General features: G+C 37.5%; 10 protein-coding genes, 1 long non-coding RNA gene and 1 other non-coding gene across 15 annotated transcripts; 10 read left to right on the forward strand and 2 right to left on the reverse strand.

Annotated features, from left to right (window-relative positions):
- Positions 1-31,005: 31,005 nt before the first annotated feature.
- Positions 31,006-31,446, forward strand: LOC138895071 (uncharacterized). The gene has a single exon (XM_070179802.1). It carries the CDS (start codon positions 31,006-31,008, stop codon positions 31,444-31,446), a length of 441 nt encoding a protein of 146 aa, XP_070035903.1.
- A 15,125-nt stretch (positions 31,447-46,571) lies between these two features.
- On the forward strand, positions 46,572-50,357 carry LOC104099130 (uncharacterized). Of its 3 annotated transcripts, none has more exons than XM_009606038.4 (6): positions 46,572-46,798; positions 47,932-48,017; positions 48,434-48,547; positions 49,361-49,487; positions 49,575-49,692; positions 50,081-50,357. In XM_009606038.4, the coding sequence occupies exons 2-6, from the start codon at positions 48,008-48,010 to the stop codon at positions 50,135-50,137; spliced, it is 426 nt and encodes a 141-aa protein (XP_009604333.1). In that variant the 5' UTR covers positions 46,572-46,798; positions 47,932-48,007; the 3' UTR covers positions 50,138-50,357. The 3 variants fall into 3 exon arrangements, with proteins under 3 accessions (XP_009604333.1, XP_018627272.1, XP_009604335.1); XM_018771756.3 differs by having other exon boundaries at positions 46,619-46,802; XM_009606040.4 differs by lacking the exon at positions 46,572-46,798 and adding an exon at positions 46,896-46,983.
- On the forward strand, positions 48,561-48,753 carry LOC117277444 (U2 spliceosomal RNA). The gene has a single exon (XR_004507734.1). It is a non-coding gene; the product is annotated as a U2 spliceosomal RNA (small nuclear RNA).
- A 2,378-nt stretch (positions 50,358-52,735) lies between the features above and the next one.
- LOC104099131 (UBP1-associated proteins 1C) lies at positions 52,736-58,122 on the reverse strand. The gene is made up of 6 exons (XM_009606041.4): positions 57,851-58,122; positions 57,662-57,736; positions 54,420-54,550; positions 53,459-53,927; positions 53,170-53,283; positions 52,736-53,063 (listed from the first exon to the last, which is right to left on the reverse strand). The coding sequence occupies exons 1-6, from the start codon at positions 57,935-57,937 to the stop codon at positions 52,998-53,000; spliced, it is 942 nt and encodes a 313-aa protein (XP_009604336.1). The 5' UTR covers positions 57,938-58,122; the 3' UTR covers positions 52,736-52,997.
- LOC138896395 (uncharacterized) lies at positions 54,734-56,420 on the forward strand. Of its 2 annotated transcripts, none has more exons than XR_011409447.1 (2): positions 54,734-55,320; positions 56,036-56,420. It is a non-coding gene; the product is annotated as an uncharacterized lncRNA (long non-coding RNA). The 2 variants fall into 2 exon arrangements; XR_011409446.1 differs by having other exon boundaries at positions 56,135-56,420.
- A 10,467-nt stretch (positions 58,123-68,589) lies between the features above and the next one.
- Positions 68,590-70,503, forward strand: LOC104099132 (formin-like protein 7). Its single transcript, XM_009606042.3, has one exon. The coding sequence runs from the start codon at positions 68,590-68,592 to the stop codon at positions 70,501-70,503; it is 1,914 nt and encodes a 637-aa protein (XP_009604337.1).
- A 13,384-nt stretch (positions 70,504-83,887) lies between these two features.
- Positions 83,888-85,345, forward strand: LOC108945656 (uncharacterized). Its single transcript, XM_018771754.1, has one exon. It carries the CDS (start codon positions 83,888-83,890, stop codon positions 85,343-85,345), a length of 1,458 nt encoding a protein of 485 aa, XP_018627270.1.
- A 942-nt stretch (positions 85,346-86,287) lies between these two features.
- On the forward strand, positions 86,288-86,869 carry LOC138895072 (uncharacterized mitochondrial protein AtMg00750-like). The gene is made up of 2 exons (XM_070179803.1): positions 86,288-86,491; positions 86,594-86,869. Exons 1-2 carry the CDS (start codon positions 86,288-86,290, stop codon positions 86,867-86,869), a joined length of 480 nt encoding a protein of 159 aa, XP_070035904.1.
- Positions 86,870-93,860: 6,991 nt separating this feature from the next.
- LOC104099134 (uncharacterized) lies at positions 93,861-95,204 on the forward strand. Its single transcript, XM_009606044.1, has 3 exons — positions 93,861-94,190; positions 94,294-94,538; positions 94,610-95,204. The coding sequence occupies exons 1-3, from the start codon at positions 93,861-93,863 to the stop codon at positions 95,202-95,204; spliced, it is 1,170 nt and encodes a 389-aa protein (XP_009604339.1).
- Positions 95,205-106,846: 11,642 nt separating this feature from the next.
- On the forward strand, positions 106,847-109,954 carry LOC104099133 (WD repeat-containing protein VIP3-like). Its single transcript, XM_009606043.3, has 2 exons — positions 106,847-107,288; positions 109,022-109,954. Exons 1-2 carry the CDS (start codon positions 106,950-106,952, stop codon positions 109,652-109,654), a joined length of 972 nt encoding a protein of 323 aa, XP_009604338.1. The 5' UTR covers positions 106,847-106,949; the 3' UTR covers positions 109,655-109,954.
- Positions 109,955-111,129: 1,175 nt separating this feature from the next.
- On the forward strand, positions 111,130-111,672 carry LOC138895073 (uncharacterized). Its single transcript, XM_070179804.1, has one exon. The coding sequence runs from the start codon at positions 111,130-111,132 to the stop codon at positions 111,670-111,672; it is 543 nt and encodes a 180-aa protein (XP_070035905.1).
- Positions 111,673-120,642: 8,970 nt separating this feature from the next.
- LOC138895074 (secreted RxLR effector protein 161-like) lies at positions 120,643-121,008 on the reverse strand. Its single transcript, XM_070179805.1, has one exon. The coding sequence runs from the start codon at positions 121,006-121,008 to the stop codon at positions 120,643-120,645; it is 366 nt and encodes a 121-aa protein (XP_070035906.1).
- Between the last annotated feature and the right edge of the window lie 10,645 nt (positions 121,009-131,653).

A 131,653-nucleotide genomic window follows, 5' to 3' on the forward strand; every position in this document is an offset into this window, starting at 1 on the left:
TGGACTTAGTTTTCAGAGATGTTCTTGCGTGAGTATGTTCCTCAAAGCCTCAGGGATGCTTGGCACGCAGAGTTTGAGCAGTTGCGTCAGGGTGCTATGACTGTGTCGGAGTATGCAGTCTGTTTCAGTGAGTAAGCTCTCCATGCGTCGGCTCTGGTTGCTACCGTCAGAGAGAGGATTCGTCGATTCATTGAGGGACTCCACCCCAGTATTCGGACCAGTATGGCCAGGGAGTTGGAGATAGACATCACTTATCAGCAGGCAGTGAGCATTGCCAGGAGGGTGGAGGGCATGTTTGCCCGGGACAGAGAGGAGAGAGAGGCCAAGAGGTCTCGAGAGACTGGTCATTATTCAGGAGCTCGTGCACCAGCAACACGCTATGGTAGGGGTTTTGTGAGTCGCCCAGTTCATTCAGCTCTTCCACCAGCCAGCGGTGTTCCAGCTCCTCCTAGACCTCAGGAGCCCTATTATGCACCGCCAGTATCCAGTATGCCTCCTACAAGAGGTGCTATTACCGGCCAGTCCAGCTAGCCAGGTCCAAGTCAGTCTCAGCCGCCGCGTCCTCCGAGAGGTTGTTTTGAGTGTGGTGATATTCGTCACCTGGTTAGAGATTGCCCCAGAGCCAGGAGGGGTGCACCTTCACAGACTTATCAGCCTCCACGTGCTCCACCGGGTCCTCCGGCCATTTTTCCAGCACCAGCTGCCACCCCACCTCCTCAGCCAGCTCGAGGTGGAGGTTGGGGAGGTCAAGGACCCCCTAGAGGGGGAGGCCAGGCCAGTTATTATGCCCTTCCAACTCGTTCAGAGGTCGTTGCTTCAAATTCAGTCATCACAGGTATCATCCCTGTCTATCATCGGGATGCATCAGTATTATTTGACCCAGGCTTTGCGTATTCATATGTGTCTTCTTATTTTGCTCCACATTTGGGGATATCTCGGGATTCTTTGAGTTCCTTTGTTTATGTATCTACTCCTGTGGGAGATTCTCTCATTGTGGACCGCGTATATCGGTCGTGTTTGATTGCTCTTAGTGGTTTTGAGACCAGAGCTGATTTGTTATTACTCGGTATGGTAGATTTTGATGTTATCTTGGGCATGGACTGGGTGTCGCCTCATTATGATATTCTTGATTTTCATGCTAAGACCGTGATGCTGGCTATGCCAGGTTTGCCGAGATTAGAGTGGAGAGGTACCTTAAAGTATACTCCCCGCAGGGGTCATTTCATTTCTTAAGGCTCAGCGAATGGTTAAGAAGGGGTGTGATGCGTATTTGACCTATGTGAGAGATGTCAGTATTGATACCCCTACAGTCGAGTCAATTCCAGTAGTGAGGGACTTTCCAGATGTGTTTCCAGCTGATCTTCCGGGCATGCCGCCCAATAGAGATATTGATTTTGGCATTGATTTGTTGCCGGGCACTCAGCCCATTTCTATTCCTCCCTACCGTATGGCTCCTCCTAAGTTGAAGGAGTTGAAGGAGCAGTTGCAGGAGTTGCTTGATAAGGGTTTCATCAGGCCCAGTGTATCACCTTGGGGTGCTCCGGTCTTATTTGTGAAGAAGAAGGATGGTTCTATGCGTATGTGTATTGATTATCGGTAGCTGAACAAGGTTACAATGAAGAACAGGTATCCTTTGCCTCGCATTGTTGATTTATTTGATCAGTTACAGGGTGCTAGGGTGTTTTCCAAGATTGACTTGCATTCTGGCTATCATCATTTGAAGATTCGGGAGCTGAATATCCCGAAGACTGCTTTCAGGACCAGATGTGGTCACTATGAGTTTCTTGTCATGTCATTTGGGCTGACCAATGCCCCAGCAGCCTTTATGCATTTGATGCATAGTGCATTCCGACCTTATCTTTATTTCTTCGTCATTGTGTTTATTGACGACATCCTGGTATATTCCCGGTCTCGGGGAGATCATGAGCAGCACCTGAGGACCGTGCTTCATACTTTGAGGGAGAAGAAATTGTATGCAAAATTTTCTAAGTGTGAATTCTGGCTTGAATCAGTGGCATTCTTGGGCCATATAGTGTCTTGTGATGGGATCAAGGTCGATCCGAAGAGGTGGAGGCAGTGCAGAGTTGGCCTAGACCGTCATCAGCTATGGAGATCCGCAGTTTCCTTGGTTTGGCGGGGTATTACCGTCGCTTTGTGGAGGGATTTCCATCTATTGCAGCACCTATGACCAGGCTGACCCAGAAGGGTGCTCCGTTCAGGTGGACCGAGGAGTGTGAGCAGAGTTTTCAGAAGCTCAAGAAAGCTTTGACTACAGCCCCAGTATTAGTATTACCTACATGTTCGGGGTCCTACACTGTCTATTGTGATGCCTCGAGGATTGGCCTTGGAGCGGTATTGATGTAGGACGGTAGGATGATTGCCTACGCGTCTAGACAGTTGAAGGTGAATGAGAAGAATTATCTAGTTCATAATCTCGAGTTAGCAGCTATTGTTCACGCCCTGAAGATCTTGCGTCATTATTTGTACGGTGTTCCCTGTGAGATTTTCACTGACCACTAGAGTTTGTAGTACTTGTCCAGGCAGAAGGACCTTAATTTGCGTCAGCGGAGGTGGTTGGAGCTACTTAAAGACTATGATATCACTATATTGTACCACCCGGGGAAGGCCAATGTAGTGGCCGACGCCTTGAGTCACCGGGCAGAAAGTTTGGGGAGTTTGGCATACCTTCCGGTAGCTGAGAGGCCCTTAGCCTTAGATATTCAGAGCCTAGCCGGGTATTAGCTTGTATGGTTGCTCGGTCTTCTCTTTATGACCATATCAGGGAGCGCCAGTATGATGATCCTCATCTTCTAGTTCTTCAGGACAGGGTTCGGCGAGGTGATGCCACAGATGTGACTATTGGTGATGACGGTGTGATGAGGATGTAGGACCGGATCTGTGTGCCTAATGTAGATGGGCTTTGGGAGTTGATTCTTGAGGAGGACCATAGCTCGCGGTACTCCATTCATCCGGGTGCCGCGAAGACGTACCAGGACTTAAGGCAACACTATTGGTGGAGAAGAATAAAAAAGGATATAGTTGGGTTTGTGGCCAAGTGTCTCAACTGTCAGCAGGTTAAATATGAGCACCAGAGGCCGGGTGGATTACTTCAGAGGTTAGAGATCCCAGAGTGGAAGTGGGAGCAGATAACCATGGACTTTGAAGTTGGACTTCCACAGACTTTGAGAAGGTTCGATGCTATTTGGGTGATCATGGATCGGCTGACCAAGTCAGCTCATTTTATTCCAGTGTTGACCACTTATTCTTCTGAGAGGTTGGCTGAGATTTATATCAGAGAGATTGTCCGCCTTCATGGTATTCCAGTATCCATCATTTCAGACAGAGGTACACAGTTCACATCACGGTTTTGGAGAGACGTACAAAGGGAGTTGGGTACTAGGGTGGAGTTGAGCATAGCCTTTCACCCTCAGATGGATGGGCAGTCCAAGCGCACAATTCAGATTCTTGAGGATATGCTCCATGCCTGTGTGATGGAGTTCGGGGGGTCATGGGATCGATACTTGCCACTTGCAGAGTTTGCTTACAACAACAGTTACCAGTCCAGCATTCAGATGGCACCGTATGAGGCTTTGTATGGTAGGCGGTGCCGGTCCCCAGTGGGATGGTTTGAGCCGGGCGAGGCCCGATTGTTGGGTACAGATTTGGTCCAGGATGCCCTGGATAAGGTGAAGGTGATTCAGGAGAGACTTCGCACAGCCCAGTCCAGGCAGAAGAGTTATGCAGACCGTAAGGTTCGTGATTTGGATTTATGGTTGGTGAGCAGGTCTTGCTTCAGGTATAGCCTATGAAGGGTGTCATGAGGTACGGGAAGAAGGGCAAGCTGAGCCCGAGGTTCATTGGTCCTTTTGAGATATTGCGGCAAGTTGGGGAGGTTGCTTATAAGATTGCCTTGCCTCCCAGCCTAGCAGGAGTTCACTCGGTATTCCACGTGTTTATGCTCCAGAAGTATCACGGTGATCCGACTCATGTATTGGATTTCAGCTCAGTCCAGTTGGACAAAGATCTATCTTATGTTGAGGAGCCAATAGCCATTTTGGACAGGCAGGTTAGAAAGCTCAGGTCAAAGAATATTGCTTTAGTAAAGGTCCAGTTGAGGGGTCAGCCGGTCGAGGAGGCGACTTGGGAGACCGAGCAGGATATGCGCAGCCAGTACCCTCATCTTTTCATAGTTTTAGGTATGTCTTTATAGTCGTTCGAGGACGAACGATTGTTTTAAGAGGGGGAGGATGTAACGACCCGACCGGTCATTTTGAGAGTAATAGACCCGATCCCCTATTAACTGCTTTCCCCAAATCGTTTTCTGCTATTGTGACTTGCCGGGATGATTGGTTTTGAGTTTCGGAGTGTTTTGGGATACTTAGTCCCTAAATGAGAGCTTAAGCCTTAGGATTTGGACCGTAATCGGAATTGTGTGAAGACGACTCCGGAATGGAATTCTGTTGGTTCTGTTAGCTCCGTTAGGTGATTTTGGGTTTAAGAGCATGTCCGGATTGTGTTTTGGAGGTTCGTAGCTCATTTAGGCTTGAAATGGCGAAAGTCGAATTTTTGGAGTATTGGGTTGGTAGTGGAATTTTTGATATCGGGGTCGTTTTTCAATTCCTGAAGTTGGAGTAGGTCCGTAATATTGATTATGACTTGTGCGCAAAATTTGAGGTTAATCGGAAGTGATTTGATAGGTTTCGGCATCAGTTGTAGAATTTTGAAGTTTCAAGTTCTTTAAGTTTGAATTGGAGGGTGATTCATGATTTTATCATTGTTTGATGGGATTTGAAAGCTCGACTAAGTTCGTATGGTGTTTTAGGATTGGTTGGTATGTTTGGTCGAGGTCCTGAGGGCCTGGGGTGTGTTTCGGATGCTCAACGAGTCATCTTTGGACTTAGAGAAGTGGCAAATTTCTGGTGTTTTATTGCAGAAAAATCCTTCATCGTGTTCGCGAGAGATGCCTCGTGATCGCGTAGAGCATCTGGGAAAGGCGGCGAAGTTGTTCTTCGCGTTCGCGATGTTGTTCCCGCATTCGCGAAGGTGTGGGACCTTAAGCCTACGCGTTCGCGATATGGTCCTCGTGTTCGCGTAGAGGAACGGGGCAGAGGAAGCTTCGGGCATTAAGCCTACGCATTCGCGAAGAGGTTCCCGCGTTCGCGAAGGGTCCATCAGTGGAAGGTACGCATTCGTGAAAGTCCCCTCGCGTTCGAGAAGGAGGAATTTTGGGCCAGTGGAAGATTGTTCATCGCGTTCGCGATCGTGATGTCGCGTTCGCGAAGAAGAACGCACCTGGGCAGAATTTAAGGTTCAAAAATGAGGGTTAGGTAATGATTCGTGAGAGAACGCACCTCGGTAGAAGGCGAAATTTGGAGAGATTTTCGGAGGAAGTTTTTGGGTAATGATTCCTAACTCCTTTATGCTTATATTTCACTAATCTATGGTTGATTTCATCATTTAATTTCGGATTTGGGGTAAAACATTGAGAAAGATTCTAAGGCCGAATTTTGGGGTTTTGATCGAGATTTTGGTATCGGATTTGAGCAATTTTGGTAAGAGTAAACTCGTGAGTGAATGAGTGTTCGTATTTTGCGACTTTTACCCGATTCCGAGATGTGGGCCCGGGGTGACTTTTTGGGCGATTTTCCTAATTTCACGCTTTAGCTTCGAATTAATTAGCTAAATTAGTTACTCGTAGTTATATTTACATTATGCAATTTATTTGAATAGATTCGGGCCATTTGGAGTCGGATACTCATGGCAAGAACGTGTTATCGAGGTGATTTGAGCGGTTCGAGATAAGTGGCTTGCCTAACCTTGTGTTGGAGACTTCCCCCTTAGGATATCTTGATATTATTTGGTATGTGGGCGCCGTGTACGTGAGGTGACGAGTACGTACACAGGATATTATTGCAAAAAAATCTTGTTTATCCTTTTTAAATCATAAATTGCTTCTCTTATTAAATTGTACTAATATGTTTAATTGTGTAGTTTAGACTAGAAAAGCATGCTTACGTGTTTTAACTGCCTATTTGACATTCTGTGCGCCATGCTTAGTTAAATTCCTATTTTCCTTATCTGTGTTCAGTATAAACAGTATAACTTGATGCCATACCTGCCATTTCATCTTGCGTTGCATATTTACTTTGGGACTATGGACGTATTTCGGGAGATCCCCCAGCACTGCATATTTACTTTGGGACTACGGACGTATTCCGGGAAATCCCCCAGCACTGCATATTTACTTTGGGACTACGGACGTATTTCGGGAGATCCCCACTGTACTGCATATTCATTCGGAACTACGGGACGGTATCCCGGGAGATTCCCCATTGTGTTTACTTTGTTCTGAGCCGAGGGATCCCTTAACTGTTAAATTTTCAAAAATCTCTTTAAATGTGTCACCATAAATTTTACTTATATCTTTTACTGTTTAATTTATTATATTTACTCTGGTAGGGCCTTGACCTGACCTCGTCACTACTCGACCGAGGTTAGGCTTGGCACTTACTGGGTACCATTGTGGTGTACTCATGCCCTTCTCTGCACATGTTTTCGTGTGCAGATCCAGGTGCGAGCTATCAGCCTCGGGGTTAGTACGTGCTGCTGATTTTAGGAGACTTCAAGGTACTACTGCTTGCGTCCGCAGATCTTCGGAGTCCCCTTCTACTCTCTCGCCTAGAGACTTTCTTTATTATCTTCAGACTTTTGGATAGAGCTACATAGATTATAGCAGCTTGTGACTTATTGATATTCCGGGTGGAAAATTATTTTGTATATGCTGAGTGGTACTACTCTTGGCTATTTATAATATGTTGTTTATCTTTAAAATGTTGTGTTTCTTTATATTTTTTGCAATATTAGGCTTACCTAGTCGTAAAGACTAGGTGCCATCACGACACCTTACGTGTCACGACCCAATTTCACCTATAGGTTGTGATGGCGTCCAACACTACAGCTAGGCAAGCCAACTAATAAATCAATCATACATTGGTTAAACTTTTATTCCAAGAAAATAATAAAATACCAACTTCTACCAATGTGTGTGCCAAGACCCGGTGTCACAAGTGCATGAGCATCTAGTAGATTATACAAAACTCCAAATACTGTCTGAAATGAAATAGACAGAATATAAATATAAGAAGAGACACTGGTAGCTGCAGAACGGCTCAGAAAGGCAGCTCACCACTATGCCTCGGGATGACGTGGGTATGTGATGATAGGTCCTCCACTAGTACCTGTCTCAGATCCTGCACAAAAAGTGCAGCAAGTGTAGTATGAGTACGTAAACAACGTGTACCCAGTAAGTATCAAGCCTAATCTGGAAGTGGTAGAGACGAGATGGCCGACTTTGACACTCACTATGGGTCAATAATAATTGAAATAAAACTAGGATATTTAAATTAGCATGATTTACAGAATTTACAATAATTTATTTAATCAGCGGAAATAATCAAATTCCTTCAAATGTAACAATTCTCAATATATTAATTAAATTTCTTCAATTCAAATAAATTCCAATTTATCAATTAAATCTCATTTACAGGAGTAACAATTAATTCCTAAACAAGCAAGAATAATAATTCATTAAATTCCAAGGATTTTTCAATTTATTAATTAGCTTCACAAGCTGAAATAAATTATTAAAGTATCGTGTAATTATTATTATTAAGCACAATTTCTGCCGAGGACGTACGGCCCGATCCAGAGTGTCGTGTACACTGCCGAGGTACATGCGGCGCGATCCATAGATGCATCTATCCTGCCGAGGCGTTCGGCCCGCTCCACAAGAAAGGAGGACATTTTCTTATGTGCCTCCGGAAGGAGAGTATATTCATTATAAGATGAATTTGGGAGGAGAACAATTTCTTTTAACAATTAATTGATTTAAACAGACAATCAAGCCTATGAGATTTCCATCCTTTAATATCTTTATCCAACAATTCACAATATATTCATATAGATATCAATTAATATAAATAAATCAAAGAATATAATTTACACAAGGCATATTTTGAGTCCTAAACTACCCGGACTTTAGCATTAATAGTAGCTACGCACGGACTCTCGTCACCTCGTGCGTACGTAGCCCCCACAATTAGCAATAATTATTTAATTCTAATCACCTATGAGGTAATTTCCCCCTCACAAGATTAGACAAGAGACTTACCTCGTTTTGCTCCAATTTAATCCACTATAAGGCCTTTTCTACGATTATCCAACTCCGTCTGGCTCGAATCTAGCCAAAATAATTCGATAAAATTACTAATATTATAGAAACCAATTCTATAAGAAAATACTATATTTTTAAGAAAAGATCCCGAAATTAATTAAAAATTCGCCCGCGGGGCCCATAACTCGGAATCCGGTGAAAGTTATAAAATCCGACAACCCATTCAATTACGAGTCCAACCATACCAGTTTCACTCAAATCCGACTCCGAATCGATACCGAAATCACAAAATTTCGTTTCTATGAGATTTCTAAACTTTTCCAAATTTCAAATCTCAAAACACTAATTAAATTGTGAAAATAATGATATATTTATATTCATAGACTAAATCCAAGATAGAATCACTTACCCCAATGTCTTTTCCTTGAAAATCTATCAAAAATCGCCTCTGCTCAAGCTCCAATTTGTTAAAAATGGCGAATGAGACGAATGTCCTCTTTTTATAAAACTGCCCAGCAACCTTCGGAACTGGTCCTCGAACTGGACCTCGATCGCGGCTTCGATCACAGGCTCGAGCCTGGACCTCGGTCATGGCCTCGATCAGGGCATCGAGGTTGGGCCTTCGATCATAGCCTCAATCATGGCATCGAGCTTGAGCCTTCGATTGTGACCCTCGATCTTGGGTCTCGATCCTGGCCCTCGAGCCTTGCCTTCGATCATGGCCCTCGAGCTGGACCTTCGATCATGGCCATCGAGTTGGACCTTCGATCATGGCTTCGATACACTAGCTCGAGCCTGTACCTTGTCAACCCTGGGCTCGATATCTGGCTCGATATCTGGGCTCGATCACAGCCCAGAATGTCCAACAGAAGAGGAAAAATTGCAGCAGCTTTTTAACTCAAATTTTTTATCCGTTAACCATCCGAAACTCACCGGAGGCCCTCGGGACCTCAACCAAATATATCAACAAGTCCTAAAACATCATACGAACTTAATCGAACCTCTAAATCACATCAAACAACGCTAAAACCATGAATCATACCCTAATTCAAGCTTAATGAAACTAAGAGTTTTTAACTTCTACATTCAATGTCGGAACCTATCAAATCAACTCCGATTGATCTCAAATTTTACACATAAGTCATAAATTACATAACGGAGCTATAAAAATTTTCGGAACTGGATTCCGACTCCGGTATCAAAAAGTCAACTCATCGGTCAAACTTCCAAACTTAAGTTCTTGTTTTTAGCCATTTCATGCCTAATTTAACTACGAACTTCCAAATAAAATTTCGAACACGCTCCTAAGTCCAAAATCACCATACGGAGCTGTTGGAATCATCAAAATTCTATTCCGGGATCGTTTTCATAAAATGTTGACCAAAGTCAAACTTAGCACTTTAAGGCCAACTTAAGGAACCAAGTGTTCTGGTTTTACCCCCCAAACACTTCCAAATCCCGAACCAACCATCCCCGCAAGTCATAAATCATTACAAGCAACTACAGGAAGTTTTATTTTAGGGAACGGGGTTCTAAAAGTTAAAATGACCGATTGGGTCATTACATTACGGAGGGATAATTTGGGTAGTGATAATAATTTAATTGGATTCTCTTGCTAAATAATTAATTAAAAGATTTAATTATTTGATTTTAACATAAAAATATTTTACTATATGTTGATTCAGATCTTAATATTAGTTCATCTCTTGTTTTGAATATTTAATCTTAAAATTAATTTTATCCACCATAAATTTTATTTTCAAAGAGTAAAAGATTGATATGACATTTCACTTTTAGATCCTTAAGTTTATAAAATTATTAGTGGTATTGACTCTTACCGGCCATTTTTTTCTCTCTCACACATTTATATTCTTAAATATCTTTTAGTTGTTGTTTAATAATTGGGTATTTTTTAATATTATGAGAAAAATTGATAAAAAATATTATTTGAGTAGAAAAATAGTTTAAATATAATATAATAATATATTATCGTGGAAGTATTTTTTCTCAATTTTAATTCTTTATGCAGTTCATTTAATATTACTTTTATTTTTTTTGGTATTGGACATTATGGAGTGCTAATGTATTGCCAATACAGAGGATTCTGATAAAATTAATTTTATTAAACTTTCCTACATATTTTTAATAAGATTCTAATAGATAAATTTTATTAATTTTAAAATATTAAATATTAAAAATTAGCATAGAAGTTATTGTAGTCCAAAAAATAAGTTATTGCAGTTATGCCCTTTACCTATGAGTTCTTGTCACGACCCAAAATCCCACCACAGGAGTCATGATGGCACCTAGTCTCTAAGATTAGGTAAGCTGATTTTCATTACATTTTTGAAGCCATTTTGTTTTGAAACTAACAACGGAAATAATTACAATATACAACCTCCCAAGACTGGTAGCACTGAGTCATGAACTCTAACTGAATACATAGAATGATCACGAGGACCGAATATACAATACTGTTTGATTACAAGTTAACAGTACAATGAAATGAAAAGACTCCAAGGGACTGCGACGACCAAGCAGCTCTACCTTGAATCCTTACGATCCAGCTTTAACTCTGCTCAAGTCTGTTATCTTCAATACCTGGCTCTGCACAAAAATGTGCAGAAGTGTAGTATGAGTACGCCACGGTCGGTACCCAGTAAGTATCAAGACTAACCTCAATGGAGTAGAGACGAGGTACAGTCAAGACACTCACTAGTCTAATAACCTATGCAATATAATATACAAAATACTAGGAAACAGATAGCAATAAGGGCAGGATAAAATAACCAGTGGTATGCGCAGCAAGACAACAAGAATACCATAAACATCACTCAACAATTAATAATACATGTACGCCCAATTAATTCAAGTTATTCAAATAAATATCCTTCACATAAAATTCTTCCAAATAACTCTCTTTCAAATGTAGTTTTCTCAAATAATTATTTTTCAAATATAATTCTTTCAATAAATCTTTTCAAATATAATTTCCTCAAATAATTATCTTTTAAATACAATTCTTTCATATAATTCTTTTTGAATAAAAATCCTTCTAAATAAATATTTTGAATATAATTCTTTCAATTAAAAAGTCACCATGTGACACCTCATTTCATAATCATAAAAAATACGGGTCTCAGCCCATTTTCATATTTTTCGTAAACACGGGTCTCAGCCCATTTTCATATTTCCACGGCACCTTGTGCCCATAATTAGATCATATCACAACTGCACGGACAATTCACGTGCCAATTATCATCATCATTTCATCACAGCACCTCGTGCCCACATTTCATATCACAACTGCACGGACAATTCACGTGTCAAATATCCTCTTATCGCTCCGCCCAAATAATATTCTAACAACCACAACAACAGTGAAATGTCACCCTTGTACCCACATAATATCAACGGTGAAATGTCACCCTTATCTCCCCAAAATAATAACTCACACAACACAATAATTTACACGGGAAATTAACACGGCAACATAATAAAATTAATTCATATCACAATTTGCCCAATGGCCATAACCAAATTCCAAAGATATAACAAAAATCAATTAATTTCACAACAAATAGCCCAAGGCTCCACACAATGTATATAACACCCAAAAACAATCAATAGAGATAGAAATTACTTAGCATAAAGCAAAACCTTCATTAATGCAAATTTAGATAATTATATTAACACTTATTATTAAGCTCGCTTAAATTAATTATTTGCATAAGAAAATTCATATTGGAATTAATTTCCAAGAAATATTAAGCCAACAATACTCACGAAATTTCATAAATATTTCAAGTAACAATCACATCAAATTATCATATAAAAATAACTTCAACAATAAGGATTTAGGCATGGCAAATAGATGATTTAATAGTTTTTCATAATTTTTTAATTTACTACACAATAATGCCTAAGACTTTAATTCAATGAATTTTGCACGTATAAGCCCGAGTACGTAATCGTCACCTCGCGTACACGGCTTTTCACATTTCACAAATGGCACATAAGACTCAATGCCTAAGGGGTAATTCCCCCACTCGAGGTTAAGCAAGACACTTACTTTTTTGAAGTTAGGCCGATATTCCAAAATAGCCTTCTTGCTTGAATTGACTTTCGGACAGATCAAATCTATCCAAATTAATTGTATAACTCCATTAAAATTCGTCGGAAATAATTCCGGATAATAATATGTCGACTTAAAATTTTATTTCAAAAAGTCAACAAAAGTTAATACGGGACCCGCCCCTCGGAACCCGATATAATTTTTATGAAATTCAAACACCCATTCCGATACGAGTTCAAACATACCAATTTTATTGAATTCCAATAATAACTCAACCTCCAAATCTTAAATTTTTATTTTTGGAAGATTTTACAAAAATCTTGATTTCTTCCATTAAAATCCGAATTAAACGATGAATATAATCATAGATTCATAAAATATAAATACTTTAGGATATAGAACACTTACCCTAATCCATATGGTGAAAATCGCCTCAAAAATTGCTTCAATCCGAGCTCCATAGCTCCAAATATGTCAAAAATGGCTGAAACCTCGAAATATAGCTACTGCCCAGGTATTTACTCTTCGCGATCACGAAGCACAAAAATTTTCAGCCCCAAAATTGCTCTTCGCGATCGCGGAAAACCAATCGCGATCGCGAAGAACAAACTCCCCGAACTCTTCCAGACAGCCTCTAGTATAATGACCATAACTTTTTGTACAAAACTCTAAATTGTAAATGGTTTAACTTTATGAAAACTAGACACCAAGAAATATAATTTTTATTTGTTACTCATCTCCCAATTCCTTATATATGTTTTGATATAAGCTTCCAAAGTCACCCCTATGCAACAGAGATTTCCAAACTTTTTCCAAACGGCCTATAGTATATCCACCATAATATTTTGTACACAACTCCAAATGATAAATGGTTTACTTTTCTAAATACTAGACATAGAGGGCTACAACTTTTATTTTTGGACAATCTCCAAATTCCTTATAGATTGTGAGATATAAGCATCCAAAATCAGATTAGTGCAACAGAGATTTGTTCTACGCGATCGCGAAAGAGCTTCCGCGATCGCGATTCACAAGGTCCCAAACTGTTGTTTGCTCTTCGCGAACGCAACTAAAGGTTCGTGATCGCGATGCACACCTCTGTAGGCAGAAACCAGCAATTAAAAATGGCCTAAAAATGGTCTGAAATCACCCCGAAACTCACCCGAGCCCCTCGGGACCTCAACCATATATACCAACAAGTCCTAAAACATCATACGAACTTAGTCGAAGCCTCGAATCACATCAAACAACGCTAAAACCACGAATCACACCTCAATTCAAGCATAATAAACTTTGAACTTTCAAATTCTATATCTTTTGCCGAAATACATCAAATCAATCCGGAATGACTTCAAATTTTGCACACAAGTCATAAATGACATAACGAAACTATTCCAATTTCTAGAATCGAATTCCGACCTCGATATCAAAAAGTCACCCCCGGTCAAACTTTCAAAAAATTCAACTTTCGGCATTTCAAGCTTAATTCCACTACGGACCTCCAAATAATTTTTCGGACATGCTCCTAAATCCAAAATTACCATACGGAACTATTGACATCATCAAAATTTGAATCCGAGGTCGTTTACACATAAGTCAAATCTCCGGTCAATTTTTTTTTTCATTTAAGCTTCAAAAATGAGAATTGTTCTTTTAATTAAATTTCGAATCTTCCGAAAATCAAACCCAACCACACTCGCGGGTCATAATACATATTACGAAACTACTCGAGACCTTTAGTCACTGAACGGGGCATAAATTCTTAAAACGACAAGTCGGGTCGTTACAGTTCTTATGTTTACTATTTTAGAGATATTTTGGTATATTAATATTATATCTATGCTTTTATAATAATATAGGCTCTCATTTTTCTAAATGAATTTTGACAATATAATACATTCTCAAATTAAATTAGTAGGAGGACATTATAATACGTTTTCGAATTAAATTAGTAATAGAAAATTTTAAGAAGTATATCTTAAAAGTAATAGGATTACATAACTAAAGATATTTACTTGTTCAATTTTATATGAATTAGACAGCCCGAAAGTAATTATACTAATAGAATTCCTAAAGGTAATTATGTAGGATTCCTAACGTGTAGTATTATGTCCTAAAACTAATAGGATTATAAGGCTAATATCTAGAATTTCAGTTATCTCCTTTTATTATGAGATATTATGCTTAATATTATAAGGTTATTTTTATAAATCAATATTGTATTCATACTTTTATAATAATATAGATATATAATATAGTATAGATATAGATATAGATATAAAAAGATGAACAAAAAAAATATTATTTAAGTGAAAGGTAGTTCACATATAATATAGAAATGTGAAATTGACTATTGAACAAATTATTCATCATTAATTGATACCATGACATTTAACTATCTATATTTCTGTATTGTACTTATTTTGACCTCAATTAGCAATTGATTTATGCTATCCAGAAATTAGCACCTCCACTATTTCATTCACGTTATTTAATACTTACAATTTGTTTGACAAATAAAACGTTTAGTATCGAAGATACTGTAATTACATAAGCTAAATTTTGTTGGACTTTGAAGTCCTAAATATTAGGAATCTTTACATAATTCAAATAAGGAAATATTTTAATAACTAAAATTTTAGTTGATTTCAAAGATCTAAATATTAAAAAAAAAAAATTAACTGACTATTTTATCTAGAATGAAATCAATTTCTAAAGGGTAAAAATGACGAGCTAAGGGCATCCGTGCTTTTAATATAGTATAAATTATTATTATTATGTGATAAATAAAAATAAAAATAGTACCAGTCATAAGATTCTCAAATTCTGCCCAATTATATCGAATTTTCACATATCAATATTTAAATACAAACCAGCTTATGATTCTATGTTCTTACAAGAATAAAAAAGTTAAGAATTTGTTGATAATTTTCTTCTTTCTACTTAAAAATATTTAGAAACGGTAAATTCGAGTTGGATCAGTAGTGAGTTCGTAAAAACTTTTAGGTACTTAAAAATATCTAGAAACTTTTAATTTAAGAAAAGTGAACATTTTACTTTACGCTAACACAAAAATAAAGATGACAAGTGTTTTGGAATAGAAGGAGTATATATATGGTAAAGCTAATCCACTAATAATTACAAGAAAAAGAAAACTAATCTCTTCCAATCTAAAAAAATCATTTAAAGTGAATGTCAAGAAAAAGAAAATGTTCTACGATTGAAAGTTGGCATCGTTAAATGGTCGTTTTTAAACATAGGATGGAAGAAAAAAGCTTTGACAATGACATTAGAAATAATATTCAGGAAATTATGTTGGAGGGACCTTTTTAGAACTATCGTATATATTTCGATCCCTCTAAGAAAACTTTTGATAAAATAGCCCTGCACCATAATTTTAAAGTTCGCTATCAAAATTATGAAACTTCAGTTCTGGTAGCATACTTCAAAATTCTAGCAGTGTGCTTTTAATTTTCTAACAGCATGCTTGAAAATTCTAGCAGTATGCTTTAAAATTGACAGGATGCTACAAAATTCATGTAGTGTGCTTTAGAATTCTGGCAGTGTGCTTCAGAATTTTGATAGCATGCTTTAAAATTCTAACCACGATGCTATTTTAAAAAAACTTTTATGAACAAAATCAAAATATAAATGGTGGCCACTAAATCATCCTATTTGTGCAAATCTCCCAATAATATAATCTTAAGAATGTGGTTTTTAAAGGCTTTATAAAGGATATTCTTTTTGGGACATATTAAAATGAAAAGTATGACACATAAATTTGGATAGAGGAAATAATATTTAGAACTGAAAAAGAACTAATAAAAATAAAGATATATCGTAATACTTGACATGACACATCTAACATGATATGATTTAAAAGCATTTTTGGTATGTGTTATATATATATATATATATATATATATATATATATATATTCAGCTTAAAGAGCATAAAATTCAATATTTTTTTAGTTTCATGTCAATTGAATTAAGACACATAAAATAAATGGATAATATCGTGAAGAGCCATTTGGTTGGGGAGATTAAAAAATTTATGACTTCACCAACTACAAAAAAAAAAAAAAAAAAAAAAAGACCTCATGATAATCAATATGGGCCAAATTATCCCGATACAAAATTTGAGATTATATCTATCATATGCTTGATTGAGGATTGGCTAAAATTAGAATAAATTTTATACCACAATTATGAAACTATCTATTCCATATTCAAAATAGAATAAATATTTCTGATTTTAAATCTCATAATGGCTTAATTTTATATCAAACACGGGGTCGTCTGATTCAGTTGCGGAATAGACAAGGATGTCTCATGGGTTGTGATATTCTATGAAATTATCTATCTCACTTTCTATATTGGATAACAAATTTCACCATTTTGGATTTTAAAAAAAACACTAGCTAATATTTATAATTAAATATAAAATAAATATTATTTTATATTCTATTCCGGGATTAATATTCTTATTGGGATAATCTATATTATATTAAAAGTACGAACGCCCTTAGCAAAATATCGTTTACCTTTTTTACCCTTCAAAAATAGAGTTCAAACTACACAAAATAGTCATTTGGTTATTTCTCAAATATTGGTAATATGAATTGTCATTTAATATTTCCTAATATTTAGGAATTCGGGATCAATTAGATTTTGTGTATTAAAATCTTTCTTATTTGAACTATGTAACATAATAATTTGTAAAAGAAAAATCAATATATTTTGTAAAGTGTTTCAAAACGTCGTTTACATAAACTTTGAAGCACTTTACTGGAGGGTACGTTTTTTGTCATAAACTTCAACAATTAATTCTCAAAAAAGTTAGGTAATCTAGTAAAAGTTTTAAGCAATTTCAGTTCCTTTTGAAAAGATTAACCGATTACTTCTTTATAAGAAAAGGATTAATTCTTTATAATTATGTTAGGTAAAAAATTCATTAATTCTTTATAAATATTTAGGTAAACTTTTCGTGCACAGGTTTACGAATATGTTTTTTGGGTAAAATTCTCAAGAAATTTTACCTCCTTTTAGATTTACGAATATGTATGTATTCCTAATATTTAGGACTTTAAATATTTTAAAATTTTATCGTTTATAAAGCCCCTCATTAACTATATAATGTAAGATGATTATAATTTCTTACATCTTTTGTTCATAATTCCTTTTTTTGTTACTAAGAGACACAAAAGCATTGTCATTGAATCTTATAGGCATACCCTTCCATATTTTTAGTATTTTTTTAAACATAAATCATGTAGGTATCCAATATGAATTCATAGCCCTTCTCCGTTTTTAGGATTTCTTTTAATTCCTTTAAATTAGATGTTTTTGTCTTTCTTCATTAAACATAAAAGGTAAATTCAATATTCAAGCTAATTTTGTTTAAACAGCTCAAGCTTAAATTTTATAACTTATAGAAATTGATCTTGTGAGAAGAAATTTGAATTTGGAACAAGAATCGAGACTGTACAAGCAGTATTATTTACGGAGATAACTGAAGTTTCTCCTCTTCGTTAATGGTAAGAACAATCTCCCGCTCTTTTCTTGGTAAATCTCAGATTTATAATTCATGCTAAAAATTTATAATTCATGCTAAATAAAATTATAATACGAAATATTATGTACTTTGCCTAATAGAGGAGTTTGAAATCAATTAAAATTATAATAATATGTTGGATAAACATTTTCCTTTCCTTATTGCATTGAGACTATAAACTATAATTTATTTTACGGATCATATTCGTAGGCTCAAAATCAATGGTTATACAAGTTACGCTAGAGTGCAACTTTGTCTTTCAGGTCCGCTTTTGTGTCTTCTGTATTAAGGCATGTAGACTACATTTGACAATTCTAAAAAAGTTTAAATCTTTCTTATGTTTCTACTATTCAAACTGACGTTTCAAATAAACAAAAATTATAATATTATTTTGATTTATGTTTTCTATGAATATTTTCTTGTCGAATTTTATAGTATTAGTTTGTTATAAGTGTTCCTTTCATATTTTTTATTGCTATCAGACCTCAAATTTAGTTTCTCTTAATAGATTGTCTTGCTATTACTTGCTATAAGTACTTCTTTCATATTTTTTATTGCTATCTTCAATTTATTTTTCTAATATATTGTCTTGCTATGAATTGCTATCAGCGCTTCTTCCATCTTCTTTAGCCGAGCGTCTATCAAAAACAGTCTCTCTGCCCTCCCAGGGTAGGGGTAAGCCTGCTTACATTCTATCCTCCCCAAACCGCACTTGTGAGATTTCACTGGGTTATTGTTGTTGTTGTTGAATTTTATACTATTAATATTTGCATTATATATCAACATGGTTATTATGTTCTTCATTTATATTTTTCATTTTCTGTAAATTTACTCTATTGAATTCTTTTGTTCCTTTTACAATTTTAAATCAATTGTTACAATTAAATAGTTGATTAGCTTAAGAAATATTTTTCATAGTTTCTTTGATTAAATATTTTACTTGATAACTTGTTCTTATTATTATAAAGTAAGCGCGTCAATGATTAAACGATAGAGAGTCATTATTTTTGTTATAGCATTTGTGATGACCCAAAATGTCATCTTTAAATTTATTAAGTAATTCTGTGTTCTAAGACCTCGAAAAGCACCATTTATCATTCCTCGACTTGCGTGCGCAGTCCGTAAAATTTTTTCCGAAAGTTTTCATGTGAAAAATGAATTAAAATATAAAATAGATCTTTAAAACTCAACTGAGTTGACTTTGGTCAATATTTTTGGTAAACGGACCCAGATCAATATTTTGACAGTTCCAATAGCTCTGTATCGTGATTTGAGACTTGGGCGTATACCCGAAATTTAATTTGGAGGTCCCTAACTCAAGTTATGGCCATTTAACGGAACTAGCAATTTAAAGGCTAAAGACTTTCAAGTTTGACCACGGGGTTGACTTTTTGATATCGGGGCCGGAATCCGATTCTGAAAATGTGAATAGTTCCGTTATGTCATTTATGACTTGTGTGCCAAATTTGAAGTCATTCCGGATTCATTTAATATGTTTTGGCACAAAATTTATAAATTGAAAAGTTTAAAACTCAAAGTCCGAATCGAGGTGTGAATTGCATTTTCGATGTTATTTGATGTGATTTGAGACCTCGAGTAAGTCAGCATTATGTTACGGGACTTGTTGGGATATTTGGATAAGGTTCCGAGGGGCTCGAGTGAGTTTTGGATATGCCACGGGATGTTTTGAACTTAAAAAATTTTGCTGGTATAACTGAATTTGTTGCAGGCCTCTGATCTCGCAATTGCGAGATCAAGCATCGCAAATATGAACCAAGCAGGTATGGCAATTGCGAGATTTTTATCGCAATTACAAAGAAAGCCTAGGCCAGCAGTTCTCGCAATTGCAAGTTTATCTTCGCAATTGCGAAGGGTCAATTTATCGCAAATGCGACATAATCTTCGCATTTGCGAAGGCAGCGGGATTGTGAAGGGCATCGCAATTGTGAGTGTTTCTTCGCATTTGCGAAACTCAGGTCACAAGTGCGACACCTGCAACTGAACAAAATGACTTTTGGAGGGGATTTTTGATTCATTTCCCGAATCTTCAAAACCTAAAACCTCAAGAGGCGATTTTGGGCGATTTTTACAGGAAAATATTGGGGTAAGTGTTCCTTATCCTATATTGATTATATTTCATGATTTCATACTCATTTATATCATGAATCCGTGAATTTATTGAAGAAAAATCAGATTTTTCTAAAATCTTCCAAAAATAAAAATTTAAGATTTGAAGGTCCATTTGATATCGGAAATGTTCGGATTTCGTAAGTTTTTTCGAGATTTGAGACGTGGGTCCCACTGCCGAATATTTTAATGAATTTTGGATTTTATCCGAAAAATTAATAAATTCATATGGAATTAATTCCTATGATTAGTATTGAATATATTGAATTGTTTGTAAATAGATTTGAAGCTTTCGGAGGTAAATTTTAAAAGGAAAAGTTGTAGTTGAATAATTGATTGGAATTTGCAAAGCGAGGCAAGTGCCGGGGTTAACCTTGACTTGAGGGAATAGAACTCTTAAATTATTTGTTATGTATATTGCATGTGAACGACGTATAGGCGAGGTGACGAGTGTCTATACGTCGTTAAATTAATTGTTTGCCTGCTTACTTGAAAAATCATAAATTATTTTTAATCATAAATTAATTATTATAATAATTGTTTCTCTCTTATTCTTTGTCAAATATTAATTCTTGAATTCCTGCATTAATTGTTACATGTTATTTGAATTATGTGTTTTAATTGTTATTTGACATATAGCATATTAAATATTAAACTGCCTATTTTCTCCCTAATTTCTATAATAATTTGTTATTTGTCATTATTTATTTCATAATTAAATCATAATTATTGTATGTTTGTTGTCTTATAATCTTATATTAATTGTTGCATTTATTGGAAAAATTTCTTCTACAAGAATTGATTGAAATGGATATATTGGAGGATCGGGTTGCATGCCGCAACAGACTTATTAAAAGTCAATATTGGAGGATCGGGTTGCACACCGCAACAGATTTATTAAAAAGTTTATATTGGAGGATCGGGTTGCACGCCGCAATAGACTTATTAAAAGTCAATATTGGAGGATCGGATTGCACGCCGCAACAGATTTATTTAAAAGTCTATATATATACTTGATTGAAATAAATATATGACAAACTTGATTAAAAGGAATATATTGTGAGAGCGGATTGCACGCTGCAACAGAATTGATTGAAATAATAATGGATTATGACTGCTGAGTTGACTTCAATTATTATAAATGAGTTACCTGATTTATTTCTATTATTTGTTGTTGTTATTAATATTGCGTACAGATTAATGTAAGTGAACCGCCTTAGTCTCGTCACTACTTCGTCGAGGTTAGGCTCAGCACTTACTAGTACATGGGGTCGGTTGTACTGATACTACACTCTGCACTTCTTGTGCAGATTTCGGAGTTGGTCCCAGCGGCATGCCATAGACTTGCTCGGATTTCAGCTATTCGAAGGAGACTTGAGGTATAACTGCATGGCGTCCGCAGTTCTGAAGTCCCCGTCTATTTTACTTTAGTTGTGTATTTTTTTCCAGACAGCTTTATTTTATTCAGACCTTTATTTGTATTATTCTAGAATGCTCGTGAATTGTGACACCAATTCTGGGATGGTATTTAGACATCATTGTTTTTTTTGGGATTATTTTACTATGTTTCAAACTTTGCTTCCGCCTTTGTTTCCTTGATTATTAATAATATAAAAATTATTTTAAAAATAGATAATATTATTCTAACGTTGGCTTGCCTAGCAAGTAAAATGTTAGGCGCCATCACGGTCCGAAGGTGGGAATTTCGGGTTGTGACAGTTGGTATCAGAGCACTAGATTACATAGGTCTCACGAGTCACGAGCAAGCTTAGTAGAGTCTGAAGGAGGTACGGAGACGTCTGTACTTATCTCTCAGAGGCTATGAAGTTTAGGAACAATATCACTTCTTTCTTATTATGTCGTGCGAAATAATTCTATCATCGATGATTGAACCATTCTACTCTTATTCTCTCACAGATGGTGAGAACACGTAATACATCTACCGATGGACAGGGACCAGAACCCCCGGTGGCAACTATGGCCAGGGGTAGAGATCGAGGCCGAGGTCGTGCTAGAGGATGAGGTAGAGCTCAGTCCAGAGCTCGAGCAGTTGCACCTGTTATAGAACCTCAGGTGGACCTTCAGGAGGAGGTTCCAGTTCAGAATGTACCAGTTGGACCAGTTCAGGTCCCGGAAGGATTCATAGCCACTCCAGTACTACAGGACGCTCTAGTCCATTTGGTAAGTCTTATGGAGGGCGTGGCCCAGAATGGTACATTTCCAGTGGCACCAGTCATCTCACAGGCTGGGGGAGGAGCACAAACTCCCACTACTCCCGCTCCGGAGCAGATGGATCCCCAGAATCAGGCTCCAACAACCCCGCCAGTTGGGGTAGTTCAGCCAGTTGTTGCGGCACAGATCGGTGATAGGCCCGCCATGTCTTTTGAGGCCTTATTGAAACTGGATAAGTTTACCAAGCTTTTTCCAGTTCACTTCAGTGGTATACCTTTTGAAGACCCACAAGATTATCTTGAACGCTGCCATGAGGTGCTATGTAACATGGGTATAGTTGAGACCAATGGGGTCGATTTTGCTGTATTTCAGATGACGGGTTCTGCCAAGAGGTGGTGGAGAGATTATACATTGACCCGACCAGTCGGATCACCTGTACTTACCTGGGAGCAGTTCTCTCAGCTATTTCTGGAGAAGTTCCTCCCTATCACACTGAGAGAGGAATTCCGTAAGCAATTTGAGTGTCTACAGCAGGGCAATATGACTGTTACTCAGTATGAGTCCCATTTTGTGGATTTGGCATATCATGCTCTCCTTTTACTACCTACGGAGGGAGAGAGAGTGAGGAGGTTTATTGAGGGACTCACTCACCCTATCAGACTTCAGATGGCCAAGGAGACCAGAAGTGAGATTTCTTTTCAGGCGGCTGCTAATTTCGCAAGGAGGATCGAGATGGTTCTTGCATAGGAGAGATGGCAGAGGTCCGATAAGAGGCCTCGTCAGTTCGGTGGTTTCAGTGATGCCTCGTCTGGAGGCAAAGGTAATTTTGGTAGGGGTCATCCTCCCAGACTGTTTCATTCAGCACTTCATATATCTCCCAGTGCTTCAGGGAGTCACGGTCCTATTATACCTTACTTTGGGTAGCCAGTATTTAGTGCACATTCAGCTCCTATCAGTGCACCACCACTTCAGAGTTACTATAGTGGTTATCTGGCCCATCTGGGTCAGCTTCAGCTTCAGCAGCCATGGCACCAGGATGGGTGTTATGAGTGTGGAAACATTGGCCACATTAGGAGGTATTGCCCTAGATTGGCGAGTAACAGGTCTCGACAAGATTCTCGTGCCATTATACCGGCACCGGTTGCTTCACCGCCTGCTCAACCAGCTAGAGGTAGGGGTCAGGCAGCTAGAGGTGGAGGTCAGGCTATTAGAGGTGGAGGTCGGGCCATTAGAGGTGGATGTTAGACCATTAGAGGTAGAGGCCAGACAGTCAGAGGCCTTCTTAGAGACGCAGTACAGAGTGGTGGGGCCCAGCCCCAATTTTATGCTTTTCCAGCTAGGCCTGAGGCCGAATCATCTGATGCTGTAATCACAAGCATTATTCCAGTTTGCCATAGAGATGCTTCAGTTCTATTTGATCCAAGATCTATTTATTCCTATGCGTCCTCCTATTTTGCTTCATATTTGGTTGTGCCTTGTGATTTTCTGAGTGCTTCTGTGTGTATCTACATCGGTGGGAGACTCTGTTGTAGTAGATCATGTCTATCGTTCGTGTGTGGTTACTATTGGTAATCTTGAGACTAGTGTAGATCTTCTACTTCTTGATATGGTAGATTTTGATGTCATCTTGGGTATGGATTGGTTGTTTCCTTATCATGCTATATTGGATTGTCATGCCAAGACAGTGACCCTAGCTATGCCGGGGTTACCTCAGTTAGAGTGGAAAGGAACTCCTGGCCCTTCTGCCAGCAGGGTTATTTCTTATATGAAAGCTCGGCATATGGTAGAGAAAGGATGTCTAGCCTATTTGGCTTATATTCGCGATCCCAGTGCGGATGTCCCTTCTACGGACTCAGTACCAGTTGTTCGTGAATTTTTAGAAGTATTTCCTGAAGATCTGTCGGGGATGCCACCCGACAGAGATATTGACTTCTGTATTGATTTGGCTCCGGGCACTCAGCCTATTTCTATTCCACCATACCGTATGGCCCCGCCAGAGTTGAAAGAATTGAAAGAGCGGTTACAAGACTTGCTTGACCAAGGATTCATTAGGCCTAGTGTCTCACCCTGGGGTGCACCAGTATTATTTGTAAAAAAGAAAGATGGCTCTATGCGGATGTGTATAGACTATCGGCAGTTGAACAAGGCCACTATCAAAAACAAATATCCGCTGCCAAGAATTGATGACTTATTTGATCAGCTTCAGGGTGCCAAGGTATTTTCGAAGATCGATTTGAGGTCTGGTTACCATCAGGTTATGATTAGGGCATCTGATGTCCATAAAACAGATTTTCGAACTCGGTATAGGCATTACGAATTCCCAGTGATGTCATTTGGGTTGACAAATGCCCCAGCAGCATTTAGGGATTTGATGAATCGGGTGTTCAAGCCTTATTTGGATTCTTTTGTGGTTGTATTCATTGATGATATCTTGATTTACTCCAGCAGTAGAGAGGAACATGAGCAGCATCTTCGAAGTGTACCTCACACCTTGAAGAATAATCAGTTATATGCCAAATTTTCAAAATGTGAGTTTTGGTTAGACTCAGTTGCCTTTTGGGACATGTTGTATTGGCAGAAGGCATAAAGGTGGATCCTAAGAAGATTGAGGCTGTTCAGGGTTGGCCTAGACCTACTTCAGTTACAGAAATCCGGAGTTTCCTAATTTTAGCAGGTTATTATCTTCGGTTCATGGAAGGGTTTTCATCTATAGCAAGCCCATTGACCAGATTGACCCAAAAAGGTGTTCCATTCAGATGGTCAGACGAGTGTGAGATGAGCTTTCAGAAGCTCAAGACCGCTTTGACTACGGCGCCAGTGTTGGTATTACCCATAGGTTCAGGATCGTATACGGTATATTGTGACGTATCTCACATTGGACTTGGTGCAGTATTAATGCAAGATGGTAAGGTAATTGCATATGCGTCGCGGTAGTTGAAAGTTCACGAGAAGAATTATCCTGTTCATGACTTAGAATTGGCAGCCATTGTTCATGCGTTGAAGATTTGGAGGCACTACCTCTACGGTGTCTCGTGTGAGGTATTTACTGATCATCGTAGCCTTCAAGATCTTTTCAAACAAAAAGATCTTAATTTGAGGCAGAGAAGATGGTTGGAGTTGTTGAAAGACTATGATATCACCATTTTGTATCACCTCGGAAAGGCCAATGTGGTGGCCGATGCTTTGAGTAGAAAGGTTGTGAGTATGGGTAGTCTTGCATATATTCCGGTTGGTGAGAAGCCATTAGCTGCAGATGTTCAGACTTTGGCTAATCAGTTCGTGAGGTTAGATGTTTCAGAATCCAATTGGGTTCTAGCTTGCACAATCGCTCGGTCTTCTTTATATGAGCGCATCAGAGAGAGGCAGTATGATGATCCTCATTTACTTGTCCTTAAGGACACGGTACGGCACGGTGATGCCAAACAGATTGTTGTGGGGGAAGATGGGGTTCTGCGAATGCAGGGTCGTATTTGTGTGCCTAATATGGATGGGATTCGTGAATTAATTCTTGAAGAAGCACATAGTTTCAGGTATTCTATTTATCCAGGTACCGCCAAAATGTATCAAGATTTGCGGCAACATTATTGGTGGAGGAGAATGAAAAAGGATATAGTTGCATATGTAGCTCAGTTTCTGAATTATCAGCAAGTTAAGTACGAGCATCAGAGACCTGGTGGTTTGCTTCAGAAATTAGAAATTCCTGAGTGGAAGTGGGAGCGTATCACTATGGATTTTGTTTTTTGGCTCCCACGGACACAGAGAAAATTTGATGCAGTTTGGGTCATTGTGGACAGGTTGACCAAGTCAGGACATTTCATTCCAGTGGCAGTTACCTATTCTTCAGAGAGGTTAGCTGAAATTTACATTCGTGAGATTGTCCGCCTTCACGGTGTGCTTGTGTCTATTATTTCAGATCGAGGTACGCAGTTTACCTCACATTTTTGGAGGGCTGTATAGCGTGAGTTAGGCACGCGGGTTGGGTTGAGTATAGCATTTCATCCACAGACAGACGGACAGTCAGAGCGCACCATTCAGATATTGGAAGATATGCTTCGCGCTTGTGTTATAGACTTTGGAGGTTCTTGGGATCATTTCTTGCCACTTGAGTATTTTGCTTATAATAATAGCTACCAGTCGAGCATTCAGATGGCTACATATGAGGCATTATACGGAAGGCGATGTCGATCGCCAGTTGGTTGGTTTGAACCGGGAGAAGCTCGGTTGTTGGGTACCGATTTGGTACAGGATGCCTTGAATAAGGTCAAGATTATTCAGGATCGACTTCGCACAGCTCAGTATAGGCAAAAGAGTTATGCCGACCGTAAAGTTCGTGATATTGCATTTATGGTTGGAGAAAGAATATTGCTCCGGGCTTCACCTATGAAAGGTGTAATGAGGTTCGGAAAGAAGGGCAATTTGAGCCCTAGGTATATCGGACCCTTTGAAATTCTTGAAAGGGTGGGTGAAGTAGCTTACAGGCTTGCGTTATCACCTAGTTTATCAGCAGTTCATCCGGTGTTCCATGTGTTTATGCTCCGAAAATATCATGGTGATCCGTCCCATGTGTTAAATTTCAGCTCAGTCCAATTGGAAAAAGATTTGACTTATGAGGAGGAGCCGGTGGCTATTCTAGCCCGGCAGGTCCGACAATTGAGGTCTAAGAGTTATCCTTCAGTTTGGGTGCAATGTAGAGGTCAGCCGGTAGAGGCATCTACTTGGGAGTCCGAGTCGGATGTGCGGAGTAAATATCCACACCTTTTCTATAGCTCAGGCACTTGTTTTTTTCTAACTCCGTTCGAGGACGAACGTTTGTTTTAGAGGTGGAGAATGTGATGACCCAAAATGTCATATTTAAATTTAATAAGTAATTCTGTGTTCTAAGACTTCGAAAAGTACCATTTATCATTCCTCGACTAGCGTGCGCAGTCCGTAAAATTTTTCGAAAAATTTTCAAGTGAAAAATGGATTAAAATGTGAAATAGAGCTTTAAACTCAACTGAGTTGACTTTGGTCAATATTTTTGGTAAACAGACCCGGATCAATATTTTGACAGTTCCAGTAGCTCCGTATCGTGATTTAGGACTTGGGCGTATGCCCGAAATTTAATTTGGAGGTTCCTAACTCAAGTTATGGCCATTTAACGGAACTAGCAATTTAAAGGCTAAAGACTTCCAAGTTTGACCACGGGGTTGACTTTTTGATATCGGGGCCAGAATTCGATCTTAGAAATGTGAATAGCTCCGTTATGTCATTTATGACTTGTGTGCCAAATTTGAAGTCATTCCGGATTTATTTAATATGTTTTGGCACAAAATTTGTAAATTGAAAAGTTTAAAACTCAAAGTCCGAATCGAGGTGTGAATTAAAATTTCAATGTTATTTGATGTGATTTGAGACCCTGAGTAAGTCCGTATTATGTTACGGGACTTGTTGGGATATTTGGATAAGGTTCTGAGGGGCTCAGGTAAGTTTCAGATAGGCCACGGGATGTTTTGAACTTAGAAAATTTTGCTGGTATAACTGAACCTGTTGCAAGCCTTTGATCTCGCAATTGCGAGATCAGGCATCGCAAATGCGAACCAAGTAGGTATGGCAATAGCAAGATTTTTATCATAATTGCGAAGAAAGCCTAGGCCAGCAGTTCTCGCAATTGCGAGTTTATCTTCGTAATTGCGAAGGGCCAATTGTCACAAATGCGACATAATCTTCGCATTTGCGAAGGCAGCGGGATTGTTGTAACGACCCGGCTGGTTATTTTGAGAGTAATAGCCCTAATCCCCTATTAACTGCTTTCCCCATATCTATTTCTGCTATTGTGACTTGCCGGGATGATTGGTTTTGAGTTTCGGAGTGTTTTGGGACACTTAGTCCCTAAATGAGAGCTTAAGCCTTAGGACTTGGGTCATAGTCGGAACTATGTGAAGATGACTCCAGAATGGAATTCTGTCGGTTCCGTTAGCTCCGTTAGGTGATTTTGGATTTAGGGGCGTGTCTGGATTGTGTTTTGGAGGTCCGTAGCTCGTTTAGGCTTGAAATGACGAAAGACGAATTTTTCGAGTTTTGGGCCGGTAGTGGAATTTTTTATATCGGGGTCAGAATCCAATTCCGGAAGTTGGAATAGGTCTGTAATATTGAATATGACTTGCGTGCAAAATTTGGGGTCAATCGGACGTGGTTTGATAGGTTTCGGCATCGGTTGTAGAATTTTGAAGTTTCAAGTTCTTTAAGTTTGAATTGGAAGGTGATTCGTGAATTTAGCATTTTTTTTATATGATTTGAGAGCTCGACTAAGTTCGTAAGGTGTTTTAGGACTTGTTGGTATGTTTGGTTGAGGTCCCAGGGGCCTTGGGTGAGTTTTGAATGCTTAACGGATCACTTTTGGACTTTGAAAGATAGCAGATTTCTGGTGTTCGGTTGCAGGCATTTTCTTCATCGCGTTCGCGAGGGAGCCGTCGCGTTCGCGTAAGGTATCTGGGAAGGGCAGCTGAATTACTCTTCACGTCTGCGATGTCTCTCTCGCGTTCGCGAAGGTGTGGAACCTCGAAGCTACGCGTTCGCGATAAGGTCCTCGCGTTCGCGAAGAAGAACTAGAGACAGGCGAGATTTCGTGCTTCACGTTCGCGATGGAGATCCCGCGTTCGCAAAGGGTCAAGCTGAGTGGTCTTTGCGTTCACGACATGTTCATCGCGTTCGCGATGGAGGATTTTTGGGCCGAAGTAAATTGTACTTCGCGAATGCGAGGGTGTGGCCGCGTTCGCGAAGAAGGACGCGTCTGGGCAGTATTAAAGTTTCCAAAACGGGGGTTATGCCATTTTTATCAAAAACTTGAGTTGGGAGCTCGGATTTTGGACGAGGGATTGAGGGATTTTCTGAGATATCGATTGGGTAAGTATTCTTAATTCCTTTATGGTTATATTCCACTAATCTACGCTTGGATTCATCGTTTAATTTCGGATTTGGGGTGAGAAATTGAGAAATGTTCTTAGGCTGAATTTTGGGGTTTTGATCGAGATTTTGGTATCGGATTTGAACAATTTTGGTACAAGTAAACTCGGGCGTGAATGGGTGTTCGTATTTTGCGACTTTTACTCCATTCCTAGACGTGGGCCCCATGGGTGATTTTTGAGTTAAATTTCAGAATTTTCGTTAAATATTGATTTCGTTAATTAGATGAGTCTATTATTGTTGTATTTATGATACGTAATTTCTTTTGGCTAGATTTGGGTCATTCAGAGCCGGATATTCGTGGGAAAGGCATTGTGACCGATTAATTGAGCTTAACTTGAGGTAAGTGGCTTGCCTAACTTTATTGGGGGGAGGGGGGGATCCCCCTGTCTTGCATATTTACTTTGGGACTACGGAATGGTATTCTGGGAGATCCCCCTGCACATTTACTTTGGGACTACGGAACGGTATTCTGGGAGATCCCCCTGCTCATTTACGTTTGGGACTACGAGACGGTATCGCGGGAGATTCCCTGTTGTGTTTCTGTGTACTGAGTTGTTACCTTCTATGATTTCATTGTTGTTAAATTTCAGCCTTTATTTTATTGCGGTATTACACTCTTTATTATTTTATTATATATTTACCAGTAGGGCCCTGACCCGACCTCGTCACTACTCGACCGAGGTTAGGCTTGGAACTTACTGGGTACCGATTGTGGTGTACTCATGCTACTCTCTGCACATGTTTTTCGTGTGAAGATCCAGGTGCACCTTATCAGCCGCACTATCAGTGAGCCGGGACAGTTTTGGAGACTTCAAGGTATATCTGCCGCGTCTGCAGACCTCGAAGTCCTCTTATACGCTTTCCCATGTCCATTATCTTCTGTATTTTTCCTTGTTAGACTCTAATGTATAGAGACACTAGATCTTTCCTTCTGTAGTTTGTGATTCACGATGTTTCGGGTTTTGGGATTTGTTGTGTATTTTGAATAATTGGTTAAATTTATATTTTTATTTCAATATTCCTCAAAATGTTATGCTTACCTAGTTGTAGAGACTAGGTGCCGTCACGAGACACGGAGGGAAAAATTGGGTCATGACAAGTTGGTATCAGAGCTCTAGGTTCGTAGGTGTCGTGAGTCACAAACCGATTTATTAGAGTCTCGCGGATCGGTAGTGAGACGTCTGTACTTATCTTCGGGAGGATATGGAACTGTTAGGAAAATTTCACTACTTTGATTCCATGTCGTGCGAAAATTGTTAACTTCAGAGATTCTAAATTTTTGTATTCTATTCTCTCACAAATGATGAGGACACATACAAGCGGATCTGATGAACAGGCACCCGAGCCCCCTGCTAGAGACACGAGAGGCCGGGGCCGAGGACGTCCACGTGGTGCAACCAGAGCACCCGCACGAGCTGCTACAGAGGAGCCCCCAGTAGCTCAAGCTGGAGGACAGACACCTGAGATACATGTTGCTTCACCAGCCCTCCAGGAGACTTTAGCCTAGTTCCTGAGCATGTTCAGCACCTTAGCTCATGCTGGGTTGATTCCACTTGCTCCTGCCACATCTCAGGCCTGGGGAGGAGCACAGACTCCCATCGCCGGTACTCCAAAGCAGCGGGTTCAGGTCGACCAGGTTCCAGAGATTGTACCAATTCAGCTGGTAGCTCCAGCTCAGCCCGAGGTTAGGGCAGCAGCTTCTGAGGCAGAGCAACTCAGACATGAGAGGTACAAGAAGTACCACCCACCTACTTTCAGTGGATTGGCTACAGATAATGCTCAGAGTTTTCTAGAGGAGTGTCATCGTATTCTCCGTACTGTGGGCGTAGCAGAGACGAGCGGGGTTTCTTTTACCACATTCCAGCTTAGAGGAGCAGCCTATCAGTAGTGGCGTGCTTATGAGTTGAGTAGTCCGGCTGAGGCGAATTCACTTACATGGACTCAGTTCTCAGACATGTTTTTGAAAGAGTATATCCCTCAGAGCCTCAAGGATTCATGGCGCACTGAGTTTCAGCAGTTGCGCCAGGGTGCTATGACTGTGTCAGAGTATGCAGTTTGCTTCAATGATTTGGCCCGACATGCACCGTCCTTAGTTACCACAGTTCGAGAGAGGGTTCGACGGTTTATTGAGGGTCTCCATCCCAGCTTCCGGAGTAGTATGGCCAGGGAATTGGAGATGGATATTGCTTATCAACAGGTTGTGGGTATTGCCAAGAGATTCGAGGGCATGCTTGCCCGAGACAGAGAGGAGAGGGAGGCCAAGAGGTCTCGAGAGGCTGGTTATTATTCAGGGACTCGTGCCCCAGCAACTCACAATGGTAGGGGTTATGTGAGTCACCCCGTTCATTCATCTCTTCTAGCCTCCAGCGGTGTTCCAGCTCCTTCTGGACCCTAGGAGCCTTATTATGCACTGCTAGTATGTAGTATGCCTCCTGCACGGGGTGTTCCTAGCGGCCAGTCCAGCAGACTTGGCCCGAGCCAGTCACAGCAGCCACGCCCTCCCAGAGCTTGTTTTGAGTGTGGCGACACTCGCCACATGGTGAGGGATTGCCCCAGGATTAGGAGGGGTGCACCTCCACAGACTTTTCAGCCACAGCGTGCTCCACCGGGTCCTCAGGCTATGATTACAGCACCAGCTGCCACCCCACCTGCTCAACCAGCTCGAGGTGGAGGTCGGGGAGGCCAGGCCAGATATTATGCACTTCCTGCTCATACAGAGGCAGTTGCTTCTAATTCTGTCATTACAAGTATTGTTCCAGTCTGTCATAGAGATGCGTCGGTATTATTTGACCCAGGCTCTACATATTCTTATGTGTCCTCTTATTTTGCCCCGTATTTGGGCGTATCTCGGGATTCTTTGAGTTCCCCTATTTATGTATCTACTCCTGTGGGAGATTCTCTTATTGTGAACCGCGTGTATCGGTCATGTTTGATTGCTCTTAGTGGTTTTGAGACCAGAGCCGATTTATTATTGCTCAGCATGGTGGACTTTGATATTATTTTGGGCATGGACTGGCTGTCGCCCCATTATGCTATTCTTAATTGTCACGCTAAAACCGTGATGCTGGCTATGCCAGGTTTACCTCGATTAGAGTGGAGAGGTAGAGTATACTCCCAACAGAGTTATTTCTTTTCTTAAAGCTCAACGAATGGTTGAGAAGGGGTGTGACGCGTATCTAGCTTATGTGAGAGATGTCAGTATTGATACCCCTATAGTTGAGTCAGTTCCAGTAGTGAGGGACTTTCCAGATGTGTTTCCAGCTGATCTTCCGGGCATGCCGCCCAACAAAGATATTAATTTTGGCATTGATTTGTTGTCGGGCACTCAGCCCAACTCTATTCCTCCATATCGTATGGCTCCTCCTGAATTGAAGGATTTGAAAGAGCAGTTACAAGAATTGCTTGATAAAGGCTTCATTCAGCCCAGTGTGTCATCTGGGGGTGCTCCTGTCTTATTTGTGAAGAAGAAGGATGGTTCTAAGCGGATGTGTATTGATTACCGCCAGTTGAACAAAGTCACAGTGAAGAACAGGTACCCATTGCCTCATATTGATGACTTATTTGATCACTTATAGGGTGCTAGGGTGTTTTCCAAGATTGACTTGCGTTCTGGCTATCATCAGTTGAAGATTCAGGAGTCGGACATCCCGAAGACTACTTTCAGGACCAGATATGGTCACTATGAGTTTTTTGTCATGTCATTTGGGCTGACCAATGCCCCAGCAGCCTTTATGCATTTGATGCACAGTGTGTTCCGGCCTTATCTTGTTCCCTTCGTCATTATATTTATTGATGACATCCTGGTATATTCCCGGTCTCGGGAAGATCATGAGCAGCACCTGAGGACCGTGCTTCAGACTTTGAGGGAGAAGATGTTGTATGCAAAATTTTCTAAGTGTGAATTCTGGCTTGATTCAGTGGCATTCTTGGGCCATATAGTGTCTTGTGATGGGATCAAGGTAGATCCAAAAAAGATTGAAGCAGTGCAGAGTTGGCCCAGACCGTCCTCAGCTACAGAGATCCGGTGTTTTCTTGGTTTGGCGGGGTATTACCACCGATTCGTAGAGGGTTTCTTATCTATTGCAGCACCTATGACCAGGTTGACCCAGAAGGGTGCTCCGTTTAGGTGGATAGGGGAGTGTGAGGAGAGCTTTCAGAAGCTCAAGACAGCTTTGACTATCGCCCCAATATTGGTATTGCCTTCAGGTTCAGGGTCTTATACAGTTTATTGTGATGCGTTGCAAGTTGGCCTAGGCGCGGTGTTGATGCAGGACCATAGGGTGATTGCCTACGTGTCCAGACAACTGAAGGTGCATGAAAAGAACTATCTTGTCCACGACCTTGATCTAGCAGGTATTGTTTATGCCTTGAAGATTTGGAGGCATTATTTGCACGGAGTTCCTTGTGAGATTTACACTGATCACCGGAGTTTGCAGCACTTGTTCAGGCAGAAGGACCTTAATTTGTATGCGGAGGTAGTTGGAGCTACTTAAAGACTATGATATCACTATATTATACCACCCGGGGAAAGCCAACGTAGTGGTCAACGCCTTGAGTCGCCAAGCAGAGAGTTTGGAGAGTTTGGCATATCTTCCGGCAGCCGAGAGGCCCTTAGCCTTGGATGTTCAGGCCTTAGCCAACCAGTTCGTGAGATTGGATATTTCAGATCCTAGCCGCGTATTAGCTTGTATGGTTGCTCGGTCTTTTCTTTATGACCGTATCAGGGAGCGCCAGTATGATGATCCTCATCTTCTAGTTCTTCAAGACAGGGTTCGGCGAGGTGATGCCAGAGATGTGACTATTGGTGATGACAGTGTGATGAGGATGCAGGGCCGGATCTATGTGCCCAATGTAGATGGGCTTCAGGATTTGATTCTCGAGGAGGCCCACAGCTCGCGGTACTCCATTCATCCCCGGTGCCGCGAAGATGTACTAGGATTTGAGACAACACTATTGGTGGAGGAGGATGAAGAAGGATATAGTTGGGTTTGTGGCCAAGTGTCTAAACTGTCAGCAGGTCAAATATGAGCACCAGAGGCTGGGTGGATTACTTCAGAGGTTAGAGATCCCAGAGTGGAAGTGGGAGCGGATCACCATGGACTTTGTAGTTGGACTTCCACGGACTTTGAGAAAGTTCGATGCTATTTGGGTGATCGTGGATCGGCTGACCAAGTCAGCTCATTTTATTCCAGTATTGACCATTTATTCTTCTGAGAGGTTGGCTGAGATTTATATCAGAGAGATTGTCCGCCTTCATGGTATTCCAATATCCATCATTTCAGACAGAGGTACACAATTCACATCATGGTTCTGGAGAGTCGTACAACGGGAGTTGGGTACTAGGGTGGAGCTGAGCACAGCCTTTCACCCTCAGACGGACGGGCAGTCCGAGCGCACAATTCAGATTCTTGAGGATATGCTTTTTGCCTGTGTGATGGAGTTCGGAGGGTCATGGGACCAATACTTGCCACTTCTAGAGTTTGCTTACAACAACAGTTACAAGTCCACCATTCAGATGGCACCATATGAGGCTTTGTATGGTAGGCGGTGCCGGTCCCTAGTGGGATGGTTTGAGCCGGGCGAGGCCCGATTATTGGGTACTGACTTGGTCCAGGATGCCCTGGATAAGGTGAATGTGATTCAGGAGAGACTTCGCACAGCCCAGTCTAGGCAGAAGAGTTATGCAAACCAGAAGGTTCGTGATTTGGCATTTATGGTTGGTGAGCAGGTCTTGCTTTGGATATCACCTATGAAGGGCGTCATGAGGTTCGGGAAGAAGGGTAAGCTGAGCCCGAGGTTCATTGGTCCTTTTGAGATATTGCGGCAAGTTGGGAAGGTTGCTTATGAGCTTGCCTTGCCTCCCAGCCTAGCAGGAGTTCACCCGGTATTCCACGTGTATATGCTCCGGAAGTATCACGGTGATCCGACTCATGTATTGGATTTCAGTTCAGTCCAGCTGGAAAAGGATCTATCTTATGTCGAGGAGCCAGTAGTCATTTTGGCCGGGCAGGTCAGAAAGCTCAGGTCAAAGAATATTGCTTCAGTAAAGGTCCAGTGGAGAGGTCAGCCGATCGAGAAGGCGACTTGGGAGATCGAGCAGGATATGCGCAGCCAGTACCCTCATCTTTTCACAGTTTCAGGTATGTCTTTATACTCGTTCGAGGACGAACGATTGTTTTAAGAGGGGGAGGATGTAACGACCCGGCCGATCGTTTTAAGAGTAATAGCCCTAATCCCCTATTAACTGCTTTCCCCATATCTATTTCTACTATTGTGACTTGCCGGGATGATTGGTTTTGAGTTTCGGAGTATTTTGGGACACTTAGTCCCTAAATGAGAGCTTAAGCCTTAAGATTTGGGTCGTAGTCAAAATTGTGTGAAGACGACTTCGGAATGGAATTTTGTCGGTTCTGTTAGCTCCGTTAGGTGATTTTGGATTTAGGGGCGTGTCCGGATTGTGTTTTGGAGGTCCGTAACTCATTTAGGCTTGAAATGGCGAAAGTTGAATTTTTGGAGTTTTGGGCCGATAGTGGAATTTTTGATATCGGGGTCGGAATCCGATTCCAGAAGTTAAAATAGGTCCGTAATATCGAATATGACTTGCATGAAAAATTTTGTGTTAATCAGACGTGGTTTGATAAGTTTCGGCATCGGTTGTAGAATTTTGAAGTTTCAAGTTCTTTAAGTTTGAATTGGAAGGTGATTCGTGATTTTAGCATTTTTTGATGTGATTTGAGAGCTCGACTAAGTTCGTATGGTGTTTTAGGACTTGTTGGTATGTTTGGTTGAGGTCCCAGGGGGGTCTCGGGTGAGTTTCGGATGCTTAACGGATCACTTTTGGACTTTGGAAGATAGCAGATTTCTGGTGTTCTGTTGCAGGCATTTTCTTCATCGCGTTCTCGAGGGAGCCGTCGCGTTCCTGTAAGGTATCTGGGAAGGTCATCTGAATTACACTTTGCGTTCGCGAAGGTGTGGAACCTCGAAGCTACGCGTTCGCGAAGAAGAACTGGAGGCAGGCGAGATTTCGTGCTACGGGTTCGCGATAGAGATCCCGCGTTCGCGAAAGGTCAAGCTGAGTGGTCTTCGCGTTCGCGACATGTTCATCGCATTGCGATGGAGGATTTTTGGGCCGAAGTAAATTGTACTTCGCGAACGCGAGGGTGTGGCCGCGTTCGCGAAGAAGGACGCGTCTGGGCAGTATTAAAGTTTCCAAAACGGGGGTTATGCCATTTTTATCAAAAACTTGAGTTGGGAGCTCGGATTTTGGACGAGGGATTGAGGGATTTTCAGAGATATCGATTGGGTAATGATTCTTAACTCCTTTATGGTTATATTCCACTAATCTATGCTTGAATTCATCGTTTAATTTCGGATTTGGGGTGAGAAATTGAGAAAATTTCTTAGGCCGAATTTTGGGGTTTTGATCAAGATTTTAGTATCGGATTTGAACAATTTTGGTACGAGTAAACTCGGGAGTGAATGGGTGTTCGTATTTTACGACTTTTACTCGATTCCTAGACGTGGGCCCCATGGGCGATATTTGAGTTAAATTTTGAAATTTTCGTTAAATGTTGATTTCGTTAATTAGATGAGTCTATTATTGTTGTATTTATAATACGTAATTTCTTTTGGCTAGATTGGGTCATTCAGAGCCGGATATTCATGAGAAAGGCATTGTGACCGATTAATTGAGCTTAACTCGAGGTAAGTGGCTTCCCTAACTTTATGGGGGGGAGGGGGGAATCCCCTTAAGATTTGGAACTATTATGCTATGTGAGCGCCGTGTACGTGAGGTGACGAGTACGTACACGGGCTAGTTGTGATAAAACCCGATTTTCTTACCGAGCAGCAGCATGTTTTCCTGTTATTTTGAGTTATACCATTTTAATGAGTACTAATCTATTTTCATTCTTAATTGAGTTATTCCAATATGTGTAGTTATCATGTTTAGTCTAATACAACATGTCTACGTGTCTTAATTGGTTGTGTGAATTATGTGCAGCATGCTTAGTGAATTTTCTGCTTTTTCCTGACTGGTACTTAGTCAAAATTGTAAGAATTTCGTGATGTAGTTGTATTTCTACCTTTTGCGCTGCATATTTACTTTGGGACTACGGAACGGTATTCCGGGAGATCCCCCTGTACTGCATATTTACTTTGGGACTACGGAACGGTATTTCGGGAGATCCCCCTGTCAGCATATTTACTTTGGGACTACGGAACGGTATTTCGGGAGATTCCCCTGCACATTTACTTTGGGACTACGAAACGGTATTCCGGGAGATCCCCCTGCTCATTTACGTTTGGGACTACGAGACGGTATCTCGGGAGATCCCTTGTTATGTTTCTGTGAACTGAGTTGTTACCTTCTATGATTTCATTATTGTTAAATTTCAGCCTTTATTTTATTACGGTATTACACTCTATATTATTTTATTATATATTTACCAGTAGGGCCCTGACTAGACCTCGTCACTACTCGACCGAGGTTAGGCTTGGCACTTACTGGGTACCGATTATGGTGTACTCATGCTACTCTCTGCACAAATTTTTTGTGTGCAGATCCAGGTGCACCTTATCAGCCGCACTATCAGTGAGCCGGGACAGTTTTGGAGACTTCAAGGTATATCTGTCGCGTCCGCAGACCTCGGAGTCCCCTTCTACTCTTTCCCATGTCCATTATCTTCTGTATTTTTCCTTGTTAGACTCTAATGTATAGAGATACTAGATCTTTCCTTCTGTAGTTTGGGATTCACGATGTTCTGGGTTTTGGGATTTGTTGTGTATTTTGAATAATTGGTTAAATTTATATTTTTATTTCAATATTCCGCAAAATGTTAGGCTTACCTAGTTGTAGAGACTAGGTGTCGTCACGACGTCACACGGAGGGAAAAATTGGGTCGTGACAATTGTGAAGGGCATCGCAACTGCGAGTGTTTCTTAGCATTTACGAAGCTCAGGTCGCAATTTCGACACCTGCAACTGAACAAAATGACTTTTGGACTGATTTTTGATTCATTTCCCAAATCTTCAAAACCTAAAACCTCAAGAGGCGATTTTGGGCGATTTTTACGGGAAAACATTGGGGTAAGTATTCCTTATCTTATATTGATTATATTTCATGATTTTATACTCATTTATATCATGAATCCGTGAATTTATGGAAGAAAAATCAGATTTTTCTAAAATCTTCCAAAAAAAAATTTAAGATTTGAAGATCCATTTAATATCGGAATTGGATAATTTTTATATGGTTGGACTTGTCTTGGAATGGGTGTTCGTATTTCGTAAGTTTTTTCGAGATTTGAGACGTGGGTCCCACTATCGAATATTTTAATGAATTTCGAATTTTATCCGGAAAACTAGTAACTTCATATGGAATTAATTCATATGATTGGTATTGCCTTCAAGTTCAGGGTCTTATACAGTTTATTGTGATGCGTCGCGAGATGGCCTAGGCGCGGTGTTGATGCAGGACCATAGGGTGATTGCCTACGTGTCCAGACAACTGAAGGTGCATGAAAAGAACTATCTTATCCACGACCTTGAGCTAGCAGGTATTGTTTATGCCTTGAAGATTTGGAGGCATTATTTGTACGGAGTTCCTTGTGAGATTTACACTGATCACCGGAGTTTGCAGCACTTGTTCAGGCAGAAGGACCTTAATTTGCATCAGCGGAGGTAGTTGGAGCTACTTAAAGACTATGATATCACTATATTGTACCACCCGGGGAAAGCCAACGTAGTGGCCAACGCCTTGATTCGCCGAGCAGAGAGTTTGGGGAGTTTGGCATATCTTCCGGCAGCCGAGAGGCCCTAGCCTTGGATGTTCAGGCCTTAGCCAGCCAGTTCATGAGATTGGATATTTCAGATCCTAGCCGCGTATTAGCTTGTGTGGTTTCTCGGTCTTCTCTTTATGACCGTATCAGGGAGCGCCAGTATGATGATCCTCATCTTCTAGTTCTTCAGGATAGGGTTCGGCGAGATGATGCCAGAGATGTGACTATTGATGATGACAGTGTGATGAGGATGCAGGGCCGGATCTGTATTCCCAATATAGATGGGCTTCGGGATTTGATTCTCGAGGAGGCCCACAGCTCGCGGTACTCCATTCATCCCCGGTGCCGCGAAGATGTACCAGGATTTGAGACAACACTATTGGTGGAGGAGGATGAAGAAGGATAGTTTTGGGTTTGTGGCCAAGTGTCTAAACTGTCAGCAGGTCAAATATGAGCACCAGAGGCTGGGTGGATTACTTCAGAGGTTAGAGATCCCAGAGTGGAAGTGGGAGTGGATCACCATGGACTTTGTAGTTGGACTTCCACGGACTTTGAGAAAGTTCGATGCTATTTGGGTGATCGTGGATCGGCTGACCAAGTCAGCTCATTTTATTCCAGTATTGACCACTTATTCTTCTGAGAGGTTGGCTGAGATTTATATCAGAGAGATTGTTCGCCTTCATGGTATTCCAATATCCATCATTTCAGACAGAGGTACACAATTCACATCACGATTCTGGAGAGTCATACAGCGGGAGTTGGGTACTAGGGTGGAGCTGAGCACGGCCTTTCACCCTCAGACGGAAGGGCAGTCCGAGCGCACAATTCAGATTCTTGAGGATATGCTTTGTGCCTGTGTGATAGAGTTCGGAGGGTCATGGGACCAATACTTGCCACTTGCAGAGTTTGCTTACAATAACAGTTACCAGTCCACCATTCAGATGGCACCGTATGAGGCTTTGTATGGTAGGTAGTGCCGGTCCCCAGTGGGATGGTTTGAGCCGGGCGAGGCCCGATTGTTGGGTACTGACTTGGTCCAGGATGCCCTGGATAAGGTGAAGGTGATTCAGGAGAGACTTCGCACAGCCCAGTCCAGGCAGAAGAGTTATGCGAACCAGAAGGTTCGTGATTTGGCATTTATGGTTGGTGAGCGGGTCTTGCTTTGGATATCGCCTATGAAGGGCATCATGAGGTTCGGGAAGAAGGGTAAGCTGAGCCCGAGGTTCATTGGTCCTTTTGAGATACTGCGGCAAGTTGGGAAGGTTGCTTATGAGCTTGCCTTGCCTCCCAGCCTAGCAGGAGTTCACCCGGTATTCCACGTGTATATGCTCCGGAAGTATCACGGTGATCCGACTCATGTATTGGATTTCAGTTCAGTCCAGCTGGAAAAGGATCTATCTTATGTCGAGGAGCCAGTAGTCATTTTGGCCGGGCAGGTCAGAAAGCTCAGGTCAAAGAATATTGCTTCAGTAAAGGTCCAGTGGAGAGGTCAGCCGGTCGAGAAGGCGACTTGGGAGATCGAGCAGGATATGCGCAGCCAGTACCCTCATCTTTTCACAGTTTCAGGTATGTCTTTATACTCGTTCAAGGACGAACGATTGTTTTAAAAGGGGGAGGATGTAACGACCCGGCCGATCGTTTTGAGAGTAATAGCCCCAATCCCCTATTAACTGCTTTTCCCATATCTATTTCTGCTATTGTGACTTGCCGGGATGATTGGTTTTGAGTTTCAGAGTATTTTGGGACACTTAGTCCCTAAATGAGAGCTTAAGCCTTAAGATTTGGGTCGCAGTCAAAATTGTGTGAAGACGACTTCGGAATGGAATTTCGTCGGTTTCATTAGCTCCGTTAGGTAATTTTGGGTTTAGGGGCGTGTCCGGATTGTGTTTTGGAGGTCCGTAGCTCATTTAGGCTTGAAATGGCGAAAGTCGAATTTTTGGAGTTTTGGACCGATAGTGGAATTTTTGATATCGGGGTCGGAATCCGATTCCAGAAGTTAAAATAGGTCCGTAATATCGAATATGACTTGCATGAAAAATTTTGTGTTAATCAGACGTGGTTTGATAGGTTTCGGCATCGGTTGTAGAATTTTGAAGTTTCAAGTTCTTTAAGTTTGAATTGGAAGGTGATTCGTGATTTTAGCATTTTTTGATGTGATTTGAGAGCTCGACTAAGTTCGTATGGTGTTTTAGGACTTGTTGGTATGTTTGGTTGAGGTCCCAGGGGGGTCTCGGGTGAGTTTCGGATGCTTAACGGATCACTTTTGGACTTTGGAAGATAGCAGATTTCTGGTGTTCTGTTGCAGGCATTTTCTTCATCGCGTTCTCGAGGGAGCCGTCGCGTTCCTGTAAGGTATCTGGGAAGGTCATCTGAATTACACTTTGCGTTCGCGAAGGTGTGGAACCTCGAAGCTACGCGTTCGCGAAGAAGAACTGGAGGCAGGCGAGATTTCGTGCTTCGGGTTCGCGATGGAGATCCCGCGTTCGCGAAAGGTCAAGCTGAGTGGTCTTCGCGTTCACGACATGTTCATCGCGTTGCGATTGAGGATTTTTGGGCCGAAGTAAATTGTAATTCGCGAACGCGAGGGTTTGTCGCGTTCGCGAAGAAGGACGCGTCTGGGCAGTATTAAAGTTTCCAAAACGGGGGTTATGCCATTTTTATCAAAAACTTGAGTTGGGAGCTCGGATTTTGGACGAGGGATTGAGGGATTTTCAGAGATATCGATTGGGTAATGATTCTTAACTCCTTTATGGTTATATTCCACTAATCTATGCTTGAATTCATCGTTGAATTTCGGATTTGGGGTGAGAAATTGAGAAAATTTCTTAGGCCGAATTTTGGGGTTTTGATCAAGATTTTAGTATCGGATTTGAACAATTTTGGTACGAGTAAACTCGAGAGTGAATGGGTGTTCGTATTTTGCAACTTTTACTCGATTCCTAGACGTGGGCCCCACGGGCGATTTTTGAGTTAAATTTCAGAATTTTCGTTAAATGTTGATTTCGTTAATTAGATGAGTCTATTATTGTTGTATTTATAATACGTAATTTCTTTTGGCTAGATTTGGGTCATTCAGAGCCGGATATTCGTGGGAAAGGCATTGTGACCGATTAATTGAGCTTAACTCGAGGTAAGTGGCTTGCCTAACTTTATGGGGGGGAGGGGGGAATCCCCTTAAGATTTGGAACTATTATGCTATGTGAGCGCCGTGTACGTGAGGTGACGAGTACGTACACGGGCTAGTTGTGATAAAACCCGATTTTCTTTCCGAGCAGCAACATATTTTCCTGTTATTTTGAGTTATACTATTTTAATGAGTACTAATCTATTTTCATTCTTAATTGAGTTATTCCAATATGTGTAGCTATCATGTTTAGTCTAATACAATATGTCTACGTATCTTAATTGGTTGTGTGAATTATGTGCAGCATGCTTAGTGAATTTTCTGCTTTTTCCCTGACTGGTACTTAGTCTAAATTGTAAGAATTTCGGGATGTAGTTGTATTTCTACCATTCGCGATGCATATTTACTTTGGGACTACGGAACGGTATTCCGGGAGATCCCCCTGTACTGCATATTTACTTTGGGACTACGGAACAGTATTTCGGGAGATCCCCCTGTCAGTATATTTACTTTGCGACTATGGAACGGTATTTCGGGAGATCCCCTGCACATTTACTTTGGGACTACGAAATGATATTCCGGGAGATCCCCCTGCTCATTTACGTTTGGGACTACGAGACGGTATCTCGGGAGATCCCCTGTTATGTTTCTGTGTACTGAGTTGTTACCTTCTATGATTTCATTGTTGTTAAATTTTAGCCTTTATTTTATTGCGGTATTACACTCTATATTGTTCTATTATATATTTACCAGTAGGGCCCTGACTCGACCTCGTCACTACTCGATCGAGGTTAGGCTTGGCACTTACTGGGTACCGATTATGGTGTACTCATGCTACTCTCTGCACATGTTTTTCATGTGCAGATCCAGGTGCACCTTATCAGCCGCACTATCAGTGAGCCGGGACAGTTTTGGAGACTTCAAGGTATATCTGTAACGTCCGCAGACCTCGGAGTCCCCTTCTACTCTTTCCCATGTCTATTATCTTCTGTATTTTTCCTTGTTAGACTCTAATGTATAGAGATACTAGATCTTTTCTTCTGTAGTTTGTGATTCACGATGTTCCGGGTTTTGGGATTTGTTGTGTATTTTGAATAATTGGTTAAATTTATATTTTTATTTCAATATTCCACAAAATGTTAGGCTTACCTAGTTGTAGAGACTAGGTGTCGTCACGACGTCACACGGAGGGAAATATTGGGTCATGACAATTGTGAAGGGCATCGCAACTGCGAGTGTTTCTTAGCATTTGCGAAGCTCAGGTCGCAATTGCGACACCTGCAACTGAACAAAATGACTTTTGGACGGGATTTTTGATTCATTTCCCAAATCTTCAAAACCTAAAACCTCAAGAGGCGATTTTGGGCGATTTTTACGGAAAAACATTGGGGTAAGTGTTCCTTATCTTATATTGATTATATTTCATGATTTCATACTCATTTATATCATGAATCCGTGAATTTATGGAAGAAAAATCAGATTTTTCTAAAATCTTCCAAAAACAAAAATTTAAGATTTGAAGATCCATTTAATATCGGAATTGGATAATTTTTATATGGATGGACTCGTCTCAGAATGGGTGTTCGGATTTCGTAAGTTTTTTCGAGATTTGAGACGTGGGTGCCACTGCCGAATATTTTAATAAATTTTGAATTTTATCCGGAAAACTAGTAAATTCATATGGAATTAATTCCTATGATTGGTATTGAATATATTGAATTGTTTGTGAATAGATTTGAAGCTTTCAGAGGCAAATTTTAAAAGGAAAAGTTGTGGTTGAATAATTGATTGGAATTTGCAAAGCGAGGTAAGTGTCGGGGTTAACCTTGACTTGAGGGAATAGAACCCTTAAATTATTTGTTATGTGAATTGCATGTGAATGATGTATAGGCGAGGTGACGAGTGTCTATACGTCGTCAAATTAATTGTTTGCCTGCTTACTTGAAAAATTATAAATTATTTTTAATCATAAATTAATTATTATAATGATTGTTTCTCTCTTATTCTTTGTCAAATATTAATTCTTGAATTCCTGCATTAATTGTTACATACTATTTGAATTATGTGTTTTAATTGTTATTTGACATATAGCATATTAAATATTAAACTGCCTATTTTCTCCCTGATTTCTATAATAATTTGCTATTTGTCATTGTTTGTTTCATAATTAAATCATAATTATTATATGCTTGTTGTCTTATAATCTTATATTAATTGTTGCATTTATTGGAGAAATTTCTTCTACAAGAATTGATTGAAATGGATATATTGGAGGATCGGGGTGCACGCCGCAACAGACTTATTAAAAGTCAATATTGGAGGATTGGGTTGCACGCCGCAACAGACTTAATAAAAAGTTTATATTGGAGGATCGGGTTGCACGCCGCAACAGACTTATTAAAAGTCAATATTGGGGGATCGGATTGCACGCCGCAACAGATTTATTTAAAAGTCTATATATATACTTGATTGAAATAAATATATGACAGACTTGATTAAAAGGAATATATTGTGAGAGCGGGTTGCACGCTGCAACAGAATTGGTTGAAATAATAATGGATTATGACTGCTGAGTTGGCTTCAATTATTATAAATGAGTTACCTGATTTATTTCTATTATTTGTTGTTGTTATTAATATTTCGTACAGGTTAATGTAAGTGAACCGCCTTAGCCTCGTCATTACTTCGTCGAGGTTAGGCTCAGCACTTACCAGTACATGGGGTCGGTTGTACTGATGTTACACTCTGCACTTCTTGTGCAGATTTCGGAGTTGGTCCCAGCGGCGTGCCATAGACTTGCTCGGATTTCAGCTATTCAAAGGAAACTTGAGGTATAACTGCATGGCATCCGCAGTTCTGAAGTCCCCGTCTATTTTACTTTAGCTGTGTATTTATTTCCAGACAACTTTATTTTATTCAGACCTTTATTTGTATTATTCTAGAATGCTCGTGAATTGTGACACTAATTCTGGGATGGTATTTAGACACCGTTATTTTTTTTGGATTATTTCACTATGTTTTAAACTTTGCTTCCGCCTTTGTTTCCTTGATTATTAATAATATAAAAATTATTTTTAAAATAGATAATATTATTCTAACGTTGGCTTGCCTAGCAAGTGAAATGTTAGGCGCCATCACGGTCCGAATGTGAGAATTTTGTGTCGTGACAGCATTAACTAAATAATTTGACTATTTAGGACCAAAAACATCGTCTATGAAAGAGAAATTAGGTTAGATTCAACAATATACTAACATGTTATTATCTCATACAATAAAGTACCTATAATTATAAATAATATATAACTAACTTAACTCAATTATTTATTATCTTTGCAAGTTCAGAAAATATTCAATTACTACACTTATGCAACCACGTTTATTTTTGTCATTAAAGTGACTGTTATTTTAAGAATCTTATTTTAATGTCATTTGATATTTTACAGAATTAAGTGACTGATGTTGCATGCACGTGTAGGGATGGCAAACGGTGCGGTGCGGTTGCGGGGCAAACCTGCATAAACCTGCAAAGGTTTCAACCCGCCCCGTCCCGTCCCGCATAGTATTTGCACCCGCATCCACCAACCCCACACCTACACCCGCGTCCATCCGCCCCGCCCTGCCCCGCATAACTTTTTTTTTTTTTTCATTTTCCTAATTTTTCTTAATTAATTTTTTGCTGGATTTTCAATTTCATCAACCAAAAAATGAAAATCTCTTTTGTTGCTCATGTACTGAATTTGTTCAATTAGAATTGAGGATTGAAAAAGAGCGAGTCACTTTTCCGATGGTTTGGAATTTGAAAACAAATGTGGGAATAGGTGGCTTCAAGCTGCCAGTATGTTGTATGCTTTTAGTTTCGAAACAAAAATGATGTTTAGTTTAGTATAATATAAATTCAGGATTTGGTTGTATGATATTTTAAGTGACAAAAATTAAAATAGTAATTTTTGTGTAACGAACCTTCATTAGATGATTTTTAAGTGATAAATGTTAATAATTTAATCATAAAAATATTTGTCTGAACAACATTTTATATTCCCTTAAATGCCTAACTTTTTTCTTTTTTTCAAATTTCAAACTTAATTAACATTTCACTAAAATGTGTATTTGAAAAAGAAAATTATAAATGATTTATTTTTGTTTCTGTGAAGTATTAAATATAATAGACTGGTCTTTAAGGTTTGCCTCAGTGGATAACTTGTACAATAGGCCAAATCTAGAAAACTTATGCAAATCCGCTTAAACCCGCATAGACCCGCAATCCGCCCCGCACCGCATCAGTCTTTTAAGAAATAATGTCAACCCACTCCGCATCCGTCCCGCACCGTATAACTTTAAATCCGCATAGCCTTAAATCCACCCGCCTTCTCGCCCCATTTGTCATCCCTATGCACGTGCAAGAAACGTCCACTGAAACTAGTTAATATGAATAGGTTAAAAGACAAGTCATAGTTTACTTGCAACTGAATGCGGGAGGAAGGCGCAGACGTCTGAGACGGCTTTTGGAATATGCTATCCATCAATCATTACTCATATATTCACATATCACCTACTCCTATTTTTATTTTTTATTTTTATTTTCTTTAAATAAAACAAATAGAGAGGAAAGAATAGAGTTTTGGCTTCTTTTCTCAAAAAAAATCTTTTTTTGAGAAATGAAAAAGAAGCCAAAACTCTCTTATTAAAAATTTGGAACTAAATAATTCATTTCTTATTAAAACCCAAACACACTCCCATTGTTTCATTTCCTTCTGCTCTACCGCTTACTTTTCCTCTTTGGAAAGGAAAAGACTCAAAAATTCTAAAATCCCAAGCTTAGAAGACTCAATTTTCGCAATTCAGCTGTAAGTTGCTATTTCATATTTTTGTTTGAATTTTACTCTTTTGCCTTTTATAGAATATAGTAGTTCATACATCAATATCAGGTTATGTATATCGTCTAGTATTTCTTTTTCTTTCTTTCTCTGGGTTTATACTTTATATCGTTTATTCACTGTATAAGCAACAACTTTAGCTGTCGGTTTTCTGGGTATTCTTCTTCTCTTTTTCTTTGAATTTTAGAGTAGTAATTTTATGGATCTTCTTCTATTTCTTCTTTTTTTTGCGATCTCTTTCCAAGAATATAGGGAATTTCTCTCTTTTTTAGGCAATCCCTTTTCAAGAGTAAAGGAAGTTTCTTTTTTGGTGGGCTTGTCCTCTGTATAATTCTGGTGGTTGATATTTGTTAAATTATTAGTTTGGTTCATCAGCTTTATTATAATATGAATATATCTATGAAAATTAAGCTAAAAGCTTAGGAGGTTAGGCTGTAATCCTCATGTTCCACTTTTATGTGCTTAATTTTGCCTGCTTTGTCCATTATGTGAGCTAAGCATCAATTGGAAAATCAAAAACTGTTTAAATAATTTATTGTTACACTTAAAATGATATCAAATTATGGGGTAAATATGCTTGAATTAATCTAAAGATATCTCTAGTATTAGAATTTTCCCTCAAGGCTTTGGTCTAGTGGTAAGAGTGCAACTCGTGATGTGTGTCATTCGAAACCGACAGTAGATAAAAGCCTAATATTTAAGTGGAGAAGGGTCCATTGCTCACTGAGTTTAAAATCGTGTGCCACTAGCCCTTGGAGATTTCTCGGTTATAAAATGAAATTTGATTAGAATGTGGTGAATTAAACCTCAGGTCAAGGCATGTGAACTTCTCAATGCTGAGAATTTCTTGGTTCAGAAGTTACTCATTTATATTAAAGGATGTGTGTGTATAGAGAGGCTTGTGATCATGCTGTTCTTTAGTTGCATGTTTATTTACGAGGAATTGGTTAGTAGAGTAATAATGGGCCTTTCCCTTTCCTCGATTGCTGAGATAAATTAGTGGTTAATTCCTTTTCCTATTTGCAAGCATTATTAAATGAGCTGAATGCTGATCACATGGTTAACTAGTAAGGTTGAAGTCCTTATTTGATCATTCAACGCAGGTATCTAAAGGTCACGCAAGGGGATAACTCAAAAACCTTAAGGCAGAAGCCATCAGCTTGAAAGAACCAACTACATATGGAAAAGAGTGAGCACTTAGTCTACCTATACGTAACTCACTATCTCATTTTTCAGATTTCTGACAGTTTTTAGTGCGATTACAATGATTATCGTATATGTTTGTTCGTTGGTGACACATTCTTCATGTATCCCATGATAAATTCTACTTTATTTCTCGTTTCATATATCTTCTCAAAGATATCTGAATACTGAGTTCATGTTAGTCAAGATATTGTTACTAAGCGATGAAATGTTCATGGATTGAATTTTGTACAGTTGCTTGCAATTCTGCATCAGGAAATTTTTTTAGGATATGTAAGTTTTTAGGAAAATTTTGTATTTGCCCTTCATTTTGCAAGTTGAGCATTAAAATTCTTCTGAATAATAGAATTTCAAAATAAGGAAATTCGTAGCCATAATTAATTGGATGTCTGGGTCTGGCAGGTGCTACTCTTGAAAGCGGAGAGGGCAGAAATAGTGTTGAACTCGTGAAATCAGTCTCTGACAAACAGCTTGACCTTTTGAGGCCGTCAGCTCGGTATTATTCAGTGTCTAAAGGTAACAATTTTCTATACCTTTCTCGGCTTTTTGGCTATGATCAAGTGTAGTATCTATTTTTATCGGTTAAAGGTAACCATTTCCTTTACCTTTTGGGGTACCATGACTATTTTAGCTTCTTTTATCCAAGAGACGGCATTTGTATTTAGCTCACAGATTGAGTGCTCATTTTCTAAATGCATGACTTGTATGTTAGGATCATTTTCTTCATAAACTTTTAGCCATGGAGGTTCTCTATCTTTGAAACTTATTTATTCTAGATTCGGAAATAAGAACAACAAAAAGCTATTGATGCTGTTTTCACATTCCCCAGCAAATAAATGTGGAATTGCTTTAGGACATTTCGAAGTACATTAGAATATATCTTAATCTTTTCCTGTCACAAGTTTTATCTTCATTCAGTTACTTTTTAGAGGCCTTTTTATGCGTCTTTCATAGTTCGAGGATAAAATATTTTGATTCATGTTTCATAAGAAAACTATCCTGATACATGTTTTCCCCTATTTAACTTTTAAGTTTTTTGTTCCGTCTCTCTCTCTCTCTCTCTCTTTGTTTGTGTGTGTGTGTGTGTCCATTAGTATTGTTCATAGGTTTGCTTTCCCATTTGTTTGGGTTGTGGGATGGAGTAGATTCTTTTCCAACTGTCTTTAATTCCGTGGTATCTGCTGTAAACATGAAGGCAGCTATTGTTGTAAATTCCCTTCAATTTTATTCCGTCTTCGTTACATCTATCAATTATCTGTCCACACTGGTCACAAAAGATGAAGTGAGAAAAGCAAACCGAAATTCTGAGTTGGATACTTGTGATTATAGGACAAAGAGGTGATGCAGAAGATCGTGATAAGGGAAAGTATACGTTGATTAGAGATGTAGAGGACCTTCAAACAGGGTTCTATGATAAACCTCTTCCTTGCTTTGGTTGTGGAGTCGGATGGTTTTCGTAAGTACTGTTATACGTCTCGTTTACTATCTCTCATTCTCTCTCGTCTTCCTTTAGATCTGATTGTTTATAATTATTTACCAATAGATTTCTACTGGGATTTCTATGCCCGTTGTTGTGGTATTATGCTACAATACTGTATTTTGGAAACTACTACCGCAAGGATCCTAGAGAACGTGCCGGACTTGCTGCATCTGCTATTGCTGTAAGTTGATTCCCACCTCCCCCCGCTAAAACATCAAAATAATGGATCAATCAAAAGAGGGGAAAAGAAAACGCATTACATTGCATTTCTCTACCTTTCTGGTTTTCTGTGATGGAAGGGGCCTTGGCGTTGGTAAAGTTACTGCCTGGTCACGTGTTCGAGCCGTGAAAACAGGCTCTTGCAGAAGTGCAGGGTAAGGCCGCGTAAAATAGACCCTTGTGGTTCGCAGGTCCGGCCCTTCCCGGGACCCCGCGCATAGCAGGAACTTAGTGCACCGGGCTGCCCTTTTTCGGGTTTTCTGTGACAATTCAAAAGTCGTTTGCAACTTTTTATAGTGTTTAACAGTTTGACAGTCCTAACAGCATTTAGAATTTACACTCTTATGCAGGCAATGGCGTGTTCTCTTGTGTTGATAATAATCATAGCAGTAAAACTCTTCTTGTAGCTTCCATTATACGAGCCGTATCTATTGTGACCAAGATGTCAGAATTGTGCTGTTGCTTGTTTTGTAGTCAAGTGAAAAGACACATCTCGAGTCTAAACTCTCCAATTGTAAATGCTCTTACGAAGAAAAAACATCTTATATACAGAACTATACACGTGAAAATGTATACCTGCTCAAGTATTCCATCAAGATTATTATTGAGATTCCTCTTGTTTGTATACATGTTTTTCCATGTTAAAAGTGCAACAATAATATTATGGATTTATGTGCAGGACAAGTTATACAGACTTTCAATTGTGTCCCCTTTCTTTAAGAAAAGAAAGAGGTTATCCATATTGCTAGTGTCTCCGAACAGAATAGGGATTTTTACCCAGCTACACTGTATTAGAAACTTATTAACTACTTTTCTTTATGTTCCTTAAAAATTACATTGTGTGTCTATATTTACTATTTATGTACAAAATCACAATAAAAGAAGGATCCCTTAAATATAGGGATTAATTTGTAACTGTATCCCCCATCCCCATCTATCAACTTATTTAGTCTCCTACAATCACGATTTTCTTCCTAATTTCAAAAGATTTTAAAGTCATTCTCTCTTTCATACAAATCAAACTATTATCTCTCTAAAATTGTAGCATCATATATTTCTCTGAATCAATTCTACCAACAACCATTAAAAAGTTTCAACTATTGACAAATCCATCAACATTATCTCTGAAATTGCAGGTAGAGGAGTCTGCCATTGACATACCATTAAAAAGTTTCGAAATTTTGAATTAGATATCTGGATTTTACGAATTTGTGATTTCTTTGGATTGGGTGTTCTTGAAAACGATTGAAAATATCCTTAGGGTTCATATCTCAATTTTATGGGAGATTGGTTAAGTTTAAAGTTGGTTTTAGGTAGAATTTCAGATTGAAACTCGAGGAAGAAGAAGTTTCGGAATTGTATTACGATTGTATGATAAATGTATCATAATTGTATCTGAGTTGTATTTGATACATCAATACCTAAGACAATTCTGATACAATACTAATACTATTATAATACAATATTGTATCATAATTTAAGTTTAGAGTTGGTTCTAGGTGGATATTTTAGATTGAAACTTGAAAAAGATGAAGATCAAAATTGTATCATAATTAAGAATTGTATCACGGTTGTATCATAATTTGTACCTAAAACAATACATGATACAATACTAATACAAGTATAATACGATATTGTATTAATTTAAGTTTAGAGTTGGTTTTAAGTTGTATCGTAATTGTATAAGAATTGTGTAAGAATTCCTTCATGATTGTATCAAATTTGTATCTGAATTGTATTTGATGCATCAATACATGAAAGAATACTTGATATAACACTGATACAAGTATAATACAATCTTGTGTCAGAATTATATTAGTTTTTTAGAGTAGTAACGTGTATAGGTAGAAAATTTTCAGATTTCCTATAATTACTGTGATGGATATTCAAAATTGTACAGGATCGAAAATGTTACCATACAAAAAATAACCATTTTTTGGTTCCATTTCTACGGCGAGTATGGCTTCTTTTTTGGTTCAAGACTTTTTTTGTCCATTTGTATTTTTCTTGTGACTTCTTATACGAGAAGCGAGTATCTTGTATAGAGTTTTCGAGAAATTGGAAGAAAAAATTTGGTGAAATAATATTGGAAGAAGAAGTTGCTTCCAGATCTGCGTATAAGAAAAGAGAGGGATGGGAGTAGAGAAAAAAGGAAAGGATACAATTCAATCCCTTAATTGAAGGTGCTAATAATGGGGTGAGAGCTTTTTAAGGGGAATACATACAGTTTGTAAAAAAAAACATAGATACTTTTTGAAAACTACAAAACCTAAAGCAAATAAATAAATAAGTTTCTATTATAGTATACATAGGAAAAACTCCCCCTGAATAGGGCGTCCGAATTAGCTCTAAATTGCTTCCAAATTCCAATATGTTACTTGCATTGTTTATATTTTGTTTGACCAAGTTTTAAAATCTGGTTCTTTTAGGTTTTATATAAGCAGCTTATGTTTAGTCAATCATTACAAAAGTGAGTTTCAATGTCAAATTATGAAATGGACATTTAAAGATCTCTTTTTACAATTAGTATTCTTTGAACTTGAAAATATTTATTATGACTTAATTAAGTTTTTTAATTGCATTCAATTAAAATGTAAAATAATCACAAAACAGAGAGGTCGGGATTACAAGACTTTGGTCATGGATGTGTTTTCAATAATGCAAGAGTTTAATCTTGTCCGCACTTGAGAATGGCTCGGTAAATATAGAACTTTTTGTAATGGTATTTTGTCCTGAAAAGTTTATGAGCTGCTTCCCAGCAGCAGAAAATAGTTTCAGCAACTACTCACAAGTAGAGTGCTTATTTTTTCAGAAACTTGACCAAATACTTTAAGATTTAACGCAAGTACTTTGAAAGATAACTTCTGATTTCCCAGAAACTTCACCATACATGCTCAGATCTTTGGCAATTAGTAGCAGCCAATTATGCGCTACGAAATGAGAACGATGATGATAAGAACTTAACGATCCTCATGCCAGCAAATTTAGCTGATAAGCCAACAAACTTAAAAAGAAAGTCCCTCTCGCATAACATCCTCAACAGTTTTCTTACAAAATGTATAGTATTTATTTAATTTAATCTCTAAAACTTCCAATAGCACGGACAAAACTTGGGAACAAACTCCCTTCAAATTGAGGTCGTGAGGTTTTTTGTGAGTATCACAGGTGAAGCTTGTTTTATAGCTTTGGCTGTAGAATGTTTTCTTTTCCCCAATAAATTGCCTCAACATTTGTTGTAAAAATTATAAAGCTTCCAAAATGAAATTCTCAGGAACTTTTCGCTGCCAGTCGCACATATTTGCCATCAACAACGAACTTAGAACTCGAATTTATCTGCAGAAAACAGGAACAAAAAATTGTGTCAGCACCCTTACACGTTTGGTTAAAGGATCAGTCACGAAGAAACTAGCATCGATCCGGTTTGATTAGGTTAGCTGACCTTATGCTCAATTATGTCACTGAATTGGCTTCCGTCTTTTACCATGCCAGACTCATTTGCAGACTCTAGAACAATCTTTTTAAGTTTCTTCAACTTCAGAACACCATCAGAATTCTGTCCCGAATGTGACAAGAGAGTAAGAGAGATACCAGACAATGCATACGATCATAAAAATAGTCTCTAAGATGTGACACATAAAGACTCTTGTTTAAAAGAGGAAGAAATGCTCATGAAGATATATATGAAAAATAAAGTTGCAAACTAATGATGAGATGGAAAGAACACAAACGGATTTCAATGCTAATGTGATCAGTTTCTTCCACTTTATCTTCTTCTTGCTGTCGTTTCCATTAGAACCATCCACAACAGCTTTATCTTCCTTCACTGTTTCTTTTTTGGCTTCCTTCTTACGCTTAGTTTCCTGTTCCTTTTCAACCTGGCTTACTTCGCCATTATCTAATTCACCAGATGGCTTGGCGTCACCATTTTCAGATTCCCTGTCTTTTCTTTTCTTCTTTGAGTGAGTATTACCATTTTCTGCCTCTTTCAAGTTTTTCTCCTTCAATAGCTCACCTGCTTTGTTCTCAAGAATCTCTCTCTTTTGATTGTTGTCATTAGAGACCTCCACACCATGGTCAGTCGGTTCAGTCTGCTTAGGCTGTTGTTTAGCGTGGAAAGCTCGTGCCTTTGCTCTGTGCTTCTTACCATCAGCATGGAGAAGTAGTGTCTGCTTACTAGTTGCATTGGTATTACACAAACTGCAGATACATCACTTTGAGGTCAAATAAGGATGAATCATATTAAAAAAGAAAAAGGAAAAGTCAGAAAACAAAAGAAAAGAAGAAAGAACAAATGAAGCATCAGAAACAAGTCTTGCAACCCATTAATACAAGCCAGAAGAGGAAACCAAAAAGAAAAGAAGAGAACATCTAGGTAGGGAGGATAAAGCACTGGTTGAGGCAGTTATAAAGCTTTGAATGGATGAGGGAATAAGAAACAAAAGTCCACTCTGACTTGGAGTCGATGATTATCAACCAAGAATGGTGGATGACACAAACTCTTGAGCTACAAATAATATTCCTGTCTTGCAGCAACAGCAAGACAAAAATATTTAATTGGACCTAGGATAATACTGGTTTGTTTCAACGAAAATGTCATCTCATTTCTAGCAAATATCCATAACTTTTTCGTCCCATTCTTAGAAAGCTAATCAAAAATAAGAAGAGAAAGACAAAAAAAGTTCAACAGACCTACAAAACCAAGGTGGACGGTCTGACAATCCAACATTGATATCTACATCAGGCTTCTGCTTTGAATCACTGCTGGCTTTGGCAGGAGTTCCATTTGAAGCTTTTCCTAGGCCCTTTGGCCCATATTTCTCCTGAAGGACATACAGAGAATAATTAGAAAACACAAAATCTGGATATCAAAACACCACTCAGTTAAGACGCATCAGTTTTGGAAGCAAATACTATATGAAAGTAAATACTTGCAAGAGAAAGTAGCATGATGGAGAAATAATACAGTATTTTTTTGTTCAAGCACAGATTAGGATCCCATTTGAGAGTGCTTTTTTTTTTTTTGAGAAATAAGCAGTGGCGGAGCTACAGTGCTCCAAGGGTGGTCAGGCGCACACCCTTCGCCGGAAAATTGTACTACGTATATAAGTAAAATGATGTTCTATTTTAATATATTCAATAGCTTGCACACCCTTGACACAACCGGGTGAGGTAGCCCAGTGGTGAAGGGTGTGCAAAATGTTCCACTGATTGTAGGTTCGAATCTCAATGCAAGCTTTTGGTACAACCCATTTGTTTTATATTATTATATTTTCAAGAAGCAATATAAGTGTAGCCTTCAGATCCACGTTTTCCTTCTTTTCCAAATCCCAACCAACCTTTGACTTTCTTTTTCTTTTTTAATTTTTCAATAAACAAATATTAAAGATCATTATTTAGTTGAAAGCTACTTAATAAAAATTTCTAAAAGCTCTTTACTAGACCTAAACCTAACTTTTTCAAAATAGAAAGAAGAAACACAAAGGAGAGAAACAAAAGACCATCCCTTGCTTTTTGCCTTGCTAGCCTGATGCGTTATTGTCGGATGCCCGTGAAATCTTGCACTCTAATTCTGAATCTGATTCAATTTCAGGTTTGACTCTTCTTTCTTTCTCTTTTTTTTCTTAATTTATAATCTGAATTTTATTGTTAGAGTCTTTAGAGATTGAAAATTTACTAAATATTTCTACATCTCTTAAACAATTTACAACTAGAATAAAGTAACTGATACTTAGATGACCCGATTCATCATTCATGAACATATATCTGTTCTTTAAAAAAGAAAATAAGGAAAAATTTGGTGGATGTGTATACGAATTTGGGACATAGCTTGAATTTTCAGATTTTGATTTTCATGGTTCATTATATTATAAAGGCATTTCACATGGCACGAGCTAGAGACCGTAGAAGTTAATTATGGACTTCTTCTATGATGATAACTCTCTGAAAGGATATTGATTAGGAACTATTTGATTTTTAAATGTTTCCTTCATGATGCCTAAACTCATATTTAAGAAGCAAAACTTGTATATTGCTCTTGGATCGTGTGGATGTGTTTTATAAGATTATTGATTGGCAACTTCAAGAACTTAACGGCCGTTTCAATGAGGTGACAAGTGATTTGTTTCATGGAGTAGCTTGCCTGAATCCAGTTGATTCATTTTCTAGTTTTGACATCAGGAAGATAGTGAGAATGGCTAAATTATATCCTGATGACTTTGATGAATTTAATTTCGGTGTCCTTGAGGATCAACTTGCTAATTATATTGTTGATGTACGTGATATTGATCAAAGGTTCTCCAATTTAGGTGGACTTGGTGAAGTTTCAAAAAAACTAGTTGAGACAAAGAAGAATATTACTTATCCTCTTGTATTCTACTTAGTGAAACTTGCTTTGCTTCTGGCAGTTGCCACTGCAACCGTTGAAATAGCTTTTTCTGCAAAGAAGTTTATCAAGAATGACTTGCGGAATCGAATGGATGATGAATTTTTGGACGGTTGCATAGTGCCTTATGTAGAAAAAAAAGTATTCCGTACTATTTCTAATGAGGTTATTATAAAAACATTTCAAGAGATGAGACCTCGTCGAGTACAATTGTAATAATATATTTAAATTGTGCTTTCAGTAGTAATATTTTTTTTGTTGATTCCTTTATATTGGTTTTGATTTATACAATAGTTAATTTTGTTGTATTTTTATGATTTAGCTAAATATTGTGTATTTTATTATAACAACATTCGATGCACCCATTCATAAAAAAATTATTTACTTATCCGGTTGAACACCCTTCGTAAAATTCCTGGCTACGCTACTGGAAATAAGTATCTTGAAAAGTACTTTTCAAGATTTAGTAAATTTTCAAAATGACTTCTGGCAAAAGCTCAAATTTGGAGATTTTGTAACAGATTTTGGGCATAAGATTCAGACATTATTTCAAGTAACAATTTGTTCTCATAAAATAGGATTGTATGATTCTATTTGAAGTTAATTTTGTATATGGCACAAAAGTGCCTTATAAATGGTATTACTCTTTAAGTGTTGTCCTTCTAAAAGCACCATAGGAAAACTGCTTCCACAGTCAACACTCGTCATACTCCAAAACAGACATATCACTAAGTTCGGAATAGAGGAAAATGTTTTCCGTGGAAAATGTATTACTTTGGAAAATGTATAACCTTGTGATGTTTGGAAAAGAAAATGACTTCTGCCTACAAATTAGGAAGTCATGGTTTCCCTTTAGGTGGACTTTTTTTCTTTGAAAAAAAATCTTTTGGTAACCAATCACTGGAAAATGATTTCACTACTGAGAATTAGAAAAATGTTTTTTTCAGTAGCTAGACACGAGAAAACAATTTCTTCACCCAGAAATAGGAAGATATTTCTTGCAATTATACATATAGCTTTTAGAAACCAAAAATCGAACCTACACAGTTTTTGCAATAGAAAGTGAGAATGTTAGTGAGGTATTTAGTAGTCATTTTGTCGATTAAGCACACAGTTTGTAACTTAGAAAGATAAGGATGGACTAAGGACCATGATCTCACATCTCAGTGATATTTGAAAACACTGGGTAGAGAACTTACTGCTCCACAAGTTAGTTAACCGGAACAGCAATTGCAATGAAGTGTTAAAAGGAAATGTGTGTGTATGTGTTTAAGTGTGAGTATACGCCATTCCTGTAACTGAAAATTTTCCAAATACAAATATTTATAGCACTAAGCTGAAGCTGAAGCTGAAGCATCAGAATTTTGCTGGGACTAGTTGCAAAAAAAAACTTAACGCGGGGATAGATTACAAGTAATGGCACAATTAACTTGTCGAAATAGAAAACTAAGGTCATAAATTGCATTGCTCAGGTAAAATTCAAAAAATAATACCAGAACATTATCCGAACGGTGAAAATATGTAAAACATAAAAAGATAGAGACTATACCGCTTCAGTAATGCATTGGGTGTGACTTTCCACTGTTTGACGACTAAAAATCTCCCCACAGTCAATGCAAGATAGCTAGAACAACAAACAAAAGCAATAAGTGAACAAATCATACTTAAATAAATGACATTCAAAATCTAAGTGAAGGAAAAATAAACAAAAAATGAAAAAAAAAACGAAATCGAAAACCTTATAAGCAGAACAAATTCGGAAATGGCCGGGCAATTTAGGTTTCTTAAGGTTATCTCCACAGTCTTCACACTGAAACCAAACCATCGTTTCCCTCTCTTTCTCTCCTTCTCCTTATGTTAAGCGATGGAGAGAAAGTTCTAGAAACTTTGAGGAGCTATACGGAGCCTGCAACAATAAATTATTTTAACGAATTTAGGAAGTGAAAAAGAAGAAGGGGTTTTAGGGTTTAGGGATTGAGCAAAAAACAAAAGTTGATTATGGTGTTAAATGGAAAAATCGAAATGAACACAGCGGAAAAGGTGATGTCGTGGGCCACTTTTTTCTGTAGAAACTCATGGGTGCAAATATTACAGGCCCAAATTACTTTGGACCAAACTGAATCCATAACTTAGAGCCCAAAAACTAAGTTGGCTGATTGCAGGTCCAAATATTACAGGTCTAAATTCATTTAGAAGCTGTTGGACGTGCAGCAAAGTAGAGATATATTAGTAATATAAAAGTTGGAGAATCAGATTTAGAATTTTTAGTAAACTTAAAATATATAATAGAATTTTAGGAAAGACAAGAAACATGAGAGAGAATCTTAAGTAGAGATATATTAGGAATATAAGAGTTATATATAGTTTAATAAAAGGTTAAACTTTTGAAATAAATTATATTTATGTAATTTTTTGGAAGTAGTTGTAACTCTTATAAATTATTTTTAGAAGGGTTTGTGTTTTAAATTTCTCAATTATAAGTTGTCTGATTAACATTTGGTTTTTAAGGACTTGTAACACACACATATTGCGACTTGTAAATCGTAAATAATAAATGCGATTTATTAATCGCATTGGAGAATTGCGACTTATAAAACGCAAATACCAAATACGACTTATAAATCGCAAACACTATATGCACTTGGATAACATATGAGAACCTATATAATAGAACATTTGGATACTATTATCTTATAGTACTTCGTTTGAAAATTTTATATATTGTGAGGAAAAAAAGTACCTAAACTGATTTTTGATTACATTTTCTCAATCCATGACCTCCTATAGCAAAGGTATACACCCTATTTATTATAAACTAAAATTATTTTAAAATATTATTTTCTATAGCTACCTTTTATATTTTTTAGCAAAATAAGTATTTTATGGTATATACTAACATTGAGGCAAGAAATAAGGCATGAAATACGATATTTATTTTTTTCCTCTCTCTTAGACAGCTGGACATACCTATTTTTAAGGGATTGTCGCTTCTGTATTCATGAATACATGGCGCGAATATATGTGAATGTATACGTGTACAGCTGTATTCATGAATACAGCAGCGCGAATACATGTGAGCACATATGCGTACAACTGGACTGCCCTGATTTTAGGCGCTTTTTACTATTGTATTCATGAATACACGACGCGAATACATGTGAATACATGCGCGTACAGCTGAATTGCGCTGATTTTAGGTGATTTTTGCTGTTATATTCACGAATACAGCAGCGCGAATACATGTGAATATACTACCGTAACAACTGAATAGTAGCTATAGGAAGTAATTATGTATACGGTAGCTATAAGAAGTTAATAGTCACTAAAAAATAGTAGTTTCTGAAAATTTCTCTTAATCTTTCTTGCCAGTTAAGCATGTCAGTTTTTTAAGATAAACACATTTACAGTGTGCTGTCACATAATAATATAGCACTATATTAAATTCAATTTCAAATATTAATCGTTTTGATAAATTAATTTTTTTAAAGAATATTTGGCATTTAAAAAAAATACAAGAAGTCGTTTATTATTTTTTCCCAGATCTACAATTACTATTTCAACTAATAGAGAGTGCTAACTAAATGACATTTAAGGAGAAATAAAGAATAATTAGGGCAGTAATACTCTTTTTCCACAAATGAAGATGAAAGCTGGTGTATTAATTATTGGGGTTTGCTAATTCTCTTAAATTCTGCACCGAAATATGCAGCTTCTTGTTAACGAGTTCAACGTAGATTCAGGCATTCAGCTTTCTTCCAACTCAAGTTCCTTGACTTTGTGTACAAATGGTGATCATTATTCAAACAAATTGCTAGGACCCGATAAAGAATTTTTTTCAATCTTCAATATCTCTAGTCTTTATTTTTTCTCTTCATTTTTTATTCTGTTCTTTTTACAAAATACTAAAAAATTGAGTATATTTTAATTATATGATAGAAATCATTTTTTTAGTAAATGTTTACTGGTCCACGAGAAAATTATTGCCTAGAGTTTGTTTTGGAATTATATCCATAAGGGGCGCTAGCTTATTATAAGGCTTCATTAGTCAGTTCAACCCTAATCTTAACGTTGTCTATATAAACACCACTACGAGTACTAATAGATACACTCTAAATCGTCTAGAAAATGCTAGGGGTTAGATATCTCTACATTATTGAGGGGTTTTAGGTTGTAGAAAAAGAACTGATGACATAAGTCGCGATTCCCAACTAGTATTTACGGGTTAAATACATGAGTTTGAATATAAAAAATTATAACCCAAAAGAAAGAAATATTTGCTCATGTTGAATTGAACTCTTGAACCTAATAATGGATCTTCCTTGAAATGCTGAAACAAATGATTGAACAGCCAGCCATTGTCCTCACAAAAGAAGTATAAAATTATACTTTTAAAATCAAAGATAGCTGGAATCCCATAACAGGTTGGTGAAAGTGTACTTCGTGGGTACTTCGCCTTTGATTTGGATTTTGGATATGTACAGTTTAGCAATAGAATAGTATCTAAAAGGCTAAAACCCTGCAATAGAATGTTCAATTATCAAAAGTAACTTTTTTTAGGTTTCCTAATCCGGTATCTTTATTTGAGCGCGATTAGATCGGGATCTACGTCGGAGAGTCTCACGTTGGAAGTTAAATGTTTCGTAATAAAGGTAACTTCATATCCAAAACTCAAACACAAAATTTTTGAGTATTTATCACTACGCTGCAATTCATATTAGTCATATACTATCATATATCAGTGGCGGAGTCACATGCACTCAAGGGGTGTCAATCGAGATTCTTTCGTCGAAAAATTATACTGTATAGGTAGATAATTTTAAAAAAAAATATGTATATATACTATGTATTGACACTCCTGAATTTGTGTGAAAAACTACTCACGCACCCCTTATTAAATAGTTAGATAATTCATTGCTGAAATTAAATATTGACTTGTGGGAATGCGTGTCTAGTATTATAGGGAGCATATCACACAAACAAGTCTCCTTTTGAAATATTTTTTTGGTTTGGTCTCTTCCCTACGTTTTCCCACCTCCCCCACCCCAACCACTCAATAGAAAATCATCTCTGGATTATGAATTTATGAGTACCATTTCCATTTTAAAAAATTAATTTCTTCATGTTAGTATATTGATCGACATTAGTGTTCTAAGCGAAAATAATATCACCTACGACGAGCGTAGTGGAATGATTGAAATCCTTCCTTTTAAGTAAGATATTTCAGAGTTTAAACTTTGGAAATAAAAATGTTTTGCTAGAAACACGTTACCTCTTTAGTGACCTATTTTTCATGAATCTAAATTAGAAGGTCAATAAACATCCAATATTGAAAGGTTAAATTAAAAAAAGAAAAAAAAAGAAAAGAAAAGGTGAATAGCGCTAAATAGTAGTGGCTTCTTTACAAATGTTTTACTAGGCCTATATACGAACTCTAGGTTATAAACACATGGTGATTCTATTGAAAGTAAAGTCGATTGTAATTTGTAATTGATTTTTTCATCTTTATCTAACTTAATTAGTATGATCTTACTAGTACACATGCAAATGATGATAAGTAAGTTGTTTGTTGTCAAGCTAACCATTTTTGAATAAGTTACTATAATAAAACATCCAGTTTGTGGACAAATTAGTGATTGAGTTGCGTGTTTTGATTAAAAAAAACATGAAGATATCTATGAAATTACACTCAACAATTTCAAAATCACAAAGTAATGTTAATGAGAACTTATTAAAATAATAAACATATGGACATTAATCCATAGCGTAATCAAATTACAAAACTAAAGTTTCATGATAGAGTAAGATAAGTATAATTTGTTCAAAAGAAACATTAGAGCCGTAACTAAATGACAAAATGAAAGTGAATGATTGTAGTGGAAAAATAGAAAAATCACGCGAGAGAGGAAAACTTACCTGTTTGTCCAAACTTGTAAAATCGGTTTATTTTTAGAAGTGATTTTTTCAAAAAATGCTTTTCAAAAAAGTGATTTTGGTGAGAAACAGTTTGTGTTTGGCTAATTAACTTAAAAACACTTTGAGCAGTAATTAGTGTTTGATCAAACTTTTAAAAAGTGTTTCTAAGTGTATTTTTCTCAAAAGTGCTTCTCAAAAAAGTGATTCTAGGAAGAGTCTATTTTTTCCGATTCTCCAAAAATGCTTCTATTTCTACTCAAAAGCAATTTTTTTCCAACTAAAAGCTTGACCAAACATCTCAAATTTTAGTCAAAAGAACTTTTGACAAAACAAAAATACTTTTAGCCCAAAAAAAAGCTTGGTCAACACATGCTATTATATAGAGCTAATTAAAAATAATACTAGTCAATCAATAAGGATTGTGAAATAGTAGTAACTACTCATTTATTTATAACCAGAAATTTCATATGCGAGCACTGAGTATGAAGTGACATATATTAGAAAGTGTTTTACTCCTTATTATGGAACTTTTCTACGCGAATTCAAATTTAATCGAGCTTTAATGCTGATATCGAACATCGAATAAAACATTAGAAAAAAAGAAAAAAAAAAAAGGACCCCTAAGCAGTCCCCATTGCCACCGTCCAAATGCTGAAAGCTAGCTGTTGGAGAAACATAGAGAAAATAGAAAAGGGATAATTGTCATTTTCCAGGCTGTTCTTATACTTCCCTCAATCTCTCCTAATTTTATGTTTTAAACTTTAAAGAAAGAATAGGAGAGACCCTACTTCAAGTCTTTTCTTCCCCGGCCTCCACACAGTCCACACCTCCCTTTTCTCGTTTAGAGAGACCCTACTTCGTGTTGTTGCAATAGAAACATTACCTTTCATCATAATTAAGATTTTTAATAGGTTAATTAGTCACATATTGGTTGAAGTTTGTCCCACATTAATTAAGACTTTAGGGTCATTTTGTACATGTGATAACACTAATAATCTCGGAATAAAGTTTAATTTGAGATTAGTTTTATCTCATATTTCGTTTTGGGTATTAGCTAATTCCGTGATAACTTTTATAGGAGTCGTTTGGTACATGAGATAAGAATAATAATCGCATGATAAAATTTGAGATTAATTTTATCCCATGTTTGCTTTGGAGTATTAGTTAATACCCGGGATAGCTTTTACACTAAAATGGCGGAGTATTAATTAATTCCACGTAGTGGCGGAGCCAGAAATTTCATCATGGGGCCTCAAAATATAAAAAATCACATACATCGAAAAGTCAAGGGGAGTCAACCTATAATAAATATACATAAAAAAAGTTATCTAGCTATATAGTGTAATTTTTCGGCGAAGGGATGTCACTTGACAAACCTTGGTTCAATGTGGCTCCGCCACTGATTCCATGATAACTTTTACACTAAAATGGTGGATTAGTTATCCCATATAAAAGGTGGGATAACTAATCTCATGGGATATTCTATCCCATGAGATATCTCACGATTGTACCTGATTAATTATCCCAGGATTAGTTATCTCATCCTCCCATAGGGGTAAAAAATATATAATCTCGGGATAACTAATCCCGGGATTAGTTATACCACGATTTAATCCCAACCAAACATGGATAAACTCATCTCAAATTTAATTCCGGGATTAGTTATACCACGATTTTATCCCAAGCAAACATGGGATAAACTCATCTCAAATTTAATTTCGAGATTTATTTTCCTTATCTCTCGTACCAAACGAGCCATTTATACCTTTCTCTCTCTAGTAATACTTCTTTTCTCGTAAGTTAAATTACAAATACAATTCATGCAATTTGTTTAGGCCCAAGACGGATTCATTCGATTAAATTAACGCCCGTAAAATTAAAATAAAAAGTAAATCCACACATTTTATGCATCGTATTAGTTCTTCTCTTCTTTCCTTTTTCTTTTGTACGAACCATGCAAGTTTTGTTCTTTATTTCTTGTATATTTGTATTGCACTCTCGTTTTCATCATTCTTATTATCCTATATACATCTCATTCTCTTTCAATTACATGACACACATCTAAGTACGTAATGCATATATGCACCAACTTTTGTCCGTTGATCAGAAGAAGCCGATATTTTTCTCTTCAACTAACAAACATTTCTTACAAGCTCTTTTCAATTTTCTATATTAAGTTCTATTTTGACCAAAAAAAAAAAAAAATCTCGAAACACATCCAAATGCTATATAGGGATGGTCATTCAACAATAAATATGGAAATTTTGGCCTTTTGAAAGAAGGGGAGCCTTGGAGTAACGATAAATTTATTAACATGTAATCTATAGGTCACGAGTTCGAGCCGTGAAAGCAGTCACTATCGCTAATGCTTGCATTATGGTAGATTGTTTATATCACATCCCTTGGGGTACGGCACTTCCCCGTATCCTGCGTGAATGTGAATTGCTTTTTGCACCGGATTACTTTTTTTTTTTTCTGGCTTTTGAATGACGTCTAAAAAATAGTATAACATGACCATATGATTTTGTACATTCCACGAGCGTTTCATAATATTTTCTCCTTTTCATTGCCAATTTTTCCTTCGTGCGCATGATTTTCAGGATCAACAACTGTTATGCACGAGGCCACATGCATTTTATTAGTATATGCATGCAAAAAAATGGAACCAGGTAACATCTTTGAACTAGTGTAGTACTTTAATTTATTTTTTCTTTCAAATCTTTTAAGTACGCTTTATAAAGGTAAAATTCTGGTTTATCAAATATGGTGGAAATACTTTATTAAGGAAAACGCCGAAAAATGTGCATGAACATTGCTGCACTAACTCGAAAAGGTGGAATTGTAAAAATTCTATCTATAAAAGCAAAAGTGCAAATCTTTAAAGGGAAAAAAAAGTACTTTGGCAGTTCTTTGATGAGCTGCATATCTATACAGCATTAAAAGCAGAATTAAATGGTAATATTATTTGTTAAAAGTTAAAACACTTAATTTCAAGTTGCGTTACAAGTTCCCACCCACGGAAAAAGATTTTTGTCCCTCTATATATATGTTCACAGGTATCAATCAAACAACCCGGTGCACTAAGCTCCCGCTATGCGCGGGATCCGGGGAAGGGCCGGATCACAAGGGTCTATCGTACGCAACCTTATCCTGTATTTTTGCAAGAGATTGTTTCCACGGCTCAATCAAAGAACAAGTTATTGAAATTAACGAAGAGTAGTCGCACCAATTGAACAATTTTTAATGTATTATCAGGAAAAAAGTGAATCTTATAAGATTTAACCTAAGTACTAAAAATGGACTTGTAAACGCCTCAAGATTCAATCTTATAATGGATTACAGTATTACACTTTACATTCATCATGCTCTAATTTTGATACATGAATGATTGCAATTTATTTTATTCCTTTCATCTCAATTTATGTAATAAAAGATTTGATTTAACAATATTTAAGAAATAAAAGAAGACTTTTATATAATATATAAAAAGACTTTTGACATTACAAAGTATCAAAATTGCTCTTACTATCAATAATTAAATAAAGGGTGGTGAGAGTTTCACATTCCGTTTTATTTTCTCTCATAGTAAAAGAATAAACTTTTATATTAAGTGAGTTTAAATAAATAACAACAATAACAACAAATTTAGCGTAATCCCACAAGTGTCATCAGAGGAAGGTAGTGTGTACACAGACTGTATTCCTACCTTGTTAAGGTAGATACTGTTTTCGATAGACCTTAGCTTGACTAAAGGACAGAAGAATAACAAACAGTAATAACAAGCAATAACAACAGTAAAATAAGATGGTATAATAAGAAAAATATTACTCTTTTCGGGACAAATTAAAACGAAAAATGTGTCTCACGTAAAATAGGACCAAAGGATTATATTATATGATCTACCATGAAATGGATTTGGAACGGTTCATACAGCTAGAATAGTTGAAAAAAGATCTAGGATGCATGGTAGGATAAAATGCGGATTAAGATGGAAAAAGTAAAAGGAAGAACTATATATATGGCAAATATTTTACTGAAAGTGTAATGAGCTGGGGCAATGGTTGAAATATGAAGGGCAAAAATCAGTTTTAGCTCACTGACCAAATTATTTATATTCAATAGCTATAAATGTGTATAAAATTTATATATTATTTTTATAAGTACAAAAAAAAAAAAAAAAATATATATATATATATATATATATATATATATATATTATTTTATTATTATTATTATTATTTTTTTACAACTATTATTTTTAGAGTAACTTGTATAGTGTTGATAGGTAAAAGTGAAGAGGGGACCAAAAGGGGTGTCCTTTTCTTCATTATTTAGACAAAGTTCGAGCAGATCAATTACTTGATTTAAAGGTGTCCTTTGGTATTTTTCATGTAAAAAAGTTTTGGAACTTCAATCATTATAGCCACGCTCCATTCTCAAATTATTCTTGACCTCAACTAACTATTTCTGTTTATTGACTGTAATAAGAGTACCACATACCTATTCCTCCCGGGAATAAGGGCTCCCACTGATCTGATCACGCTTATTGGTTAACCGGGTTTAAAATTTTTGTGAGGTCATTAGTTCAATTTTTATTGGTCATAATCTTTTTTAATTTTTTTTAACCTTTTCTTATTTAAATCTCCTTTAGCGAAAATCCTACCTCTGCCACTGGTCATCCAGCTAATTAAATTCGTGCTGCATTGGACTTAGTTCGAGGGGAGATGCCTCTTATCAAAATCTCAAGATCTCTCGCTAAGGGTGGAGGAATTTCATCAGCAGTGGAGCTAGAAATTTTGATAAGGAGATTCAAATCATTAAAAAATGTCACGCCTGTAATTTGAACCTGCATTTTCTGATTTTATGGGATTCAAAATTTTATACATGCGTAAAAATCTAGTTTTATCATATTAACGCTAACTTTTCAGATTAAGGAAATTCAATTGAATCTTCTTTGTACACAATATGTGTTGTGGTATTAGAAGTTGGGAAATAAATAAGAAAATATTTATGCATAATATTTGAGCAAAAGTTAAGATTTTTTTTCTTTCTTTTGCTAGAATTTAGTTTAGTGTAGATTGCAAGGGACATTAGGCGGAGGCTGCATGCTTAAACGGATTATCAGGTAACCTAACGAAGCTTTAAAGTTTAAACCAACAACTTTTCAAGGAAGGACATATGGAATGGTCAATTTCTTTCCTTCTTTTAGAATGAAATGATATGATTAAACCCGTTGTGGCAGGGCGGCTCAAGCGCATGTGTGGCCTAAAGCCAAAAAGTAATGTGAGACCTAATTTTTTAAAAGAAAGTTATGATATGTATCTTTATTTGAAGTCCATTTTTCTAGTTTTTTAAGATGAAAAGTTGTTAATAATTTTTTTATAGTCGATTTCCTCTATAATTTGTTTTCGATTGATAATATAGCCAACTTATTTAATCTTTCATGAGATATTGTTGATCTTAGGTATTATCAATGGAGTATAATTATGAAAAACTTCTTTTCTTTGAAGCATTTTTTTTATAGAAAAACTCTAGTTTTATATTATAAGTACTAAATATTTTTTTAAATACTTATAAACCTATTATTGCTAAAAAATGGGGGAGGGGGGGGGGGGGGGCAAATTTGGAGGCCTAAGGCACTAGCCTTACTTGTCATGAGGTTAGAGCCGGCCTTGCTTGGCGCAAATGCTCTATCAAATATTTTGTTTAATACAACAATAATAACAATACACCCAGTTAATTTTATAACTGAGATTTAAGAAGGACTGGGTGTACACACAACCAACCTTTAACTTAAAAAGATAGAAAGGTTGTTTGATCCTCGGAAAATATTTTATTTAATGATCTGCAAAATGTAATGGAGATGAAACTACGTTTTGATGTGCATTGCTAAATTAAATTGTAGTCTTCTTTGGTTCGTTGTTATAATACGTAGTCATCAACATCAGTTATATAAACTTTATTATGATATACAATGTAGTCGCATTACAAAAGTTTATGTTCAACGTTACATATATGGTTCAAAATTGCGTAATTCGTATAAAAATATAGCAAAGCGCTTGTAGATCATTTGTTCACTGTTCATGATCCGAAAATTGGTAGCATTACTTTTATGTTAAATATTTTTTATGAGAATGGTAAAGTTCGAATCAGTTTACGAATAATTTTACCATTTAAATATATTTAACTACCACCTCATGCCAACACAGAAAAAGAAAAAAGAATATCTAGTTTGCATTTCATTTATAAATTAATATTACTATTTAGAGAATACAACTCAAATTCTTAATTTTTATAGTATTATTTTTTTTAAATTATCCAAAACTTAACTAGTATTTGGTTTGTCAAAAACAAATAATATATGCCAATGATTAATAAAGGCTCCAAGCACTTGTGCACACAGCCAAGATTTCAAAGCAAATGAGTTCAATAAATATATTTATTTAACCCAAAACATTAATCTATAAATTCTATCATCAATCATCATTAATTAAGGCCACCCTCTCCCTCCCAAAAGCTTTTAAAGCCTTCTCTTCTGCCCAGCTAAAGCAAAAATTAAAAACCATGGAAATGGATGGAGACTCTCCACCTTACTGGTCCCAACCTCCCACCACCGCACTCCTCCGTCAACGCCGCCGACAACCACCCTCTCCTCTCATCAGCCCTGTTATTCTAATTCTACTTCTACCCATTCTTACTATTCTCATTTTGTTCTTTTTGGTTCCTCCTTTCCTTTCACACACTACTCAAATTCTTCGGCCTAATACTGTGAAAAAAGGATGGGATTCGTTTAATATCTTGCTTGTTGTTTTTGCTATTCTTTGCGGTGTTTTTGCCCGCAAAAATGATGACAATTCAGCTGATAACAGTGGTACTGTTTCTGCCAATCAAAGAAATAGAATTGTTTCAACAAGTGAGACTTCAGCTGATGATACGCGGCAGTCTATTTCTAATGATCAATGGTTTGAGCATAGTGTTGAGAAAGCTTACAATTTTGCTCCAATTGGATTACCGGAAACTGGTGTTAACCGGTTAAGGAGAAGCAGCAGCTCGTATCCTGATCTGAGACAAGTGCCGCAATGGGAAACCGGTGAGAACCAGTCCAGGTTTTTTGATGATTTTGGAGTGAATTTATACCGTTCTACGGCAGCGCTGGAGTATGAAAGTCGCCGTCCGCGGCGGAGCGAGAGACAGAGGGAAGAATCTGATATTAAGGTGATTCCTGTGGATACATTTGAAACTCGTTCATCTCCACCTGAACAGAGTCCGTCGCCAGAAAAACCTCCGTTGCCGTCATCGAAGCCACCACCGGCAAATTTAAAACGGAGAAGATCATTTCATAGTGTTCCGCGCAAGGACAAGGTTCAAATGCAGAGTAATGAAGCTGAAGTACTAGTTGAGCTCAACAAAAAACAAGAGCCTTCACCACCAACACCACCGCCGCTAACGGAGCAGCCATCACCACCGGTGGAAAAGCCTCAAAAGCTTCAGCGGAGAAAGAGTGGTACAACGGAATTAGCCACAGCTATTGCCTCATTGTACAATCAGGGTAAGAAGAAAAAGAAGAGAACAAAGAAGAAAGATATTTTTGAGAGCGTCTCTGATTCTCCACCATCTGCAGAATCAGTCCTGCCACCACCAACACCGCCACCGCCGCCTCCTCCACCACCTACGCCGCCGTCTAAGGTTTTCCAAAACCTTTTCAAGAAAAATAGGAAAAGTAAACGTGTACATTCCGATCCTTCCACTGCAGCAACAGCAGCACCGCCTCCTCCACCTCCGCCGCCGCCTCCAAATTCAATTTTCAACAATTTGTTCAAAACCGGCAGCAAAAGCAAACGATTTCAACAAACATCATCATCAACTCCTCCACCGCCTCCTCCGCCGCCGCCACCACCTTCTTCAATTCTCAACAATTTGTTCAAACACGGAACCAAAAACAGGCGATTCAAATCATCAACTCCTCCACCTCCTCCTCCTCCGCCGCCGCAAACACACTTGTCATCAAGGCGGAGAAAAACTTCAACACATTCTCAACCACCATTGCAACAACCGGAACCTCCACGTCGACGTTCATCATATTCTAGCAAACCTCCATTGCCAACAAGACACGTCACTAGTTACTATGACGATAACTTGAACAATGGCTCACAATCGCCGTTAATACCAATGCCGCCTCCTCCTCCTCCGCTATTCAAAATGCGGGAGATGAAGTTCGTTCCTTCCAGTGATTTTTTCAGGATACGGAGCGAGCACAGCTCTCGCTGCAGCTCGCCGGAAATTGAAGAAGTTGACGTTGATGAAATGTCCGTTAGATCGTCCTCGGAGGCAATGGACGGTGAAGATTTAACCGGGCCGTCGGTTACTTGCCCGAGCCCGGATGTGAACGCGAAAGCGGACTCTTTCATTGCCCGGCTACGAGATGAGTGGCGATTAGAGAAAATGAATTCATATCGTGAAAAGAGAAACTTGGGCTGAGGCCTCAGGCCCAGGCCCAATATGAAGATTCTTAGTTATGGCTCGTCCTTTTTCTTTACCAATAATTACTTTATATTTATACAAACTAATTAAAATTGGTCACATAATAGTAGAGTATATAGAGATCTTATAGAGGTAAATACGATTTGGGAGTTGGCTCTGGTTGTTTTTTATTTTCAATTGGAGCCTTGTAAACATAGAGAAGGATGTGATTTTTTAAAAAAAAAATTGGAATCGATTGTTTGCAACGAAATGATTTTTAAAAATACGCTATTGCGGAAATTGTTTTTGAATAAATTAGTGGTATTTGTTTCTATCAAATTACTATTACATTCTAAAATTTATTTTTCAAACATAGTTTCTAAAATATATGTCTATACAGCTTTGGCAAACATTAGACTGGCTTTCTAGAAAAAATCTTATTTGCAAAGACTGGTTTTCGAGGTTGTGGTTTAAATGTGCCTTTCAAAGATTTTTTAAAGGAATTCTTTGCACTCACAAAACACATGTTTTTTTGTTTGAAAAGGTTACAACTATTCAAATACATTTTTGATTCCACAAAAAAAAAAATCCAATCAAAATTTTCTGAAATGGCTACTGGAAATTTTTCTACATCCTACAAAGAAATCTTTGGAAAAACATGCTTATTTAAGTTTTTATAAAAAAAGTGGCTGTTTTTTAAAAGAAAAGTTCTTATTCAAACTCATAAAACACTCAAAAAGCACTAAAGGCAACACAATTATCAAACACATATTTTTGCATAAATATTTTCACAAAGATTGTCCAAACAATTAATAAATGAATTGACATGAACTCTGCAATTATAATTGTCATTTATGCTCTCTGTTCTGCTATGAGTACTTGACCAACGCAACGACAACGGAGAATTTTGTTGGTTTTGCGTCTTGAAACAAGGTATTAACTACTCTATTGGCTTTAATAAAAGTGATAAATATTCATCTTTAAGATGTTCAATTGCATGTCATTTAGCACAAAGGTATTGGAACTAGTCAAACTAATTAGGTTTCAATAATGTGCAAAACCAACCAATTAATGAATCTAAAAGCGACATTTCAACAAATATATTCATCAACATGCACCAAATGAGGTGATGTAGTCCTTTTAACAAAATCGAATCGACTCTTGAAGCATTCAAGTTATCATATACAATAATGTGCATCACATTTTGATATTTTTCCAAAACCGAGGATTTATCGGAAACAAACTCTCTACCTTTGTAAGATAAGGTTAAGGAATACGTACACACTACTTTCTCATACCTCATTTATTTTTCAAAAGAGGCTAACAATAAAAAGTGAAAGCCTCGTTTCAGATCATAATGCATATACTTTGGTGAGTAAAAAATATGCAAGATTCATTATTATGCTTTGAATTGCAATTATATAGACCTCACTTGTTTTTCAAAAGCATTTTTCAATGAGATTAAATCTTGTAAGTTGTGACATAGATAATATTTAAGTACTATTCACAATATGCTGTAAAACTTTATTTAAATAAGAATCAAGAATAAGAGGAAAATAGTATAGCGAGAAATACCCTCCACATATGCACAACAATACACAGTAGGCTGATATGTTAATACATGTATACAAGAAATTTAAATAATTCTTAACGGTTTATTCGATAAGAAATATAAGTAATCTGCTTCCAAACCGTTAAGCCGTTAATTATAAAATCTCAATCCGTTCACCATCCATTACCCCGATAACCCGGTACCAATAAGTCATCGGTTCGATTCGGTTTGATTAATGGTTAATGGTTACGGTTCGATTTTGAACACCCCTAAGCGTGGGTCTGCCCCTGCCTCTCAGACTCCACTTATGAGACTAATTATACTGGACTTACTGTTGTTTTCATTTTGAAAAATCAATGCGATAGACAGCTTTTAATATATAGTGGACATGTAACATTAATCGTAAACCAATATGTCCAAATCCATCCAACTTTAAAAGAGAAGCAAATGACGAAATTTAAGTAGAGCCATATATACTTTAAAAAGAGTCTCCATCTATGTATTCGTATCTACTTTGAAGTGGTTTCTAACAACAGTCACAGTCCTCAATTGGATAGTGAAAGTGATAAAGTTGAAGAAGAGATCATAAAATAAAACAAAAGATGGACCAAAAATAACCTAACATACTTTTTTTAGGAGCAAACATCACTCAACTTCAAACAATCTGTCACTTCTTTTCTTACACAATTAGAAGAAGACAAAAGACAAACTAAAAAAGAGAGCTTATAATTAAACTACTCTAAAGAGAAAAAGCACTTGAGCAAGTGCAGGGCGGCTCAAAGAAGTTGGTGGCCTAAAGTCAAATTGTATTAAGAGGCCTATTTCACAAAATTCATGTAATAGTGAGACACAAAAGATTATTGTTCTAATCAATGGGTCAATTAAACATGAGAAAGTAGCTAAATCAAAGAAACAGAGTTTGAAATTGGAATGAGAAATCTCAAAGTCATGTGAAAGAAAGGAGAAAAAATTAGAACGAAAAAGGAAAATAAATATACTACTAACAAGAGGAGATTTATCGCTCTTTATTCACTCATATGTGCATTCTTAACTAAATAAACAAATAATAAAATTTGAACTCGCATAAGAAATATAATATATAATAATATAGTATAATATTTTTGGGGCCTCTAGAATTTGGGGCCAAGGCAATGGCTTGAGCAGCCTTACCCTCCGGCAGGCCCTGGTCAAGTGCCAACCTTTTTGGGATTATTTTAAGAAGCCATTTCTCAAACATAATGCTAGGACATCCAAAAAGTATCCACAAAAGAATATACAGAAAATTTTAAAGTCTTGGGGGCGGTTAAATTATTTTTTTTCTTGCTCTAACGATATATACATATAAAAAAAATTAAAACATGATATACAATATAATTAAATTGTGCTTATTAACTCACTGATTCTAAAACCTTGATTCACCTCAACAGAGACCTCCAAACCTATAGCATATAATGCACGTATAGTCATGTAAATTTTTTACTCTTTTTTGGGGGGTGAAAATGCCTTTTGGTAAGTGGAACTCCGAAGGAAACTAAGCATTGTGCTTCACCTTTTATTGCTTTAACTTTTTGATTGTTTAGTGAACTTGAATTTATATATCCTCTGCAGAAATAATATTTACAGTAATAAAAGCAAAATAATCACGTAACATCGAGATACAGTAATTTACAAGAATAAAAGAGTGACAACGACACCAAGATTTTTACGTGGAAACCCCTTTGAATAAGAGAAAAAATCACGGCTCCGAGACGAGCAACTGATATCACTATATCAATGAATTTTACACTTTGTAGGTCCGAGTAAAATACTCCAAAGGCCACTACAACACTCAAAAGAAACCCTCTTTTGATATTCTCACCTCACTACAATATTGCTCACTCTCTATTTTTCTCACAGACTATTTTCTTATACCTTGTCTGTGAAACTTCACTCTTTCTTTCTCTCTTTGTTGGTGTGTAGAAATGAGAGTTGAAGCTCTCATTTTATAGTCGAAGCCTCACTCTCTAAAACCTACTAAATTTGATAATTTGCACACACTTTTCCTTCTTTTTCTTCAATGTTGACAATTCAACAAAGTTGGCTACCAACCCAAAGAAATTTAACAAAGTTGGCTACCAAACCAAAGAAATTCAATAAAGTTGGCTACCAAACCAAAAAAATTCAACAAAGTTGGCTACCAACCCAAAAAAAATTTCCTTAGGCACATGCCTATTACTTTGGCTATTGAATGAGATGGACCCCATCAATCTCCCCCTCCGGTCTCATTCATCAAGAGGAGGTAGCATTGTCTTCTAGTTTGAGTGCATGTCAACAAGTTCTTTGCATAGCTCGAACTTGTCTCTTGGTACCACCTTGGACAATATATCAACAGGATTTTCATTCGTGTGAATCTTTTTGACCTGTAAAGATTCGTTCTCCACCTGCTAACGAATCCAATGATATATCACATTTCTATGCTTTGTTCTTGCATGGTACATGGAGTTCTTGCTCAAGTCTATTGCACTTTGACTGTCACAATAGATGACATACTCCTTTTGATGCAATTCCAGCTCTTGAAGAAACTGCTTGAGCCATACCATCTCCTTGCCAGCTTCTGTAGCGGGAATGTAATCTGCTTCAGCTTCAGTTGTTGAAAGTGCAACACATTTCTGCAATTTAGACTGCCATGATATAGCTCCCCCTGAAAATATAAATAAATATCCAGTAGTAGATTTTCTGTTATCAATGTCACCTGCCATATCAGCATCTGTATAGCCCTTCAATATTGGATGAGATCCTCCAAAGCACAAACAATCTCTCGTGGTATCTCTCAAGTACCTGAGTATCCACTTGACTGCTTCCCAATGTTACTTTCTAGGATTTTCAAGGAATCTGCTAACAACACAAATTGCATGAGCAATATCAGGTCTGGTGCATACCATTGCATACATCAAGCTTCCGACTGTTGAAGAATAAGGAACTCTAGCCATGTTCCCTTTCTCCTCCACTATTGTAGGACACATCTTCTTGCTCAACTTTAGATGACTAGCAAGAGGTATGCTGACTAGCTTAGCATCCTTCATGTTGAAGCGTTCCAGTATACGTTCAATGTACTTCTCCTGAGATAACCACAACTTTCTGCTTGTTCGCTCTCGAACTATCTTCATACCTAGAATTTGTTGTACTGGGCCCAAGTCCTTCATATCAAATGACTTGGACAAATCTCCTTTCAACTTTGCGATCAACCCCTTATCTTTTCCTACAATTAACATGTCATCCACATATAACAACAATATAATAAAGTTATTTTTAGAAAATCTTTTGAAGTATACATTTGCTGTCATGACCCAAAATCCATGTTACTGGCACCCGGCACACTACCCGACCCGAGCGAACCAAACCATGTGATGCACCCAAATCATATGCATGAAAACTAATTTAATTGCGGAAGCTCCTTGAAAATCATATACATTTTCAAGTTAAATGATAAAATATTTTCCAATTCAAAATTACACATGACGTCTTTCATGATAATAAAAATGAGACTAAGTAAAATAAATATACTTTCATGTATGTCGTGTACAACCCCGTCATTACAACCTTTCACAACTATCTATGGAACCTCTATACCAAGATAGAACCAACGATTGGAGTAATTCCAACAAAATAAAATAAGAAAGAACATGGTAGCTACCACGAAATAAAAGTGGTGCTTCATAATATCTCGGAAAGAGAGTCATCCTAGCATGACCGCATGCCACGTATCATATCATTCTGAAACATGTAAAGTAAGCAGGGCCCTGGAGGGCCCCCCTAAGGGCTGAGTACACCACATCGGTACTCAATAAGTGTCATAGACTCTCTCTAACTCAAGTTCTTGGGATAAACTTTATAAAAATAATACACCAATATTTGATATAAAACGATAAAATTTTTTATCAATTCACGACCCTTATTATTTTAAATAACAACTAAGTGAAATATAAATCACAATATAAACTTTTAAAGCATTTACATCAATCCAAGATTTTGGATTAAATCATTACATTTGCTTTAAGTCATCGGAATCACTTTCGGCTCCTTAGGCCTAAACATAAGAAAATCATCCTTACCTTTCACTGGGAGTACTATACCATCACCAACATAAGAAAGTCGACTAGGTTATGTACCTAGCGGCAAGTATCGTATACCCTACTTGCTCAAGTCGTCTCATCATAGTGTCGTACGAATCGACTCAGCCATGCTAATAATAGCACAAAATAGTACCCTCTCGAGGGAGAGCACTTTGCCGTAGTCTATACCACAAAGTGGCCATCTACGCCTACACCGGTATGTGTAGTTTCATGACAACGAACACGATATATCCGAAGTCAATCTCGGTGAACATAAGTAGCTCCCAAAATATTTGATACTTCAAAAATAGATTCATAGCATAGTAGCTTCAAATGATCTATTTTTATCAACTCATAGCATTTATACAAAATCTAAATCATTTGAACAAAAATTAAATAAATAACCTTTTACATGCTACGACATTTAGCAATTTAATGTCAATATTTAAAAGATACCACAAGTGTTATTCTGTTCGTCAATTTTCAAAAGAAGTAGTTTCCATGAAAACTTATCTTTAGCACTCAAATATGTATACTCTTGTCAATACGTAAGTTTTAGTAAAAACTTATAATATTTACCTTGAGTGTCACTTTGCCAACAAGATTTAAAATAAATTTTATAAAACGGCATGACACTACGTATGCAACATAATATTCTAGTACATGGAGACATCCGTACTTATTTGTTCCCACAAGCACGAAAGCAAATTTGCAAATAACTTAAGTATTAACTTGAAACATGCTTTTAGAGAAAGTCTCTCAAGAAGAGTAAGTTTTAATCAACTTACCTCGCTTTTACTTTATTAATGTTCACAAGCTTTCAATCCTCCTCCATCATTCCAATATTGATTAAAATGCTCAACATCACCAGCAAGTCGATATCTACAATTAGATATCCTAATTACATCAGAATATGACCTAAGATATTGATCAACTTCCATATATGGCTCATAAGTTGGCTACAAGCCTCCAACAACTCAAATCGCCAAATAGTTTTATATGCTAGACCATTCAACTTCATTCTTATGTTTTAATACCCATTCGAAGTCATTAATGATACTACATCAATTGTCCATTGCCACCAAGTTACTATTCATTGCTTCCATAATCAACACTTGTAAAATATACAATTCGGGTGATTACTTAGTTGATCACTTCCATCTTTTGCTAACAATTATTTCCATAGGTTCATTGTATTCATAAATTGCATCGTCAAGATTACCATTCATCTTCTCTCTTATTTTCTCAAAAGTACTATTCATGCCATGAACTAGAGTTTTATAATCCAATCTTTCAACTATTAAAACTTGTAACAAATGCTTTAAATACTTCTAACTACTCATAATAAATGAGTTTGAAGCATTGGAATCACCTTTAGTAGATCAATCTTGAAAAATCACAACTTTGATGATTTTTGTGTTCTTGAGGATTTGATGAAGAAATCTAGTATTTGGATATAAGAATGATGTTAGAACTCATGCATATTGAGTACTAATCAACCAAAAACATCATTAACAACTTACCTTGGTTGATTGGACTTGATTTGAGCTCAAAATCGCACCTTCACCTCAAGAACCCTAATCCCCAAATACTCAAAATATTTTTCTCCCCCTACCTTGTATTTATAGGCCCAGATTTCTGGGTTTCGGATGCGGACCTGGATGCTTCGCATCCCTACTTCACTTCTTTTTGAAGCTCGGATGCAGACCTGGACGCTATGGCAGCACTTCACTGCCAGTCTCTCTTTCGGACGTGGCCTCGGATGCTTCGCATCTGCAGGCTCCTCCGCCAGCCTTTGGTAATTTGTTCATAACTTCTTGTAGGAATGTCCAAATGACAAACGGTTTGAAGTGTTAGAAACTAGACTCGAAGATCTTTCATTTTATAGGTTTTCCATCATATAAATCCTTATATAAATATAAATATGCTCATCCAAAGTTTGGTCTTATGCGTACTCATTTGGAACTTTGGTCTATAATATAATTTTCAACTTGACATAGACTTAGGGCTCTCCTTATACCCCACATCACTTATAATATGTCTCGTACACTTATTATCACCTCCAATTGATATCCATCATATTAATAGTCCTCGTTTGCATACAAAATAATATAATTAGCGCAACTTTCTTAATAGCGCTTAAGTACTTCAAAACATTTCCGGGGTACTACATTCTTCCCCACTTAAGAACATTCGTCCTCGAATATTTTATGGATAACTTCTAAGAATATAGTTACCATCCTTTTACTCCAACCATTATGCATAGGCACTTATGACTACATGGGTCTTGTACTTTCTTTCCAAAATCTCTACTTACTTATGGCCCTCAAAATTTGGCTATCTTTACAAATTCTTAAAAATTTCGGCAGAGTTTCCCCTATAACTAGGACTATCCATAAAATTTAACCTGTCCAAAATAAGCCCCCACATGGGCACCAATAACAATATCGCTCAACAACCAACAATACATAATATATGCACCATCTTGACCTCACTCGGCCGTACATATACCATAAGTTCATCAAATGTATATCTTTAAACCTTTTAACTTGTAACATATATGAATACCATTCAATATCAATAATTGCGACTATACATAGCTCCCATATCACTGTTATACATGCCTGCATTTTCTTTAGTCATGCATACGTCAAGTTGTACCTGAAAAGTATCTTCAAATAAATTAAAAATCTTTGTGATTGGACTTCCTTAATAAATAATAACTTATTTTCACGCCCCCTTAATTTCTTAGCTTTCTCAAGGCAATATCTCATAGTTTATGAGATCGAAGTTATATTGCCACTTGGTATCTGCAAAACTTGTTCATTACGACTCGTAGTCTCAAAATTTTCTTATAACGAATCCTTTCAAATAAATCTGTTGCCTTTCACGATTCTTGTTTCCATACATGATTTTTTTTTCCACTTAGGACTCTTGATGTCCTATAATTGTTAAAATTATTCTGGAATGTTCTTCTGTGCCTTCCAAAGACTAATAAGATATTTATCTCAGATTTATCCATCATATGATAATTTCATACCCCCACTTTCGCTCATACCTTTAGAGCCCATGTTAGATCCATAACTTGATAACTATTGTTACCAACAAGTTTTCTCTAAAAATAATTCAACTCACTTCATTTGAGTTCATGACACTAGTTTGCCACCTACTCGACATCCGTGTATTAGTTTTATTTCTTAACTTTTACCAATTTCTTGATACCATTGAGTATCTTGTGATATTTTTCTACCAAAAATTTAGGATTGCATATATTTTTATGCGCACCATAGACATGCTACCATAGCCCGTAAACTTTCAATAGTCAAGAGTCATCGTTACCACGATGGTACTTGCACCCTTTTAATATTAGTTCTCTTCTTTAAACCCGTGCTTTTTACTGACATACTTTATTTTTGTATAGAAGTCTCTTCTCATTTAAGAATAAGCATTGCATTACCCCTTTCTATTTTATTCCGTGCAAGGTGAGAACATATTAAAATATCCTCTTATTCCACTTAATCCCGCGTACAATTCAAAGTACTTCCTTATTCTCCGCTAACACATGAATTTAATTCAAATCGCATATGTCCCCAAAGTTATAGGAATACATTGGCGTTGACTATTAAATCCTTGACTATCACATAACTTTCAACATCCCTGATGCATAACATCGTAACTATTGCTCGTAATGAGTTTGTAATTGTCGTACAAGCATTTCATGAAAATTGTACCCTTCTGATCATAAAGGTTACTGATAATACCTTATTCATCTTGTTTTTAGTAACTATAACCCTTCCTCTTTTATTTTCTTTTTTTTTAAATAAACCATCACTTTAAAGGTGACATCTGCTTACTCAGACGCTCCCCCACTTAGGAGCAAATAAAATTTGAAACTCTTACCTACCACTCAAAGAGTTAACTAAAATTTCGGATAAATTTTCTCGAACCATTTACATGCTCCCCTGCTTAAGAGTAAACCCAATTCAAACTCTTACTTGCCACTCGAAGTCATTATTAAACTTCTACCTCACATAAAACTTTTCATTGACAATCAATTTGTTCACCCACTACAGTAGGCTATTTATCCTTTCCAATTAGAAATCTATGTTTTATCGCTTCAATCTTTCATCGTACATTGACTTTTATTTCATCATTATGTCGAAATGCTCATTATTCTGACAATAGGATAGATTGGTTATACTCATAGAAACTTTCTTTGTTCGTTTTCGTATCCAAGTGTCTCGTCGCTACTAGCTGTAATATATATTGCTAAGGGCCATTATTTTCCGCCCTTACGACATCTTTATAGTTAGCACTTCACTTTTTCATCTTCACTCTACCGTTGAAATCTCTTCTAATATTTCACCTTTCAATCTATGCTATAATACAGTTCTAGCAAGTTTGGCTACCTTGCGCCTCTCATCTCATGCTTAAATATGCTGAACAAGTGCGACTCTCTTAGGCTAAATCCATATATCATTATATAACTTTTCACAACATATACCATCTTCACAATGCTACATATTAGAATTACACATACTATCTTTATGCCACCGTCATGTTCTCAAGCCGCATATATATATATATATATATATATATATATATATATATATATATATATATATATATATATATATATATATATATATAATATGAGATTCCGTAGTATATATCTCCGAAATTATATTTCTTGCTCTTAAGTCCTTTCATGAAACTTTATTTTAATGGTATCCCACCGAATAGGCTAATACTTATGATAAAGATGGAATGCATGTTGGGTCTTATTACCTCATGTCTTCATCACAATGTGAACTCTTTTGGTCGTAGCTAATACCACATATTTATATCAACACGTTTCATACGATAAATATATACTTGCATATTTTTCCATTCTTCATGGTATTGTTGACCCTGTCCATACCCATTCAAGTAGGGATTTATGACACATTATCATGTTGTCTTAGAATTCTTTTAACTTCTCAATCTCCAAATCCGTACCATAACCATTTTCAATTATTGTTTTGAGACTTACGTCGTACATCTTATATGTATAACTTTTCAACAACTTTAACTTAGCCAATGAGCCATTTCTATATTTATTCTTCTTGAATCATAAGGATTCGTTCACTCACAAGTTAACTGCTCTTTCAATATCGGGCACATATAGAGTTACATTGAGATAATTCTTGGAAATTCTCAAAGTTTCATCATTTCAACAGAATAAAATAAGACATACCTCGACAAGAAAAACTCAAGATTATCATTCCACGTCATTTTTTTTATCCTTCTCTAACAACCTATATTGCTTCTTATAACCTCCAAGATTATGCCTTTTGTGCATCTCATGCCTTAATATTTTCATGCTTACCCATTTAAGTTCACATACTTTATCCTCACATACCTTGGTATGCATAATTAGAGATTGAATTTTATTTGTATCACATTCATCATCTCGAGGTTGTCATGCTCATATTTTACATATGGCATGCTTCGTCTATCCTCAACTCGTACTTTCACGTGGCACTTTATTTCTTATGTGTCACTTATATTACGTATGACGTAATAATGGCGATAACCTATCATGCTCAGAGGAAACCTAGTGTCTAGTATAATTAAGGTTCATGTCCCTCATCCTGTAATATTCCCATTTCGAATGATCAAGAAAGTTTTTTTTTTCTTTTGGGAATGTGTCTTTGGTCATTATTGACACTGTTTTATGATGTGCCGTAGAATTTCGGCACTTTTGATACCAATTACATAGACTTTAGCTCGTCTTTCAATGCATTTTTAGTTAATTCTTATGAAGTTTTGGTGTTTTATAGTGCATGAGACTTGAAAACCCAAAAATATGAAAAAGAAGTCAAAAGGCCACAAAAGGGCAGGAATGCTGTAAGTATGTGATCGCAGAAGTAATATGCGATCGCATACTCACTGCAAACTGAAGCAGATTTTTGATCAACTGAAGAGAAGAATGTGCAGTCCATTATGCGGTCGCATAACACTTTTGCAATCTCATAATGACCACATAATTGCAACTGAAGAATCTGCGTAGCACTTCTGCGATGAAAAATGCGGTCACATAACTGATATGCAGACCGTATAATGGAAATGCGGTGGAAATCTTGGCTTGAATATCTGTAATTTTGCGATGCAATTGTCAACAATGCGGACCGCGTACATGGTCTGCGACCATTATGCGGTCGCAGAAGGGCTCTGTTAGGGCATTTTTATCAAATCTTGACCCCGACTTTTAGTCCACTATAAATAGATTTACTAAAAATTTTGTGGGGTATTGAGTCAGAAAAAAAGGCTACTTTTAGAGCATTGAATGCACCATTATTTTGGAGACTTTTGAAGAAAGAATGTTGTATCTTTGTAAGCTTTATGTCTTTATTTATCGCTTTGTTCTTAGATTCTAGTATGAGTAGCTAGTTTTAACTACTAAGGTTATGGACCCTAGATGGGTGTAATGTTAATGGGTGTTTACCATTGAATATATATATAATGGTTGGTTGATATTTATTCAGTATTTATGCTTCATGTGTTGTTAGTGGTTGCAAACATTAACTAATTCCATTTCACTCTATCTTTACTTGGAAAAGTGGGTTAGGGTTTGGTAGAATTGAATATCAAAAACTCAAGGTTTTAAACCTTATTTAATAGAATCGCCTAGGAATAAGTGGGTTTTATTTGGCATAAATTGGTTATTTTTAATTGCAACTCTTTTATATTTGGAAAAATCTTAAAGAGAAGATATTACCCAACTATTAGGAAATATTGGATAGTCACTTAGAAACCATCTGCATATCAAAGGACTTTCCATTAGAAATATATCATATCAATACGGATAGCATTACATTCCATCGATGGGGACACAATCTTGGTTTCCTTAATCGAATTAAATACATTCTTACAATACAATCGTCTTCTTTACTACACATAATTACAACACCATTTTCAAGCTAACATTTATAGAATTACGACCTAAGTCAAGTTTCACACTATTCAAGTAATCGTTTCCCATCTATTCCATGTGGGATTCGACCCCAACCTAGTTGGGTTATTATATTTGCATCGACCGCCTCACACCATTTATTTAGGTGTAATTTGAGCGTATCAAATTTTGGCACCGTTGCCGGGGAATACGGTTTTGAAATTACTATTTAGTGTGTGCTTTACTTTACGTCTTTTTCTATTCCATCACACTTTGCTTGATTTTCTTGGTGTGCTAGGTAAACATGGCCGAGTATGAGGAAGAAGAGAATCATTTTGCGGATATAGATGAGTACATCGAGGATACAAATACCATTGTCCCTCCGCGAGTTGATGCTGCTACCTTCAAGGTGGAACATGGTTTGATCCTAATGCTTAAAGTAGAGGGGTTTTCAGGAATTCTACCGATGATGATCCGACTCAACATCTTAGAAAATTCTTGGGTGTGTGTGCGATGCACAAACAGAACAACGTGTCAGATGATGCCCTAAGACTGAGGGTATTCAAGTACTCACTAGCTGGAGAGGCAAGGAAATGGATCCAAAATCTATCACCTCATTCCATTCACTCTTGCCCTGAACTAGTCCGTGCTTTCCTAGCCAAATGATTCCCACAAAGCAAGAAATCCGAGCTCAGAGATAAAATTTTCTTGTTCAAGCAACTACCGGGGGAACACCTATATGAGGAATGGGATCGATTCAAGTTATACCTAGTGAGGTCGTCGAATCATTATTTTCCGGACACAATCTTGTTGGAGAAGTTTTACATGGGTTTGGATCCGTTGAACCAATCCATCACAAAAAATGCGGCGGATAGATCTTTTATGGACAAAACATTCACAAGGGTCGCACAAATTCTCAACAAGATGGCAGAACACAATCAAGCTTGGTACTCGGAAGATACCACCGGTGGAATTGCATACGGTACTCCCTCCTTGACCAACATGATTAAGGAGAACCAAGAGAGAGATCAAGTAATTGTCGGGCTTGCCACCAACATTAATGTGTTAACCAAGATGTTCACTGAAAGCCAAACAAAAAAGGTAAATGTTGTGGAAGATGTGCAACCCTTGTCAAATGAAAATTGCGAGGAAGCAAACTATGTCCATAATTCTCAAAGTGGTTACCAAAGACAATCCTACCGAGGTCCCGGACAACAAAATCAATGGAGGCCTAACCCGCAAGGGCAAGGCCATCAACAATGGCAAAATGATCAAGGTAGTTCAAGTCAAGGTAATTGGAGCAACAACAACAACAACTATGCAAACTGGAGTTCAAACCCCTATGTTCCACCAAAGGGGAAATACTCTAACTCTTCGCATTGGAAGGAAGGTTCTTCAAGTGAGTCCAAATTGGAGAACATGCTTGAAGGAGTATTGAAAAATCAAGAAAGAAACGACACTTCAATGAAGAATATGGCCGAACTTGTGGGGTCACACACCACATCCATAAAAAATTTAGAAATGCAAATGAGAGACCTGTCAAGAGAGAAAAATCCAAAGCAAAAGGGTGCACTCCCAAGTGACACAATTGCAAACCCAAAAGATAATGGGAGTGGCCCGACTTCTCATTGTATGGCAATCACAACTCGAAGCGGGAAAGTACTTCAAGGAGGGAATGAACAAATGGTTGAAGTGGACGATCTTGAACAAGAGGTTGAGGCACAAGTTGAGGTGACAATTGTTGTTGAAGTTGAAAAGCTCCCAAAAGAAGTGAAAGTACAAGAAGCGAACCATGAAGGGGTAAATGAAAAGGTAAAAGAGGTACCAAAAGCTCTAGCACCAATTCCTAGGACTATGACCGGATGGAGAGTTTGCATGGATTACCGGAAGCTCAACAGTGCCACATGCAAAGACCATTTTCCTATGCCTTTTATTGATCAAATGCTTGATCGGCTAGCGGAAAGGTCATTCTATTGCTTCTTGTATGGATATTCCGACTACAACCAAATCAATATCGCCTTGGAAGTTCAAGATAAGACAACATTCACATGCCCATATGGGACTTTTGCCTTTAGCCGTATGCCATTTGGGCTATGCAATGCCACAGCTACCTTTCAACGATGCATGATGTCAATCATCTCGGACATGGTAGAAGACTTTCTAGAGGTATTTATGGATGACTTCTCTGTAATGGGTGATTCCTTTGAGCATTGTCTTGACAACCTTAAACAAGTGCTCAAAAGATGCGAAGAAACAAACCTTGTACTAAATTGGGAGAAGTGACACTTCATGGTGGACGAGGGCATTGTTTTGGGCCACAAAATTTCCAAACAAGGCATAGAGGTTGACCGAGCAAAGATTGAAATCATTTCCAAGCTTCCTCCACTCACTTCAGTAAAAGGTGCCCGGAGCTTTTTGGGGCACGCCGGCTTCTATAGGTGTTTTATCAAAGACTTCTTAAAAATTTCAAATCCCATGTGCAAGCTCCTTGAAAAAGATGCAAAGTTTTTATTTTATGAGAAGTGTCTCAAAGCTTTTGAAGAATTGAAAGAAAAGCTCACCACGACACCTATTATTGTCACATCCGATTGGTCCTTTCCATTTGAACTCATGTGTGACGCCAGTGGTGTCGCTATTGGGGCGGTGCTTGGTCAACGGCATAACAAAATCCTTCACCCTGTCTACTATGCAAGCAAGACACTCAATGGTGCTCAAATGAATTATACTGTGACTGAGCAAGAACTTCTTTGACATTGTCTATGCTTTTGAAAAATTTCAGGCCTATTTGTTGGGGTCCAAAGTGGTAGTTTACACCGATAATGCTGCTCTTCGCTATATTATGGTGATGAAAGATGCCAAACCTAGATTGATTCGGTGGGTCCTTTTGTTGCAAGAGTTTGACTTTGAAGTCAAGGATCGAAAAGGGACAGAAAATCAAGCTGCGGCCACCTATCTAGGCTTGAAGAATCAGGGAGGCCAAAAGAGAACCTTGAAATCAATGATGCCTTTCTAGATGAGCACATATTGGCATTGTCTGGCACATTCGCTCCTTGGTATGCCGATATTGCTAACTTCTTGGTTAGTGACCTTGTTCCCGATGGATTGAAAGCTTATCAAAAGAAAAAGTTCTTGCGGGAGTGTTGGCAATACAATTGGGAGGAGCCCTTTTTGTTCCATATTTGTGCCGACAACATCATTCGGCGGTGCGTTCCGTAAGATGAGGTAATGCCAATTCTCAAAGCATGCCATTACTCCCCGGTTGGGGGCCATCATGGAGAAAACCGGACGGCGGCAAAAGTGCTCGAATGTGGCTACTATTGGCCATCGATCTACCATGATGCAAATCAAATGGTCAAGGATTGTGATCAATGTCAAAGACAAGGGTCAATTTCTAAAAGGCATGAGATGCCTATGAATTTTGTAATGGAGGTTAAGATCTTTGATGTGTGGGGGATCGATTTCATGGGTTCCTTCGTGATATCTTATGGCATGACATATATCTTGGTGGTTGTGGACTACGTCTCCAAGTAGGTCAAGGCAATCGCCTTGCCCAACAATGAGGCAAGGAGTGTGACCGCATTCTTGAAGAAGAACATATTCACGCGGTTTGGTACTCCCAGGGCCATCCTTAGTGATGGTGGCTCTCATTTTTGCAATAAGGCTTTCATCCGGCTGCTCGAAAAGTATGGCGTAAAGCACAAGGTGGCCACACCTTATCATCCTCAGTCAAGTGGTCAGGTTGAAGTTTCCAACATGGAGATTAAAAACATCCTAGTAAAAACTGTCAATGCAAACAGGACCGACTAGTCAAGGAAGCTAGATGATGCATTGTGGGCATATCGCACAACATTTAAGACTCCCATTGGCACCTCACAGCACTTCTGAAGAAACTGCGTAGCACTTCTGCGATGGAAAATGTGGTCGCATAACTGATATGCAGACCGCATAATGGAAATGCGGTGGAAATCTGGGCTTAAATATCTGAAATTTTGCGATGTAATTGTCAACTATGCGGACCGCATACATGGTCTGCGACCATTATGCGGTCGCAGAAGGCTCTGTGAGGGCATTTTTATCAAATCTTAACCCCGACTTTTAGTCCACTATAAATAGATTTACTAGGGGTTTTGTGGGGGTATTGAGTCAGAAAAAGAGGCTACTTTTAGATCATTGAATGCACAATTGTTTTGGAGACTTTTGAAGAAAGAATCTTTTATCTTTGTAAGCTTTATGACTTTATTTATCACATTAGATTCTACTAGTTTTAACTACTAAGGTTGTGGACCCTAGATGGGTGTAATATTAATGGATGTTTACCATTGAATATATATATATATATATATATATATATATATATATATATATATATAAATGGTTGGTTGATATGTATTAAGTTCTTATGCTTCATGTGTTGTTAGTGGTTGCAAACATTAACTAATTCTATTTCACTCTATCTTTACTTGAAAAAATGGGTTAGGGTTTGGTAGAATTGGGTTAGGCTATGGCAGCACTTCACTGCCAGCCTCTCTTTCGGACGCGGCCTCGGATGCTTCGCATCCGTAGGCTCCTCCACCAGCCTTTGGTAATTTGTTCATAACTTCTTGTAGGAATGTCCAAATGACAAACGGTTTGAAGCGTTAGAAATTAGACTCGAAGATCTTTTATTTTATAGGTTGTCCATCATATAAATCCTTATATAAATATAAATATGCTCATCCAAAGTTTGGTCTTATGCGTACTCATTTAGAACTTTGGTCCATAATGTAATTTCTAACTTGACGTAGACTTAGGGCTCTCCTTATACCCCACATCACTTATAATATATCTCGTACACTTATTATGACCTCCAATTGATATTCATCATATTAATAGTCCTCGTTTGCACACAAAATAATATAATTAGCGCACATCAACTTTCTTAATAGCTTTTAAGTACTTCAAATATTTTTCGGGGTGCTACAACTGCCTTGGTGCCTGCTTCAACCCATAAAGACTCTTATTCAGTTTGCACACCATGTGTTTCCTTTAAACTACTTCAAATCCTTCTGGCTGCTCCATATAGATCTCCTCTTCCAAATCTCCGTGAAGAAATGGAGTTTTCATGTCCAACTGCTCCACTTCAAGATCTAGGCCAGCTGCTAAGCTCAAGATTGTTCGAATAGAAGTCATTTTGACAATAGGTGAGAAAATTTCATCAAAATCAATACCTTTCTTCTACTCGAAGCCTTTTACCACCAATCGAGTTTTGTATCTGACAAGCTTGCCATTTCCATTTTTCTTGAGTTTAAAGACCCATTTGCATTTGAGTGGTTTTTTTCCCTTTGGAAGTTCAACCAGCTTATACATGCCATTTTTCTGTAGAGATTCCATCTCCTCTAGCATGGCTTTCATCCACTGGTTCTTTTCTGGATGGGACAACACCTTCTTAAGACTTTCTGGCTCCCCTTCATCACTGATGAGGACATACTCTGTGGAAGGGTACCTACATGACTCTACCCTTGGCCTCTCTAATCTCCTAAGAGTTTGAGGTTGTTCTTCTTCCTGAGTGGGGTGCTCCACTTGCTCGACACCATCATTAAGTTGCTCCTTCTACTCAATAACCTTATCAGGTTGCTCCCCCTGCTCAGCAAGCTCATCGGTCCTACTTTCTGCACTTGTGGGATTGTTAGAAGTAGAAGGAATAGTAACAAGGTTAGGAATTATACCATTTTTGGCCTGCACTGGCATATCATCGGCAATTCCAACTTCACTTTCTCAGAAGACTACATCTTTGCTTCTGATGACCTTCTTCTTTACAGGATCCCACAATCTGTATCCGAATTCTTCATCTCCATATCCGCTGAATATGCAAGGAACATATTTATCATCCAACTTTGTTCTCTGCTCCTTTGGTACATGTGCAAAAGCTCTACAATCGAACATCTTCACATGCAAGTAGGACACCTCCTTATTGGTCCAAACTCTCTCTAGGATGTCAAACGCCAACAGAACTGATGGACTCCTATTGATCAGGTAACATGTTGTCTGAACTGATTCACCCTAGAATGACTTAGGCAGTTTAGCCATTCTGAGCATGCTTCTCACCTTCTCCACATTGGTGCGGTTCATCCTTTCGGCTACGCCATTGTGTTATGGGGTTTCAAGAACTATATTTTCATGTCTAATACCATGGCTCGAACAGTACTCTTCAAATTCCCTTGAAGTGTACTCACCTCCATTGTCACTTCGGAGACGCTTTAGCTTTTGGCCTGTCTCCATTTCCACCATAGCATGAAACTTCTGGAAAACTTGAAACACCTGATCTTTGGTTTTCAAAATATAAACCCATAATTTTTGTGAAGCATCATCAATAAAAGTAACAAAATATTTGTTACCGCCCATCGATTCAATTTCCATTGGATCACAAATATCAGAATATACCAAATCAAGTATATTCAATTTTCTTTCAGACGATGTCTGAAATGAGACTCTATGTTGCTTAACAAATAAACAGTAGTCACAGGGTTTTACCGTTGTAACTTTGGCTTAAGAAGTGGGTGATTTCTTGGCAAGAATCTGCAATCCCTTCTCGCTCATATGGCCCATTCTTTTGTGCCACAAATCTGCAGAAATCTCATCTTGTGCCGTGTTCAATTCACCTTGGCATATTTCTGCATTTGTCCTGTACAACGTGCCATGAGCAACTCCCTTTGCAATCACCAATGATCCCTTGGCGAGTCTCCACTTTTGATTTGCAAAATAGTTCTCGTATCCATCTCGGTCTAAAGCAATTTCCGAGTTCAAGTTCATCCGCAAATCAGGTACATGTCGCACGTCCTTCAGAACTAATGTGCATCCGACATTTGTCTTGATACAAATGTCACCATTCCCCACAATCTTTGAGTAACTTGTGTTACCCATTCTCACAAGGCCGAAATCACCTGCTACATATCTGTAAAAAAGATCTCTTACCGGTGTGGCATGGTAAGATGCTGCTATATCAACCACCCATTCTGACTTTGGACCTGATAAGTGCATGCATTCATCTTCTTCATTTATACAGAGGACAACATTGTCATTGTTTTGCACCATGGCGACTGTGTTGTCGTCATTCTTCTGGCCACTGCTTTCACATTTGCCCTTCCTTAGATTTGGGCAATCTCTTTTGAAGTGACCTAGTTGATCACAATTGTAGCAATTTCTGGCTCTTGATTTGGATCGGTTCTTAGACTTTCCACGAGCTCCGGATCTACCATAGTTGCTCGAACTCCTTTGATAACTTCTGCCTCTACCTTCTGTGATGAGAGCTTGTCCTTGATTTTCAGGCTTCTTTCTCATCTTCTCATTGAGTAGAAGAGCCGATGTGACATCTTTCAACTCAATGATAGTCTTACCGTGCAGGATGGTTGTTGCCAAATTATCGTATGAAATATGGCAATGAGTTCAACAGCAAGATGGCTTTATCTTCTTTCTCGATTTTTACTCCGAGATTGGCGAGCTGTGTGATTAGTCCGTTAAACATATTTATATGTGACAAAAAATTTGTACCTTCACCCATGTGTAGGGCGTATAGCTGCTTCTTCAGGTACAATTTATTTGTCAGTGTTTTGGACATGTATAAGCTTTCCAACTTTGTCCAAATGTCACATGTTGTGTCTTCATCAATCATGTTATTTACCATATCATCTGATAAGTGCAGCTTGATTGCACTAGCAATCCTTTCATCTAAGTCAGCTCAATCCTCAACTTTCATGGTATCAGTCTTTTTGGCATCACCATCTAGTACCTTGTGTAATCATTGTTGGATGAGCATATCCTTCATCCTTTTTTGCCATGTTGAGAAACCGCTATCTCCGTTATATTTTTCTACCTCATACTTTACTCCGGACATTTTTATTTTTCACCGAGTATAGTACTACCGATAGTGAATAGTATTTATGTGAACGAGTAGAACCTGGGCCCAGCACAACACAGAATTTGTTGTGCTTGGGCCAAGTCCTTCAGATTATTTGTGCTTTGGAGGATCTCATCCAATCTTGAAGGGCTATACAGATGTTGATAAGGTAGGTGACATTGATAACAGAAAATCCACTACTGGATATTTGTTTATATTTTCAGGGGGAGCTATATCATGGCAGTCTAAATTGCAGAAGTGTGTTGCATTTTAAACAACTGAAGCAGAGTACATTGCCGCTACAGAAGCTGGCAAGGAGATGGTATGGCTCAAGCAGTTTCTTCAAGAGCTGGAATTGCATCAAAAGGAGTATGTCGTCTATTGTGACAGTCAAAGTACAATAGACTTGAGAAAGAACTTCATGTACCATGCAAGAACAAATCATATAGATGTAAAATATCATTGGATTCGTGAGCAGGTGGAGAATGAATCTTTACAGGTCAAAAAAATTCACACGAGTGAAAATCCTGCTGATATTTTGACCAAGGTGGTACCAAGAGACAAGTTCGAGCTATGCAAAGAACTTGTCGGCATGCACTCAACCTAGAAGACAGTGCTACCTCCTCTAGATGAATGAGACTGGAGGGGGAGATTGATGGGGTCCATCTTATTCAATAGCCAAAGTAATAGGCATGTGCCTAAGGAAAATTACTTTGGGTTGGTAGCCAACTTTATTAAATTTCTTTGGTTTGATGACAAGAAAAACTCAAATCCAAGTCCAATCTACCCAAATCTGGTTGTATTTAGAAAAAGTATATTTCTTTATATATATTAATATTAAACTCAAAGGAAAAGTTTGCATGCTTCATTATCTATTATTTCGGATTAATTCTCTTCCTTTTATAGCCAAATGCCAAAGCTCTTGAGGGTCTCACCATCCACACACACACACATATATATATATATATATATATATATATATATATATATATATATATATATATATATATATATATATATATATATAAACATATTAATAAGCAAAGGTTCCTTGGACGACCAAGGGTGTTTTAGTTATTTCATACATGGATATTTTTAGAATCTGGACTCATTATTATATTACTACAAGACCCATTGAAAGTGGACCACATGGGTCCTTTCGTTCTCCACGTGCTCCACTTCTTACTTCACCATTTATTGCCTTTCTTTTAGTATATTTTTTCATTGTCTAATGTCCAGCTACTTCATCTTCTTCACTGGAAAAATGTGCACTCTCACAATTTTCTTCAAACCTTCTTATGTCTTCTTATAATTTTATTGCCTTTGCATCTCATATGGAATTCAAATTGTTCCAAATGGATGTCAAAAGTGCTTTTCTGAATGGCTTTCTAAAGAAGAAGTCTTCGTCAAGCAACCTCCTGGTTTCGAGTGCCATGAGCATTCCGAGCACGTGTTTAAACTTAACAAGGTATTATATGAATTGAAGCAGGCTCCTCGTGCATGGTATGAAAAGGTTTTCCAAGTTTCTTCTAGAAAATGGCTTTAAAAGAGGGAAAATTGACAACACTCTATTTCTAAAGAAACGCCGGAGGAACTTGCTCATTGTGCAAGTTTATGTTGACTACATCAGCTTTGGTGCAATAAATGATTCTCTGTGTGAAGAGTTTGCAATGCTCATGGGAAGCGAATTTGAAATGAGCATGATGGGAGAATTGAATTTTTTCTTGGGTTTGCAAGTCAGGCAAACTTCTAAGGGCACAATGATAAGTCAGCAAAAGTACATCAAAGAGCTTCTGAAGAGATTTGAGATGGAGAGTTCAAAGATCATTGATACACCTATTGTCACTACCACTTGCCTGGATATGGATGGACCTGGTTCTCCTGTAAATGAGACTATGTATAGAGGCATTATTGGGTCACTTCTGTATCTCACAGCAAGTAGACCAGACATTATTTTCTGTGTGGGACTCTGTGCCATGTTTCAATCCAATCCAAAGGAGTCTCATCTGAAGGCTGCAAAGAGAATTCTGAGGTATTTCAAAGGAACACAGGACTTGGTTCTCTACTACCCCTCAGGAGATAACTTTGACTTAATAGGGTATGTTGATGCTGACTGTGCTGGTTATCTGGTGGATAGGAAAAGCACTTCTGGTATTGGCACATTTTCTGGGTTCGTGTCTAATCTCATGGGGCACAAGAAAACAAAACTCAGTAGCCCTTTCAGATGTTGAAGCTGAGTATGTGGCAGCTGCCTCTTGTTGTGCTCAACTGCTGTGGATCAAGCAACAACTAGAAAATTTCGAGATAATGTTGAGAAAGGGCTCATCTGCATGAAGTTTTGCAGCACAGAAGATCAAATTACAGATATCTTCACCAAAGCATGGAGGAGAGAGCACTTTGAAAAGAATCGCTTGGCACTAGGGTTGATGAAGTCTAGCTAGGGACCTGGTCCCTCAATGATTGGCTATGAAAGAAATGTATATGCAAAATAGCTAAAAAGTATTTTCTCGCAAAGTTTAACTCACCTCTATATCGTTACAGGTAGACACGCATGACGACTACAGAACAAACAAGTAGCTAATGCATTGCACGTTGGTCAAAGGATGAGGCTTACATTTTCAAACTCTGTCAGGGAACCTGGTTCCTTTGACACAGGTTAGTAGCTCCTCTGTACTCTTATGCATAGTTTTTTAAACGGTTGAAACGGTGCCACGTCATTATATTGTCAGTTTCTTTTTGCTTCTTGAATCAAAGCATCTCACCCTTTATGAAGTGACCCGAATACCCAAAATTGATACCCAATCAGTCTCTAACTCCTCTCAAATAAATCCATTCACAGTCACTTTCAGAACTGTTCATATCACGAATCCAAAATTCCCATTTTCCCTTCTTCAAACTCTCTTCTTCAACTAACTACACTCCACTATGTCTGACAATCAGGAAACACAAAATGTTCCAAGTATCGTCTCCATTGTGTCCTCATCCATTAAAACACCAGTGATAGAGCCCACACTCTCTGTTCTGACTAGTCCAAACCCTAAGCTAGAGTCACAACCACCCTCTACTTCCTCTCCAACCCATTCTAGTTCTGGTTCTCATCGGATTCGCAAAATATCGACTCCCAGGAAATTTGTGGTTGTGACCTCTACTTCTACCTCATCGAAAAAGATGGTTGACGAAGACACGGTGGATAGAGAAGAAAATCAAGAAATTTCTAGTCTACCAGTGGAAGAAATTTCTGCTAAAGAACAAGATGTGGGTCATACCAGTGATGTCGATAATGGCAGCCCCGGGCTTGGATCCTAAAGGTAATGATCCTCTTATTCCTTCTGAAGTTACTTTGGAGTTATAAGAACAGGAAGCTATAGAAAATATGCTTTCAATCACTGCTGAGGGAAGTTTGATTGGAGGTTATGAGGGTGTGTCTGAGTTTCAGGGGGAAGATAATGGTACAGAGGTCGAAGGAAGGGAACCGGTACCTGTCAAAAATTTGGCACCAGACAGTACTACTGGGGAACTTCCTGAGGGACCTGATTCCTCCGCACAAAAGGAGCGCTATGCTCCTACTTGGGATGAAACTCACTGTTCTTCAAAAGAACCCAGGTTAGTACTGATCCCGCTCCCTCACCTCATTTCGATGCTGAGCCTTTGTCTATGGTCATACCTGAGATGAGATCTGATTCTGAAGAAGTAGTTAGGGAAAGTGAAGAGGATTATGATGATATGCCAATTGCTAGCTTGACTAGGCATAGACCAATGGTTTCTCAAGAGTCTACTCCTAAGCGACCTACTACAAGGTTGCAAAGGAAGGAGGCTCTTGAGTCTGCGCTTAAGAACAGCCAAGCTAAGTCAAGGAGAAGGAAATTAGTGAAAGATGGGAAAGTTGTGAACGAAAAGACAGTGCTAGTTGTAAATATGGATGATGAAGTAGAAGAGGAACCTTGTTCCTTGACTAGAAAGCGCTCACAGAAGCATGGTCTCCCCAAGCCTAAAAGGGGATCTTCTGTGTCTGCTGAAAGTCTGAACAAGTCTGATGATGTTGTCGCTAGTGAAAATGTGGTGAAAGAATCTGGTGATAAGTTGGTAGAAGAGTCTGCTGCCAGGGTGATGGAAGAATTGGGTGAAAAGTCTGTGAAGTCTGATGAAAAAGGAAAGAATATTCGCAAGTCTGCTAAGAGAAAAGCTGATATTGGTGAGGAACCTGGTTCCTCAAAGAAGGCCAAAGTTGGTGATCCAAGGAGTGCTGGGAAAGAGAAGTTGAGGAATTAAAAGGTGCTATGGGGCCGCACATTTGCCCCTGACATTTTGGAGGAGGCTGGTATGAGACAGCTGGTTGAAATTTGTGAGTTTCAACAGTGGACACATTTGATCACCAGTGATTCTCCAAAGGTGTATGAGAAGGAAGTTCAAAGTTTCTATGCCGACCTCTTCAAATGGTTCCCGCAGCTCTCACAGCACAGAGGTTGCCCGTTTGACCAAAGAAAATGCCGACCTCAGGAAACAGGTTAAGGACCTGAAGGAGAAACTGCTCAATGAGCAGATGTCAGCTAATGCTCGAATGGACATCCTTCTTAAAAACCTTACCTCTTCATCTAAGCCTTCCCCTTCCAGTGCTCCCTAGAACGTGTTCCCTTTCCAGAATCAAATTCTAGTGTTTGTCCTTTGTTTTAGTTCTGATGATATTTATGACTGGTACTTATGTTTTTGCTGTTTTTATTTTATGGATGTGTTGGTAACAATAGAACTGCTCCCTGCTTAATTTCCAAAAATTAATAGAAGTTTCATCCGTCTGTTGTGTATGTCTTGCTTTTTATGCTATGTTTTTAGTCATGTTGTGTGCACACAAGTGGCATGAGTTAACTCAAGCTAGACTTCTTTTTGCTATAAGTCTCTTACTAATCTTTTTATGATGCCAAAATGGGGAAAAATAATTCGGGGGAACAGGTTGGGTAACAGATTCAAGGGGAATTCAGGAAATACTGGTTCTTAAGGGGGGACTTGAATTATAAGTTTGTCATCATCAAAAAGGGGGAAATTGATAGGCTATATGTATATCCATATTATGTTTTGATGATCTAACAAACTTACTGTCAAGAACCAGATAAGGAACCTATTACACATTCTCAAGACCTTAAGATCAAAAGGTTCCAGCTTGGGATATGGTTCAACTCTTTAGAGTCAAAGGAACAATAGAGGGAACATATAGCTACCGTTTTCCAAGGATACTGCACAAGTCAACTACCCCAGCTGTAAAGTTGTTGCCTGCACACGTTACAGTGCAGAAATAGTGCAACAGTCAACTTTATGGGAAGTGACTTTTACCTACCTTGCTTACATCATCGTAGTGATGTCACAAATGCATTATTAACATCAAGGAAGGTAAAACAAATCACTTGACCATTCAAGAATTGATCAAGCATTTTCTCTCAAGTCTGTGCCAATCTTGGAAGTGATTCTCAAGGGCATCAAGAACAAAGAACAACATAACGAAGGACCAGTTTCATGTATTGAGTCATTACATGTCCTTAGTTGTGTTGCACCTTTGTTAAAGTTCTTTACTTGTAATTCCTACTTAGATTGTTTAGAAGTATTCTGTAGGAAACCCTTTGTAAACCTTAAACCTTTGTATTTGAATCTTGGCTAGAGTTAATCGAGTTGTAAAGTCTTTGTAATAGAGTTATTACAAAGTGGCTTGTAATAGAGTATTACAAGTTAGTGAGGGATTAAGAGGTTAATTCCTAGGTTGCATAGGTTGTAATTTAAAAGTTTCTCAGTAGTGAAGTTGAAATCCTACAAGGGTAGGTCGTGGTTTTTAATCCCGTTAAGTTGGGAATTTTCCACGTAAAAATTCTCTTGTCATTTACTTACTGTAGTGTGCGTGTGTTTTAGTGGAACTGATAGAGAACTTGGTTCTCTATATAGTTTGGTGACCCTTATATTCTATGAGAACTACTTTCTATTATTTTTTCATAGTCTAACTAAATAATAAAGCTATCTTGCGCACAACAATTTCCCACAAATGCCCTAGTATATATATAAGAAAAGGAGTAGTCTGTTATAAAATAAAAGCAACTTAGTAAAATATGAACAAGACATGTTGTTATGAAATAAAAGCAATTTAGTAAAACATGAACAAGAAATGGAGATAGAGAGAAGGAAGAGATTTTCTTCTTCAATTGTGTGTATTTTCCTATCTATTACAAGGCTTTTATATAGGCATGAAAAGTGAAGAAAATATGTCATTGAATATGTCATTAAGCATAGAAATATTTCATTGAATATGTCATTAAGCATTTGAAAAGATCATGGAGGAAGAGTAGACATCCACCATAATTTGATTTTTCTTATAATACTCCCCCTTGGATGTCCATAGATAACGTGCCTCGTTAAAACCTTATTAGGAAAAAACCCTGTGGGAAAAAAATTCTAGTAAAGGAAAAAGAGTACACATGTTTAGAAATACGTCTTTTGGTTGCCTCGTTAAAAACCTTGCAAGGAAAACCCATTGGGACAAAACCTTGTAAGAAAAAAAGAGTACAACGCGTACTAACTCCCCCTGATGAGAGCATCAATTCATATCCTTGAGCCTTCGTATCCCAATCTTGTACACTAGTTTCTTGAAGGTTGACGTCGGTAGAGATTTGATGAACAAATCAACCATATTATCACTTGAATGGATATGATGCACATTGATATCATCATTCTTTTGAATATCATGTGTGAAAAATAACTTTGGTAAAATGTGTTTTGTCCTATCCCCTTTTATGAATCCTTCCTTCAACTGGGTTATGCATGCTGCATTGTCTTCATACAAAATTATGGGTAGTTTGTTACACTTCAAACCATATTTGTCTCGAATAAGGTGTATTATAGACCTCAACCATACACATTCTCGACTTGCTTCATGAATAGCAATTATCTCAGCATGATTAGATGAAGTAGCCACGATTGATTGCTTAGTCGATCGCCAAGATATGGCAGTGCCTCCATATGTAAACACATAGCCTGTTTGAGATCGAACATTTTGTGGGTCATATAAATACCCAGCATCGGCATAACCAACAAGATCAGGACTGTAATCATTGCCATAAAATAATCACATACCGATAGTCCCTTTTAGATACTGCAATATGTGTTTGATTCCATTCCAATGTCTCCTTGTAGGAGCAGAGCTATATCTTATTAAGACATTAACTGAAAAAGTTATGTCAGGCCTTGTAATATTAGAAAGATAGTGCACCGATTGCACTAAGATATAGTACGTTGGGACCAAGAAGCTCTTCATTATTTTTATGAGGTCGGAATGGATGTGCTTTATCCATATAAAATCGCTTTAAAATCATTTTAGTGTATGTTGATTGATGGACAAAAATTCCATCTTTCATATACTCAATTTGTAGACCAAGACAAAATTTTATCTTTCCAAGATCTTTCATTTCAAATTCTTTCTTTAAATAGTCTACTACTTTAGGAAGCTCTACTGCTTTAGGAAGCTCCCCAGGAGTTCCAATGATATTTAAATCATCAACATACACGGTGATTATAACAAATTTAGATCCAGATCTTTTTATAAAGACATAAGGACAAATTGAATCATTCTTGTACCCTTCTTTCAACAGGTACTCACTCAGGCAATTATATCACATGCGCCCTGATTATTTCAATCCGTATAAGAATTTTTGAAGCTTTATTTAATAAATTTCTTGGAAACCTTAATATGCTTCAGAACAATTTAAATCCTTCAATGATTTTTATTATACGCATATCACGTTTTTCTTGTATTGCTAGATTAAAACCTGAAATGGCGACATCCACCACAGGAGAACATGTCTCTATATAATCAATGCCAGGATATATACAAATCTTCTTGTGACACAAGTCGTCGTTATGTCTATCGACTTGACCCTTTTTTTTCCACATAAGAACACATTTATACCTCCACTGGCTTTATACTTTCAAGTGTTGGGACTATCCGTCCAACTTCATATTTTCATGTGAAAGCAATTTTTATTGCGTAATTTTTATTTGGCCAATTATTTATCTGTCCAAATTTCATGACAGATTTGAGCTCAAGCTCCTCGTCAATATAAATAATATTGAGCGTTACATTAAATTAACAATATCGCCGACGATCATTTTATATCGGTTCTACTATTACCCAATAAGACATAACTTATTGAGATCTCTTTATCTTATTATTTTTAGGTACCTGAGCCTCTCCCATGAGGTCTTATGAAGTGTTATGTGGTGGTGCTCTTCTAGAGCACTTGCCTCCTTATTATGACCATCTTGAACATTTGCTCCTCTCCTTCTTCAAGGAGTTTTATCTTTGGAACCGATTAGTCTATTATGCTTTATGCATGCCATGGACTCTATTCATTATGAACTTTATTTTATTTGGAGCATTAGCAGCTGAATATGACATTTAGCTTTGGGTCAGCAAATACGCCTGGCAATATTTTGCAAATGAATTATCACTTGAGCTTCAAGTTCACATTTTCTCGTACGAGGATCTCGATGTACTCATAATAATTCATTACATGCATTATTTTTTCAGCTGCCCATTTTTTCCCCCTATTGTTGGGATCACCAACACATATCCCTAGCCTTATTTGGGGATCCATCTTTGTGTATTGTGGTGGAACAATTAAATCATATAGCACATTCATATTTCTAGATGAAAATTATTTGGTTCCTGACCCTAAACTGATTGTGATAGGGAGAACTTATCATAACTTGGCTAGATACGTACAAGTGCTGTTGTATATTAAATAATACATCACATGCCAAATTTTATTTTGGCAATTTTATTCTCATAACCAATGGTTTAGATCTAATTGGAGCCATACAATTTCTGCTAAACCAACTTGAATTTAAACCAGTATTATCAAGATAAATCATCATAATTTATATTCTGGAACGGTGTTCTAATAATTTGAGCAATGAATCTTGCAAAAGCCAAACTACAAGTTGATAACAAATGCACATGTGATCATATAATAGATGCATCTATTAAAATCATATAATAGTAAACGGTCCACATGGAAGGTGATTGGGCCCATATATTTATCACCTTTTATTCGTTCCAGAAATCAAGGGATTCAATCACAACCTTAACTGGTATATCATAAAAATAAGCAGCACTAGAGAATTCTTGAAGAATCTTATATTTCTTCAATATATGCCAATGTAATTCTCAATTAATTTTTTTTTCGCATCATAATTGAACCGAGATGGTCAACCGGTCATGCCAACTAATATTTATTTCAGTAAACCTCTAGTTTACTTGTGGCTTGTGAATGCATCATCATGCTTATACTTGTGTAGTACAAATAGAAGAAAAGTCAAGTAATCTTTCATATTTACCCGGTATGATTATAGTAATATAAAGATATTCAATCTTCTTTTCATTTATAGTCTCAATATGCCAACCACTTTGGCTAATATATTTGTAAATTAAAATATTTTTTTTGAGACTTACTACAATATTAATGTCATGAACAATTTCATTCATCCGGGTAGTAACAAATTAGTTCTTTCAGAGCTCTTAACTACTTTTGTACTACAAGATCTTTTGTTACACCATCCATATAATGAATCTCTCCTTCACAAAGAGAATCATATCATAATAATTATCATGTTCAAAATCATCACAAGCAAAATAATTTCTTGCTTTAATTTTGCTTTTAATAACTTTCATAAGGCATGACAAACAATCCCGCCGCTGAGATGCTCAGTTGACTCCTTAACCTTGATAGGAAGATGGCTTAGCCTTTCACTCTCATTTGGTCTCTTTCTTCTATAAAATAAAGCGAAGCAAAGCGCATGGCAAAGAAGCAGCCAGCTAGCGCATCCGTTTTCTTGCTGGGGCGTAGCGGTTTGAAATTTTGAAAATATGGAGAGTCACAGAACGAACATGTGATTCATGCAGCTACTATGGTAACAGCTGGCGTTTTCATGATAGCAAGGTGCTCCCCTTTATTTGAATACCCAGGCCAAGTTATTTAGCGCAGCGGGAAGGCGAGAAAACTGACTTCCGAGAGAGCTGCTTTCGCCTCGGGTATAGTTGGTTAGGATGAAGCGTTAGTAGATATAGCAAGTGGCTGTCCGTGCACTTTCCGGAAATGACGGAAATATAGGAACTTGATGAGCGAAATCCGCTGACAAAAAAAAGAGAACTTTTTGAATTCCGATGCCTAGCGTCCCCTGATAACCTAGGATTAGTGGTGATAGGGCTGATGGTGCCTCTCCAATGGCAAAAATGGATTGACTGTATTATTTTTTATGGAGAGACTTTCAGGCAGAACCCCTAGTTCAATCAGAATCGAGAACTGCGGAGAGGTTCTAACCGGCCTAGCCTAACCAACCGCTACAAGAGGGCAGGAAATAGATGTGGTGGAGACTCAAGTCAAGGCGATGGATCACTATCACTATAGATAGATGCTTTCCCTGGACTGTGTTCAATGGCACCTGATATGCCAACAAGGGCTTACTAAGAGATCTTGCATGTTTTATAGGGTCCTTCTTATGTCTTTCCATAAGCAGAAGTATGAGTAGAGCTGCTCTTCCCCTATTCTTAATCCCACTTCTTATGTCTGTCAACAAGAGCCCAGCAAGGCGAAAGGGCACCAAATAGTTCCCTCGTTTCGGTGTCAGCCATCTTTCCTATTTCATCGGTCCCACCAACTACTCAATCTCTTTGTTCCCCCTTATTGATCCCAGGGCTACGGAGTCTATCCGTTCATCATTTCCATTAGTAAGGGGAAGCGGACCCGAACTCTCCATCTTTAGCTAAGGTCTTTTGAAAAACTTCACTTCATTTGTTCCAATGCGTAAGAACCTTGAAAGCAATAACTCCACTAGTTTTCCCCCCTAGTACCTGTCCCTATCTCTGAATCTCCATCATTGACAAAACCAGGATCAAATGAGACGTCCATCGACCGGATAAGACCTCCATATCCAAATCGATCTGTCCAGCTGCCGCTCCCCATTATCAGCCACAGAAGGAGCATCTCAACCAACCTCGAATCCTTCTTTTTTTCCTCCCGAACAAATCTGTCATGATTCTTCAGAGTGTCGTGAAATCACGGATCATCTTATATATATATAAATTTCTTTCGTTATGTTCTCAGGTAGAGCCAGTTGAGGTCCATACAACGAATGAAGAGTAATTTTGCCGTTGACTTCATACGTCCTAGGCGTAGGGGAGATCGGAGCAACAGGGAACGCCTAGATGACGTTTTTCTTCCTGGGCTGCAGTAAGTAGATCGAGAGGTCGTTCCGTTAGATTCTCCGGTCGAAATAAGGGAAAGCCGATCGGCGCCTCGGGTTGGTAACTGGGCTCCGGGGCATTACTACCACGGCTACTATCGACCCGAGCCCAAAGAAGGAAAAGAACGGACTAAAGCGAGGAGTTCATTAGCCATACATAGTTAAGGAGGATGGGGGTCAACCTCTTTCATGACCCATGGCCCCAGTGTGTCACTTGGTTAGCATTTGTAGAACAAAATAAGTAGGGCTGGTTTTTCGATAGGGAAAGAGACAGGGGAGGGGGAGTTGGCTGTAATTGAGACACGTTTTTCGGATGGACGATATGGATTTTTTCGAGATAGTTAACCACTTTTTTAACCGTGAGAGGGGTTGTCCGAAAGCCTCAGGCGAAAAGACAGGAGGTTCCCTCCCAATAGATGTCAGGAGGGAGCAAGGCGGCAAGAAGGAAGCGGCTCTTCCCACGGCGGAGTCACCTCGGTCGAGCACTTCGTTCCTTACTTTCAAGTCTTTTTCTGAAGTTCTTTCTAGATTACTGTCAAATAGGTTCTTCTGCCGCTTCATTGGTTGATCGGCATACGAGGGTGTCAGCACTAAGAAAGCAAATCGGACAATAAAGATCACTACTAACATCGATCCTCTCACATACTTCCTCAAGCAGCGGAATTAGTGCTCCGATTGCGCCTTCTGTATCTGTAACTAATATTTTTGGCGCATCATATGCATGCGACCAATGATATATTCATGTAACTACACAATAATATTCATTATCTTTCTTTGTCTCAAACCTCCCTTAGAGGTGAGTTATTATTTATCCAACTATGCACAAATACATTATTATGCATAATCTTTATCATATATATATATATATATATATATATATATATATATATATATATATATATATATTTTCATATTCACTTTCAGGAATGAGTATGCAATCTCAATGTTTATCACAAGTCATATTCTCTTCAAAGAATTTCTCCCTTTTTATAATTACCATAGTGATAACTATTATTATTTTGGCCTTTCGCACGCCCACATTCATTGGTCAACCACTTGTCTTTATTTAGACTTATCATGCACTGCTATCACATTCACTTCAAAAATGAAGCAAATCAAGTGGGACAAGCTTCATGCTTTTTCATGAAAATTATATTATTTTTTATTTAGTTATTATTATTATCAATATAGTGCATTAGGACTCAAACCCAATGTCTTACCCATATAAAGGCATGCTAGGCCATAATGCGTTGGAACTTGAATCCAACGTCTTTTCATCAACATAGTGCGTTGGGACTTGAACCCATCGTCTTACCCTCAATCTTTGGCATAATAGGCCAAAATTCACTAGGACTCGCACTCGAGCCTTTAAAATATTATTACTTCATAATTATAGGCATAAGTAAATTAACTTTCAAGAAGACATATATAACTATTTCAATCTTGAAACAGTTCCTCTGCAACAAAAATGCTAGTTAGGATATATGCCAATTTTGCTTTCAATAAAATACATCATGTTATGGTAAAAATATTATTATTAAATTACCTTAATAGTTATCTATCATAGTATTAAAAGGTCAGAACATATATATACGTTGGAATATTATCTTTGTCATATAAGAGATGTAGCAAATAAAGACATGCCTTTCCAGTTCTTTATTTCACTAGATACAATTGAAAAAAATATTTTTACTAAACACTGCACATAAATTTAACGCAAAGATATGAAAGTATGAATGGGTTGCGTACATGTGATATGCTCAAATATTTCACATACTAAAAGAAACCTATAAAATTAGTTGGTAAAAGAATAAATACAACCTCATATTATAAGTGTGAAGCACATGTATTTAATTATCATATGAACAATTCCGCGAGATGACATTAGCTCAAATAGAAACCAAATTACATGTGTTGCATTTTGATCGCTGTGTTTAATAAGTTTGGTGAAATAAAGTAATCCAATACTTTCCGCAGAGAAATCACCCAAACAATGAAAGCTATAGTTTTTATGTTAAATAGGTGCCTAACTTAACAAAACCTTTTAGAGAGGATCAATTTATCTAAACTATATAAAATTATAGAAAATACATTTAGAGGATATCATCATGTAAGCGACAACCTAACACACTTTCATGAATTAGTTTTAAAACACAAGCATGATTTTGTAGTAAATATAGCTAGTCAATCAACTGATATTGTCCAATTGAAAAGTATTAATTCTAGAAAAATTACTTGGTATGTTGATCTTTCCACCATCATGTATCACCAAGTAACTAAAACGGGAGTTAAAGGTGAGAACATGACAGAAGGAGTATACTAATTATAAACCATAATTATAATTTATACTAGGTGTACATACCTCATCTGACTTATTTATTAGAAATGTGCATACCTTGTTTGTACGCTTAGAATGATCGTAGAGGGCAATTCTTACTGTTTGATGGCCATATAAGTGTGGTATAAGAAAAGTCCCAAAACATAAAATCTATTAAAGGATGAATTCTATATAACACACTAACAAAAGTCAAGACCTCAACGAAGCTAAGTCTACAATTCTGTTATCTTTTGTAGGAAGTATAGATAAAATAGCAAATCGTGCTGATAACGTGTTATAAAATAAAAGCAACTTAGTAAAACATGAACAAGACATGTTGTTATGAAATAAAAATAATTTAGTAAAACATGAACAAGAAATGGAGATAGAGAGAAGGAAGAGATTTTGTTCTTCAATTGTGTGTATTTTTCTATCTATTACAAGACCTTTATATAGGCATGAAAAGTGAAGAAAAATATGTCATTGAATATGTCATTAAGCATAGAAATATGTCATTGAATATGTCATTAAGCATTTGAAAAGATCATGGAGGAAGAGTAGACATCCACCATAATTTGATTTTTCTTATAACATAGTCCACTTTTTTAGTCCTATTTTAGTTGTCTCTCTTACTATATAAACTAATCAAAATTTTAAAGTGGAGTGGCAGACTAACACTAGGTCCTTGTATACTTAAATAACATATTGCTCTTGCACTTTTGGCCTTTTACAAACAAGTTCGTATTTTCTATATGTTCAATTTTCGTACTAATAAAGTAGGGTTTGAAACTTCGCATGTGTTTAAAATCAGAAATTCGGCTTTTAAATTTTAGCCAGTTTCTCTTTTGAACAAAGTGAAAATCTTAGGAGAAATGTTAGACTTGCGCCTAAAATTTTATAAGTTATTGCACCTTGAAAAGTATCTAATTTTGTGCTGAAGATAAAGAGTACTACAAAAATGGAATCTTTAACAGAGAGCCAGTGCAGTAATTTTCAGCCAATTGGGTTAATGAATTAGACATCGATTATTTTGATATTACATGGTTTGCTTCACCCATATTTTTTCTTATCTCTTTGAGTTTATTTTATCAACTTTAATTCTTACATGATTTTCTATTAATATTAGAATAGTTCAAAGGCCAAATACATATACAACCCGCCCCTCTAACTTGACACGAAATTTTACCTTGGCACCTCATCTTAGCCAAGTTCCAATTGAACAGTTTATGTACACCTAAACTGTGTCATTAACAATAATCTAATATTTTATATGTAAGGTTGAGGAATATATGAGCAAACATTAGACTAGATAGCGACAAGTTCTAAATGGTGGCTTAGAAAAGAGATATTTGCATAAATCAACCAGAAGATTTATAACTTGTTTGGCTAAGCTTCTCCTAACACTTTTTTGTGTTTTTTTCCTTTCAAATTTGAAGTATTTGGCCAAGTTTTTAGGAGAAAAAAAGTATTTTTGAGGAAAGCAGAAGCAGTTTTGGAGAAGCAGAAAAAAATAGCTTCTTTCTAGAAACACTTTTTTGAGAAGCACTTTTAAGAAAAATATACTTAGAAGCACTTTTTAAAAACTTGGCCAAACACTAATTGCTGCTTAGAAGTACTTTTTAAATTAATTAATCAAACACAAATTGTTTCTCACCAAAAGTAGTTTTGAAAAAAATACTTTTGAAAAAAAAAATACTTCTCAAAATAAACTGATTTTTCCAGCTTGGCCAAACAAGCTATTAGACTATTATATTTTGAGTCGGGCCAGTACACTGAAGAAGTGGTGTTTGGGCTTTTGTATAATATTGGTCGAACCCAATGGACTGAAGCATATAGGGCCGCATATGACTGCCAATTGAGTCGTCACAATAGCATGGCATAGCCATTTTACGGGTGATTATTGCAAAATACCTTGTGTTTGCAATATTATTAAAAAGTAACCACTATTTAAGGCGGAGATAAAATCTGGACAAAGGTAGCCTAGCGAAAACACGAAATTTTTTAGCATAATTAAACTTCCAGCATATTGTGTTGTAACTCTATCACATGGATTTCAGCATATTATGCTGGAATCTCATATGTAAACAATTCGAAATTCAGCATATTATACTGGAATTTTTTTAGATTTTTAGAAGTAATTTTATTCAAATTTTATTTTACATAAAAAAAAATAACTAAATTTCGATTACTTTTAAAATTATAACTAGTTTTCAACTAATAGTCGTAAATCAAGTTATTTCACCTTTTTTTTTTTTAATTCCCCCGAGAGAAGGAAGTAAAATAAGAGACTATACTGTAGTTATTGAAACATGAAGGACTTGCCTGCAAAACAGGAGAAAATCTCCCTTTTCACTCTCAGTAAGCGAAAGTGACAAACAGAGACATTCACTTCAATCTCCTAGGGTTTAACCATTACCAAAATCACCATGAAATTAGCTTCACTAGACAGTATCCAGAACGCGCACGATGACTCACTTTGGACGGCGGCGTGGGTCCGGTCGACTGGCGATAAACCGGCGTTACTTCTCACCGGAGGACTTGACGAAACAGTCAGGATATGGGACCCAACCAAATTCACTTGCCTTCAGACAAACACCGGTCATTGCCTCGGCGTTGTATCAGTCACTGCTCATCCGAATCGCAGGATCGCGGCGTCTGCTTCGATAGATAGTTTCATTAGAGTGTTTGAGGTTGATACTAATAACACCATCGCCACTCTCGAAGCTCCTCCTTCTGAAGTCTGGCAATTGCAATTTAGTCCCGATGTAAGCAAGCAATTTCCTTTTTTTCAAATAAATAAATAAATAAATCGAATGGCTGTGCTGTAATGCAATGTTGTTTTGCGTAGTAGATGATTTATAGAGATATACCAAATGAAAAAGATACAAGCTTTATCTAAAAAATGTGGGCAAATTGGGGAATTAACTAAACTTTTTATCCTTATACCTGTTTATGCTTAAATGCAAGCTCTTTATTTAGCATACTGATGCAGAATACTGGAAGCTTGTTTCTTGAATATGACTGAATATGGAATCTCAATTATTATTTTCATTCTACATATTGATAAGAAAATGTACCTTGGGTCTAACTCTATCCCACTAGCTAGTTCATGAGGCGAAGATTGCCGAAGACCATATACCATAACCAAATAATCCATGCACAACCGATGCGGGATTTGACACATATTTGAACTGGTCTTCTTAGGAATTTTATATCTGCCTTTAATTCTTACTGGCAGCGGTGTAATGTCACTGCATTTTCCTTTCTTTTTTTTTGTTGAGAAAGTAGTATTTGCTTCTTTGGTAGTGAGTGAACTCTTTATCATTTTCGCAGGAGTTCGTATTTAGGTAAGAAATGAGCAGCGATGTTTGATACACTTATATTTTGGCACGGGGACAAGTTTGTAGTGTTCTGTATTTACTTAAGAGTTAAGACTCAGTTTTCTAGGGATAGGCTTCTTTAGGTCATGCGATTTATATACCTTAACAAATAAATAATAAAAAGAAGTTTGTAAAAGTACTAATATAAGATCACAAGAATCAGACTGTATTAAGTTGCTGAAATCAGAATTTTTTTATCTGATTTGTTAAATAAAGATGATAATAACTTGGTGTTAGGGACGACCAGATCCAATCGGTGATTAGATGGGCATTAGTGGATTGAGTAGTTAACAGCTTTGCATGCATCCATGTTGCTTTTGCTATAGGAATCTTGTACTGAGCTAGATCAAAATATTTGAATTGGTAGTTGAATGTTTTGCTACCTTCCTTTTAGAACACCTGAAGTCAGCATGTCATTATGTTTTTTTCCTTTATTTTCATCGTTATGGAATGGAAATAAGTGCTTTTAAGATTTCAGTTAATGAAGCTGACAGATAGAAAATGCATCATAGCGGTAAATGCGATATTTTATGTGAACATGAATGGAACTAAAATAAATTATTTTTTTGATTCATTTATCGAATTAGATATGAGGTGCTTTTAGGTTTTGCTACGAGAAGAGGTAAGTTGGTTGGCGATGGAATTTTATTATTTCTTGATAATGAATTGTGGTGATCTTCGTAACTTATGTACTTGAAGTAAAATCCAGAATTATGTGGGATTATGTTTTAGTATGCTCGTACGATTGGGTTCTTTTCCTTTGACAATGGGAGGCCTACAATGTCTACCGTGATTGGGTTCTTTTCCTTGATTGACATGGGACTCGCAAAATATTTTTCTTTTATCCTATTTCCATATTTTCCCTCTCCTTTGTCTTTATTTCTTGTTCATCATACATCAGGATATTCTTTTTTCTCTGTGTTTGCTTTGCTGCTTGATTAATTGTCATGTGGTGCTCAAGGTTTATAAAGCAAACCTTTTTTTAATGTTTTTACTCTAATTGTCATGTGGTTCTCTAGGTTTATACAGCAAACATTTTTGTATATCTTTACTTTTTTCTACTCATGTTTTAATGATTGATTTTAGGCAGCCTCATTATGGTTCTCCACATTTTTCAGGGTGGCACTTTGGCAGCAGCCGGAGGTGGTAGTTCGTCAGTCAAGCTATGGGATACCACTCAGTGGCAACTCATTGCCACATTGTCAATTCCGCGGCAAGGAGGCGCGCAACCATCTGAGAAAAGTGGCAACAAGAAATTTGTCCTCTCAGTTGCATGGAATCCTGATGGTAGACTTCTTGCCTGTGGTTCAGTTGATGGAACTATCTCTGTTTTCGATGTAGCACGTGCGAAGTTCCTCCACTTCTTGGAAGGCCATTCCATGCCTGTGCGCTCTCTTGTGTTTTCGCCTTCACACCATGATTCAAGGATACTTTTCTCAGCATCAGATGATGGTCATGTGCATGTGTATGATGCTGAGGGTAAAACCTTGCTCACATCTTTGTCAGGTCATGCGAGTTGGGTTTTGAGTGTGGATGTCTCCCCAGATGGGGCAGCCATTGCAACAGGTTCAAGTGACAAGACCGTTAGGCTGTGGGATCTTAAAATGAGAGCAGCTACACAGACATTAACCAACCACACGGACCAGGTATGGTCTGTCGCGTTTGGACCACCATCAAAGACTGATGTTAGGTCTTGTATGCTTGCCAGTGTAGCTGACGATAAGAGCATATCATTCTACCAGTACTCCTGATTGTTGTGAACTGGTAACCCCAAACCTGTGATTGCCATCTCTTTTTGCATGGTTTGTATGTGAACCAAGAATGTACAAGAAAATCATCGGCTTTTTATTCTTGGATCCGCGAATAGTTTTTAGATTCTATTTGAATTTCATACACAGCAGCCGGTGCTATTTCGTACATTGTCCATGAATCACCTTAGTTGGTTTGTAGTTGGACGGCTTCTTGTGAAGCGGATATTGCTAACATGTCAAGGTTCATTATTATTGTAAACCTAGCATTTATGCATTTGCTATTGTGATTTCATTGGGTTCTATGCCTAGCCATCTTGTTACTGTTTGTTCCCAGAAGTTTGGAACAAAAGAAACTAAATTAGCTTAGATGGCATATAGTAGGTATGTTGAATATCCTTATCAAAAAAATAATCCAAATATATAAATGTCAAAGGTTGCATTCATGTGGAAATGAAAGAGCCGTGTTCTTATGCTCATTCATGTGGATATGGAGATGCTCTGGTATAATTCTTGGAAATATAGAATTGTACGAAAATCTCCTGTCCCAATATTTTGTACTATTTGTTCTTTTAATTTTGTACAAATGATTATCCTAATCCCAAGATTTTGGTTTTGCATATGAATACCCCCAATGAATGTGTGCAGGGATTAGAAGTGAAAATTTGAGATTAGAGAACTAGTTGAGTTGTAAAGCTCTATCCAACCAAAAGCTCTTCCTCTGCTATCTCTCTCTCACTCATTATTCTAAGGCTAAATTAAAATAAGAAGTTCTGGCAAAGAAAGTGACTGAGAATTTCTTATTCCAATTACATCATGTATATTGTATGGTAGTCGAATTAGTTGGACCAGATGTGGAAGACCACTAACTTTATGACACGTAGAGAAAAGCGTTATGGGCACTGCTAAATGAAGGAATTTATCCGCATCCGATTATACAGCAATTAATAATAGCATAACATATTCTTTTGCATACTCTTTTATCATCTAAACATGATTAAATAATCGGAGAAGGGTCGAAAATTCTCCTGAATTATTGAAAGAGGTCTAAAAATACCCTATAGCCACTTATTGGGCTAAAAATACCCCTTCATTCACCTTTTTGGTTCACTTATGCTCTTTGACGGTCAATGCTGAATTTAAAAAATAATTATTTAAATTCTACGTGGCAACTTCTTATTGGTCGAAATTAAAACATCTAACCTATTAGAAAGACCCACCCATATATATCTGTTTTTCGGACTAACCCGTCCCAAACACTAACCTGATCCGAATAAAAAGTTCAAATAAAAAAAAAGACGCCTCACTTCTATCTAACTCATGGATTTACATGTGTTCATTTTCTTGATTAATCTCATGTATAGCATTATTATCGAATAAAGGTTCATGAACAAATTAAACAAACAAGAAAAGCCTAGCATGAATGAGCAAATGATTTTCTTGACAATAATGTGGGATGAAAAACTAGGGATAGTCCAATGGTTTATGATATCTTCCAAACATATGAAAAGTTATGTTTGGCGCTAGTCTTCGCAATCCAAAAGTTGAAGCACTACTTTCAAGCTCATGTCGTTCGTTTGGTTTCTAGAGCAAATCCCATCAAGTTCGTGATGTCAAAACATGTCCTTAGTGATCGACTACCAAGGTGGTACCTCCAGTTTCAACAATTTGAAATCGTGTATATCTCTCAAAAGGCTATAAAAGGACAAGCGTTAGCGGACTTCTTGGCAGACCACCATATACCTGATGATTGGGAGCTAACTGACGAACTACCTGATAAGGACGCAATGGTTATTGAAGTTCAGCCTCCATGGAAGATGTACTTTGATGGTGTTGCACATCGCGGAGGAGCTGGTGCTGGTGTAGTATTTGTCACTTCTCAAGGTGAAGTTCTGCCCTACTCTTTTACGTTGACGCAACTCTGCTCTAACAATGTTGTTGAGTATCAAGCACTAATACTTGGGCTTGAAATGGCTGTCGAAATGAAGCGGTTGCAATTGCAAGTCTTTGGTGACTCTTAGTTAGTGGTCAATCAGCTTCTAGGTAGTTACGAGGTCAAGAAGCCTGAACTACGCCCATATCATGATTACGCTAAAAAATTAATGGGGTGGCTCGGTGATGTGACTATTCAGCATGTGCCAAGGAAAGAAAATAAGAAGGCTGATGCTTTAGCTGCCCTAGCTTTGTCGTTTACCCGGCCTGATCAAGCGCAAGTTACTGTCTGCCAAAAATGGGTAGTACCGCTGCCAAATAAGGCTGAAGGTGAAGAAAATGAACTCAAGCATCTTGTCGTTGTTTCTGAAGTTGAGAAAGAAGAATGGCGACAACCCATTATCGACTACTTATGCTATGGGATACTTCCAGAAAATCCGAGGAGAAGGATTGAAATCCGTCGTCGTGCACCTCGCTTCCTTTACTACAAAGATACTCTATACATAAGGTCATTTGAGGGAGTACTCGTGCGATGCTTAGGGGAAGAAGAAGCACTCCAAGCTTTGCAAGAGGCACATTCTGGGGTATGCTAGTCACACCAGTCTAGACCAAAGCTCCACTTCCATATAAAAATGATGGCATATTATTGGCCAACGATGGTAAAAGATTACTTGGACTACGCTCGAAGATGCAAGGCTTGTCAATTCCATGCGAATTTTATTCATCAACCTCCTGAAGTGTTGCATCCGACTGTGGCATCATGCCCGTTTGACGCTTGGGGATTAGATGTTGTTGGACCACTACCAAAGTCCTCTGGTGGGCACCTATACATCTTGGCTGCAACTAACTACTTCTCAAAATTGGGTGAAGTTGTTGCTCTTAAGGAGGTAAAGAAGGAAAATATTACAAGTTTCATCCGAGTAAACATAATCTATCGCTTTGGCATTCCTCGTTACATAATAACGGATAATGAAAAGCTATTCGATAATAGGTTGATGAACAAGATTTGTGATCTATTTGGCTTCAAGCAACATAACTCTTCGATGTACAATGTTGCCGCCAATGGTCTAGCTGAGGTATTCAACAAAACTCTATGCAACTTGTTAAAGAAAGTCGTCTCCAAATCTAAACGAGATTGGAATGACCGTATGGAATAAGCTCTATTGGCATATAGGACGACTCACCGCACGCCAACACAAACGACTCATTATTCGCTCGTTTATGGAGTCGAAGTTGTCTTGCCACTCGAGCGTCAAATACCTTCATTAAGACTGGCTATTCAAGAATGGATCACTGATGAAGAAAATGCTCGACTTCGATTAGCAGAGTTGGAGGCTCTTGATGAGAAGAGGTTGGAAGCTCAACAGAGTCTTGAATGTTATCAAGATCGATTGTCTTGCGCCTTTAATAAAAAGAGTTCGCCCGAGATCTTTTCAAGTAGGAAATCAAGTCCTTGCCATACGAAGACCCATTATTACTTCCCATAAACCGGTAGGGAAGTTCGCTTCAAAATGAGATGGGCCATATGTCATACAAGAAGCTTACTCAAGTGGGGCTTAAAAGCTGGTTGATGGAGATGGCATGAGAATCGGTCCTATCAATGGAAAGTTTTTGAAGAAGTATTATCATTGAAGTTGCAACGCTCCTCGACGCATGAGCCTAAACTACATGTTCCTACACTCCGGCATGCATGAGTCTAAACTGTATATGGCCCAAAAAAATAAAAAGCCCTCTAGGTTGAAAACCTCTAAAGGGGAGGCCTAGGCAAAAGTTAGGACATAAAAAATAAAAAAATAATAAGAAAATAAAATTAAAAAAAATCACCCATTCTAAACTACGGTATGACTTGATCCTCTTCACCGAGGTACGTAGGCAGCTTAGAGTTTCATTCTGAGTTCAGTCGCATAAGTTCAAAAGATACATATTGCCCTAGTCGTTGTCCAAATGAAGTATGATGGAAGTAATTCATTCAAACAACACTTGAAAATCAGGCTGAAATTTCATTCTTCTTTTGAACTTTGGATCTCATATGACTTAGAGGGGGCAAGCCTTCATGATAAACCAGTGTCTTCAATAGGGCGATTATAGTCTTTTAAGATGCTACCAAGTATTTGCACTGAAGTTTAGGGATTTACTATGTCTTCATGTTCACCAAATCTTTAAGTCCTCCGTTCTTCAAGTTTTCTGCTCTTCAAGTTGAAATGTTTAAACTTTAAACCCTCCAAGTCTCCAAGTTGAAGTCTTCAAGTCCGTCAGTCTTCAAGTTGAAATCTCCAAATTTGTCGGTCTTCAAGTTGAAGTCTTCACGTTCGCCACTGTGAGCACCTAATTTTTACTATATTTAAATTTTTATCACCTTCTACTATGTAAATATTTTCAGAAATTTAATATATATTTTTTAGCTTTGTTATACTTTTTTTATATATGAATACAGATAAAACGAATAGCTTTGTAGATGATCCTTCTAGAAGAGGGGGATTCTAAGAACCTTTCTAGTTATTTCGTTCTCTATTTCTATTTAATAGGATCCTGAGGAAAAGGATTTTGTTTCCACCGAGCTAAAACAATATGTTGATGTCTCTAGTAAACCAAAGTCATCGTTTAATAGCTATTTTGCTTCAATTTCTTCTTTACAAATAAGAAATTGAAGATTTAGTTACGATTAGAAATCAACTTTTTATCTTCATCCATGGATCCTTTATTCATACTTATTCAATTGGAAGTATTGATCCAATTCCAAAATTATGTTTCGCAATTTCATAATCCAATTTTTTAATGTCTAAGTGACCCTTGGATTTAAAAAAATAAAATCAGATGGGAATAAATAAATAGTAAAAGTAGAAATATAGAATTAAAAAAAGGTAAAAGTAAAAGTAGGTGAAAATTATTTAATAAAAAGTAAAAGAAAATGGAAAATTAAAAAAATAAAAGTAAAAGATATTGGAAATTTCAAAAATGAAAAGTAAAAGAAAGTTGAAATTAAAAAATAAAAGTAAAGGTAGCTGAAATTCTTTTAAAAAAATTAAACGTAAGTGGAAATTAAAAAAAAGAAAAGTAAAATAATGGAAAATAAAAAAAGAAAAGTAAAAAAGTGGGAATTTCAATATAATAAAAGTAAAAAAAATGGGAAATTAAAAAATAAAAGTAAAGGAAATTAGGGAATTGTTATTTTTTTTTAAAAGAAGAAAAATGGGAAGTGGGAATTCTTTTTAATTAAAAAATAAAAAACATTAAAAAATTTTAAAAAAAATCTGAAAAATTCCGAAATTTTTTCTATAAATAGAGGATAAAAGAGAAAGGAAAAAATAGAGAGGAGAGATTTGGAGAGAAATATTTTTGCTTCTTATACGCTAAGAAAAATTATATTCGTGTCATTCTTTCTTCGTCTTTCTTTCGAAAAAAACAACAGCTTCACCACCCCAAAGCCACCAGCCCTTGACCACTTTTGAGCCATCATTAACCCAAAAAAAAAAAGCTCCAAAAATAGCCACCAAATTGTCGGTTTTGCAAGGTCGATTGAGGTTGCAAGTTGAGATTTTTCGCTCGAGTTTTTCGTGGTCCAAAAAGTCCTGTTGAGAGCTATTCGATCATTGAGTGGTTGTAGTTTAAATCCATAATCATCAATACAAAGGTTCACTTCTCTTTCTATTTTATTTTCTCATTAATGTTCTGGGTCACTCTGTTTTAATTTAACATTCTAGTATGATATGGTCGAGTTTGCATCTGAGTGTGTTAAGCTTAATTTGTTCTCATGTTGAGTATTTGTTAAGATTAATTCATCAATAAAGCATGTTAATCGGTATGCTTTAGTTTTATTTTGATCTCCTTTCTTAGTGGCTAAATTGGTTCTGCACGTATTTATCTATTCCTACCATAAATTTAGTCTAGTTTCAAATATTGGTTAGCAGTAAAATTATAAGAGACTAGGTTGGGCCATGATTGGTGTAAGACTTTAATTGGACTTTTCCGGCGTATTTATGAGCTAATTGTTGCCGAGGACCAAAAACAAATAAACATTCACAAGCTAGCCAACTTTTCCATAATTAATTCACTTCATTTCCTCCACAACAATATCCATACCTCATGACCATACAATAATCTCAAAATTAGTAATTGAATAATATTCGAACATCGAACCTTGCTTTAGGCGCGATTAATAATAAATCATCGTGACTCTGGGTACGGTTCCCATGGCATAGTCATGATACGTAAACCCCAATTCAAGTGCGCGTTTCACGCGACTTCACCATAACTTCAAATAATAATAATAACAATAAACATGTTATAAATCGCGGGTGCATTTTACGTGGTGCGATTTGTAATTTTGATGACATCGTAGCTTGTTCAAATAAATTCCATAAATACTAAAAGTGGTTAAGCAAATAATTAAAAATGGTCAAAAGGTAAAAAAACACAATAGGTTTAAAACATGTAATAAGTCAGATAATTAGGACAAGTATTAATTGTTAAGCGACCGTGCTAAAACCACAGAACTCGTAAGTGCCTCACACCTTCTTCCGGGTTAACAGAATTCCTTACCCAGTCTTCTGTGTTCGCGGATCATAAATAGATTCAAATTTTTGATTTGGGATTTAAAATAAAACGGTGACTTGGGACACCATAAATTATTCCAAGTGGCGACTCTGAATCAAATAAATAATCTCATTTCTATTATGTCACTTTAGTTGGAAAAACTCCCATATCCCCCGAAAAAAAAGAGGTGTGAAGCTCTGGCGACTCTGCTGGGGAACCGAACCCAGAATCTCTGGTTCATGGTTTAGAATTCGAGCTTAGAATAAATATTATAGTTGGCTTTTGTTTATTATCTTTTTTTTTATGTGTTTGAGCCTAATGTGCTAAGTGCCATTTTTTACCTCTTTGATATTGCTTGAATTGTATATAAACTGTTAGGAAACCCTTATTCTCTCTGAGTCTTCTAAATCTTCTGGGAAGTGCACGCTGGCGTGACTTCTTTTCTGTTAGAGTCATACCCTAATTTTAGAACGAGGATCGGATCAGTTACAAAGCCGGATGGCCTTTTGGTTACCGGTACGTTGCCCCCTCCCTCCCCCGGGCTCGAGTTATTCGCTCGGGTAAGCCAGGTCTAGAACAATACACCCAGGGTTCAAACCTATAATGACAAAACCTCATGCCGGATCCCTAGTAGGTGCGTTTGTTTGCATCACGTGCATTTGACTTTGGGGAATCAACACATGGGTTGGGTCCGTCTAGGACATGTGTACCCAAATTAAAAAACCATCCTAATGCATTTTACATGCTACTTGCGTATTTATTTATTTCGGCTTGCATGTTGACTGGCTTCTAAAATAGGGAAATAAAATCAAGAAAAAACAAGAGTGAGGTAGGAGAGAAAAAATACCCGGTTCTGAAAATTACGGTATTTAAATTATCCTGAAACTATGCCGAAAGTTTGAAGAAAAAAAAAGAAGAGAAAAGTCATTTCAAAATAAGTCTTATTTTTCGTGCGTCAAAACTTACCGAACTACGCGGGTCTGATTCTCACCGGATGTGAGATACGTAGGCAAACCTAATCGGTTCCGGCCCCCAATTTTCGAAAAAAAATCAAAAAAAATATTTCCCTTTTCCTAATTACTTCTTAGAATTCTTTTCTTTAAAAAAAATAAATTCAAAAATATTTTCATTTTTTTTCGAAGCCTTTCATTCGAAAAAAAAAAAAGAAAAAAAAAAAGAAAAAAAAACAAATTTCTTTCGTCTATAGAAGTAGTTCTTTTAGAAATTCAAAGGCCAAAATATTAAAATTCAAAAATATTCTATTTAGAGGTCTTTTTTTGCCACTCCCTAGCTTACATACTTTAATCCCGGTATGACCGAACTACGCAGGTTTGATTCTCATCGGATGTGAGATACGTAGGCAAACCTTATCGGTTCCGGTCCCAATTTTTAAAAATCTAAAAAATATTTTCCTTTAGTTCCTTCTTTAGGAGTCTTTTCTTAGAAAAATCCAAACAAATAAAATAAAATAAAAACTTTAAACCCAAAAATATTTTCTTTGTAGAAGTCTTTCATTCGAAAAAAGAAAACAAATCAAATCAAAATCCAAAAAAATATTTTCTACCTTTTTTTAGAAGTCTTTCTCCCAAAATTTCAAAAAAAAAAAAATCAAAATCCAAAAAGATATTTTTCTTTGTTTTGAAATTTACAGGAAAAAAAAAATTCAAATTCTAAATTTTTTTTTCTTTAGAAGTCTTTCTTTTATCAATTCCCAAAAATAAAAAAATAAAAAAATAAAATCGAAATCGAAAAAACAAATTGAAAATATTTTCGTTGCTAGGAGATTTTGTCGGATTATTTGTATATGAGTAAAAAAAGAGTGAGTTTATCTATTTTATTTCTGATCTGACCGAACTACGCGGGTTTGATTCTCACTGGATATGAGATACGTAGGCAAACCTCATTGGTTTCGCCCCCAAATTTTCAAGAAAATCCAAAAATATTTTCCTTTAATTCCTTCTTTAGAAGTCTTTCCTTCGAAAATCCCAAATAAAAGAAAAAGCTTTTAAAGCCAAAAAAATATTTTCTTTCTTTTTAGAAGTCTCTCATTTGAAAAAACAAAAACAAATCAAAATTCAAAATTATGTTTTTTTTTTTAAGTCTTTCACAAAAAAAAAATCAAAATTCAAAAAAAATATATTTTTCTTTCTTTCGAAAATTATCAAAAAATAAAATAATAAAAAATAATAAAAACTAAAAATCCAAAAATATTTTCTTTCTTGTTTAGAAGTCTTTCTTTTAAAAATTTCGAATAAAAGAAAAAGAGAAAATTCTAAATTCAAAATATTTTACTTGTTAGGAGCATTTTGTTGTACAATTTTTTATTTTTTTTTAAAAATAAAATGGTGAATAAAAAAAAGAGTTAGCTCAGTTACTTTATTCATGATCTGACCAAACTACGCGAGTCTGATTCTCACCGGATATGAGATACGTAGGCAAACCTCATCGGTTCCGGCAACAATTTTCAAAAAAAAAATTCAAAAATATTTTTCCCTTTCCTTAATTCCATCTTTAGAATTCGTTCCTTAGAAAATCTTTTAAAAAAAAAACTAAATTCAAAAATATTTTCCTTTTTTTTTCAAATTCTTTCATTCGATAAAAAAAGAAAAAAAAATTCAAATCAAAATCTAAAATATTTTCTTCATTATTTAGAATTCCTTCTTTTAAAAAACAAATTAAAATTTCATAAAAAGAAAAAACTCAAAAAGAATATATTATTTAAAAGTCTTTATTTAAAAAAAATGGGTCCGTCTATTCCCGATCTTCTCGAACTACGCAAGATCTGATTCATGCGGCGTCATGATACGTAGGCAATACCCATCGGATTCTATCATAGCTATTAAATAAACTAAGTGAGAAAAAAGAAAAGAAAATAGTGGGGAAAAGACAAAGAAAAAAAGAAAGAAAGAAAGAAAGAAAGCTAGAGTGAAAAATCCAAAAAGAGAACTTTGTGTCTAGAAAATCGCAGAATATTTTTGTGAATATGCTGTCAAATGACGCGAGCAAGCCGCCGGGGTAAAGCCTCAAATGGACGAAGCGTAAATGGCTACGATTTTCCTACAGGCCCAAGAGGCGGATTACTTCCAGAACATGATGTTTACTATGGGTAGACCGTTCGTCGAGGCTATCAAAATTGGGGAGATGGTCGAAAATGGTTTAAAAACGGGCCGAATCTTGAGTCATGCTGCCTTTAAGGCCACATCACACGCCGTTCAGAGTGGTTCAGAGGGTTTGATGAACAAAAATTGGAGAGATGAGGAATTTGATCCGGCACTGAAGGTCATTGCAGCCATTGCCGAGACAGAAGAAAAGCCGAAAAACGGTCGCCAAGCCTGAAAGTTCCCCATCAGACGGGAGTTTCGGTAGCCAGTCTTGCTATCCTTTCTGCGTGTGGATTATTTCAGGGTGTGATCCGGATGTTTTACTTTATTGTCTTACTTTTCGATGTAAAACCTTCTATCTTTAAAATTCAAAAAAAAATTAATATTTCATTGTCCAAGAATGTCTCTTTTCTTAATTTTGTCACTTTTTCTTATTCTCTTTTCAGTTCTGTTAATGCAGATTTTAATAACATGACATGTTTGCGGACTTCATGCCCAGATCCTAAAACGCTGTCAGTTCTCGAAATAATGAGTCAAGAAGCAGAATGTTTTGAAGACAAGGCTTATAAGAAAATAAATAGATAATTGGAACGAAGTTGAGATTCCCTCTCTTCGGATCATTGTTGAAGTCGAGATTGAGGATAAAGATTGGGTCAAGAACCTATTTGAACAATTGACACTGACTGATGAAAAAAGATTGGTCGCAGTTTGCCACGGGCAGTTGTACCAACAAAGAATGGTTCGTGTTTACAACAAGAAAGTGCGGCCCAAGAAATTTGAAAAAGGACAATTCATTCTAAGACGTATCCTCCCACCTCATGAAGAAGCTAAAGGAAAATTGGCTCCAAATTGGAAAGATCCATACATTGTAACGAGAGTACTGCAAAAGGTAGCATTGTACCTGGGAAGAATCGAAGGAAATGACCCCGAGACAACTGTGAGAAGGCACGGGAGAAAATATGTTATTGATATTAGATGATCAATACAATACAAGAGGTCCTTATTTATAGGTATACTATATAAGGACATACTACTTCTATTCCAATGTGGGACAAGACTACACTATATACATAGTTGTAAACTAACACTCCCTCTCAAGCCGGTACATACAAATCATATGTGCCGAGCTTGTTACATATATAACCAATACGAGGACCAGTGAGAGACTTGGTGAAAATATCTACAAGTTGATCATTCGACCTCACAAACTTTGTAGCAATCTCTCCTGAAAGTATCTTTTCTCTGACGAAGTGACAATCAATCTCAATGTGTTTAGTTCTCTCATGGAACACCGGATTTGATGCAATATGAAGGGCAGCTTGATTATCGCACACAAGTTCCATCCGACTGATTTCAGACTAGCTCAGATGTTGCCATAGTCATTGCTCGATATTCTGCTTCTGCACTAGACCGAGCAACTACATTCTATTTCTTGCTCTTCCAGGACACCAAATTGCCTCCTACTAAAACACAATATCCAGATGTAGAACGTCTATCAAATGGTAATCCTGCCCAATCAACATCTGAGTATCCAATGATATGCTCATGACCTCGATCCTCAAACAGTAACCCTTTGCCTGGAGCGAATTTTATATACTGAATAATGCGGACAACTGCATCCCAATAACTATCACAAGGAGAATTCATAAACTGACTTACAACACTCACAGGATAAGAAATGTCAGATCTAGTCAATGTGAGATAATTTAGTTTTTCAACCAGCCGCCTATAGCTTGCAGGATCGCTAAGTGGCTCCCCCTGTCCTGGCAGAAGTTTAGAATTCGGATCCATCAGAGTGTCAACAGGTCTGCAACCTATCATCCCTGTCTTCTCAAGAATGTCTAAATCATATTTTCTTTGAGAAAGAATCAACTGTAATCCATTAAAACAGAGTAAGGGAACACAGAAACCCAATAAGGAAATACTGTAGCTGTCGGAATCTTATTGTAGCTGTCGGAATAGTACTGTAGTTGTTTGAATAGCACTGTAGCTGCCGGAAAAAACTCAAAGTAGTCGGAATGAAATGAAAATAGTAAGGGTAGGATCGAAATTACCAGGGGACCCAACTGTTCTGAAGGATGTTTTTCAAAAAAATGGCCGGAAGTGGTCGTACGCGCCGGCGCGTGAGCTCACGCGCGTGAGCTTCTGGTGGTGCATGGAGGCGCGTGAGGAGGCTGTTGCTGGAGATTTTCATTAGGGTTTGATCGCTGGATAGTGAAGACTCTTGTGGTAGTGTTGGATTTTGCACAACACTGACGGAGACGAAGCAGACGCAAAACAACCATAAAAAGAGTTGCCAGAAAAAGACTTTCGTTGACTGATTTCTCTTCTCGGAATCACTGGAATTTATGCACAGCGATAAATCTCTCATAATTGCTCTGATACCATGTGAGAAGGCACGGGAGAAAATATGTTATTGATATTAGATGATCAATACAATATAAAAGGTCTTTATTTATAACTATATTATACAAGGACATACTATTTCTATTCCAATGTAGGACAAGACTACACTATATATATCTCTCTCTATATATATGTAAACTAACAACGACTAGCAATGCAGACGCGGTCAAAAGGTATTATGTTTGACCCTTTTACGCAACTTTAATGCTCTCTGATTGGGATGACGAAGGCTTTCATTCTTGATACCCAAACACTATAAACCCTTTTAGCCGGTTACTTGTTCTTTGATTACCCTCTTTGGAACCTGAAAGTGTTATTGCAAAAAAAAAAAAAAAAAAAAAAAAAGAGAAAATGAAATGAAAAATGAGGAAAAGGGAAAGGAAAAAGAAAGAGAAAACAAAACAGAAGAAAAAGAAAAAGAAAAGAAAACCAAAAAATAAAAGGATTGCTTGAACTACGTTCGACTTGATTTCGAAAGGATACGTAGGCAGCCTCTCTGTGGGGTTCAATCATACCAAAATAAAAATCCACATTTCCCCCAAATGTTGAAACTGGGGCAGAAGTTATAATGGTTCGGCGATGGTTTTACCCGATAGGTTCCAAAGTTGTAATTCAATCCAGATCCTTTTTATTCAAATCCTTTCAAGTACTTACGATCAATCGGCGAGAATATTCAAGAATTGGAGGATACAACCGCTTGGACCTGTTACAATCAAAATGAGAGAAATAAAATGAGAGAGTCTTATTAGTGAAAACCCTCACGGGCACCGTAAGCTGATGGTAAACAGAGAAATAAAAAATGAGAGAGTCTTGTTAGTGAAAACTCGCAAAGAGCACTATAAGGCGATGATGAGAAGAGAAATGAGAGAGGTTAGCTAGCGAAAACCCACAAAGGGCGCCACTGATCGAAAAAGAGGATCCTCACAGTCACTGGCATCGACACAGTCCTGGGCAAGGTTCTCGGTTTCGAGGCAAAAGTTGTGATCAATTTCTGAGAGTCGGACGATTTACACAAATCTAGCATCCAGTCCAAAAGGCATGTCATGTTCATTGAAGTCCGCATGTACTCCAGATAAGTCCTTCTTCCCTTTCCCCAAAAGGGATACCCCTTGTCTAAATTAATTTGTCCATTCCATTATTTGTTTTTCTTTGAATCCCTTTCGGCCTAACTCTGTTAAAAAACTAAGGCAAAGAAGGGATGGCAAGACTGATTTACAGGGCCTTCGTTTGATACAAGCTAATATATGCAAAAGGCACCCAGCCTCGGCAAGGTCATCAAGTCAACCCAGACTGGCCATGGCGGCCGATGCTCTAAAATCAAAAGCTCTTAGAAGGAGGATATCAAATTGAAGTGCCTACAAAGGAAAAATAAAGTTGAAAAGGTTAAGTCCTGCGTGGCTAACCGTCTTGGCAAAGTTTGAAAAGCAAAAGGTTCCCCAATGCTCTGAAGTTAAATTTAGAAGAAATAAGTGAAAAACCTACAAAGGCAAAAGAAAGTTCAAATGTTAAGTCCCACGTGACTAACCGTCATGGCAAAGTCTGGAAAAGCCAGTGGTTCTCCAGGGTCAGAAATGCAATTGGTGTTCAGGAAATAACCAGTTGCAGTTGAAAGGGCCGATATCAAGTGACCAAAACATTCAAGGCCACAAAACCAACCGTCATTTCAAACTAACAAATTGTTCTTTGTTCGAAAATAAAATAGGAAACAAGTGCAATCCAAAAGCAACCTTGCTAGAAGTAGGTGCAATAAAAAAGAAAGTACACAAGGGCTAGAAACACCTTTGTAGCAACAACTCCAAAAAGGGAAGTTTCCTCCAAAATTCTTTCTCGCATTTACTTATTCTCTGAAATGGAAAAAAAAAAGGAAGAAGAAGAAATCGCGCGGGAGCTAGAAACAGCTCTGCAGCAGCAACAACTCCAAAAGGGAAGTCTTCTCCAAACTCTTTCCAGCATTTTACTCATTCTCTTTAAAAAAATAAAAATAAAAAGAAAGAAAAGAAAGAAAATTCATAATCATGGTAGTATAGGGTCTTCAATCCCTAGCTGCATTTTCCAACATAGGGTCTCCACTCCCTAGTTGATTTTATTTTAGACATAGGGTCTCCACTCCCTAGTCGCTTTTCCAACATAGGGTCTCCACTCCCTAGTTGATTTTATTTTAGACATAGGGTCTCCACTCCCTAGTCGCTTTTCCAACATAAGGTCTCCACTCCCTAGTTGATGATTTTTAGACATAGGGTCTCCACTCCCTAGTCTGCTTTTCCAACATAAGGTATCCACTCCCTAATTGAGGATTTTTAGACATAGGGTCTCCACTCCCTAGTTTGCTTTTCCAACATAGGGTCTCCACTCCCTAGTTGATAATTTTTAGACATAGGGTCTCCACTCCCTAATCTCTTTTACAACATAGGGTCTCCACTCCCTAGTTGATGATTTTTAGACATAGGGTCTCCACTCCCTAGTCGTTTTTCCAACATAGGGTACCCACTCCCTAGTTGATGTTTTTAGACATAGGGTCTCCACTCCCTAGTCGCTTTTCCAACATAGGGTATCCAATCCCTAGTTGATGTTTTTAGACATAGGGTCTCCACTCCCTAGTTGCTTTTACAACATAGGGTCTCCACTCCATAGTTGATGATATTTTAGACATAGGGTCTCCACTCCCTAGTCTCTTTTCCAACATAGGGTCTCCACTCTCTATTTAATTTTATTTTAAGACACAGGGTCTTCACTCCCTAGTTGATTTTATTTTAGACATGGGGTCTCCACTCCCTAGTCGCTTTTCCAACATAGGATCTCCACTCCCTAGTTGATATTTTTTAAGACAGGGTCTACACTCCCTAGTCGCTTTTCCAACATAGTGTATCCACTCCCTAGTTGAACTTATTTTAGACATAAGGCCTCCACTCCTTAGTCGCTTTTGCAACATAGGGTCTCCACTCCCTAGTTGATGATATTTTAGACATAAGGTCTCCATCCCTAGTTGATTTTATTTTAAGGCATAGGGTCTCCACTCCCTAGCCGTTTTTCCAACATAGGGTCCCAACTCCGTAGTTGATTTTATTTTAGACACGGGGTCTCCACTCCCCAGTCATTTTTCTAACATAGGATCTCCACTCCCTAGTTGATATTTTTTAGACATAGGGTCTACACTCCCTAGTCGCTTTTCCAACATAGGGTTTCCATTCCCTAGTTGACTTTATTTTAGAGATAAGGTCTCCACTCCCTAGTCGCTTTTCCAACATAGGGTATCCACTCCCTAGTTGATGTTATTTTAGACATAGGGTCTCCACTCCCTAGTCTCTTTTACAACATAGGGTATCCACTTCCTAGTTGATGTTATTTTAGGCATAGGGTCTCTACTCCCTAGTAGCATTTCCAACATAGGATCTCCACTCCCTAGTTGATATTTTTTAGACATAGGGTCTACACTCCCTAGTCGCTTTTCCAACATAGGGTCTCCACTCCCTAGTTGTCTTTATTTTAAACATAGGGTCTCCACTCCCTAGTCGGTTTTCCAACATAGGGTCTCCACTCCCTAGTTGATTTTGTTTTAGTCATAGGGTCTCCACTCCCTAGTAACTTTTCCAACATAGGGTCTCCACTCCCTAGTTGAAGTTATTTTAGACATAGGGTCCTACTCCCAAGTCGCTTTTCCAACATAGAGTCTATACTCCCTAGTTGATATTTTTAGACATAGGGTCTTCACTCCCTAGTTGAAGTTATTTTGGACATAGGGTCTCCACTCCCTAGTTGATATTATTTTAGATATATGGTCTCCACTCCCTAGTCTCTTTTCCAACATATAGTCTTCACTCCCTAGTTGATGTTATTTTAGACATAGGGTCTCTACTCCATAGTCTCTTTTTCGAACATAGGGTCTTCACTCCCTAGTTTATTTTTATTTTTTAGACCATGTGTCTCCACTCCCTAATCGCCCTTTTCAAAATATGGTCTCCACTTCCTAGTTGATTTTATTTTTAGACATAGGATCTCCACTCCCTAGTCTCTTTTCCAACATAGGGTCTCCACTCCCTAGTTGATTTTATTTTAGACATATGGTCTCCACTCTCTAGTTGATTTTATTTTAGACATAGGGTCTCCACTCCCTAATCTTCTTTTCCAACATAGGGTATACACTCCCTAGTTAATTTTGTTTTAGACATAGGGTCTCCACTCCCTAGTCGCTTTTCCAACATATGGTCTCCACTCCCTAGTTGATGATTTTTAGACATAGGGTCTCCACTCCCTAGTCTGCTTTTCCAACATAAGGTATCCACTCCCTAATTGATTTTATTTTTAGATATAAGGTCTCCACTCCCTAGTCGCCTTTTCCAACATAGGGTATCCACTCCGTAGTTGATTTTATTTTAGACATAGGGTCTCCACTCCCTTATCTCTTTTCCAACATAGGGTCTCCACTCCCTAGTTTATTTTATTTTAGACATAAGGTCTCCACTCTTTAGTCTCTTTTCCAACATAGGGTCTCCACTCCCTAGTTGATGATTTTTAGACATAGGGTCACCAATCCCTAGTTGCCTTTCAAACATAGGGTCTTCACTCCCTAGTTGAAGTTATTTGAGACATAGGGTCCCCACTCCCTAGTCATTTTTCCAACATAGAGTCTATACTCCCTAGTTGATGTTTTTAGATATAGGGTCTCTACTCCCTATTGAAGTTATTTTGGACATAGGGTCTCCACTCCCTAGTCTCTTTTCCAACATAGGGTCTCCACTCCCTAGTTGATGTTATTTTAGACATAGGGTCTACATTCCATAATATCTTTTTCAATATAAGGTCTCCACTCCCTAGTTGATGTTATTTTAGATATAGGGTCTCCACTCCCTAGTCTCTTTTCCAACATAGGGTCTTCACTTCCTAGTTGATGTTATTTTAGACATAGGGTCTCTACTCTCTAGTCTCTTTTCCAACATAGGGTCTTCACTCCCTAGTTGATGTTATTTTAGACATAGGGTCTACACTCCCTAGTCACTTTTCTAATATAGGGTCTTCACTCTCTAGTTGATATTATTTTTGATATAGGGTCTCCACTCCCTAGTCTCTTTTCCAACATAGGGTCTCCACTCCCTAGTTGATGTTATTTTAGACATAGGGTCTCTACTCCATAGTCTCCTTTTCGAACATAGGGTCTTCACTCCCTAGTTTATTTTTATTTTTTAGACTATGGATCTCCACTCCCCAATCGCCCTTTTCAACATATGGTCTCCACTTCCTAGTTGATTTTATTTTTAGACATAGGGTTTCCACTCCCTAGTCTCTTTTCCAACATAGGGTCTCCACTCCCTAGTTGATTTTATTTTAGACATATGGTCTCCACTCCCTAGTTGATTTTATTTTAGACATAGGGTATCCACTCCCTAGTCATATTTTCCAACATAGGGTCTCCACTCCCTAGTTGATTTTGTTTTAGACATATGGTCTCCACTCCCTAGTCGCCCTTTTCAACATAGGGTATCCACTCCCTAGTTGATTCTATTTTAGACATAGGGTCTTCACTCCCTTGTCTATTTTCCAACATAGGGTCTCCACTCCCTAGTTGATTTTATTTTTAGACATAAGGTCTCCACTCCCTAGTCACCTTTTCCAACATAGGATATCCACTCCGTAGTTGATTTTATTTTAGACATAGGGTCTCCACTCCCTAGTCTCTTTTCCAACATACGGTCTCCACTCCCTAGTTTATTTTATTTTAGACATAGGGTCTCCACTCTCTAGTCTTTATTCCAACATAGGGTCTCCACTCCCTAGTTGATGATTTTTGAACATAGAGTCATCAATCCCTAGTCGCCTTTCAAACATAGGGTCTCCACTCCCTAGTTGAAGTTATTTTAGACATAGGGTCCCCACTCCCTAGTCTCTTTTCCAACATTGAGTCTATACTCCCTAGTTGATGTTTTTAGGCATAGGGTCTCCACTCCCTAGTTGAAGTTATTTTGGACATAGGGTCTCCATTCCCTAGTCTCTTTTCCAACATAGGGTCTCCACTCCCTAGTTGATGTTATCTTAGATATAGGGTCTCCACTCCCTAGTTGATGTTATTTTAGACATAGGGTCTCCACTCCCTAGTCTCTTTTCCAATATAGGTCTTCACTTCCTAGTTGATGTTATTTTAGACATAGGGTCTCTACTCCCTAGTCTCTTTTCTAACACAGGGTCTTCACTCCCTAGTTGATGTTATTTTAGACATAAGGTCTACACTCCCTAGTCTCTTTTCTAACATAGGGTCTTCACTCCCTAGTTGATATTATTTTAGATATAGGGTCTCCACTCCCTAGTCTCTTTTCCAACATAGGGTCTTCACTCCCTAGTTGATGTTATTTTAGACATAGGGTCTCTACTTCATAGTCTCCTTTTGTAACATAGGGTCTTCACTCCCTAGTTTATTTTTACTTTTTAGACATAGGGTATCCATTCCCTAATCGCTTTTTTCAACATATGGTCTCCACTTCCTATTTTATTTTATTTTTAGACATAGGGTCTCCACTACCTAGTCTCTTTTCCAACATAGAATCTCCACTCCCTAGTTGATTTTATTTTAGACATATGGTCTCCACTCCCTAGTTGATTTTATTTTAGACATAGGGTCTCCACTCCCTAGTCATCTTTTCCAACATAGGATCTTCACTCCCTAGTTGATTTTGTTTTAGACATAGGGTCTCCACTCCCTAGTCGCCCTTTTCAACATAGGGTATCCACTCCCTAGTTGATTCTATTTTAGACATAGGGTCTTCACTCCCTAGTCTATTTGCCAACATAGGGTCTCCACTCCCTAGTTGATTTTATTTTTAGACATAAGGTCTCCACTCCTTAGTCGCCTTTTCCAACATAGGGTATCCACTCCGTAATTGATTTTATTTTAGACATAGGGTCTCCACTCCCTAGTCTCTTTTCCAACATATGGTATCCACTCCTAGTTTATTTTATTTTAGAAATAGGGTCTCCACTATCTAGTTTCTTTTCCAACAAAGGGTCTCCACTCCCTAGTTGATGATTTTTAGACATAGGGTCACCAATCCCTAGTCGCCTTTCAAACATAGGGTCTCCACTCTCTAGTTGATGGTTTTTAGACATAGGGTCTCCACTCCCTAGTATACTTTCCAACATAGGGTCTTCATTACCTAGTTGATGATTTTTAGACATGGGGTCTCCACTCCCTAGTCGCTTTTCCAACATAGGGTCTCCACTCTCTAGTTGATGATTTTTAGACATAGGGTATCCACTCCCTAGTCGTTTTTCCAACATAGGGTATCCACTCCCTAGTTGATGTTTTTAGACATAGGATCTCTACTCCCTAGTTGCTTTTGCAACATAGGGTCTCCACTCCCTAGTTGATGATATTTTAGACATAGGGTCTCCACTCCCTAGTCTCTTTTCCAACATAGGGTCTCCACTCCCTAGTTGATTTTATTTTATGACATAGGGTCTCCACTCCCTAGCCGCTTTTCCAATATAGGGTCTCCACTCCCTAGTTGATTTTATTTTAGACATGGGGTCTCCATTCCCTAGTCGCTTTTCCAACATAGGATCTCCACTCCCTAGTTGATTTTTTTTATACATAGGGTCTACACTCCCTAGTCGCTTTTCCAACATAGGGTATCCACTCCCTAATTGACCTTATTTTAAACATAGGGTCTCCACTCCTTAGTCGCTTTTGCAACATAGGGTCTCCACTCCTTAGTTGATGATATTACTCCCTAGTTGATTTTATTTTAGACATGGGGTATCCCCTCCCCAGTCATTTTTCCAACATAGGATCTCCACTCCCTAGTTGATATTTTTTCGACATAGGGTCTACACTCCATAGTCGCTTTTCCAACACAGGGTTTTCACTCCCTAGTTGACTTTATTTTAGACATAAAGTCTCCACTCCCTAGTCGCTTTTCCAACATAGGGTCTACACTTCCTAGTTGATGTTATTTTAGACATAGGGTCTCCACTCCCTAGTATCTTTTCCAACATAGGGTATCCACTTCCTAGTTGATGTTATTTTAGGCATAGGGTCTTTACTCCCTAGTAGCATTTTCAATATAGGATCTCCACTCCCTAGTTGATATTCTTTAGACATAGGGTCTACACTCCCTAGTCGCTTTTCCAACATAGGGTCTCCACTCCCTAGTTGTCTTTATTTTAGACATAGGGTCTCCACTCCCTAGTCGCTTTTTCAACATATGGTCTCCACTCCCTAGTTGATTTTGTTTTAGACATAGGATCTCCACTCCCTAGTAACTTTTCCAACATAGGGTCTTCACTCCCTAGTTGAAGTTATTTTAGACATAGGGTCCCCACTCCCTAGTCGCTTTTCCAACATAGAGTCTACACTCCCTAGTTGATATTTTTAGACATAGGGTCTCCACTCCCTAGTTGAAGTTATTTTGGACATAGGGTCTCCACTCCCTAGTCACTTTTCCAACATAAGGTCTCCACTCCCTAGTTGATGTTATTTTAGACATAGGGTCTCCACTCCATAGTCTCTTTTCCAACATAAGGTCTCCACTCCCTAGTTGATGTTATTTTAGACATAGGGTCTCCACTCCCTAGTATCTTTTCCAACATAGGATCTCCACTCCCTGGTTGATGTTATTTTAGACATAGGGTTTATACTCCCTAGTCTCTTTTCTAACAGAGATTCTCCACTCCCTAGTTGATGTTATTTTAGATGTAGGGTCTCCACTCCCTAGTCTTTTTTCCAACATAGGGTCTTCACTCCCTAGTTTATATTATTTTAGACATAGGGTCTCTACTCCATAGTCTCCTTTTCGAACATAGGGTCTTCACTCCCTAGTTTATTTTTATTTTTTTAGACATAGGGTCTCCACTCCCTAGTCGCCCTTTTCAACATAGGGTCTCCACTTCCTAGTTGATTTTATTTTTAGACATAGGGTCTCCACTCCCTAGTCGCTTTTCCAACATAAGGTATCCACTCCCTAATTGAGGATTTATAGACATAGGGCCTCCACTCCCTAGTTTATTTTATTTTAGACATAGGATCTCTACTCCCTAGTCATCTTTTCCAACATAGGGTCTCCACTCCCTAGTTGATTTTGTTTTAGACATAGGGTCTCCATTCCCTAGTCGCCCTTTTCAACATTGGGTATCCACTGCCTAGTTGATTATATTTTAGACATAGGGTCTTCACTCCCTTGTCTGTTTTCCAACATAGGGTCTCCACTCCCTAGTTGATTTTATTTTTAGACATAAGGTCTCCACTCCCTAGTCGCCTTTTCCAACATAGGGTATCCACTCCGTAGTTGATTTTATTTTAGACATAGGGTCTCCACTCCCTAGTTTCTTTTCCAACATAGGGTCTCCACTCCCTAGTTTATTTTATTTTAGACATAGGGTCTCCACTCTCTAGTCTCTTTTCCACCATAGGGTCTCCACTCCCTAGTTGATTTTATTTTTAGACATAGGGTCTCCATTCCCTAGTCTCTTTTCCAACATAGGGTCTTCACTACCTACTTGAATTGATCTTAAATGCAGGGTACACTACTCCCTGATATCTTTGCCAATATATGGTATCCTATTCTCTGGCCACAATTTCCCAACATAAGGTACACCAATCCTTAGTTGAGACATCCTTTTGACAATAAAGGAATGCCATAAAAAAACATGACTTTTTTGGGGTACACCACTCCCGACCTTTTATTGCTTTCAATAAAGAAGTAGTTTGGAATTTTGTTGCAATGATTCACAAAATTTTCCTAGTGCAAACTGGGGCAGAAAAATTTCGTTTGTTTGTTTGTTTTGGTGTCTGAGTAGGTTTTATCTCGAGGCACAAGATTCGAGATGATCAGAAGAAGAAGTCTCAATTCAGAATAAAAGAAAAGAAAAAATAAGTGAATCCAAAATGCAAAAGCAGTTGAAAAGATGTGGAATGCTCAAGACATGATTGAAGCCACGAGCATTGGAGTCCCGTTTTGATTAGAAGAAGCTATAGAACAATGAACTAGAACCTACATCTAGCGAGTATCAAGATTTATATCAGAGTCTGCATGAAGAACTAGTCAAG

Source organism: Nicotiana tomentosiformis, chromosome 7 (assembly GCF_000390325.3).
Source record: "Nicotiana tomentosiformis chromosome 7, ASM39032v3, whole genome shotgun sequence".
Lineage (NCBI taxonomy): Eukaryota > Viridiplantae > Streptophyta > Magnoliopsida > Solanales > Solanaceae > Nicotiana > Nicotiana tomentosiformis.

Bases quoted from the DNA above. Each gene is read 5' to 3' on its own strand.
- LOC138895071 (XM_070179802.1), top strand. From the start codon at position 31,006: ATGTTTTTGAAAGAGTATATCCCTCAGAGCCTCAAGGATTCATGGCGC.
- LOC104099130 (XM_009606038.4), top strand. The intron at 48,548-49,360 runs GTAACAATTTTC...TTGTGATTATAG, and splicing joins GTATTATTCAGTGTCTAAAG to GACAAAGAGGTGATGCAGAA. The intron at 49,693-50,080 runs GTAAGTTGATTC...ACTCTTATGCAG, and splicing joins TTGCTGCATCTGCTATTGCT to GCAATGGCGTGTTCTCTTGT.
- LOC104099131 (XM_009606041.4), bottom strand. From the start codon at position 57,937: ATGGTTTGGTTTCAGTGTGAAGACTGTGGAGATAACCTTAAGAAACCT. The intron at 53,284-53,458 runs GTTTGTGTTCTT...CATTCGGGACAG, and splicing joins TCACATTAGCATTGAAATCC to AATTCTGATGGTGTTCTGAA. The intron at 53,064-53,169 runs GTCAGCTAACCT...TGTTTTCTGCAG, and splicing joins GTGACATAATTGAGCATAAG to ATAAATTCGAGTTCTAAGTT.
- LOC104099132 (XM_009606042.3), top strand. From the start codon at position 68,590: ATGGAAATGGATGGAGACTCTCCACCTTACTGGTCCCAACCTCCCACC.
- LOC108945656 (XM_018771754.1), top strand. From the start codon at position 83,888: ATGGGTTTGGATCCGTTGAACCAATCCATCACAAAAAATGCGGCGGAT.
- LOC138895072 (XM_070179803.1), top strand. From the start codon at position 86,288: ATGCCAATTCTCAAAGCATGCCATTACTCCCCGGTTGGGGGCCATCAT. The intron at 86,492-86,593 runs GTTAAGATCTTT...GTCTCCAAGTAG, and splicing joins CTATGAATTTTGTAATGGAG to GTCAAGGCAATCGCCTTGCC.
- LOC104099134 (XM_009606044.1), top strand. From the start codon at position 93,861: ATGTCTGACAATCAGGAAACACAAAATGTTCCAAGTATCGTCTCCATT. The intron at 94,191-94,293 runs GTGGGTCATACC...TTATAAGAACAG, and splicing joins TTTCTGCTAAAGAACAAGAT to GAAGCTATAGAAAATATGCT. The intron at 94,539-94,609 runs GTTAGTACTGAT...ACCTGAGATGAG, and splicing joins TGTTCTTCAAAAGAACCCAG to ATCTGATTCTGAAGAAGTAG.
- LOC104099133 (XM_009606043.3), top strand. From the start codon at position 106,950: ATGAAATTAGCTTCACTAGACAGTATCCAGAACGCGCACGATGACTCA. The intron at 107,289-109,021 runs GTAAGCAAGCAA...CACATTTTTCAG, and splicing joins AATTGCAATTTAGTCCCGAT to GGTGGCACTTTGGCAGCAGC.
- LOC138895073 (XM_070179804.1), top strand. From the start codon at position 111,130: ATGGTTTATGATATCTTCCAAACATATGAAAAGTTATGTTTGGCGCTA.
- LOC138895074 (XM_070179805.1), bottom strand. From the start codon at position 121,008: ATGGATCCGAATTCTAAACTTCTGCCAGGACAGGGGGAGCCACTTAGC.